We start from the raw sequence: 144,179 nt of genomic DNA, 5'->3' as shown, positions 1-144,179 counted from the left end.
AAGGTTACAACTGTTGGCAAAATTAGGAGCTTGGATGTAACAAACCTTATTTAAAATCAAAGATGCCCAGAAACTCTGATTTTTTAATTATTATTTTTTAATTCCTAGATACCAGATGGTCAGAATAGAAGCTGGTTGTGACTCCCCAGCCCTGGAATGACGAAATTGTAGTGCTACAAGAAGAAAAGAATATGAATCTAGAAAATGGTGATGGACGGATTCAAGAAATGGTAATTAATTTTATTTTTAAATATTTTAAATTCCAAAGTATTCAATTTTAAAATTTAAGTGCAAGTGTTATCTCATTTCCATAAAACTTGTGACATAATTTAAAATCTGAGACTAAATATAAACTAGAACTACCTGCAAAAAAAAGATAATTAATGGTTCAAACCCCTTTTACTCAGAGACAAAAGAATTTATTCAGTCTCATTCATAAGTAAACTGTAAAGTTTAATTTATTCATAGAGCAAACAAGATTTCCTGCAGAAATTCTTAAGAATTATATTTATCATGATAGACTGCTATCTTTGTTCTTTATTTGTTATTTCTGAATGTGCATCATATTAAAACCTTGGTTTCCATGCTACTGCAGTGTGATTCATATCTTGTGGTTAAAAAGACTGTCTTTTGTTTCCAAAATTTCTTCTGTGAGAAAACATCTGCTGGCATGTAGATAGATTGTGGTGTGTGGATGAAATATGTATTCTTTATAACCTCCTCCAGTATGAATAGACTCATCACAAGACATGTGACATTATTCAAACAGTTGCAGTTGAGTTGGCACATCACCCACTAATTGTATGATCAAACATTTTTTATATTTAGAAAGAAAGGTTTCATGTGATATTTTGATGTGTATGATTTGCATAATTTCCAGGTTGTAAATGTATATATTACTCTTGTTGCAGGACAGACTATTTCTATCACTTAAAATGATACAATCAAAATTCTTATTCCATAAAATATAATCAATTTTCTTACACAGAAGAAAGAATCCTTGCAATACCAAGAAACACTTGTTCAACTGGAAATCCAGCTTTAAGTCCTAAGAGCAGAGAGTTTTTCTTATTCAGCTGCAGTTTATTGGTCTGTAATGGGAACCACCGAACATGTTACTACCTATTGCTGGTGGCATCTTCCAAGCTTCCAAATAGAGTTCAATGTCTAGACCAGAAATGCACGCTTTTACATCCCTATGATTCTCTACCCCCTTTCTCAACTGAAGACAACTCCCAGAAGGAGTAGAAGATCCCATGATGTCTAAGTAGCCACCTTATCCTCCTCGATACTTCATGGCTTGAGCAATTCTCTTAGACAAAAAATGTAACCCCTTTCTCACCAAATTGGAACCCCACCTCATATTTCCAATCTCAAAGCAGCCCAGGCCTGCACCACTTGCAGATTGCCTAGAAGTGCACCCATGCCACCTGGAGAGAGACAGAAACAGCTCTTCCTTGCTCTGTACATACAAAAAAAATCAGTCGTTTCCTTTGCAGCCAGTAGAATTAGTACCACAGTTCAGCACTATCTTTCTGGAGAAATGGTATTACTGTTCACACTACAGAGTGGTGGATACAGATGGGATTCCTGGAATCCCTCTGTGGCCAAGGCAACACTGTCATTGTGTATTGTAACATGGAAAGGAACTGGAATTCCAGATTTTTGGTGTGAGAATTTTCATAGAATCATAGAATCATTTAGGCAGGAAAAGACCTTTAAGACTGTGGAGTCCGACCATAAACCTAATACTGCCAAGTCTACCACTAAACCATGTCCCTAGTAAACCCTAATATTTTGCGATGGACAACCAACTTGTGAGGATTTTGAAATTTATGCTGCCTTAATTGGCTCACTGTATATTTGCATATCTTCAGTAACTTCATAATGATTGTATTTAGTGCAAACATAGGTAATGAAATCATTAATACACTGTTATTTATCATTTTTTAGCTGTTGTGTGAGGAAGAATTTAAAAAAGATAAAACTTGTGGCTTTTCTGTGTGTCACATTATTTTATATAATTAGCTGCTCAAACAGCTTCTATTGCTTTCCTAGTTAAGGGCTTTGCCAAACTTCTGGATGAATCAGAAATACCTCCAAAATGCTTTTACTCTCTACTTCAGTACTAATTTTGAGTTGCCAGAAAAATTTTGCTTAACAATGGCTCTCGTGTAAGAAAGAGGTTATGCTTCACTTGTGTTTTCAGTGCATAAATAGTGCAGTACACCACTCACAGACCTACCCTTACAATGTTTTTTTTTTTTTTTAGCTGTCATGTCAGTGAGCAAATGTGGATGAACAGGGAAGAATGGTCTATCTGTTCACACACAAACAGTGCAAGCACCATGTAGGAGCTTGTACCGCTGCTTTCTGTGTAACACCTGTTTTACAGAGAAAGATGAGCCTCCAGCTTTCATCATGGTCAAGCAGTACTGCTGCAGGGCAAGTCATCATCAAGTTTCATCCTGCTAGAAATCCTGACTGCAGTGGTGCTGAGGAGGGTTACTCTGGCAAAGAGAAAACTATAAACTCATTCAGAATGCCCGTGTGACTATAATACTTCTTACCAATATATTCCTTCTTCTACATACTCATGAAGTCTTTGGGGACATACATTCCTTCCTCTGAATTCTTGATACTTTAATAGCACGGATATAGATGGGTTGCTTGGCTATTACATGGGAGGATAGAAAGCATAATGAATTGCTTTAAGTTTATAATTTGTTCCAATGAAACCTGAGCATTGTGGTTTTGATGATATGTTTAACTGCATTAGGAAAGCACCAGGTATGCAGATGGGTAATGAGGGGAGGGAGAGGTTTACTTCTCTGAAGTGGTTATAGTTCACAAAAATTTGTCAGAGTTTTCTCATATTATATACCTTTATTGGCTGTAGCTATTTAAGCTGTTAAATAGCTATTAAGCTAATTAGTTTACTTATTTAATCAGAAGGTATATAATGATGAAGAAATGTGCTCCTTGCATGGTGAAAGTGAAAAGAAAGACAGGGGGAAAGTGAAAATTTGCACTTAAAGACCATTATCTTCTTGCCACAGATTCTTCATTAGAAAACCAGCTGCCAGACACTTAACCATTTCCTAACCATGTCTAAGTATAAAATACCTCTCTGCAGCCTTGAACAAAGACAATAGCAAGATGAGATATTTACAGGAGATGGTGGTAGTCCCAGTCAGTAACAGTCAGTACTGTCTGAATCAACTCTTCTGCTGTGTCTATGCATTTTTTGAGTTTAAACAATATAAAGACAGAACTCTGTGAAATCCATCCTTGTATTTAAGTGGCCCTCTTCAAATTCTTCATGTGATCTACTGTGAGTGAATTCTCAGAAGAAAATAAATACTGTGCTAGCTCCTAGCAGCTACAAATTTCCCTGCGTGTAAGTATTTCTCAGTAGTCACTAAAGTTAGCATTTCATCTGCTTTGTTAGGTATCCCAAGCAACTCCACTGTAATTGTCAAGAACAGAGGGATAGTGACACGATACTGGCAACAGAATTCACTCTAGATAACTAAGTACTCATCCAGTCAACGTACATATGTAATTTTACATGTAGACTTCTCATCTTACTGTTGCTTCAGCCTCACACATTTAATAGAGTCTACAAATCCTCTTCACAACCCCCCACAAAAAAAGCTCAGATGCACATGCTCTCCCTGATCAATATACCATATAAAATACAACTGAAAAGAAATTTTTCCCCAATAACATGTTAATGTTTTGTAAGACAGGAAAAAGTTACACTTCTTTCACAATAAAAGAGAAAAAAATAGAGTGGCTGAAAGTAGCTCTTTGCTCATATTTAAATAAGATTTTAAAATCAATGTTATATGTAGGGTAACACATAGTATGCTCACTCGCCCACAGGAAAGCTCAACTTAATTTCTTAATTATTAAAATTAAACTGAAAACTGCGTTATAGATTTTAGAGAAAATGGGAAATAAAATATGTGCTCATATATCCTGGCTGGTTCTTTAAAACATGTGAAAATGTATTCCCACAGCTAAGTAGTTAATGTAACAGATGTCTTATCTCCTCCTAGACTGACTTTTTTCTTTGGCTGCTTCCTACTACTGAAAAGCAGAAATATGTATTATGTTTGATAAGCAGTGTGGTATTCAAAGACTGATGTATTCAGCTATGATCCTAAGAAAGATTATTTCATCATTGGTTACAGCTTTCCCCAGTGGTGTTGTGTCATGATTTTCCCTACTTTTCTTTGGATTTCTTTTTTTTTTTTTTACAGTTTGAAATGGAGATCACTTTTGCACAGTTTGTAGGAGTATTATATATGTTTTCTTGATATTAGCCAGCACTAAAAGTACGCTTTTGGTTTGAGATGCTTGAAGAAAGCAGTCATGGAGTGAAGTGGGTGTTCCCCTGTTCTCTGACATTTTAATAAGCTGAGCTAAACTTTACAATCATATATGCCTGTTACCTCAATGGGATTGCTCTTGCATGGAAGTGATCAGATGCTCTTAAGAGGGAGCCTCCCTTGGATAGGGAACTGACAGTCTGATCAGCAGAACATACACTGTCTCTGTATGCAACTGTGACCTCATTCAAAGCCCTTTATGGAACTTATAGCATTGGTGTCATTTTGAGAAGTCGTGTTTCCTTGATTGTCTCTCATTTTTATACATATGACTGCTAACAGTCTGGTTATTCAATTTTAAGAGGTTGGTGGTTATTTTTTTTTTTGGTAGACATGGGGGAAGTCATGGAGGAAAATGATTCATTTAGTTGCTCTGTGTGGGTGTGTGAGCCTATGGATTTAAGAAGCCACAGGAGTACAGAAAGATATAGTGGGAGGAGAAATTGCACTGAAGATTTTGTCAGCTTCAGAAGCAACGGGTGTAGTTTCAGATCAGTATTTCTCTATTTGGCTGTATCAGTGAGAACTTGGTATTAGAATGAAAACATTATTTTTTAGCCGTCGTTGGATTTCTGTCATTCTATCTGAATAACAAATAAAAGTAACATCTTGTCTATCGAGTGGTTTAACACCTCTGTGGTATAAATGTCAAGAAATGGCAGAAATTTTCACTTCTGCCCCAATATGCCTGAGTATTTAACACTGCCAAAAATGGTAAGGGTACAACCCCTGTCTAAATTAGATGGATGAATGGATCAGGAGAGTAAGCCTTAAAGCATTACTGGACTGCTTTGGTCTGAAATATATCCAGGCGAATGCACACTGTGCAATGGCAGAGGTTGTGCAAAAAGGAAATGGAAGGGCTGCGGGTGTGTGTGTAAGCCACCCTTTTAGAGACGTTTTAGAGCCTACCAAGAATGCCAAATTGAAATGCCTACACCAAAAACAAAGATATTTTGCTGCAGTATAGCAGATCTCAGTGTCAACATTACAGCACTGAATGCAACATTGCCTTAAAATGTTTCCTGCTCAGTCTACATCCGCTCAAGTATAAATTTTAAATTAACAGTAATCACCACTCTGCCCATCCCTCCCCTAAACACTGGCAGCACATGTTTTTTTAAACATAGCTTTAAAGAAGGAAATTTTAGGGACAAATGCTGCTGCTCTCTCTTGCCAAGTCTTGCTAAACTGTGAGTAATGGGAGCTATTCCTGATCCCTGGCTCTGTCAAGAGAGGAGGGAAGAATTCCCTCAATACTGAGGTAGGCTTCTGGCTTCTGAAGCCAGGTCTGAACTTCTCCCTCAAGAAGCCGAGGAAGTCCCCAGCAGAGGGAGCTTGCCTGGGTGCTAGCGGAGATAAACCAGGTTTCTGGACCATGAAGGATTCCAGCTGCAGGAAACATCTCACAAACATCAGCTAAGGGTAGTTTATTCTGTCTGTGAGGCGTAAACAGCCTCTTAGCTTTCACCAGGGACCACAGTGGCTTTTGGCGCAAGCTAAATCTGACAACTTGAAAGCATAAAAAAGCTCTGTTCTCTGAATCCTTTGACCTGGCTCTTACGCTGCAATGTCCCAAGGCAAAATTAATTATTTCTTTGCCACTAATAAATGTTTTCATTTGAAAGGTAGCTTGGAGGCCCTCCAACCTGTACAGAAGCTGTAGATTTGGAGAACGGCTGAAGAATACTGTCTCCCTACACTTGTATTTTGTTTTGATTTTTACGTTTCTTGTATATGTGAAGCCACCAACTTGTAGTCTGACAAAATAGAAATACCACCTTCTCTTTTTGTCAGATAAGGTGGACTTCTGAGGTGGACATTAACACTTGTTCAGTACAAACGTGCAGGAGAGTGTTAATGTGACGAAGTTCAGTGCCTGCTGATGAATGTAGTAGACCTTTCCATGAGAATATGACCAAAGAAAACACAAGTGATCATTTAGTTAAAAGGCTAATACTAAAATCAGAGGCTAAGCTGAAGAAAGAACTGGAAAGCAAGATGGTAGAGAACTTGCCCTTGCTAAACACCAACGAAGCCCTGCAGACTCATTTGGTAGGCCACAGTTATATGTGCTTCACCCTGTACAGCATGGTGGGGGAAGAAACCCAAGATGAATGTGGCCACAGGATTTACAAAAAGGGAATGGTGAACCTAGCCTTGTACCCCAGGTCAAAGGTTCTCTAACAGAGATTTAGGAGCTCACAATTAAAAGCAGTTCATGCTCTGTAAATTTTCAGAGCCTGCAACTAGGGAAAATATAAGGTCATGTTTTCAATTTAAAATCTGTTCTTTGCAGTCTGGCATTGCTGATGATACTTAGGTAATGGTTCTTAGAATAATTTACTCATCATGCTCAGATTTGGCTCAAGACTTCTTTTGTATTTGTATACATTTAGAGTCACCCATGTCTACAGTTTGTTAATTACAGCTTTGAATCTGTTCTCCTCAGCATTGCAGAGATCCTTTTATTTAAAATAACAGTAGGAACATAATAAACAAAGAGAGGAAAATAATCAAACACAACTGCCTTTAAGCTGATCCACATCATGTTATATTGGATACCCCATCAAAATAAAAAACACTTAGAAAAGAGTGATTCTTTTATGGGAGTGAAAACCAAATGTGTTCAACCTCTTATTGGAAAGATTAATCAAATTGCATCATGTTGCTGCCTTAATCCCATTAGGGCTTGAAGAACTTTAGTTTATTCATAGCCTTCTTTCATCTAACACTAGACAAAGCGCTATATCAAATCATTATTCAGAGCTGCTTTAATATTGCAGAACCCAGTTCCATGTTTCATACTTGCACTGAAAATGGCTCTTTTCAAGAACTGAGAAGTTAACATTCATATTTCTAGCAAATTAAAAATAACTTTTTTTTTCTTCTTGTCTTGTAATTAATAATGTATTAACAATCTCAGTTGTCTTTACTAAGAAAGATATGTTTTATCTTATCTGTACACTAAGGCTTTGGAAAATGATACTTAGTTCTGTTCAGTCATGTTTTTAGCAATGCTTCTTTTGTGGTTCACCCTTTTCCCAGGAGCCTCATATTTTAGCTTTTCCATATTGTTATCAACACAAAAGCTTTCTCAGTCCTCAGAAGGCTTGGTTTTAAGCCACTTGTCTCCAGTTTGTTTCAAATCTTTGCCCACAATATTCCGTGCCATACAGAGCAGCTACTCACCAGATGCCAGATGCATAAAGTGCTCTTCAGCTGACTTCTTTCCTCAAAATTACTGAATTCTATGCCAAACTGATTTCTAATTTTTGGAATAGCTGCTGATTGTGTTGTTTCCTCAAGGCAGTTGTTACTGGAAACAGTCCCAGATGTCAGTGACTACTGTCAAAAACTTTTGAAAAAGTCTCAACATATTCTTTTTCTAGTGTATTTTTCCTGGAACTTCTGAGGGTCATCAACCAAACCTCGGTAGCAGTAGGTAATTGTGGAACCCAGAACATGATGCAGAGCTGAAATGTCATTTTCGTAGCCTATGAAATCTACACTTCAACAGCTGCTTTTACATCCTAAATAAGATTCTTTTAGCATTTTTTTCTCAGATATTATTTAAACTTATATGATGATGCAGGTATATCCCGTGGGAATTAATTTTGCTTGCCTAGCCTATTAGGCTATGTTAGTTTATGTATGTTAGGCCTCTAACATACATAAAACATACATAAAACTACATCACAGCTGCAAAGTTGCTACATAGCTGAGGTGTCTTACAGCTGATAGTTTGAGGTGTATTCCAAGTTTTATGAGTTACAGAACTGAAATGTATGGAGATAGGACTGCTTAGTGTAAAATAATACACACTACTGAGCCTAGAAGACAAGCTTTATAGTGTGGGAAAAGATAACGTTAATGGTATGTTGCATTTGTATATACTTATTACAAGACTGCATTCAATTACATGATCATGTGCTATCTTACCCCATAGCATCATGCCTAGTCTGATGTCTCAAGATTTACATAAGAAGGAAGATTTAAAGTTTCTTAGACTACTGTAAATCCTAGAATTTTTACTTTCTTGCTCTACAATAGACTAAATTTATTATATTTTTATATTTAATAATGGTAGTATGACAGAAGTATCTTTGGTAGTTTACAAAACTACATTCAATCAGCCTGTTAATACTGCTCATCCATTTCCTAGGATTCCTCTTCCCCCTCATTCTCCTTTAGGCCTATCAAAAGCCTCTTTTTCTAACTACCTCATACCCTACAGCAGATATTTTGCTGATCCTTTTCTCAGAGAAAGAAGAGAACATAAAAGCAACTACTCCCCAGGAGCACAATCTGATCCCTTTAAGGGCTTACTTTAAGCCTCCCATCTGAAGGATTTTGTGGGAAAGCACCTGAGTGAAGTGAATACTTCTGATTTTCAGGGAGCAGCTTTCACTGGAGAAGTGATGATTACAGCCAGATGCTGGGGAATTGGTTGTCCCTCCCACTGTTCCAGTCACAGGAATAAGACAGAAGCACAAAATAAAGGTCAGAATGTAATATTTTCCAATATTTACATATTGGAAAGCACACACAGAAGCTCCATAGGTGATTTCCATACACACCTGTGTTGGGTAAACCATTGAATAATCCCTAAAATAAAGATCAAGGTACAGGCTGTCAAAACAACCATTGTTCATTTTCCTTTCTGCATTTCAATTAATTTTACAGGAGATACTCCTCCTGTAACAAATATATTTTAGAGTATCTCAGATATCTTAGTTTTTTTATCTCCTAAAACCTCTCTCTGGTGACTGTACCATACATTAGCATCAGGCTGAAATCTCTAATCTATAATCAGCCCTTCCTGGTTCTAACTATGATGATCAAATAAAGTTCCTTTAGTTTATATGCTGGCTATTCTGCTTTAGAGCCTAGCTTCCTCAGTGCTAATGGGATGGTTATAGCTGCTCAGTCTTCTCACTGCCATCCCTGTGAGATTAATTACATCCAATTATTTTGGACACAGGTGAGGAGAAAGAGAATTCAGCTTCATCTTCATATTGTTTCTTATCAAAAGACAAGATGCTCTTGGGTGGTGGTTAAAAAAATAGTGTTGTTTGTTTTACACATTCTCTGGCATGACAGATAAGTTAAATGGCTCAGTAATTGAGGCACTGCATCTACTGCAGAAACTCCCGAGAGTCTTCAGAAATTCATTCCTGTTTAGGAAAGTATAGGTCCAAATGTGGGTGTTGGGGTTTTTTTACTATTTTTCCTTTTCCCCAAAGTTAAATGCGTATATGATTATTATTCTTGAGAAGAGGTGCTGTCCTCATTCAGATCCCCAGAGTGTTTGAATACCAGGTTTGGATCTTAGACTTCCATCTTTTCCCATCTTTCTAAATAGCTGTTTCATAATGCTGCACCAAATATAAAAAAACAAACAAACAAACAAAAAAAAAAAAAAAACAAAAAAAAAAAAAACAGGCTTTCTTGAAACACCTAAGATATACTGGAAATCTTTTCAAAGTTAGGAAAATACTATAATTTAAAAATGTATTGCTCACTTTTTATTTTGTACACACCAGCTACAGATATTTGTTGAATTTCTTGTGAAACTAGTGGACTGGAACATCTTTGTTATTGCTGTTACCATTTTTATTAGGTTAAAGGGAAAAAAGAACTTAACCTGAACCGAGTGCACTTGTCAGCACTGCCAGTGTGTTTCTAGGTGGATTCTGTGTGAAAAAAGACAAAGAAATTCTGAGAACAAAGTAGTCTGACAAAGTCTGGGAAACATATTACCTCACTATTCTTCCTCTTTTTTTTTTTTTTTTTTTTTTTTTAAAAATCTTTCCTTAGTTTTCCACGTTTTAGTAAAAGTAATAAAATGAGCAAATTTATCAAGCTGAACGAAGAAATGACTGTTTATAGTCACACTCCTGCCTTTTTTTCTTTTCCCACTCTCCCTTGCTAAGTAAAGCAGTTAAGAGACGTGAATATTTACAACAATTAGCAGAATTACAGACTATTTAGACGAAATACAGAAGTATTATGATGGATACTAAAATGAGAGAGGCAAAATTTCCCCTTTGAAGCTGAGGTAATTCCTCATCATGGTGGAAGCCTTTGTTTTTTTTTGCTTTAATCCTCAAGACAGCGGACACCCTTATGTGTGATATTACCCTCACACCCTCATGTTGGCCTTAGGACTGTATTCTGGTTCATGCCTTCATTCAGTATCTTCCCAGCTGTCTAATGCAAAGAGGGATCCACCTCTCTGCTGCTCTATCTGGGACAACCTTTAAGCTCAATATCTCCCCTGTTTGTTCGATTTCATGTCCAGTTGCTATAAAGGCTGTAAAAGGAGAGACAACTGGTGTCTTGGCTGGAGATGGGAAGTGGTTGAACTTGGTCACACTGCCCAGTCAACTCAAAAGGTCTGCATAGGTTTCTTCTCTTGTGAACTGTGAGACTCCAGAAGTTTTCCCCAAAACAGGAGGCAGTATGAGTCAACTGTATTTTTCAAATGTCAGTTCAGCAAGTTGTATAACCATGAAAACCATACAAATGGGTTTCACTTTTCTGCAGAATAATTCACCCACACACAAAACTGTACAATTACATCATGACATTAAATCCTGAAATGTGCAGCTCTGTTCACAACTCTAGTGTTTTCTGTTGTATAAGACAAAGAAAGCAGGTTTAAAAAAAAAAAAAAAAAAGAAAAAAGAAAAAAAAACAATGAAACAAGCAAATACTGCAGAAGGTGCACTGGAATAAAAAATACACCTTAATTTCTAACAATCTAAAGAGCTATGGCTACTTAGCATAAGCAACAAATTTTGTTATTGATATTTTAAATAGTCTTAATGGAACTGATGTTTTGTAGTAGGGGAAGAGATGGGACTCTCAATTTAAGGAAATTTAAGAAAAACATTTAGGAAAAGATATCCAGATTCAAAAGATATTGTGAATGTATCTTAATGATAGTAGTTATACTCCAAAATAAATGGCTATTTTAACCGTCTGATATCAATGCAAATATTGATCCTTATGGTTAAACAAGGTTTAAAAAATATATTTATACATATAAGATCTTTTATCTTTTAAATAAAAGTCCGACTGCTTTTTCACAGATTTGTCAATATAGTCAGAAGTCACCCTGGGTTTAGAAAAAAAAGATAGACAGACCTATGATACATTGTCTTTTCTATACTGCCTACCAGCTACAGACATAGTGTTCAGCATTATAATAAAAAGTATCTATGAGCTGTCTTCCTTCCCCCCTTGTCTCTCCCAGAAAGCATCGTTACCGAAACATTTTCACAGGTGGGAAGAGAGTAAGGAACTGTTTGATGGATTTTATTTTCAAGTAATTGACAATTTATTTTAATTAAAATATTTCTAAAACCGCATGTGAGCATTTTATGTGTGTAGAGAGCAGTACATTCTGTGCTATGCTGTGGAGTCTTGCAAAAGGGAAAAAAAAAAAAAAAAAAAAGGCATCCATGCTTTGTAATTATATTTTTAGTGTAATTATATTTTTAGTGCCTGAAAAGTTCTCTTGCACAAATAGTTTTGTGTTAGGCCATGTGCTGACACCTTGGAAACCTTGATTGAAGTATTTTATGGCTTTGTCTAAATTGGGGTATTGGCATGATTGTTTATATGATGATGAATTACTCTTCACATGTACAGGACTACATACTGTTGTTAGCTTTACCACTGCTAAATAAAGCGTTAAGCTTATTATGTCCAAAAGAATTAAATTATACTGAAGCAATTTGATTAGTTGTGTCCAAAGGAAGACATAATTGTAATGAGCTAAAAGCTTGAAGTGAACATTTTTAAGAGTAATACTTCATAATTAAAGAAAAATATTTACTTAACTATTTTCATTAAATCTATTTTCCCTTTCGTTTGGACCATTTGATGTTCTTACAAAAATACTATTTTACTTCTAGATGATTCAAAGCATGAGAGTTGATTGAGCTTTCTAACCTTATTTCAGTGTTTACACACATTACACACAATCTTGTGTTCATAATCTGTATCAGAAATTCTGGATCTGTTGGATTTCTTTCAAAATGTTAAATTATAGGCAACTTAATTTAAATTTTCTTGAAACAACCAGGTCTGTGTATGAACTGTGATATGAAAATGAAATAGCACCTACTCATTTCAGATTGACAAACTTAGACCAGTCATGAATGTAAGCTGGCTGCTTTTTTATTAGCATTATTTTTAGTTGAAGCAAATGAAAAATCCAGGTGCTTCTCGGTGGTCTGCAAGATGCTGAAGAAGAGAGAAGACTACTGAAGCAGTGAGGCATCACACTGGGCAAATCAACAGATTCCTGCAGAAATGGGTTATTCAAAATCAGCAGCTTGACTTCAGAAGGAGGTAGTGATACAATGATGACATGTCCTACCATCTCACAGCACAGCTATTTTCAGGAAAATATAATTTGATAAGCATTTTCATCTCAGAGCAATTTAGCATACCTATGCCTTCATAAGTTTTAATTCCTCTTAAGAGGAATGATCCTATCAACATAATGGGGTGTTGTGGTTTAACCCCAGCCAGCAATTAAGCACCACACAGCTGCTCACCAAACTTCCTGCCCCCACCACACACACACAGTGGGGTTGGGCAGAAAATTGGGGGAAAAAGATAAACTCATGGTTTGAGATAAAGACAGTTTAATAAGACAAAAAAAGGGAGAGAAAAAAATAATAATAATAGAATATACAAAACAAGTGATGCACAATACAATTACTCACCACCCACCAACCGATGCCCAGCCACTCCCCAAACTGTGGTACCCGCAACAAACTCCACCCAGTTTATATACTGGGCATGACATTACATGCTATGGAATACCTCTTTGGCTCATTTGGGTCCGTTTCCTCCCAGCTTCTTGTGCACCCCCAGCCTCTGCTGGCAGGGCAATATGAAAAGCTCAAAAGCCCTTGACTTAATATAAACACTGTTCACAGCTGCAACAACTAAAACGTCAATGTGCTATTGACATAATTCTCTTACTAAATTCAAACCACAGCGTTACACCAGCTACTATGGAAAAAATTAACTTTATTCCAGCCAAAATCAGGACAAGGGATCATAAGGATTTCTGCATGATCATATTAACCTCTCTTCTACTTCATTGCCTCTAAGGTTTAGATCAGTACTGCCTGATTTTGGAAACAGTTTGTGTGCTGTTTCCTGGCTACTTTTTCCATTTTATTATCCTGATACAATATTTATTTATTACTATCTATTGCTTTATTTAGTTATTTTAATATTTATTGGCCTATTCCTACCATATAGCCTGAGAATTACATATCAGCACTATAGTCTTTTCTATCTCTTCATTTTTGTAACTTTTTTTGTAACTATCTAGTTGTACCATACATATAACATGGATTTACACTGATATTAATAATAATCTCTTTCCTCCTTCACAAACTGAACAAATACCTGTTAATAATAGGGCTGTTTGCAGTATTTCTGCTGAAATCTCAGAGCCATCGGAACTTCACCTTAAGACTAAAGCTATATGGATTTATGAATCTTAGCTCACTGCAGTAGGGATTTTTAAATGCCTGCTGTGGTTGTTGATAGGATAGATGTGGATTTCGTGCCATGGTTGCCATCAGAAGTTGCTTACAATAACCCCCTAAAATCCCATGCTTTCTCACTGCCTCTGTTAAGCTTGAAACACCTGATTCCTGGAGGTTCTATAGGGAGAATTGAAAAAGGAGGTTGACTTTGTTTCCCTCCAAGGTGAAAACATGGAATGAAAGTGAACAGGCATGATTTAGGATTTTGCCTACTCAGGGTTTGTGCAGTATGTTTATGGTTCAGGAACTACTTATTAGTTATTTAAATTAGTGTTACTATTAATCCATATGCTTGCTTGCAGCATAACCACTTAAGAACAATGATTCCTTAAAAACAACATTTCCCTGTGAACTCTTCTGCTTTACATTGTTTTCTACCCAGTAACAATAGCTCTTCAGGAACAATTTGGCAACTGGGCATCAATACACTGCTACCGGGTTTTGACTTTATTACAGGTACTGTGTGTTAATTGTGTTATTTGTATTTGTAATATAGTGAGTTAAAGAATGTAAGGTGTTACATATTTATTAGATTTCAGGCAAGGTGTTCAGTTTAATTATGGCTTTTCAAGACTCAAATTCTCAGGATAATTCAAATCTGTTTATTATTATGCAGACTATGAACAGATGCCTATTTATTTCAGCTTGATAGCTTCAAATGAAATAGGTAACGCATGGAAAATGTGCCTGAGAATCCATTAAAAATCTGAGCCTGAATTCTGTTGGATTCATTGTGCATGGTACTGTATAAACCCACAGCAAAAAGTAAACTTGCATCCATTTTGAGTACAGGTCAAAATCCTGACTTTGTTTCAACTGACATTGAAAAAAAAAGCAAGATTGCTGTGCTTTCTAAAGTGTTTACTCAAAAGGTTGGAAACCTTAACCCATGCCTAAATGAAGGAATTTTATTCTGGAAAAGAAACTTGGAGGTAAGAAAGTGTTCATTTTTCTAACAAGTCTGAATTCTTGCTAACTCAATTCAACCCAAATCAATAATTTTTCTGATTCTCTCTCACTTTTTTTATTCCCTCTGGGAAAAAAATGAGTCTACATTATAAGAATAGGTCTCAACTTACACACTACACCTGTAATTTTCCATTGTGTTTACAAATCAGTATTGTTGATATCTTCTAAATTCAGCTTCTGTATTTGTTTACTAACACAGTAAGAGTCACGGTAGATAAAACTGCATGTAAGTATTGCCATAAGAACTATTGAAAAATAAAAGTAATTATTTCAATTACATCTAATATCACTTTCCATGTAATTAATGTAGACACCTTAAACATTCATTCTTGAAGAATTCAGTTTAATTTCAGAAAGAAAGCAATTAAAGAGGATATTTCTACTCCTGGATTTTTTGCTTGTTTTTCTCTTGTTGCTCATTTTCCCCATGCCTTCAAAATAACTGGAGTTGTCTGTGGTTTCATGAATATGTCTTTGTGCAGCGTACAGCTGCAGAAGAAACAAAACACATTCTGATGAAGGGTGATGGACATACTTTCAGTGAATACTGTATTTAGCTTTGTGTTGTTGTTTGCCTGTTCAAGAGCTAAGAGTTAGATAAAAGAAAGCAATAAAAGAAGAGTTAAAAATGTGAGAAAGAAAGATAAAATAATGATACTGGTATAACCTCCCCATACCTCTTCAAAGCTATAGAGAAAAGTGCTTGCACATTGCGTATATTGGGGTAAGTGTGCTTGAGAGGAATACAACATAGATAAGTCAGTAATCATTGGATCAGTGGAAACCAAAAATCTCAAGAATCCTTCAAATAGGAGGAAGTTTGAAAAGAAAGGGAAAGCTATCAAAAATGTGCCATTGATATCTGTTCAAAATGACAAGGTGATTTTATTTTTTTTTTAAGTGGTGGGATTTGCTCACAAAGAGGATTTATTTATTTATTATTTTTTCTAAAGGCTTTTTACCTTGCAAAAAGTAATATAAATTACTTTGTTTCTAAAGCCCTCTGTCAGCACAAACATGCTGTGACAAGTTCCCCCAAGGAAAGTCCTGTAGGGTCCAAATCCCAGCTGAAATTCCTGAGTGAGCCATGCTGAATGTTTGAGACTGTTACCTGATTGCTGGACGGAGTGTCTGGATTGCAGAATACCGACTTGAAAGGTACAAAAGCCTGAGGATCTGTACATCTGGCAGTACAGGTGGCTGCTCATCAAACCAAAGAGAACCAGGGTTGTTTTTTTTTTCTGAATCCTATCACTCCTTAGAAAAGTATGATGAAATTGCAAAAGTACTCATTGTTGATTAGCTTCTATTAACTTTACATTCAGTAATCTCTATTCCTGGATTGCATTTAGACTACCAAGCTGGAGTAGTTTGTAACTGATCCTGCAGCTCAGCTATCCTGATGCATAGCACACACTGAGTTTCCTTCCTATTGGTTTTTCTCCTTCCAGTGTAAGCTGAAGTATAAGAAATAAGGGAAGAAGAAGAGGAAAAAATTATATTCAACTGCAGCTCACCTCATCCCGCCATAGCATGCCAGCACCTGCACCCAGGCTCAGCGACTAATGACACCTGCAGTTTCGATCAACCATTACTTTCTAGAGAAGCCCTTGCAAAGCAGCATGCTTCTCAGAATTGATAAGGAAAGCCACTTCCCTTAAACTGGAGTGGTTTCTGGGAGTAAGATAGGCTGGATAATATATAACTCACATGGAACCCATAGTTTTCTAGAAATTAATATGCTTTTTCTTCCTATATCACCACTGAAATGGTTTCAGTTACAAGAGAACACAGGAATAGCATCAGCAGCTTTCTCTCCTGATTATTTTCTTGAACAACAGGCTTGGAAAGGACTGGTTTGTTTCCATATGCCTCTATACATTTGTTCAGCTAAATAGATTGAAGGGGTTGGGAAATACTATCAGACTAAACACTGTGAATTCTGTGCTTCTTATAGATGGAAATGACCTAGATACTCAAAAATAATGTTTTGTTTCACAACAAAGACACGGGTGAGTTAGAATATGAAGTACTGTTCAAAGCTTATCCTGTGAATTATGTCATTCTTATCAAGTGTTTCTGAAAATATGTAGCATCTCTGCTGTTTGGATACATGCAACTATACTATCAGTGTGAAAAAGGCTCAATTAAATGAACACAATATATCAAATATTACCAACATCAGCTGTTCTTACACCATGTGAATACCAAGAAATTCTATTAAATGCCCAGTTCTAGTAATAGTAAATCAGCAGCAAAAGGGGTATAATTTTTCCTTTCCCTCACCTGTGACACATTGTGGCTTAAAACAGAATCTTTTTTTCATTTGTAGAAAATTCTGCTCTAAGTCTGCATCTAGCTTGATGTTAATTACTGTTTTTCTGACTGTAGGTTAGGCATATATAAATCTTTGTAGGATATCTTGATGCATATATATGTATGTATGTATGTATACCATGCAGCTTGCACTGCTTATGGACTGCAGTTGTAATAAACTTGGAGAGGATCACAGTAGGTTGTTTTAGCCACCACAAGCCTAAGCTACCTACAACATCATCATCAAGTTTAATGTCATTAATCATGTCTGTGTGAAATTATATTATGCTAGCAACTATTCAGCTACTTGTGGGTATACTGTACATAGATGCTGGAAGGACACACTCAGCAAAGTCAGAGCATCGATAACCATAGCAGGAATAGTATGGCACAAATATACCTGAAATTCTTGGACTTAATATTATTTTCATCTAATAAACAGTTCAGGTGACCCACAACCATAATTTTAAAGTAACCATATTTCTAGCCATCAGGAAATTTTAGGCCCAAAACCCTAAACTGGAAGTTTTCTTTATTCTGCTCTGCCTACAGTAGAAAAAAAATGAGATGAAGGGCAAAAAACCCACTGAGCTGTGTTTCTTCCATCTGTGTAGTTACAAAGGAAAGGAAAACAAGGGGAAAATACACACAAGGTAACTACCAGGTTCTGCCCTGATCAAGATAACTGCCTCATTGTGTCCATTATAATTGTTGTCATGACTTCAGTTCAAACTTTGGCCTTAAACAATGAAGACCAAGAAATACATATTTGCTACATATTGAGAATGTTATGGGAATGACCTAAATATTTTAGACAAGGGTAGCAATACATCTTGAACAAACATTATCCAGCCATAACATTCTGGAACATGGACTGCTGAAACAATTGTGGCTGGGGAGAGGTTCCTACAGGAAGACTAATATCCCAAAGTAAATTTGTTTTCAGATCTCATTTTAGAAAGGCTTTCTTTTTCAGTTTACTGCAGAACTGTGTGGTGGGGGAGGTGGAAGTTTCCCTGTGTATGCCCTTCCCTGAGGGCTTCACTGAGGAAGAATTATTGGAAATTCACAAGATGTTCTGCAGAGCCAAAAGGTCACCAGAAGACTCTATGGGAACAAGCTGAAGATCATTCCCATATCTTTCCCTTTCTTTGTCCATTTTTTGGACTGGCTTATTCTAGAACACGGACATAAAAGGCAACATCCAGTAAGGAAAATAAGTAGAGCCTGGATTTTGGCAATGACCCAGTTACTGCAGCTCAGACACATATACACTGTTAAATTTGTAGAATTCCCTGTACGTCTCTCTATCTCTGTGACTACTGCCATGACAAACTCTAAGAAAGGTCTTTTTAATGTAAAAACATATTAATCATTAGATCCTACAGTCACTTTCCTGAATGAATTATTAGGAAATAATAGCTTCCATGGTTCTATGAGCTACTAGTAGAAGTCTGTGATTCTCTTTTGTCTCTTTTTTTTCAGATTTTTTTAATGTCTTCCTTTTGGTCACAAGTTTCTCCTTAGCCATTGACACTTTTCTCTTCAATAACCACCTCTTTTAACTACTGGCTTGTTGTTATTTCTGGATTTCCTCATCTGCTGTGCTTATTCTCTTTCCTTTTAATCAGTTTTATCTTCCTGTTCAATTCTGGTTGCATTTCTAGGAATGTAATGTAGGAATCCCACTTTTAGAGAGTAAGGAATTAAAAGGTCTGTGACTGATAAAATGTCACAATACTTTTTTTTTTTAATTTTTATTATTATTAAATGTCTCAAGATTGTCTAGAGATGCTTAGTTACTTTTAGCAAATAACAAATGCATAATTGCACCCAGAACAACATGGTATTCTCTTATTCCTTAGCATGCACAAGACTGCCAGATTTTCTGATGTGGTGGATTTAGGGAACTGAATGAAACATAGACTCAATTTACTGCATATTGTTATAAGTATTTATAATTTTTAGTATGGATAGTAGGAATGTTTACTAGAAAAGAGAAAAAAGAAAAGTAACAGAGTTCTTTAATTGCATTCAATAAGGTAACTTCAATAACTGACGTGACCTTCAGCTGTAACTTCTGATTCTTTTAGGGGTGAGGTAGCAACAAGATCAGAAATTATTTCTTCCATCTTTGGAAACATGCTTAAAACAAATCACACCAGTCTTGGGCCATTATGCAGTCCACAGGTCACCTTAAGCCAAGCCTGAAGGTCATATGAAAGTTTCAGATGGACCAACCTGCAGTTGTTTCTTTCTTTCTTAACATAGATGAGACCACCTCACCCAATTTCTGTGCTTATTGATTGGTTTCTTTTCAAATCCTAAGCTACTTCAAAATATTGTCATGTGTTCCTTGACAGGATTATCTTCTACTTTTGAAGGACAACCTATCATGCTGCCCATTACTAGAGAAACCTCATCCTTAATTTTGTAACCTTAAGGAGCCCAGATCCAAACGTAGCAAATGTAGAGTCAGGGAAATCTTATAAGAGAAATCCTGGGTGAAAAATTCATGCTTACTGGAGTCTTGCTGCCTCTAGGATATCTCTTTAGTAAGCCTTCCTTACGAAAGAAGCTGCGAACTGGCTCCAGATATATACCCTCAGAATAAACCAGCAATATTTTATACCTCTGAAATGAGCAGCTTTTAATCTCTGGCAGATAGACTAGATAGCAGCTCCATTGACTATTTAGGGGAATTGGTAAACTTCTAAAGCTTCATGGTATCCTGGTGATGCAATCTATTGTAGCTATAGGGATGAAGCAAGAATACTTGTGTGAAACTGAAGAAACAGTTCTGAAGAGTATTGTGCTGAAATCATTGGAATTGCTAAGAGCACTGATGGTCAGAAAAGCTGGTACTGTGGAGGTTGTGAAGTTGTTTTTATCTACCGTCTTCTAGAAAATTAAAGACATACACTAAAAATAAGCATTTTTTTTTAAAAGGTCTTTTATTACAAAGAATGCTCATGATAGCTTTTTATCCACATCAATATTTTATTTGTCAGGGGAATTACAAAGTTACATATATAGTATAGAATACAAATTATAAATAAGGTAAATTCCTTCAGAAGAAACAGAAGAACAGATTTTTCACCACACAGATAGCTTTCTGAGTCAGTATCTTCAATGTTACTAGTGTAGGTGATAGAAAAATATGTAACGAACATTCTGAACTGCAAAAGAACACTCTAGACATGGGTCCATTTTTTTGTTCACCTATAATATGCAAACATTTAAGAGACATCTTCTGCATAGCTGAGATTGTTAAAACCTTACTATTCAGACAGCACCTGAGGCTCTACATTGAAGTCGATGCTGCATACTTAGCTGTGACAATTAATGGGTAAATCGCTATAATTGAGGAGCTAAACATTTATCTTGCATGCAGGGCACATTGATGCGAAGGTTTTCAGAAGACTCATTACCCGCAAGTGTTAAATACTATAGGTTACTCTGTGGGCCAGGCTGAACTCAGAGGAGCAGAGATAATGGGGCTATAAAGATGATATGTAGCTAGCAACAGCTGTGGCTTGCTTAGGGATACATGTAAACACAGTCTGGTTGGGACACTTAACAGGATAAATGTGGAAAAAAAAAAAAAAAAAAAAAAGAAAGGATAAAGCAAACAATGTATCAAACGGTTTGTGGGCAGTTTTCAGTATATGCATGTTCTCCTGTAATGCTGAGAAGAAATAACATGCCATGACTACTATTTGTAAAACGAAAGTGCTGAAGTATTTCCCATAGCAAACATACCTGCTCCTGTGGTGTCTCAGGTGTCTCAGTCACAGCTGAAATCAAATCAAATTTATTGTTGGAAAGTTATAGTCGCTCTGGATGGGAAAAGATGTTGCAGGTCTCAATTACAAAACCTACAAAAATTACAATTGCTTATTGAGAAACAGTCACTAGGAGTAAGCCTGGGACAGGTTATCTAGGGAGACTGTGGTCTTCTTGTGACAGAAGGTTGTAAATGATGGGTAGGGCAATTAGCTGTCAGGCATGACACAGGTACAGCTCACTATGCTTTTGAGATCTACGTACTCAATGAATGACTGCATTTTGTATCATGTCAGTGAAAATAGTTTGGATGGAACTAACACATACCACATTTTTGTTCTCAGGCAGGCTATTTCCTGAGTAGGTATTAAAATCATTGTGCTTGGGCTTTCTTGTTTGTTCTTGTTTATTAATAATTGCACATTATGTTCATGGAGATCTCTCTGTGTAATTACTCTGATTTCATATTGGTTTTAGCCTTGGCCTTTGTCATTCAGACATGTGTGTATCTGCTATTTTTTTGTATTTTGTTCTATGTATACCTACTCGATTTAATAGGAAGTCCCATTAAAAAGAGAGGGAATATGATGGCCATTAATACAATACTTGTAGCTTGTCTCAGTCACAGAAAGGTTTTATAAGGCTAAATTAAACTTCATGAAAACTAGCTATATTTATTAAAATTAGCTCAGGTTTTTTGGTACAGAAATTAAACTCTGGCATGGCAACTGCATTGTCACTTCTAATTTAGATAATTTTTTTTACTTATTAGTTTTACTTCGTGTATATCCTTTCCTCTTAATGAAAACAGAAGGAGAATTTGCAGCCTACTGAGTTAGCCATCATAATTGTAAGCTTGTTTCAGGCCCTCTCAAACCACAGATTTTGTTAATATTATAAGCCAATTTAGCAACAAAGCCGTGTTAATAAATACAGTTCAGCAGTGTTTTTAAAGCAGAAGTAAAATGATCAGCTCTTTATATATTTGTTCTGCAGATAACAGCACAGAAGGCCTTGGTACAGCAAGATCATATGTTGGTGCAGCTGGATCATATGCTGCCCACATTTGCTGACTGTCATGGTGATTTACTATTGTGACCAAAACTTTCCTGCTTCTGCATACTAATAATTGTAGGATATTTGTAACATTTATGGCCTAAAGCACTGGAAATATATTCTGAGGTTATATCTGTACTAGTAAATTTAGCAAGTGCCATGGAACTTCCTGGACATTAAAACTCAATCATTGGTAGTTTTAAATGGTTAGAATTGTCCTTTCCACAGTTTTAGCATGTTCCCACATCATTCCCAGGGGCAGTTCAGGGTTTAGCACAGGCCAGTTGCAGCTTGCATGCAGTCACCTTACTTTGGAAACTAAGAAAATATAATAGTATGGATTTGATTTGTTGTGTGCCAGTGAGCCTTGGTGGCAGGGAAAGATCCTGGAAACAGAAGGTATTTGTTGATCCCCATAGATTGACTGCCAGAAACATGATACAATGTATGCAGAAGCAGGTTTGTTTTGGTTTGTTTTGTTTTTTTTTTTTTTTTTTTAAATGGGTTTGTAGTTGCAGACATAGCTCTTTGCATGTTCATGTAACAAACATAAACCTACCCCTTCAAGAAGGAAGGAGGGGAGAGGGAAGGAGTGGCAGTCAGCCATACAGGTGTCTCACTGCTAGTATCTTGGTTAAGAGGCTCTACCAGGTCATCCTGACTTGCCCTTGGGAAGGGATGACTTATTGACACTGATTACTTTACGGCTCTCAGTACTTGATTGGGAGTGGATTATGTTGGATTAAAATAATGGGTGGCTCTTTACTTTTCAGGACAAAAACACGAAGCTCATTGGGAATGATTATGCAAGATTATTTTAGCGATGTAATAAAATTTACTTTTAATGCTTGTAGAGGAAGAGGGCTGCTGAATGTTTTAGGCAGACAAGGTTAATGTAATTTTCTTGCTACTTCTGTATAGCTCTTCAGAACGGTTCTGTTCTAGATTGAAAAAAAGAGAGTTCTCTTGAACTGAGAGGCAGTTTCTGCATAAACTTGTTCTCTTCTGCTCATTTCTGTATACAAGAGAAAACCTGCGAATAGTAAGCAATGTACTGATTTTTATACTTATTCTGTAGTTACAGTGTTCTTTTATTCCAGTGCTTACAGGTGAAACGTGCTTTTCATTTTATATGTCATGTGATCTGAGCAGAATCATGATCCTGCCTCACAGATGATGCTTGTTAATTTCTCAGATTTTCTCAAAGTGGAAAAATCTTGAACACTGTCTCTGTTTTACATCTACTCAGGAATTTTTTTCTGGCCCTGGCTGGAACAATTAAGACCACAGATTTCATTGGATTAGTGCAATTCAGTGCATTTAAAACAATTAAAATACCATTATTAACAAAGACCTTTCAGCACTAACCATTATGTAAAAATCATAGTCTACCTGACCAAATATTAATTATATTTCATATCACTCTTCAACTTCTGGAAATGGTCCCTGAGTTAAATACTCAATAGAAAATCAGGTGTAATTTTAAACACTGGCACACCAAAGCAAGGGCAGTGGGAGTTGGGAACCAGATGTGAGGATGGGAAAACAGAAAAAGAATGTGCTGGTTCTGTCCTATATTAACAAAAATATAAATGGCAGCGGAAAAAAAAAAAAAAAGGTTTCTTGTAAATCTAATTGTCATTAAAACTCTATACAGTTCAACTAGTACCTGCAAATGAGGCTTCTGTGAGAAAAGTCACCATATGCATAAAGCAGTGTATTATTAGTCCCGTTACTGAGTTTCTTTTTTCCAGATATAATTATTTCTGTTTAAGTTTTGAAAAGTGGGGCAGAATTTCCCTCGGTATTCCCGGTTCCTCACAGTAAAATGTTTGTGTGACCTTCCTAGTCACTAAAGAATCAATATATGGGTTGTTCACTCACTCTAATTCAACTTCCCTAGATGATTAGTTTCCTGAAATGAGTACAAAGAGAGTCATCTGAGCTACCACAGATATTCTTTCCTAGAAGATCAAAGGTGCATGGAAAATAATGCCTAAATCAGCAGTAGTTTTGTATATCCCCAAAATTTGAGCTGCATAAATCACAATCCTCTTTTCTCATATACAGGGAGGCAGAAATCACAGATAACCAAACCAGATTTCTTCTGTGTTATTTGCACTGGAAACAACCAGAACAAGTCAGCACACAGAATTAAGCTGAGGGAAGTAAAAGTTTGGCCATGGACAGAAAGAATAGGATAAAGGCTAGAAATGAGTCAGAGATGACCCTAAGATAACAAGCAGTGTTTATATTTCTTATAAATTCCTCCCAAATAACAAGATTTTTGTTGGTCTCGTGGTGATCCTGTGAAACCCAAGCCGACTCAGGAATTTCTGTCTGTTTAGTAAAAGTCCCCTCTTCCAACAGCTCCCACCTTGTGAAATGACTGAGGCATCAGGAGACAGAGCTGAGGAGAGGACTGTGTAGGGCAGGAGAAGCAGAAATGGGGAGAACAGACGCATGAAGTGAAAAAATATCTCTCCTTTTGGAGTCAGGGCAGCAGATGTGACTGCTGACAAGAGACAGCTCTGGGAGCTTCAGAGGATGATAACCACAAAGCATACTGGATACACAAGGATGAGTTCATTAATATGGCACCTCACACATGCTGGCAATAGGGAAAAGCATGGCTCACTAGATGTGTAACCACATTTTTCTTAAAAATCTCATAATTGGATGGCATCACCCTTCATGATTATGAAGGCAAATGCTGAATTTGAATAATTGTTCTGGGTTTGAGTGAGTGTTGAGTTTTTTTGGTAGCAGGGGAGTGGGCTATGAGGGTGACCCCTGTGAGAAGCTTCTCGAATCTCCCCCAGCTCCAAGTCAGCTCCACCTCTGCACCAAAACTGAGCCAATCAGCTGTGCCTCTGCAATAACGTATTTAAGAAGGGACGTGGTGACGGGCAGTGGGACTTGTGAGGAGGAGTTGCTGCAGCTGCGTGAACACCAAGGTCAGTGGAGGAACGGAGGAAGAAAGGAGGGGGGAGGTGTGCCGGAGCAGAGACCCCCCTGTATCCTGTGGTGAGACGGCAGGGTGGCGCCCTCTGCCACCCATGGAGATCTACGGTGGAGCAGACATTGATTTACAGCCTGTGTTTTGCCTGGATGATCAAGGTTCTGTGCCTGAAGAAGGCTGGGATCTTGTGGGAAAAGGTAGCCCCGCTGCTGTAATTCAGTGCTGGGAGGATTGCAGCATGCGGGGGAGTCCCACGCCGGAGCAGCTCGGGAAGGGCTGCAGCCGTGGGAGTGAATCCAGTTGGAGAAAGTTGGTGACCCACACCGGAGCAGTGTGGGGAACGCTGCAGCCTGTGGGAGGGACTCATGTCAGGAAAATTTGTGGAGGACTGTCTCCTGTGAGAGGGGGACCACGATGGAGCAGGGGGAACAAGTTCCAGAAGCACTGCCCACTGAAGATGGAAGAAGAAGCAGCACTGACTGGACACCCCCCCCCCCTCCCCCCCCATTCCCTGCCCCTGTGCCACTGGGGGAGGAGGTAGAGATATCGAGAGCAGAGCTGAGCCCGGGAAGAAGGGAGGGGCGGGGGAAGGTGTTCTCAAGATGTGGCAGTGCTTCTCACCGTCCTACTGTTAAGTGCTGTTGTTAGCGTCTGTAATAAATCTATGTTCTCTTTTTCTTCCCCTAATGAGGCTGCCTTTTGCCCGTGACCACAATGGGTGATTTGCCCCTCCTGGTCCTATCTCAAATCCCAAGCCTGGTTTATTTGTCCCTTCTCATCACCGGGACACAAGGGAGAAGTGAGCAGCTGTGTGGTGCTCAGTTGCCCTCTGAGCTCAAACCACAACAACAAGGAGAAAAATGATTGATAATGGTTCAAGGGAATTTATTAAGGGAAGACATGATCATTACTTTAGACCTAGTAAGCCACTTGGGTAGTAGCACAGAGATAAAATGGGAAAAGACTAGTTAGAGCTGTACAATACACATGAAAGTGATCTGCATACAGATTAAATCATTTTAATTGTCCACATGACATCAGTCACAGTCATCTTTTGCAAGACCAAATATGTTGTTAAACCTGACAAAATATTACTCTAAAAAATACTAAGAAAATACCAACAAAAATCTTATGCTGTAAAGAAGGCTCTAAGATTGCTGAATCGTGGTTGTACAGTTTTTGCTTGTTTTACATTGAATATGAGGCAAGATCTCTACGGTACCCAAATTATCAAATAGAAAAGAAAATACTGAGATAGTGGATTAGGCAAAGAGACGGTAAAAACATCAGGAGGGGACAGATTTACAAAAGCTGTGGATAATGTGATACAGAAATTTTTAGGTAACTGTGTTTAAAAGGCCCCAGTGACACATAAGGAAGCTCTCCATGCATTCTGTGATTCTCTGTGTGCTGAACGTCTGAAATCTCATATTTGTTGTTAAATAGGTGGCTGACCCACAGGAGTGGATTTCCAATAGTAGATTGCAAATGTACAGAAGATGCGACTTCTGCCTAGCAGCATGAGTTTTCCTTACTCTCCATTTCCAAATTAGGGAGTTGAAGACAAACCCCAGTACCTCACTGGTGCCGTGAGAGTTCCCATGGACCCAGAGGGAACTGGGACATGAAGTCCATCATAGGAGGCTAAAGCCCACTTCCTTCTTCATGTAGCTCCCAGTAGATCTGGAGCTGGTAGATGAGACAGCATAAGTATGGGTGTCTCTGACAGTATCTAAGTAGCACAAAAGCTCAGGAGACTGTTGAGATCTTGAGGTCCAGTGAAAAATAAGAAGTTGCTAGAGACTTTGTTCAGTCTCAGTGAGGAATAAAAAGACAGACTGGAAACAATTAAATTAAAAATTAGAAGAAGAGGAGCCTTAAAAAATGCCTGTAAGTTTTCAACACAAAGATAATGGAGCTGAAGAGCAGAGCAGCAATTTATGTTGCGTATGGAGTGATCACAGCACACTTGTGTTGACGGAGGAAGAAAACAGTGAGCATGAAAAGGCTAGGGGTGAAAAATGTTCTGAAAGGGACCGGGAAGTTTGGGCTGGAAGAAACTGAGTGCTTGGATATCTGGATGGGTTTGGGGTGAAGATAATACATTCATTTCCAGTTTCAGCCCTAACATCAAAAGAAGAAAGGGTCTGGAGAAGAGAAGAAAGTGAGATGTGGTGTACAGTATCGCCCACCTGTTTTTCCAGTATGCTGGTAAAAGCTTGTAAAGAAAGAAGAATATGAAGAGGAAAGGGGCTGAGGAGAGACAGAAACTAGTGAATAGTTGATGTCCTCCACAAAGGTGTTTGGACAGGAATGTGACTGCAAGGCACTGGCCTCGTTAAGGCGCGCGGTTCTTTTATGATATGTTTTCAAAAATTTTGTTTGCTGAAGAGACATTTTTCAAAAAACGTTGTTCAGCTCCTGGCGTACTAACAAGCACGCTAGCATCGCTAAAGTTTAGTCAGATTCATTTTATCTGCGTATTGTGGCTTCAGCGTCCTTTCCATCTGGGATAGCTTCCCAGGCAATTAAACCCGGGCAATTAAGCCGGTAAACAAGCGCGCGTTCTGCTGCCCGATCCCAGCCGCGGGCGCCCGCGGAGGGGCCCGGGCGGCGGGACGCGGCGGGCCCGGGGGCAGCCGCCGGCTTTCAGCCCCCGGGTTTTACCGTCCGTTTTTTCATCGCCTGAAAAAAACCGGGGGCTTCAGCAAACAGCGACGGCAGGTGGGAGCTGGCAGCCCGGCCAGCCCCTGCGGACGGGCGGGCAGGCAGGCAGACAGGCAGACAGACAGGCAGACAGGCAGCAGCACCACGGACACTGCCCGGGCCGCCCGGCACGGCTGAGCCCCGCGGTCGCTCTCCGGGGGCCGGGCTGGGCTGGGCGCTCCCCGGCGGGGCGTTCGGAGCGGAGCGCGTCCCGGGGCTCGTCTCAGCCGGCTCCCAAGGTCAGCGCTGAGACAAAATTGGTTGCGGTTGTGCCGGAGGAAGAGCTCTGCTGCTGCGAAAGGAAACAGAGGGAGAAAATGGGCGGGAGAAGCGGCGGCGGGTCAGAAAGGCACCGGGGCTCTTCTTGGATGGTTTTATTGGGCAGCAGCTTGGCAGCACCTCTTACTTTTTGCGATGCTGCGCTTATCCTTAAAAATGTTTAGCGTAAACTGTCAGTGCAATAGCTGGGGGATTTATCCCCTAATGAGATATGAGCCACGTCCTCGTCCAAGCGAGCCCAACGGTCCCCTCGGTGCTTGGCGAAGTGGCACCCTTGCCCCTTGAGACCTCCTTTCCCTCCCCAGGTGTCCCGCTGTCCTTGTCCTCGGTGCAGCCTGGTGCCTTTCCTCCCCCCCCCCCCCCCCCCCCCGCGGGTACGCCTACCCAGGGCTTCCTCCCACCGCCCCCCCCCCCCCCCCCCCCCCCCCCCTTTTTGGCGGTCGCTTCTTATTTCTGGTTGCCCCGCCAGGCGATCTGCGGCCGTGACGGTTTCAGGCCGGGGGAGGCGGGAAGCAGAGGAGGCGGCAGGGCTGGGGCCGGGGTGTCAGACACAAACCTCGTCGCGCCACGGACGCGGTGTCATTTTTCTTTTAAAACTGAACGCTCTGATCCACCCCCACGCCCCCACCCCCCCGGGGTTATTTTTTGTTATTAGGGCTACTGCTGGGAGCTGACCTTCCTTCCCGCTTGCCGCGGGAGCCCCCCGCGCACCGCAGGCTTGGGGGTTTTCCCTCTCCCACCCCATCCCGGAGCCCGTGTGTCGTGCCCCCCCCCCCCCCCGTCGCCGTCCCCGGTACCGCGCCGGTCCTCCCTCCCCCGGCGCGACCTTCCCAACATGGCGGCGCGGCCGCCCCCCTCCTCCCTCCGCCGCGCCGCCGCCGCCAGGGGCCTCCTGGGCGAGGGGGCGGTGGCGGCTGTCAGCCGGGCGGGGCGGGACCCGGCCGGGGGAGCGCCGCGGCGGCGGCGGCGGCGGCGGCGGCGGGAGGAGCGGGCCGGGGCTGGGCTGGGCCGGGCGGGGCGGGGCGGCGGGGCCCGGCCCGGCGCCGCGCACACTGACAGGCGCTCGGCCAGCAGACGGCGGCCGCGCCGGGGTGCAGAGGCGGCCGCGCACCTTCCCGCCGCCGCCGCCGCCTCAGAGGGAACCGGCCGGGAGACGGCGTCGCTTCGGCGGGGAGGCTGCGGGGTTGAGCGGCGCTGGAAAGCCCCGGCCGCCCCCCACACCTGTGCCCTGCGGGGGGGCGGCGAGTGGGTGTAGCCGCCGCCGATCACCTGGGATCCCCGCCCCGCGGCGCCTCCGCCTCCCGTCCCGTCCAGGGAAGGCGCCGCCGCTGCGAGAGACCGACCGACCGACCGACCGCGGGCGGCAGGGCCGGGGCCCGCGGGCGAGGCGAGGCGAGGGCTGCGGCGCCGGTGGGGCTCCCCCCGCCCAGCGAACAGCCGGGGTGAGGCGGGCGGCGGCCCCCGGAGCCCCGCGGCGCTGGGCGCTGGAGCCGCGGCAGGATGAACCCCAATGTCACCTACGCCAGTCGCAAGCGGCGGAAACCTGTGCAGAAAATGTAAGCGGCCCCGCGGGGCGGGAGGAAAGGGAGGCGGGCGGGGAGAGACCGGCTTCCCGGCGGCTCGCCGTCCTGCCGCGCACCGCACCGCGCCGCGGAGGCCCGGCGGGGGCGGCCGGTGGCGCGGGGGGGTGCAGGGGCGCTCGGGAGAGGTGGTGCCGAGGGGTGCCGGCAGGGATTTTTATTGTTTTTAGCTTTTATTTTTTTTTTTTTTAAAAAAAAAAAAAAAAAAAAAAAAAAGCGTGGGGGTGGGAGGGTCGCGGCGGTGCAAGGAGGGAGCGGTGCGCTGCCGGCTGACCTACATTGGGAGGCAGCTGAGGTGACGGCTCCAGAGCGGTGGCCGCGCTCGCCCCGCCGAAGCGGGTGCCGCGCCACGGGTGGGTGCCGCGCCGCGCCGCCCCGGGCGGGCCCCCGCGCTCCCGCCTGCGCGCAGGGCGCTCCCGCCGCCCGCGTCCCTGCGCGCCCGTCCGCGCCGCTGCCGGTGCGCTCAGGTGTCCTGCGGGGAGCGCGGGGTCGGAGCTGGGGAAGGTTCGGCCGATTCCCACCTTTTAGGGCTATTTTTAGCCTATCTGGAGGGGCTGAACCGGCTGTAGCCCTCCGGTGTTACATTAGATGTTTTCATTTCTTCGGCTCCAGACAAACTCAAGTGCTGCTGACCGGTCGAAAAAGGAGGGGGGGGGAAAAAAAAAAAAAAAAAAAAAAAAGAGTTAAAATCTGGCTGTATGGTGGCTTTTTCTTTATTAATGTATCTCTTTGACACTCTGGGAACAGCGTGGTACCTGAGTAATCTCGTATTATGCACCTGCTGTAGGTTCGAGTTCCAGGCGCTGCATGCTCCCCAAAAAGGCTGGTCTCAGGAGTGCGATTTTTTTCAGGCTAGAGGAGATGCTTAACTTGCACTTTCAACTGAAAGTCAAGAATGTATAGGTCACAAAAAAGTAGCAAAACTAAACTACTGAAAAGAAAAATAAGCAAAGCTCAAAAAAATCCCCATGTATTCCTGTGGGGTATTTCTGTAGATGTAAAATAACTGCCAAGACTACGAAAGCATTAAAGGAGAGAATGACAAATATTTAATGAAAATCTGTTGTGAAGGATATGTTTTTAGATTTATAGCAGACAACTGTCCTGGGGGGAGGGGAATTAGCTTGAGTTCTTGCTTCTTTATGGTTGGAGTTGTTAAAATGAATGCATGGACATAGCTGGGTTTTCACCCTACAAACTAACACAGAAAGTCTAAAAATGCATATTAAAAAAAAAAAAATCTCTTGCTATAGATGTATTCATTATGAGAATAGCAGTGTTAGCTTTTTTGACCATTCATTACCAAATAAAAATGCAGAGGTACCTAATTAAATTAATGCTGTAGATCTGGATTTTAAGAATGAAGGGATTTTTTTTTTTTTCGTGAAGAAATAAAAATGTATTGGCGGTATTTGTATATTATTAGTAGCTAAAGGCAAATAATTCTTCCATTCTGATTGTGAAAGGGTGAGGTGTTCTGCCTTGCTGGTGAGATCGCTTAATGTCAGTCTTACTATTAAATTCTGGTTAACCTTGGTTAGAGGATGTGAAACCTTCTCTTCTACATTACTAGTAGCTACATAAGTAATCCTTTTCCATCTATCTCCTTTTTACGTAAGTTGGCTGAGCTTCTCTGATTAGTTGAACTCAAAGCCTTTTTTTATTACTAATGGGAAACTTTTATCTATTGAGGGACTTTGCCCTTTAGGACCAAAGGGAAAAGTAAATGTTTTTTCTTAAAATAAAAGTATTCATATTTAAATAGTTTGCTCAACCATAAATTGAAGTGGAGGCTGATTATTAACCCACCTTGCTTGGGTTGCTAGAAATTATTTTTATGCAAGACAAATTGATTTCACATTTAATGCTTATGTTTCTTTTCTCCTCAAAATGGCTATGTTCTTTGGTTGCTTCTTCTGTTAGACCAAGCTTACAGAACATTGCTAGTAGGTCAGAGGGCCTGAATTTCTCACATAATTAATTACAGACCATACCTTTAGGCCAAAAAAAAAAAAAAAAAGTAAGGGGGGTAATAAGGTTTTCTAACTGATTAGGGAAGGGAGGGAAGATGTACTTGATGTTGGTTAATAAAGGTTTGACGCTACTGTGATTTTAATCTACTTGAAGTTGATATTTCCTCCCCTGGTAGAATTCACCGCTCTTCAGAGAGGGGGGAAAAAAAAAGGGGGGGGGGGGAGGTGATACATTGTTGCAACTAGTCTCTTTTATAGAAGAGACTTTTATTCGCCATATATGTAACTCTGAAGCATGATACATGATAATTGGTAACCTGTGGCAATAAGCAGCTGGTTTATAGAAATGGAAGAAGGTATTCATATAATGCCATAGTTGCCATGGAACAAAATAAAGTAGAAGAAATACATCTGGCTTCAGGTACAAGTTAAAAGCCATGGTGGTAACTGAAAACCAGTTTAAGAAACTTTCCCCATGCTACTTCCTGTTTTTATTATGTGCCATGTAAAGAATTGAACTTGAGAGGGAATCTCGGGCTATTGCCTGACAGTGCTGAGTGCTGAAATGTGCTTTTTTTTTTTTTTCCCCCCCCCCCCCCAATTTAGTAGTGAATTACAGTATCACGATGGAAAAATAAAAGCAATCGTGGGGGAACTTAGTAGGCAACTGTTCCTGCAGTTCCATCTTGTTATCTTGTCATGTGGAGAAAAAAAAAAAAAAAGCCCACTAAACCATGTGTATTCCAATTGTATGTAATATGCCACAGCAATCACTTTCTTAAAACCTTGGAGCATTTAAATTTCCTCCCCATTTAATGTTTGAACACAGGGAGTCCCCCTGGTGACAGCACATCTGTGGGGTGTTTCACTCCCCACTGAACCTTGGGGAGCAATGGGTGACTTGTGGTTTTTTTTGTTGTTGTTTTTGTTTGTTTGTTTGTTTGTTTTGTTTGTTTTGGGGGGTTTTTTGTCTTGAATTCTTTTTTTCTAGTGATTATTAGCTGAACTGATGAACTAATATACTAGTATTGTAGTAGAAAGGATAAAATACAAATTTTATGGAAGTGAGTTTTACTGAAGATAGATTCTAACATTAAGCAAAGGATGATATATAAATGTAGCTCCACCTTGTAGATTTTATATTTTTCTGCCTAGTAGCTCTGATTTGCCTTGTTTTTTTCTTTTATTTTTCCAGTGTTTGGATAGGAATTGTTTTGCATAACTGGGTAAATGTAATAGACAAGGAACAGGGTGAGGATGTCTAAATGTTTCATAGCATGCAGGCTTGAAAAGTGTAATGGCGTGTTTCTTTAACAAACTAAATAAAAAAATTATGATATGGTTTTGTTCTGTTAGGTTAAATGCATTTATGATATTAAGTAGTCCAGAGAAGAATGTTTGACTGGTTGATCTTTACTTATGAGTAGACATATAATTTGCAAGCAGTGCAGAGATATTTTAATTTTACAAATAAAAGTGTTTATTTATTCTTTCAAGTTAAACAAACAAGAAGTGCCAGAACAAGCTTCCAAAAGGGAAGTTCATCAGAAAAGAAAAATAATCATTAAAAGATTCCTTTGTGTAAACCAATATCTGCTACAAACAGCAGTTTGCACCTCTTATTTGAAATGGAGACAATAAAGCTGTCATCATATATAGAATAAACTTGCCAGTCTTGGGGTACCTGTATGTTATATATACACTGCTACTTAAAATTTACTGATTTTAAGGTTTATGCAAAAATAATCTGCAGTAAGTGGTGATAGACAAATATAGATAATATGGTTGGTAGATGGGAACCTACTTTTTTTTTTTTTTTGACTCATTCCAAATAGCCTTGGTTTGTCATTAAGCAGTAATGCAATACATTAAAACTGAGTGTGAACCTTTCATTCTTGGTTGGTGTTCTGGCTGTCTCTATCACTCTGGTGGAGTCCTTCATACACTGAAACAACTTGAGCAAACTAGAACTCTGTTTATTACTGGAGGACAAACAGTTGCCCAGCATCAGATGAATAGCACACTGCTGACTGAGTGTTTTTTTAGTAAAAATAACTTTATGCCTTCAGTGGCCTAAATCTTTGCTGGTTTCATTACCTTCTAAAGGAGCCACTGGAAAGGGTCTCTTGCCCCTTCAAGATAGGTTGACAGCTTTTGATCGAAGAGGTCAGTAGTCCATGTCATATCAACAGCTGAATTTTCAGTAATCATAAATTTGGTGTGGGAAATAAAAGAATAAATACTTGGAAGTATTTTTCAGTTGCAAAAGTAAATAGAGAATTTTGTAGGAAGTTGCCTGTTGTGATACCTGCTTAGTGGTAACTGATGCATTTCACATATCTGACCTACATTGAATTAAATAACATATGTTATTCTTATGTATATTATTGCATGTACTATTAAAGATAAGATGAAAATTAAATGTAGCTGAAAAGATCAAATCCATTAGCTATGTGACATGTATGCTCTTCCTTTATGTCTTTTTCCCCTAAGCAATAAAACAGTTTGATGAACTTCTAATTAGATTTTTTTAACATATCACTGTATCTTTAGTGTTCTTCCACATGGTTTCCTGACTTCATATCACACTTCAGTTTTGTTAATAAGGTATCATTCTTTTCAGTGCTTGGTCGTTGGGTTTTTTCCTTCTTTTCAAAGTTTTTATTGTTATGTGAACAAAATAAATTTGTGCTTTCTTTTCACTTTCTCAAAGAAGTGCTTCAATTTCCTTTAAAAAAATACAAATTAGTGTGTAAATAATAAAACTTATTTTGACCTTTTGATATTGAGACTCAGGTACTTGTGCAATTTCTTTTTAATAATTTTGTGCTGTTAATATCTGTGAAGGTACACATGGTAAGCATGTGTAATGAAAACTTCTGATTAAGTAGTCTGTAACAGACCTGTGAAAATAGTAGTTAGCTAATGTAATGATGGCAAATCCTTTAGAATTGTTAAAACAAGAATTAAAACTGCTTGCTTGTCTTGTAGCTGTTGGATGATAAGGTCTGTAGTGCAGTTTGGAGGCACCGAGTGTACAGAGATCTCTGGCCTTTGATTAGGGAATTCAAATTTCCTGTGAAAGGTAAAATATCAAGAACTGAAAGATCAGCTTAAAATCCATTCCCTCCCTTTAGTCTTTTTTTTTTTTTTTTCTTTTAAGTGAAACACATGCATGGATTTAATCTTGACATAGCACGTAATTTTCCTTGAAGATAGTTTTCTGCAACGCAGCTCGGGCTGTCTTTAGCATCAAGGGTTTACATAAGTGGATGGCAAATGGTTTAGCTTGCCATGTATACCCCCGGCATTTCTGCCCTTATTCCCTGCGTTGCTGAAGGATCCATTTTTATATAGTGGTTTTTAGTTGGGTGACAAAGGGGAAAATCAGTGTTTGATTTGAAGGGAGAGGACATGGTAAGACTTATGCTGCAAACACTGGTAACTTAATATTCAGAAATGTTGTATACTACACTTAGAAAATCCTTATGTTTTGAATTAGTTAGAAGTAAGAAGAGAAATCATTAGAAAGTGAAGCAAAACCAATTAGATCTAACAACTTGATAACTGCACAGTTGTATATAGTTTCAACTAACTTATCAAACTGCTTATAGAAGCTTTAAGTGAAGTGGAGTATAGTTGTGAAAATAGCAAAGTCTGGTATTCACTGCTAATTTATTTGGAAAAAATTGCATGTTTTGAATGGTTTCCATGGGGACCTTCATTTCTCGGCAGCAGACCTGTTTGATTTGATTTGATAGTAGTGAGCTGTTCACTGACTGTTATAAAACTGTTATCTGCTTAAAGTTTGGAATTTATTATTCTGTCTCTACACTTATGGAAGTTTAATACATAAAAAGTATTCATGAAGTAACTTCTAGTGTTACTGGTAATGTTTTGTGATTTTTGAACTTTTTTTTTGCTAGGGTTGTATTAAATTGTGTTAATCATATCACCTGTACAAGCGATATTCTGGCAGAATAAGAGAATGTGAAGAAAGCTCCTTTACTAAATTATTTTAATATTCACTTGGGGATATCATGAGCTGCAGGTCTCAAAGTTAGGGCTTGTGACTGAAGCACTCATCTAGCCAAATATTTAGTTTGTCATCCATTGCAGTTGATGATGAACCTATGTTTTTGTCAAGTGAGAGAATTTTCATATTTCTTGATTCATCTGTTTTCCCCACTTTTCCAACGTTTTTAGGATAAAGCTCTACTAGAATCAAATCCTAGACAATCTTTACCCTGCAGCAAGCTTAACTTTATCCGTCTGGGGAGTAAGTAGTTGCTGCCGATATAATATATTTCTGTGTGTTAGCAAATTTTGTGTTATGGCATCTTCAAGTTTTGAGGCCCCATATAAGGAACATGCCTTCTTCAATGTGCAGAAGGGCAGCCCTAGTGCAAGGGAACAGGCAGCCAGACTTAAGTGCAAGTTTTTGACAAGTGACACTTGAATAAGCAATGTCTGTAAAAAGAAGGGCTTGATTTTTAAACTAACAAGAAGTGTAATTGAAACATAAATTAAAAATGAGCTAAAAATAGGAATGTCTGCTCTATCGCTGCTTATTTGACTAAAATACAAGACAAAATTATTTTTCAGTATGGTTTACTTTCAGCGGTGGCAAAAATAACTAGTGGAGCTTTTGCAATTTCTCATGATAAAATTGATATAAGGATGAAGCTTGGAAGCAGAGTAAATGAAATACTGAAGAAATTAACTCCTGAAAGTCTTTACGCTCAGTATTTTTGCAAGTGGTAATGTCTTGCAGACCCAACATTCCTATAAGAGCAGCACAAATGGATAACTGCTGCAGATCTCAGGTAGGACTGCAATACTGGAAAAGTGAGAATGAATCACTCTTTAATTAGAAAACTGTTTAATATATATCACAAAATCTACTATGGCTTGTGCAGATAAATTATTTGGTTTCAGTATTGTCTTGTAATGACTAATTATAGTTCAAATGAGTAGGGGTTTAAAGCTGTTCCTAGATTTCTGCGTACATGGGAAGGTGTGAGTATCCAAGTGTCTGGAATTGGAGCTTAGGGTGGATATGAATGGAAAATAACAAGTTTACAGAAACTTCATTATGTAATTCATAACAGAAAGCCTTCAGCTGGGAGGTGACTTAAAGGATGAGCTCAGTAGTGTTTGCTACAAAAATTTTACCTGCTGACTGAGCTGGACCTCTTGTTTTCTTGAGCAGTTTTGGATGCCTCATTGTCTAGCAAGTTATTAAAACTTTTGTTGCATTCTAGCCTGCTCCAAACATTGACAAAAATTAAGGACACCTGTGAAAGTGGTGTTTGAGTGAAAGTATAGGAAGCTTTTTTATAAAATAACGCTGTGTCTCAGAGGTTTCAAATGTTCATTACATGTTCACATAGCCATTGTAGCTCTAACTGTTGGGGGGGGAGGGGGGGAGACGGAGAATTTAAACTACTTTAGATTTTTTTTTTTTTTCCAATGGGAAACAGAAGTCACTTGGGAAAAACGTTTTGCTTGTTAAAGTTTAAAAGACAGTTTGTAACATTAGGTTTGGCAAATATTTACCTTTGTTTTGAGAAGGAACTTAGGTTTATATTGTGTTTGGTTTTTTTTGCCACAGAGTAAAGCCATCCCCAGCTGAAGGAGTCAAGTCCAACCCATCCAAGAGACACAGGGACCGCCTGAATGCAGAGCTGGACCGCTTGGCTAGCCTTCTGCCTTTCCCTCAAGATGTTATCGCCAAATTGGATAAGCTGTCTGTGCTTAGGCTTAGCGTCAGTTACCTGAGAGCCAAAAGTTTTTTTGATGGTAAGAGTTGGGAATTTATTTGAATTTTGGACTGCTTGTAAAGTGTTGTTCATACTGTATGATGATTTTAGCTGTTTAAGAACTTAAAACTGCTAAGTTTATCTGCATTTTAATGGAACATCCAGTTGTGTGGGTATATACAATGTAACTGTATGAAGTAAGCTTTCCAGTTTCTTGAAAACCAAATGTAATTACTTAAACTTCACTTAAATCACCAGTCTTTCAAAGCTTTGCATTTGGAAGTAATATTGCCCTTAATGAGTCTTACAGTCCTTAGACTTTCAAAGATACTTAAGAGATCTCTTTGTTTTCCCCTCTAAAAATCTCCTTCATAAAACCGTTACTGTTCAAAACGTGTCTGATGAGTTCCCATCAGCTGTATGTTTTGCTTAATGATGCATCAAAAATTACTTTGTTTTGATATAAAGTAATTACTAGTGCCCCTTCCTCTAGTTTATTGCAAAGGTGACTTGCAAAGAAATAGAGGCCAAGTCTTTCCTGTGTTCAAGCCCTGATTAATGCAGGGCATGAGGCATTAAGATGACAGCTGAGGTTCTCCAGTTGTGTGAGTAGGTTTTCGCTGACCCTAGCCCTGGCAAGGGTAATGCAGAAGAGCTGTGTAGTAATCAGGCCAGAAGCACATATTCTGTTAGGCAGTCTCAGAGCTGGCCAAGGAGCCCTACCCGCTCCTTCACTACCTGAGCTGCTCTGTAAGCTGAGATGCGATGCCTGGCTTCGTGCCAGTTTCTTTGAAAGCAGAAATAGTCTGGTGCTTTTCATTGCTGGGATAAAGCAGGGAGCTTGTGTTTAAATTGTCCTCTTTTTTTTATCAGTTAGTGAAGTTTTACAATGTTATGCTGAAAATGGAATTATATTTGTCAGCTGTAGCTAAGGAATCTTGCTTGCAGTGGAGTTAATATTAAATTGCAAGTTGTTGTGTGTTGGGTTTTTTTTTTACTAAGTTTTTTGGACATTAAAGTAACCACTTTCCTCACCAGTTTTCAGTTACAGCGTTTCAGTCTCATGATAGTGACTCCATAACCATGGATGAAAGGACTGAAGAAACCTAACTGCCTAAAATAGTTCCACTGTTTGGTGCAGAAATACAGAACATTTATTTTCATTTATTGTGTCTACTGGCCTCAGTTTAGTAATGCTTATAAATTTATATCCTGTATTTTATTGCTTGAAGAATATATGCAGGTGTCTTGATTTCTGTGCTTGTTCAGGACAATTCTTAGTATGGAATCTACTCAAGGCTAGAGTTGGTCAAATATTTCTATCAGTGTTTTTTTCACATTAAAATATTTCCTTCCATGAAATGGAAGTGTTCTCTTGGCACATCACTTTCATCAACGTCTTTGTGAGACATTATCTCAGGTTGACTGCTGTAAAACAACTGATTTGGTTTATCAGTGCTTTCTTGGTGAATTGACAGGGAAGTTCTAGTCTCAATGAAACTTATTTTTTGAAAAATTAAGTATTCTGAAACAAATACAAGATTGCAAGTTTTTTGCCGTACTTGTGATAGAATGATAATAGCAAATATCAATTTCTGATGCAATGGAGGTGCTTGATTTTTGTTTCACCTTCCCTGCTCCACCTCTGTCCCACCCCCACCCTCCCCTCCCTCCAACAATTCAATTTGCACTTGAAGATCCTGGAATAAAGGGGTTTGAGGCTATGGTTTCTGTACAGGAAAAACATTCATGCCTTTAGCTGTAGAGAGACAGCCAGAATCACCTCACACCAAAATTTACATCAGTTGCTTGTTTCTCGTTTGAACATGAAGGTAGCTTTCAGTCACTTAGAGTGGTGATGAATTACATGTGCAATTTAAGTACTGCGGATCCCGAATTGAAGCAAACAACCCGTTTTCAACTCAGTAGCATACTGTTAGGATGGCACCCACATCAGACAAACATATACAGCTGATGCTACTGTACTGGACCACAGCTGTAGAATATAGGGTATTTAATTGTGTTATAATGAGTTAAGTAGCAGAATTTTTATGTGATTCATAGGAAAGGACTTTTCAAGCAACAAGGAAGTGCATATACTAGGTACATTACAGCGGAATATTCTTCCTATAGTCTCCATAAAATAAAAAGGCCCGGCAAACTTGTAAAGATAAGTAATTTGATGTTGCTTATCTTACACTGTTCAAAATGTCTTACATAAGGTGAAGCAAGTTTAATTTCTACCTTCAGATGGAATAGCTTCAGTAGAACCTGTCTTAACCTTTTTTAGCAGAAAAAAAGGCTTTTTGCTGACGCTTTTCAGGCCTTTTAACTGTAGGACTACAAATGAGGTTAGTAATCAGTATGTATCTGAAGGTGTTTAAAGGTTAACATCAGTGACTGAAGTGAAGATAAACAAGAGTGATCAATCTATGACTATGAGAGATCCAGTATTGAAAATAAGATCCTTTATGCTATTTTAATGCACTTAAATAACATGGAATCTATTTCAGTTGAAACTTACCCTCCAAAAGAGAAATTAGTGCTTTGAAGTACAGAATTAACAGAAATACCCTGAATATCCCTAGGTTAGAGTTTCACCATCTGTCTATGCAGCACTTCTCACAAAACTGCTTTTTTGAAGGAACATTTTGTATAGTTAAATATATGCAGAAGGCCCTATAGAATAAATCTGACAAATGCGAGAGTGAGCACTGATTGTCACCTTGAGTGCCTAGACTGAGCCAACAGGTCCACTTTATTAACCCAGCATGCTGAAGTAAAGGGAAACGCTAAATGAATAACAGGATGCAAATGGGGGGTGTGTAAATTCCTGCGGAAAGTAAAATATAAACCTGTAATCATATGATCTTGCTTGAAAGGAAACCCAAGTTTTTGCTGTAACAATAGATATTTTTTCAAAGAAAACACTTGCATTTTTCCAAGTTTAAATAATCCAGAGTGAATGTCTGTTTTCTGAAGGCGGAAGTCTGGGGGGAAAAAAAAAAACCTGTTTTTTGAAAGACATCTCAATAAGTTACATCAGTTTGAATAAATGTACCTTGCTCTAGATGTGTATGAAGTTTATTGTTGTTACTTCAAAAGCTAAGTGTATATATAAAAAAGAAACAACACCAGACACCTCTCCAAAAAAGTGTTTTCCCCTTCTCCCAGTCATTAAGTTGGTACAGAATTGTCTCCAGAGCTAAAGACAGATGAGTTTTTTTCATAGGGTCAACTGAAATGTGGTAGACTCCTGCATGCTTGCCATATTTCAGGTTATAGGAAATTGGTGTACATTTTTTTTCCTTTTCCACATCCTCAAAACATCTTACTTTCCTTCTGTTTGTGATTATATTCTGTTAAGCAGTTGCTTCTGATTGTTGTAGTTTGTTAGTGAAGCTATAGTGCTGTTAAGTGATCCTTCTGTATCACTGCCCTTTAGATACACTAGTTCCGTGTGGTCAGGTTGGTCTCAAGTCCACATGGTGTCAGAAGGCTTTCTGTGTCCCCACGTCAAGCACTCTGGCATGCTCTTGTATGTACAGATTTGACTTTGTAGTCAAGAAGGAAATTTCAGTAGTGGCTTAAAATAATATGTCTCAATGTTTCTTTATAAAGTCAAGTTCTTGCATGGTGAGTCAAAGCTAAGAAGTGTTTTAAGGCATTGTCGCTTCTCAGCTGTGTGGTGCTACCAGCCTGTACTGAAGTGGATTAAGCAGTCTTCAAAGTCAAGCAGGTTAGCTTAAATCACTGCTGGAGTATTTATTTTGTACGTGTAAGATACTTTCTGAAAGTGGCTTAAGGCAAGCTTTTTATTTTTAAGAGACTAGGATAAATCAGGCAGGTGTCTGCTGACAGTAAAGACTTTATATGTTTCCCTGGTATTATTTCACTCTGTTTTGATGCTAAGTGCCCATATACATGTGCGTTCAGTGGTGAAAAATATAAAGTGCAGTATGGGACAACAGCTCTTTGGGTGGGTGCAGGTTATTGTGAGTTCAGCATCTGCAGCACAACTGGACAATCATTTAGGCATAGCCGGTGTTGCCCATGTATACTAAAGGAAAAAAGCCCTTTTGCATCTAGCTTTGCTCCTTGTATGATGAATTGATAATCACTTAAATACTTTACTTCAATAAGGAAGAACATTTATACTGAGTCTTCTTGGGGTTTTGGTGAAGTGGTTAGGTTAAAGGGATAAAAGTAAAGTTCTGATCACTTTTTTTAATGTTAGTAGCATGATTTTTCTTTTTAAAGGTGTACTGAGAAATAAGGAGATGCTTGCAGAATCTAAAATGAAGTAGCTGTGCTCTGTGTGTTTATCAATACAATAGAAACAAAATTTAATGTGCTTATTAATTACCCTTTCATCCATTTCACTAAGAATTCCTGTGGCTTAGAGTATGTGGCTTTTTCCCTCTTGCTTATTGGACAGTATTCTGCAATTACAGAAGAAAGTTTCTGCTCAAAATTAGTTTAGAATTGATTTCTTATGTTGTATGCAAGTGATTCTGGCAAGCACAGCAATAACAAAATAATTAAGAATTTTTTCCAGTAAGTTCGCATTGCCTAATTTTACTTTGTAATATAATTAACACACATTCTTTGGCATAATATAGCTTAAATTTGCAATGCACCCATTGTCATCAGATAAAACATATTCTTTGATATAATGTATTTTTCCTGTGATGCCTGCTGTTCTATCATACTGTGTATTGGAGAGAACAGACTGCATGTGGGTCCTTCTCTGGAGAGTATTGCTTAAGAAAATGTACAGATGGGAAAGGCAGGCAAAGTCGGAGACAGTGTATTTATTCTGTCACATTGAGAAGGGCTGCAACATATCTACAGTCTAGCAGATATAGGTAGCCTTTCTGCAAAGTGTTGGTGGTGGTCTGAAACAGAAAACTGAAAATGCAAAACAACCGATTAAAACTCAACCCATTAAGGCCAGGATAATACAGCCGATCTGGCCCGACTTGCTTTTATTTCAGACTATTACTATATTTACCTACCTTGTTTGTTTAATGCAGCTTTTCTCATGTATTTTTTTGGACATAGGACTTCCCCTTCATGTTACCCTCTTTCCCTGCTCCTCCTGATGCATACATAGATGCTCTTGACTCCCATGTCAGGAAAAGCTAAAGCCCTCCAGGGTAGGGCAGTAGAGTCAGGCTGCACTTATTGCTTTCAGGTGTTTGTGTTGATGCCATATAGAAAATTACTGTTGCCAGCAGCTTCTGTTGGGCTTAACTTGTTTCATTTGATTCATGACTCATCCTTGAGTCATTTTTGTACTCCCAAGGTATAAAACAACTCGGTTTGAGAGAGATTGTTTGTGGTTTTTGTAGAACATCATTCAGTTTTGATGTGAAGAAGTTAAATGGAGAATCCACCACATTGCTTGGTGATTCATCTAGCAGATATATCATCCTGTTAAAATATTATTCAGATGTACATTTGCTTGGTTTCCAGCCTTGGAAGTTATGTCGTTCTCGGTCTGATTAGCTTTTCTGTACTTGGTATTTCTACCATGCATTTGAATACATTTTCACATTTTTGAATGAGCTGCTTTGAATCTTATCTGAGAGTTGGTGGAAGAAAAACTAATCGGAAAAAAAAAAATCCAAACAAACCAACTGTTTCCTTTTGTACAGTCTTCCCCTCTGGCCCCAATCCAGAATTATTACAAAATGTGAACCTCGGAATTGTATGGTCACTTCAGTATCAGACTGTCGTACCACTGAAGTTATTTCATAACCCATGCTTGTTCTTCCATGCTGCTGTATTTGTGTCTTCCCCCCCTCCTCCCCTAAATATTCCCCCCCCCGCCCCCAATCCCTTGAGATTCGTACTTAGCATTTGTGGCTGTCTGCTACAGGCTATTTTAGCCTGTATTTTACATAACAGAACATAAGTAGGGATTTAGGCTTTGGAGACCTAAATTCTGATCCTCAAAATTGATGATTAGAGCCATGTAGCTGTGACATCACCTTAAATCTCAAAATATGTATGTTTTCATTGTCACATACTCATTTTTATCTTGCTCAGAAGCATTTTTATTTTTAGGAGCACTGTGTCACTAAGCACATCATGCAGCTAGGCAGCCCTATGGATTGATATAATTGACATTTAATGTACCTCAAACCTAACATCTACAATTGAAAATTCTGTTTATATCACAAAGAAGGACTTAATATGTCAATATATTTGTCGAATAAAGAGGAGAAATAGTTTACGACTACTGGTAGTAAATGTATTCTTTGGATTTTCTTTTCCTGTTGCACTGTAGTATTTCAGTTATTAATGTTAATCATTCTTAGAACTCCCTTTGCCAGGAAGAAAAATAAAAGGTTATATCATCTTCTCTGCCCTATATGTATTACTTAATCAAAGGCATGTGGAGAGGCAGTGTAGGAGCCTCTTACACTCCACAAAACTGTTGTAAAATTTCTTGAAAACCCTCTTCCAATATGCAGAGCATTTGTCTTTTTTTCTCTATAGCCCTTGTTAATAGGGAGATTATTTTTAAACATACTGTTCTGGGCTTTCCTCTGGATACCTGTTGCAGTGAATATTCTCTCATTTGCAAGATCGGAGTGTAAAATATAATTTATCCTACACTAACCATGTAAGCGATCTGGAGATTGACACTGTCAGGGTTAGCATCACATTTTAACCCAGAACAGGTATGAAGATAAAAAGCCTGGCCTCAGGAAGTACAGCTGCTTCTCTAACACTGTGCATTCCAAACCTTGCAATCTTTGTTAACATTTTTATTACTAAACTGTAACACCTAAAGATAATGAGGTATGGAGCTTTTTGGTTTTGTTATACAAACCACAGTAACTGTTGATCCCTCCTCCAAAGACAGTTTGAGTGGAGAAGTATAATTAGGGGTAGCACCAGGCTTTGAACATCTGTCTTCCATGGGCTTCGTGATTCATCCATTTGAATTTGTACAAGTATAGTTTGCTTAACTATGACCTTATAAATATCTCCTGGTAATCTAAGACTTCAGTATGAATACACTTTAAAAATGTGCACAAATAATCTATTAATACTGAAATAGCTTTTAATGCTGTGCATGTCTTTGACTCAGCAATTTTCCTCCTGTGTGTGCTTGCTGATAGGAAAAATGCTCTCGCTTTTCCTGTTTGACCTTATCTGTATTCTGATAAGGAAATAAGACTTGCTTGTATGATTGAACCCTGTAGATGTTTACAGTTCTAGCCAGTTATAACACTGTTTATTTTTCCTGAGTAAACAAAAACTTTAGATCTGTTAAAACAGTTTTTGCTCCATACATGCTTTGATAGAGCACTGACTAGTTAAAGAATGATTACTTTGTGAATCCTTTTGAAAATCTAGATAACTAGAAGCTAGTTCTAGTTACTGGAGCTTTGTGGTTGTAATGGATTCATTTTGTTTTATTTTTAAGAGAATCTGGAAAAGGTAAAAGAAAAAACCACTTTCAAAAGTGCTTTTCAGAGTTTCAGATGATGTATTGATAAATGTTTCCTGGAAAAAGCCTCCTGGGAATTCTTGCACTTCAGCACAGTGATGGACGGTCCAAGCTGTATGATTTAACAAAGGACTGTGTTAATGATAAAACTTACCTTAGTTATTCAAGAAACTTAAATGAAATAAACTGTAAGGATAGTTATCTGAAACTGCCTTAAGAAAATGTAGGTTTGCTGTTTGCCAGCTGTGAACATTAAAGGGGACATACAAATAGGAATTAGTTGCCCTCAGTGATGCATGCTAAACTCTGCTTTTAATTGAACAAAGAGATGCTCATTTTTTTCCACTGAATAATTGCCTCTTGAAATTCAACCCATGTGCCTTTTGAATTGCTCAGTACCACACACTTTATGCATGGCATCACATAACATCTAATAAGCTGAAAGACATACATACATGGCCCCTCAAGACAAATTCTAACTGATTGCATAAAGTAGGAATTTACTGGAGCAAGTCCATGGCCTGGTTGGTCAAATGTTATGACTCCCCCATTGGACTCCATTGTCACATCTTCAGTGGTACAATTCCTGTGGGCCAGCAGAAGACACTAGTTTTTTGTATTGAAGTATTTGGGTTCAGTGAATTCATTTTTGCCTCTTGGTGCCTACATCAGAGTTACAAACTGAAGGATGATGTCTTTCCTCTATTGATTTTTTTTTTTTTCTTTTTTTAATTTTATTTCAGTGTGCCACATAAATATTTTACATGTTTGGAAGAAAAGAGTATCTCCCATTCTCCTTCTTGCTTATACCATTTGTTGTTTGGTGCACTCTTATCAGGCAATAAGAGACATGCTTAGAACAATCCCAGTCTTTCCCTCTTGTCTTCACAACTGCATTTAATTTTGCATTGATACCATCATGCTCTGTATGGTCCTATATGTAGTATCTTACCAGAAACCAGGATATTGATTTGATCACATTAAAGGATGTTGTAATGCATCTGGTGTCATACGGTACATTGATACTGAAGGTTTTTGTTAATATGCTTTCGTGACCAATTTAATGGGAATCTTTGTAGGCAGGTGGAGCCTAACATATATAATTTTGTGTTTTGTAGCTGATCCTTCAGAAGGGTAGCAATGCAGATATGAATTCCTGGTCAGTATGCTAATCAGGTAGCATAAATGCTAATGAGTTATGCCTAGTGATGTGGGAGGGAAAAAAAAGTTGCCACTCTTCATGCACACCGTCAGCATTTGAAGGTAGAACACAAGGCCTATGCTCTCCTGCAGGAAGGGTTTGATCCCGGTGCCTGTATGAGTCCTCAGGAACATATCAGCCTGTGTATTTCTGCTGTGTCCCCCTTTCCTCTGCTTGTCTCAAGCTGTAGCAGCTGACTGCAGATCCTCTGCTGGAACACCTGCAATTGCTTACCCTCAGTGGTAGGGGCATCAGCTACCCTGAATCCCTCAGTGTTTCTTCTAACATTGATGTAATACTGTGAAATGGCTACTGCCTTAGTTAAGTGAAGAAGTTCTTCCTCAGCTTTTACCTTATAAGAATGCTAGTCTTATTCATCTGTAGACTCTGGGCAAATTGTGCCTGACAAACCTGACTGCCTTTTACGAAGGATGCCTGGTTTTGTGAACAATGAGAGTGATGGATATTGTTTCTCTTGACTTTAACAAGGTCTTCAGTGTTGACTCTCATTGTTTTTGTATCACCAAGCTGGTGAGTTAGGGTCTCTCCAAAGCATCCCTCTGGTTCTGTCCTAGGTGATCCATTCTTCTTCCCCTCTGTGTAGTACAGTTAATGTCTGTGTCAACCTCAAGGGCAACCTGTGAAGTGCAGGGGATGACTAGAGGTTTCTTCAAGGGACAAGGAAGTACTCCTCTTTCAGACTAAGAACATACGTGTGGCTTTAACAGGATATGTCCATGGGCCTTGACACTGAAATAAACAGGGAATAAGTCCCATATCTCAAGCAGAGAAAAGACAGTCTCAGGCTGGAAAGGAAGCAACCCTCCAAAAGCCCACTTGACTCTCTTGCCATGCTTCAATCATTGTAGAAAATCTTCTGTTAAATTGCTGAAAAGTTTTGAGTTGATGTAAAAAGACAACTTAATCTTTTTTGCTGGAATGTATGCTTTTTTCCTCAATTTAAATAAGAGAGATTTCTGTTAGAAGGTACTTATATAGTTATAGTGAGAGTTGAACTTGAATGGTATTGTAAAGAAACCTTCTAAACCCACCTTCATACCCTTTTAATGTAATAGTGGCAAAACTCAACTTCACTTTTTACTAGCAAGGTAATTAAGATGTCCTGTTTCGTACATGGAATATAATTGACTGATTCATTTTTTCAGTTAAAATCACAGAGAGATTGCCTGGTCAAAAATCCTGTGAAGTTGCCATTGAGCCATCAGTTGGGTGAAGCCAAAGTTAAGGCATTGTTTCAGGAGGGGGGAAAAAATCCCCAAAATACAGATTTGAGTTAATGATTGAGTACTGGGTCTATGTTTGAGTGAGGTGAGTTCCTCACTGAAAGTGATAGATAAGAAAATAACTGTGAACTGTACAAGTAATTTAAAGATCACTTTAGATTCCTAGGCTTTATAATAAAAAATTACTATTAATATACAAAACTGAGAGAATAGTTATTGTAATACTTTTTTTTTTTTAGCAAAGAGTTTAACTATTTGTTTCAAAATTGGTGATTTAAATAATAATAATAAAAAAATCTATGGTATTAGCTATCTCTTTCCACTCAGTATTAACCTGTCTTTTCTACAAATCATAACAAATGGATGATGGTTTCTAAACAATATGTAATGTCTGCTTAGATTTATGCATATAAATTTTCTGCATTTTTCTAACATATGAAAAAATTAAGATACAGGAAAAGAAAACTGTCTCAGGAACCAAAGGTTCAAAAAGCCAAAGATATTATAGGTAGGTACCTCTGTGCATCTAGGCTCAACTTCCCATAGATCTCATTCCACAAGGAAGTAAATCACTTGACTTTCTTTTTTGAATTTTCATCCCTCATCTAAAAAAATTTAGCAAGCTTTTTCTTCTCCTTTTTGTGGCTAAAGCAGTATCATATTAATAGGTCTGATGGTAAGGTACAATTTACAAGCATGCACCTCTGACTTTTTTTCTGTAGAAGCAAGGAAGAGGTACCCAGACAAGCAATTGAATGGGAAATACCTCAGAATAAATGCAGGTGTGCCAGGATATGGTTTTGGTGATTCAGCAGGTGACTGTTGTCTCTGTGATAGTTATGGAACAAGAGTTCATTGCCTCAAGTCTTGAAACCACAAGCAGTATATGGTTTGTTATGTGGTTGTTAAGCTTCAAAGGCCAAGTGAGAGTTGACAAATTTGAACAACTGCGTGTTTCCTGAGATTTACTTTTCTGTTTTAAAGTAAATGATAAAAGCAAAAGTAAAGTTACATTCCCCATGTAACTTTAAAAAAAAAAATAATAAAACACCACCAACTCCCCCCATACCCGAACTAAAATTCTGGCATCAGGTAGCCAGTTACAACTGGCTAGCTGTAAAAAAATTGCACGTTAATTGATGTTCTGCTGCATTACAGCTATGTCATGGACAGTCATTCTTCAGGGTTGTGTTTTCTCAACTCTAGGCTCTACTTTAAATTGAAGAGAGCTACCACTGATATATTAGCTCAGAAATTCCTAGACAGCATATAGATATCACTGACCCTCTCTGACAAAGACAATACTTTGTTTCTGATCCAACAGTTGATGGTCCTGTAACCTTCTGCCTACTCCTTGCTCTCAAAAATGGCTGCTTACTTTTCAACTCCCATATAAACCTCATTCTGTCTCCATTTACATTCTCTCAGTGTGGGAGACTGATGGGGGTACTCTGATCAAGAAACACACGCGTGCTTGTAGGCTGTAAGGGGGTGAGCTTTTATTGCATAGTGGTTGTGACTTCTGACTTTTTTTTTCTTTTTTTTTCCTCTTCTCTTCTCTTGCCCCTCTGCCCCATCTTGGGAGCGGTGGCTCTTAATGCCTACCACACCCTTAAACTAACTTTAGAGTGTCTTGCATAGCACAGTTTGGGAACATCTTTAGGTAGTGCAAGTGTTTGTGTGAACAAAGACCTTGTGTCTTCCAAATGCAATGACTGAGCTCTCATTGTTGGTGGTAGGCACATGTTGACTTAGTGTGGTGTTTCTGGAGTGATTAATTAGCATGCTGTGAACTAAGTTCATCATCACTCAGTCACTTAAGGAAAGAAAATACACAACTTGGTGGTTATTTTTTTCCTTCTACTTAAGAAAACATAGCAGTGTGTTAAGTACCACTTTGTGGCAACTGAAGATATGTCCCCCATTTAAGAGAGACTACTGCATAAACACTTAACATTCCACACTTAATAATGCTGTTACTCTTTCTTTGAAAAGCAACATTTAAAAGGATAAGAACATACAAAAAACCTGAGTTCATCTGTCCTGTGTAGCAGAGCTTGAGTTGGTTTTAGTCAGTGTTGTGAGCAATTCAGTGGTGTATAATGTTTTTTCAGATCTTTAACAGGATTTTTTTATATATATTTATTTTAATCTTTTAATGATCTTAAGAGAAACACCAATCTGCTTCAACAAACAGTTCAGGGCTTGCTGAACTGCATTTTGGGAATGGGTCAAAAGAAAGTATCATATGAAGGTTGAGGAAAATCTCATACACAGTCTGATTAAACTACAAATTCTTGGGTCATGTGAATGTTTTAAAACAGGGTTTTATACCTTTATGGTATGTATGTTAGGCAAATCTAGTAAAATCTAATGTCTTCATTCTGTAAAGTGCTTTTAAAACCAGTGTGCATCTTCAGTGTCATAACTTCAGCCACATTTAAGAATGCCATACCTACTGTTAATGCTTTTAAACGAAACACTGACTCTGTGGGTGTGATATTGTAGGGAAAAGAATTAAATTACTCTGCAACTCACATTTTGCAAAGCATTTTGCTCTAAGCGTGCAGCAGACATTTTTGTATAAGCCAGTAGGGTTGATTAACATCATCTGCCATGTAATTAACTCAATAAACCACCCCTCTTCTGATATCTCACATGGAGGACTTAGAGTATGATGCAAAGTATTGAAAATGGAGTTAATTCTACAGATGTGGAAAAAACCCCATGATTCATTACTTTTGATCATATTTTTTCTGTAGTTGCTAATACAATTTACTGTTTGGTAGCAGTAAATTATATATATGGTAGCAGTTGTGACTTCAGGAGTGGAATTTAGCCAACAGTTTGTAGATTTGTTGGGGTAGGAGAAGAAAAGACACAGTAAGAACTCTGGCATTAAACTGATGATGCTCATGCTAGTTCTCCAGCTGAGTGGGTCTATCACTAGAATGTTGGGGTTTTTTTCAGACTTGTGACATTTCTGGTACCTCAAAAGTCAAGAGATCTCTGTCAAAAAGTTTTTGAGGATAAACTACTGATTTTATGAGATTTGTATATTTGAGCTGAATTAAGAAACATCTAGCAGAACACTGTCAACAGGCTTTCCAATTACATTTAGTCTGATTTGTGTATTTTGAAAATGTTTTAAAACCAGCACTTAAATATTGCTTCAGAATTCAAGAGCAAAATAGACATTTGCTTTTCTCAAATTGTACAAGAAGGATACTAGGCAGTGTCAGTTCATGATAAGTTACAGTGTTTCTGTTGCTGTTTTAACATTTTTGAATTACTGATACAGAAGAACACCAATTGAGAAAATGTTTTTTTGTTTTGTTTTTAAAAAAGTGGCTAATTGCCTGGACTTTTGAGTACTATGTTATGCAAGGTGGTTTCCTTCTCAGACACAACTTCTGCTTGCTTAATTGAAAGTACTTGCAGTAGTAGGAACAGCCTTAAAAAACCCCACACTGATCTTGTTTTGCTGTACAGGCCAAGTGAAGGCTAACTTCTGTAAACAATAAAAGGCCTTGATTGTAAAAACAAACAAAAAAAAAAATGTGAGAGCGGGCCTATGTGTGCAAGCAGCTCATGCTTCATCAAATGGATCTGATCTGCCTGCTCATAAAATGTGTTTAGGGTATGCTGAGAACCAAAAGTTGGGGCAAAATTTCAAGAAGTGATGAATGCATGAAGTGGATCAATTGTATTTTTGACCTCTTCAGCAAATGTTTTTCCAGTAAAATATAGACTGTAAAAAAAAAAAAAAATGGAATTGGAGCCAAGACTGGATAAAAGCAGAAGACACTTCTACAAAATCATTAGGATGCTTGGTCAGAGAAGTAAAACAGACATCTGGTAAAAGAGAAACAAAGCTCTAAAGTCTTTGTATATGAGTGAGAAGTTTAAAAGCATAAATAGACTAAAAAAGAACATTTTACATTAAGGAATAAGAAAGCTTGGAAAAAGATGGAATGATGGAATATAGGAAAAAATAATTCAGGCAAAGAGTTGGATTACTAATAATGTAAAAACCGTAGTAAGCCTCTTCTAAGTTACGAGAAGAAAGTATGAGATACTAATGACAGAAGGGGAATTGCCTGAGCAGGCGAACTTTTAAAAATAGTATGGCATCAGACTCTACCTGTTATATGGGCAAGAACAGTGGACGAATCTTATCAGCTTTTTTCTTGCAGGGTTTGAATCTGTCTGAATTAGACCAAAATGGAAGAATGCAACAAAACTTGTACAAAATGGGGAAACATGGCTGTATTTGAGAGTAACCTTGTCAAGTGTTTCTATTCCATATCTCCCAACTTCAGATTACTTTACAGGTGACATAAAATGACAGCAATGCCTATTCCAGTCTGTTTGTCTCGTGCAAAGGAGGTGTGTTTCTGGTGCCACCATTTGCTTATGTTTTCATTCTTCAGTTCAAATAGCAATGCTGAGGAGCAGGTCGCTTTGTGAAATGCATCTCATCTCTGAAACAGTGTGGCTCAAACGAGTCACTACATCTATATAAAGACATGTTTTGGGGGAGGGCCGTTAGATTTTATAGGCAGTTTTCATTCTGTCTTTTAATGGAGGGAAACACTATGGATTGCAAGAATGGGGACATATTATTTGATGTCTTTTTGTGCCTTACTCTAACTGAGGTCTTATACCTGACTGTTAGTGACTAACCTGGTGATAAATAGCTAGGACTCTTCCTCTTTTTTTTTTTTTTTTTTAGCCCTTCACCTTATTTTCCCAGTTTAAGCTCCTAAGTGTTCTGGGAAGGAATATAGTCATGTTCATTTTTGCCTCTTCTTTCATAGGAAACCCGTATGTGAATTACTTTATAATCTTTTGGAGAGGACTTGTCTGATTAAGGAACATAAATGGAAATGAACAGGGAGGGGAGGCAATGTCATGTGGAAGAGGACAGTTTCAAATGATACGCTATTAGATGGTTATAACTTCAGAAAACATTTCTGCTCTGAATGTGTTTCAGAGAAAATGGTCTCTGCAGAATCTTTCAGTGCTGTTCAAAGTCAAGCACTGCTGCTGCAACTTTATGGGATCTTATTTGTGTGAAATCATATGGGAAAAGATCTGTCTCCCTTCAGATTTGGTAATGGCCCCCAAGCCTACAGTTGCTCTCTTTCATAAAGTGGGTCACATTCCTTTCAGGATGAAAATAAAACATGGGAATTTACACTGTATATAAATATTTTCATACTCGAGGTATCTTTCAAGTATTCTGAAGATTCTTTGGCTGCAATGGCCAATTCCATACCCACAACCATATTAAAGTAAATGGAAGGTACAAGAGACTTTTGGAGGAATTGCCTTAATCTTTTTTTTTTTTTTTTTTAATTTTTATTTATTTATTTAGCAAGCTACAGCAGTGAGAACACAGCTATATTTCAGATATTTTCAGATTTTTTTTTTTTTTTAACTCAGAGTTTCATGATGGCAGTGTCTCCACAGCTACATGATTCTTACAGGCATCCTTCTAGGGGTCCATGATCTTTTCCTGGCCAGAATTCCTGTCTTCATATAGGTGTTTACGAACTTCATGTCATGACCAGATTTCTCCTTTCTGTTAGTGAAAGATACATAGTCAAGATTATCAATTTCAGTATTACCACCATGATATGACCCAGGAGGATTTAATCTCCCTTAATTAGAAATTTAATGCTTAACAGAGGTTGTAGCTCATTTGGCAGCATCTGTGAGATGTCTAGCAAATCAGTTCTGTACTTTAATAGCTTTGTATTTTTGTTTGTGATTTCATCATTACAACCAGTAGGTACCAAAGCACTTCACTAAATGCCACTTTCTGTTAAAAATCAACCTAGGGAAAAAAAATCCTTATTATGGGATATTTACTATATTTAGACATATATTAAGACCACAGACCGAACTCTCTTTCCTTGATAATAGCCTTAACTGATTTACACTTAAATTATACATGTGTAGCTTCTGATAAGTCAAAAGTTAATCTCAACCAGGTAAACTGTTAGCTGGTACCCTAAGTTCAAAAATAACATTGCTACAGCATCAACTTTTTCATTTACTTCTCTGAAAATAAATGTTGCTGTTTCCTTTCTGAATGTGATAATGGAGTGCATGTTTCTCAAACTGAATTTAAAGATGACTTGTCACCCCACTTAAAGGCTCTGCATAAGGAATTTACATGCGCAAGATAAATGGAGCTAAGAGATGGAAATAAATAATTTTATAAAAGCTGGCTATTTTTGTATTTTCATGCCATACAACAATGGAAGTTGTAATCAGCTGTGATACCCAAATTTTATTTTTAATCTTATGAGCAGGAAATTGCTTATAGCAGAAGCTTTTTCTGTTTTGCTTGTGGAGTAAGGTGCTTCCAAGGGAACGGGTTGGATGTCAAGTATTTTGTCACTTGAATTTTTTCTGCAAAGCTGGCAGCTATATATTTGTGTATGCATAGTCCGTGTAATACTGCTAAATGTTTGGAATGAAATAGGTTATTTTGGCACTAGGATCTAACGATGGAAATGCCATTTGGTACATAAAAGGATAAAGTTGTAAATTACTACAGTACTAACTAGACTAAACACCCATAGTTCCTTTCTTTAGAAATACATTACTGAACTCAATCTAGTTTATTTATAAATCACCCTTTAGTTATGCCAGATATGTTTGAGAAGAGAGGCAAGTATTAGTAGTTTTCACAACCTTCCATGTATGCAGAGCAGAAAAACAAATCTGATACTATAGACACTATTCTTTTAATTACTTTTGTTGCTAAAGCTAGAAGTAGTCTAGGAAAGTTCATAGCAATATGATAACTTTGTCTGACCTAGAAAGCGAGGCTGTACTGAAGAAGGAATGACTGGGAATTTCATATCTGTCTTTTATGGGACTGAACAAGAGGAGTTCCATCTCAGAGGTTCTGGATATGCTTTGTGCAAAACAAACTATGTCTATCCCACCTGCAATTTTATCTTTGTACAGGTCTGTACCATCCTCTGTTCACACATTAGTATGGTCATCACCAGGCATATGCATTTTAAATTCCCTTTTGCACTTGAACTTTGTGTTTAAGCATACCTGAGATAGCAGTCAGATATTATGCTTTTAGCAGGGTCAATTTTTTTTTTTAATGACCACATAGTTGAGACGTCACAAAACTGGAGACCATAAAGGCTCATTTCACTTTTTCTAAATTGGTAAAATAACATAAATCACTAATTTTTTCAGAAGCCTTGCACAGCTCAGTTGTTTTAATCAAATCTGTTTTAGTCAGGGAGAGTTAAGAACTGTTTATGGAATATTAACATTTTTAGAGAAAAGATAGTAGTGGTCATCTTATGCTCTCTTTGATAAATGTAATGTTGGATTCAGTACATTTAATATTTGGCCATCACATTTGCAGATATCTTTTAATGTATGCAAAGGGGGCTTACAAAATTGGGAGGTTGCAGCTGATGTTGCTAAGTATGTTCTGTTAAACTTTATTTGGGCTTCTGGCTCACATTAGCAGTTGAGCTCTCCAGCAATGGCTGAAGCTGGGTGGCTGTGAATGTTGAGTTGCAGAGGTTGTCTATTAGGGAAGCACTGTTTGTTGTTGTTTTGTTTTGTTTTTTTTAACATGAGCACCATATGCTGTGAACTATAATAGCTTAAAGGCAAATATGTCCCCTGCTAAAGCTACCCAAGTTGTAGACTTGTCCACTTTCAGGTGGGAAAGCAAGCTCAGGGTAGTGTTTGACGGCTGTCTTACCTTCACAAAGCAAAACTTTCTGTCCTTTGAACCATTGCATTTGTTTCCATCTTATTACTTGTGTCTTGCTTTAAGAATGAGGATCATTCAACTTCGTACTCATGTGGAATGCAGATATCTGAAACTGAACTGCGGAATTAATAAACTATATCCAAAATTTGTTTGTATGTAAGTGCTATCAAACTCTTCAAAGAAATTTTCAACTCTGGAGAAATAGAAACATTCTTCTGTTTCCTTTTATAAACTTATGTGGTGTATTAAAAGTAATTGTAAAATTAATTTCCTAAATTATGATTGGCAGTTTTGTTACAGAAATAGTGACGTGTAAGGCAGTAAGGGAGATGCATATCACTTTTGCCAAAAATTCTCTTGTTGCTGTTCCTTCTTTTGTCCTGTCAGGTCAGGGCAGTAGTCTATAGGTGTGCCCGGAATCAATTGGTATTCATTTCACCAAAACACTTCATAGCAGCAGTATATTTGAAAAAAAAAAAAAAATATTATCAGAATATGATGTAGTTTATAACCACTAATTAGAACAGTCTTGATGAGTTCAGAACCCTCCTGCACAAAAGCCTGGGATCCAGGAAGGAAGTGGGGTGTTCCTATCAGTAACAGTCACCATCTGAATCCTGGGGACATCTCCGTGTCATCTTGTAATCTGTCCTCTGTGCATTTCTCTCACTAGTATACTAAAACTATTAATAGTTTCTCATTCTGTTTTATCAAATCTAATCTTTAGTTAGATGGATTAATTTTAGAAATAAAGTAAATATCTTAGACTGTAAATATGAGAGTAAATATGGGAGTTTCTATTAAAAGATCAAACAGATAGTGAATAGTTGCAACTGCACTGGATTGTTTTATATAAAAATATATCTTTCCATTAATGACAATTGTTGAAGGAGTTTGTTTATAAATGTTAAATATTCAAAAAGCCTAGTAAAGCTGATGGAGTCAGTTGAGTGAAATTGTCAATAGAGTACTTCAAAGTATTATTGCACAATTTTCTCTCATATTTTTAAACTGTTAAGCTAAATGTATGTAATTCTGGAATTGTGTCATTTTTTTTCTGGTGAACATAGTGAACAGAAATAGTTAATATAAATCTTTTTACCTAAGAATCAATTGTGCAAAGATAACTTGACACACATTTTGGGGAGGAACTGCTTAACTACCAGAAGTGCTTTTGCTTTTCTTCCTGGCTAAATCCCAAATATTCGTAGCATATGGAACAATTTAGCAGAAAATACATAATTACCAAATAGATCTGTCTTTGCCACCTTGAACATTATTTCTTGTGGCAGGGTAAGTGAAACCTCATGTTTAGATTTTATTTTATTTGATCTTCCGCTATATTGGCAGAAGATTACAAAAAAAAAAAAAAAAAAAGATGGCACCATTAAAAGAGGAGTTGATTTGTGCTTACTCTAATATGAATCTGAATATACTTGATAAAGGCATGGCACAAACTTCTAACTGAATTTTTGAAACAAAGAAACCAAAGTACATTTATCTTGGTAAGAACCTGAACGATCTATGTAACTGTAAAAACAAGTTTAATATCATGCAGGTGTTCACAAGCAAATGTATGCACATTATTACATTCATTATAAATAAAGCTGCCATCAAATTTTGGCTCTAAGCTTGTTTCTGTTTTTCTTTTCTATGTGGAAGCCAAAATCAGTGAATGCTAATTCTCTATTGCAGTGGGCAATATTCTCTGTTGCAGTGTGAGCAGGTATCTTCGCTGATGTAGCCTTTAAAAAACACTTTTTACATTGCAAGAAATGTGCTGTCAAGATTAATTCAGTATACTCCCTGTTAAATGACTTCTGATTTCTCTTAATTAGCCTACTTGATCCAAAAATCTTTTCAAGACTGAGTTTTCTGGACTAGGTTATGCATTTCCCATGAGCATCAATCCCATAAATGAGCAGAATGGCACTTTCAGTGGGGACTGCATCAGGGATTGATCTTATCCTTTGTGGTTAGTGACCCATCTGGGAACCTGTTTTCAGATTTTAACTTTCAGGCTTGGGAAATTTTTTTTATTCTTTTCCGTATGACAGAAAAATTGTAACAGGAAGAGTAGGTATTACCTGTACCACCAGCTTTAAGACTTCTACTGCAGTGGAAGAAATGAGTGGGAACCACCTGTAGCAGAGGACGGAATGAAACCTGGGTTTAGCATATCCTGATACTGCAGAAAAGGGCTATGTAATTTTTCTCCGGACTTATAAAAGAATCAGTGGCTACCAGCTGTCAGAAGATGGATTTATGCCATATGGAGGAGAGTCAGGAGAACACCTAGGTTCTGGATCATGCTTGGGGTGAGGGTGAAGTGTGGGTACCAAGCCATTATTTCCCACCCAGACAGAGGTATGGCAGCTCTGTGTGGTGGGCCTCACGGTAAAACTTAGGAAACTGAAGTATGTATGGTATTTAGATTGCGAGGTTTCTAAATAGTATATTAGGTATAGAACACCAAATGTCATGTATCAGGTCCATTCTATGGATCTGGAGTTGAGCTGTACAGTACGCTGGCCTGTAGCCATATCGATCTCTATTACAGTTGTCCATGTTCAAACAGTATTTCCTATTATGTAACTGTTTTCAGAAATCTGGGAGCCAGACATTAATTGTTCACCTACTAAAATGTTAAGAATATTTTTCACTTCAGTAGCTACAGTTAATAAATACTGATAAAAAGTATTTTTATAAACTTGTAGTTGTGCTATTTTCGGCTTTTCTAGAGGGGCTTAAATACAGTGATGGGGAGGACTGTTGTTTGGGTTTTTTTCTTCCTTCTGAAGATTTTGGTGGAGTCTCCTGGAGCAGTTTTGGAGATACTATTAGGTGGTCCATTCCCATAACAAGTGGTTACTCCATTTATCAAATTCAGTTTAAAACAACTGAGGTTCTCTAGAAGATCTGAGAGAGAGAGATGTCATTCAGTTTGTAAAATCAAGTTATGGTCTTATGAATATAATTGGAATGGGTGCAGAGAGGCCTATAGAGTATGTGTTACAGGAGATGACTCTGAGTTTGTCATGTTTAGTGTGGCAAAATGAAAGGTAGGTGTTTTGATTGATATCTATCAATATACTAGGTATTGTCCCTTCTCCATGAGAAGAGTTGTTGAAGTTAATGGATGGTGTTATCACAGGAGGACATACAAGTAAGCTGGACATGACAAAATGTGCACTGGAGATTTGAAGTTTTCTAGTAGCAAAATAAGCCTTACCAGAATTTAACAAAAAAAAAAAAAAAAAAAAAAGAGGAGGGACTGAGTAGACTAAGTATTCTTAAGATTTAGCTTGATGTTTATTGTGGTGATGTGGTCCCTCTCAAGTCTTAAATTCTTACAGCAGTTACTGACTGAAAATGTTGCTTTGTCTCCTTTAAGACGTTGCACCTTCCAGCTTAGCTTTCTAAGGGCATTTCAACTGCAGTGAAGGTTGAATATGCTTCAGAAAGTATTCTGAGAGGAAATGGTAATTACTTACATATAGCCTTTCAAATGTCAAATTTCTTTAGAAATAAGAATATATAGAATTCCCAAACAAGAAAGGAATGTGTGTGAAACAGTCAGTGAAATGGGTCATTTTTTCTGTACATCTAGCAAAGTCTCATTTTTTTCTGTAAAACTGTGGAACAAAGGTATGTGGAAAAGAATGGAAATCCCCTTTAAACTGTGGTGTAGAATAGTCAACTCCAGAGATACAAGATACTGCAACAACACGTCATGGATACCTTTTCAACTCCATGGCCAGGTAGTGTCTCAACTCCAGAAGGGTTCCTTGTGCTGTCAGGTACTCACAATAAGTTGTATTTTGAAGTAGTTTGAAAACAACCAACCACACCACTCCCACCCCCACACCCCCCCAATACAAACAGAAAACGAACAAAAAAAAAACAAACCCTCAAAAATCCCAACCCCTCCCCAACCAAAAAACTCTGCAAGTCCACACAAGTCATGTAGTTCTTCTAAAACGTGAAAATACAACAAGAAACTGAAATCTTGTTTTAGAAGTCTGAGATACTATCGCTCATCTTTTGTTTTTGTGTGGTTGCCCTCTGGGGCACTCTTCTCAAGGCAGGAGCATTCTTTTTTTATGTGTATCGGTGGGCAATTAAGTGGTGATGCCTAATGAACGCTGTTCGAGTATCTATCTTGATTTCTGAGGCAGTTCATCAGCAGTAGATTGGAAATATTGAGAATATTGAGACAATTTAATGTAGCTTTTGGTTTACTGAAAAGCTAGTGCTATGAAATGGATGTATAATTTCTGTGGTTAGAACTATTGGGAATAGAGCCTTAACTGGAATGATTATTTCAATCATAAATAAAACTCTAGATTAAATTTTTAATCTTAAAAACATAAAATATGTTAAAATATTTTTAAAGCAAAAAAAAGTCTGTCTATGAGAACTGGTAGATATGCCTGGTAACACACTAATCAAACTAGCCTTTATCTTTACTGCGGCTGTCTTCATACACTTCCTACTCTACTGAAATTTACTGAAAGACTAGTAAATGAGTTGTCCAGTAGCAAGTGTGTGTTAATACTGTGTAATGTATCTAAGATGTATTTTAATATTTAGTATAAAATACTCTAATGTTAGAATTAATGGAATAAGCTTTGTAAAACTTACACCCATGGTTTCTCTGTGGTTTTATCAGGCCAATTCTGTCTGGAAATGGAAGTGTTCACAGGTTCACTGGTGGATTCTGACTAAAACAGGCCCTCTGAAATGTATCCCTGCAGGAGGGAGGAGAGGTTCCTCTTTCCCTTAAGTCCTCTTCTTCCAGAGTTTAGCCTGTTTGCTCCAATTCCTCACCTGTACATCCTTCCTTGCCCTTTCGCCTTCCCTTCTGCTTAGGGCCTAACAGTAACCCTTAAAAACATAAGTTATATAATGCTCGCTGCTGCCAATTCTGCTTTCTGATACTTCATCAAAAACACAGTCTTGTGTGACCTCCTAAGCACAGTCTTCAGTAAAAATTCATGGGATGAAATCCAGTATGACATTTTTCCCCCCCTTTGTTCTGCTCTCTATGTAGAAAGCCATTGAAATTTTCACTTTGTTATACTTAGTCTATAACCATTCATAGGTCTTTAATTCATCAACTTTACAGTTCAGTATAACTAACCAAAGTTGTCAGGAAAGATGATACTGAAATACTGTGCAATCATAAGCTTTAAACTATGCATTATCTAATATGACTTTCATATGAGGTACTAAAATCTCTCCCAATTAAAGAATCTGAACTTCTAAATCTTTACTGCATTTATGCTTGCAGTGCTGCTGGAGTTAGAAGTACTCTTTTTCCAGTTTCACGGTTAAGAAAATGAAGTGCTTGTATGATTTCCACCACATCACACAGGAAGACTCTGTCAGAACCACAAAACCATCCATCCTCTCAACACTGAGACATATTTTTGATAACTTCCTCCTTGTCTTCAGCCTGTCTTTCTCTTTCTGGCCTGTCCATCATATACCCTGCCCTGTCTATATGCTGTAGTGAAGTTTATAATCCTATATTTACTTAGAAAGTGTAACAGTGTCTGTTACCATGTGAAAAACATACCCATGCCACAGATGCTCTACTGTTTATTTCCTTTCTCATTTTTGGATACATAGTTCTGCTGTCTTACAACACTGCCATGATGAAGCCATGGGGAGAGACAGCAGTCACTTTTGGAGACTGTTGCAGTTAAAACGTCTTTCTTTTAGGATATTTAACCATAAAATTTGTGATGTTTCTCCAAAATAGCAGTGGAAACCCACTGTCTTGTTCAAATTGTAGCTCAGGAAGTTGTTGTACATTTAGCCCACGATAAACAAACTCACTAGGTAAGATCTAATTCCTGTCCTGGTTACCTGCCATTACCTGTTCAGCTTTCTGTAGCAGAGCAAGGTTAAGGTTCATTTCTTCTAAGAGGCTTTCTGCTGATATAAAAATAATACCAGGGAGAGCTGGAGCTTTTTCATATAGGCTTTCCCATATTTTATGTGCTAGAAAAAAGGGGTTTATGATTTTCTTCTTCTTCCTGTTCAGTATTTACCCATGTAGTTACGTACTTAGCAGAACAATGGCTTGTCAGTACAACAAACTATTAAAATGTATCTCCTTGTTTTATTATAAATGAGTTTTATGACTGAAATTGTGGTTCAGTAAACACATAACTTTACATGCTGTAAAATGGCACGTAAGTTACCAACTTGTTGGTTCACCTTGTGTAACATTAAGAAATTTTAAAAAGTTGCTGATATGCATTTGTATTGGGTTTTTTCTATAGATATGACATTTAATAATTATTTAAATGACAAAAATGACAAATTAAAATCTTCTTCATAGAAGTCACATTCAAATACCTGTTGTGTTCAAGTATAACATATCAAAACCACACTAAAGAAAGGGTGATTAAAATATTATGTTACAGTATCCCAGGATAAGTGGTTTATCAACAAAAGGTGTACACAAGTGTTTTGAAATTTTTTGAAAGTTTTCTTTCTGTTTTCATTTGTTGCTGATGTTGGCAAATTTTACCAAGCGGCAAAATTAGATTTAAAAAAAAATATTTTTTTTTTTCAGTAGAACAATAAACTCATTTACTGTCTCATAAATAATCTTGTGATCCAGAAATGTAATTTCTGGGAAATTCACAACTCCCTTTGAGTCTTGGCCAGTGAAATTTGCTTGAAGTTTAGGTAGAAAAAAAGGTGATACTCCTGCCAAGTTTTTGTCCGTGTTATGATTTATAACTCTGAACATTGGAAATGTATCCTTGCCATAGACCTGGAAACCAAGTAGCACTGTTCTGAGCTCACAGACATGTCAATTCTGAAAGGGCAAGCAACAGACTTCCTTATGCCAAAAATAGCTTTTGTGATAAATTATTTAAGCATAGTATTTGATCACAGATAAATGGAAAATAATGTTTTGCACTTTGGACCTTTTTTGTATAGTGGGGGAAACCCAAGGTCATTTTAAAATTAGATGGGTTTTGTTGGGTGAAGCTGAAATATCACACATTCAAAAATCATGGTACTTGGCATTGAGAAAAATGTTGTGTACTGGTTTTATTCCTCATGTATATTTGTTATATATTAATTGCAATGAAGAGAATATTTTAGACTCCTGCAGCAGTTCAAGTAATGCATACAACTTCTGTGCTTTTCTGTTATTGAGTGTAAAATATGTATGAAGATATGTCTGAAGTGTAAGTACAGTGGACCCTTGGGAAGTTCTGTAGCTGTACCTTGAGTTCTGTAGCAGTCCAATGCTGACAAAATATTTGCTGGTTTATTTTTGTTTTGTAAGTCTTTTTTCATCCATGGCCTGTGAAATGTTCAGGGATGATTCTTAATAGAACCTTAATATTGGAAGTTCTTTATCTTCATTATGCCAAAAATATAAATAGTTCTCTTTAGTCTAGCAAACAAATACGGCTTTATTGTAGTAGTTGCTTTGGTGGCAACCCCTAAGGGTTCCTAATAGTTTCTATTGAAACCTTTTGTATTAAGGCACTTTTAACCTTCAGAATCATCCACTTTATAGATGAAAATTTTATTCTTCTGTTTTCGCTCTAGCCTAACCATTTGGGGGAAAATCCTACATTTTTTCCTCCCTTCAAGATTTTTTTTTTGTATACTTGAGCATCCTCACAGCTGGGTAGACTAGTGCTCTCTCTGCCGTGTCTGATTGTATAGCTGATGAGTTTGCATTTTACTTGGTTTGAAACTGGGTTAAACTAGAAAGTACTGGATGACTGAAGATTGAGGAGTGCACATGCACAGAACTTGCGTCATGTTCAGTGCAGATCTGTGGAACTGAGGGGCTCTGGTTTGAGTCGCTGGCACAAAATCTGCATTGCAAACGAGTCACAACTGGAAATTCTTGATTTCTAGGGATTTGTACACATCAGTAGGTGATCTGTATCTGTACAGCAGTTAAGTTACTGACTCCCAAATGCCCACAAAATTCCCAGAACCTGAGCACTTACTTTTTACCCTTGTTCTCTTCTTTTTTAGTTAGTAGAAAAATCTTTTTTTCAGGCTTTTTTTTTTTTTCTCCAATCTCTCTTGTTAAAACCTGTTCTGGTGAAAGTGTTATCCCTCCTCAGTCTCTTTTTTTCTTCCTTCACCAGCCATAACCTACTAATAGTTCTTTGAAAGTATTCATGGAGGCATGATTTATCCTCTTACGATAGCTGCTTTATGGCATTTTCTCTCTTGAACCATGAATTTCTTTGAGACCAAATCAGGAAATGCCTGCCTCCCATGGCTTATAGGTTCTTTTAACTGCTTTTCCTAAATACGTAGACATGTTTATATGTCTCAGCATTAGCTGAAAATACGCTCATGAATCAAAGCACCATGTCCTCTGGGGTTGAAGGTTGGTTGTTACTAATTTTTTAACCCTTGTTTGGCTTTTGTTATGGAAATATCAAAGTATAGGCAGCATATGTTTGTATATTCTGCATATTCTCCATATGTTTTATAGGTATTTTTTGGCTATAAAAATAAACTCTATTCTTCAAAAGCAATTCCAGTATTGTCGTAATTTGGCACGTTCAGTAATTCACATGCTTAAGAGGAAAAAGGTATACTTTGTTACTGGTTACTTCCAAATACACAATTTCACCCTTATTTTGTTTATGTTTACAAAATCCAGTTATTCAACCTCCATGACTATTTTTGTAAATTGTTTTCTGTATATATTGCTTTGCACTGTGTCAGAATAGTGATGTATTTTTTTGCGTTTTTATTAATGTATTTATGTTTTGGTGTTTTGATAGTAATGGAAAATACATTATATTTATCCATCCATCCATAGTTTACTGTAATTTACAAGCTGTATTGTAAATTCTAATGCAATTTACAAGGAAGACTGCCCTTAAATTGTTTCTTCTTCAGATATGTAAGAAATAGTCTGATGCATATCACAGCTTTCAGATGTAATTGTTAGTAGATGGCAGAATAATTGAAGGTCAACATATTGGAATTAGAAAATGAAAATATGCAACTCTTCAATATTAAAAACTTGTCAATATTAAAACCAAGGATGTGTCTACCATACATTGCTGCTTTTTTTTTGTGTGTGTAGTACTTTAGTATAAATACTTGTTTGGCTTTTAGCTTTCTACTGTTTATTTATATCTACCGTCTTGAAAATTATTCAAACTTCATTTATGAAGGGATAGGAAATGCAAAACTTAAGTATGCAAAATATGGTGAAAATTTTTTCCCCGTATGTAACATGTTTTACTTGTACCTGCAGCCTCTTACCTCTTTGTGTAACATAACTAAAATTTTAGAGATACAGGTATGATCATTCTGAATTGTATTTATTTTCTCTTATATCTCTAATTACAGAGCAATCCTTAGCAAGTATTGTTAATGAAACGTACCGTTTATGGTATCTAAGAGTGTAGCTGTTTACAAACTATGCAGTCAATGCATGGTTTATCTTTCTAAAAATAATCATTAATTGTATCTTTTTCTTTGTGTTACTGAACTTTCATAAACATTTTTCCTTTTACAGTCTTAGAGGTAGCAGGTGCAAAATATTTCATACAATCTTCAGTAATGCAGATAGCTACAGTTGCATACAGATACACGGATATATATAATACTTTCTCCCACTTAAAATGGATCTTTTGCCAGTATAAACAGTTTAGCGTATGTTAATGATTTAGGCAAGCGTTTAATATTAAACTCTGTTTTCTCTGTGCTGCCTTTTTTGTCTTGTTTTGGCTGGTGAACTTTGTGTTGGAGGTTAGCATTTGTTGCTGAAGCAAGTAAGACCACCCCCCTCATGAGAACTGTTGTTTTTTAAAGTAATCTAGAACAGGCTAGTTGAATTTATAATTCTACTGAAAAGGTTATGAAACAGTCTAAATTGGCTCTGACTGCAAACTTTGACCTGTTTGGCTGAATTGTGGGAACTGTGCCAAAATTTGATATAAAGCAGTTCTGGGAAGCTCTTTAAGATTAAATTCCAGGACTGCATGACTGATGTGCTAATGATATACTTGTGATATTAGGCAAGTGTTACTTCAACACGGTTTTAGTCTTGAGCAGATCATTCAAGTAAAAGTAAAAATTATCTCCGGCTTGATTTATTAAATTTGTTGCATCTCAATATGATTTTAAAAGGCCCAGTTAAAATTTGGTATCCTTTGTATATTCCTTTCTCTGCACCTCTCTGTGGTGAGCTACCATGACTTCACAAAAACTTTGTTACGCTTTTTCTTTGGGGAAGAAAGGTAGAAAAGAGAAAAGGTTCTAACCACAGAGTATCTTAGTATGGATTTCATGAAGCTTTTCAGACGGCGATCACTGAATCAGTTTGTATTCAGCACTCTTATAATATGTGGATGTTTTAGTCGAATTTTGAGAAGGGAAGTCTGTTTAATCGTACATTTCTTCACTTCTTTAATAATAATGAGACATTTGCTGTGGGAATGCTGAGGTTTCAATGGAGAATAATCTCTCCAGAATCCATGGCTGACCACCAGCAAACGTGGTCTGTTTTCTTCATTTATGTCAGAAAAACTTCTATATTCACTCAACAAAGAAAAAATTAGCTTTATTTTTTTTTCTTGTTTATTTTGTTCTTTCTTATGCTTTGCAAAAATGCACTTTTTTTTTTTTTTTCAAATTAAGTCATTTCTAGATTTGAGAAAAACAGTATAATAGAACTTGATTTGGCTGAGTTGAGTGTTGCCAGTGTCCTGATATACAATGCTAGGGATTCTCATCTCCTGTTCTGTGGTCAGACAAGTGAATATTCCCTAAGACAGTAGTCACATGCAGGTTAAAGGCATTTTTATTAGATTTCATTTTTACTTATATTCCTTTTGAACATTGGTACAAGTGTTGTAGGAGTGTCACTTCTTTTATGGAAAGGGGAACTGGAATGGTTTTTGAAACCCTCTCTGTATTACTTTAAGAAGATTAACTGGAATATTATTTTCTTAAAGTAATAGTAAAGTAGCTCAAGTATTTGTGTGTTAAATGAGGCTTCTATATGAATGCCCATCAGAAATTTGACTAAATCATTGCTGACATATACCTTATGCTGAATTCTCCGCATCTGCAGTTACTTTATTAACTTTGCAACAATTAGTACAGGTAGTGCCCTCTCGAGTATGTCAGTGGAGTGTGTTTGCACTTGCTCTGTGACAATTTTGTAATTCTCTACTGTTCTAACTTGTTGGTAAAGTGAGGAATCTCCATTTACAGGATTCTTGCTGAAGGTGCTGTGGTAGCTACAGATGGCTGCATGTTCATTGATTTTGCAAGCTGAACTAGATGAAATAGTGGAGATGCGACTTCAAAGCAGCTGGCTGTCAAGTGAGGAAATGATGGCTGAAGTTCTTGCTGAGAATAGGAGTGACAGCCCAGAAGGAAAAGGACACCAGTTGCTGTGGGTTGCAGCTGGGGGGAGCATATTTATTAAGTAGAAGCCCTAGAAATCAAGTGTTTGAAGGTGAAAAAGGCGCTTTTCATCCTGGTCTAGGGCCTCTCTTGGGGGATAGCGTGGAGATTAAGCAAGATGGTGGATAGACTTTTTTTTTTTAAATCATTTTCCTCATATTTGATTAACTTCTGAATATCTCAAAGGATAATTCATGAAGTTAATCTATCATGTATCATCAGTTGATTCAGCACTCTGCTTATAACTCATGCAGTTTAGGATATGTCCCAAAGTAGTTTCTCATATTGAATGTTATTCCCTGGAAAGAAGGAAGACTGCTCAATGCCTGTTGTCCCGAGGTATTGAAAATAATTTTTCAATGAATACTTACATTGTTTTAAAATGAAAGTTGGCTTTTGGCAGTAGTTAGAACTCAACTGCTTGAATTCTGTTCCAGACCTGAAGTAGTTGTATGTTAGATTTACCCACTCCCCACCCCCCGTCATACTGTTACTCTAATAAATTATACTATGTCTCTCTACAAATCTCATCACCTGAATGTACCAATTAGAACCAGAGATAAGAAGCTGGTAAACACTGATGATACCGTTGTTATTTAATTTGTCTTTGTTAGACGTAATGTAAAATTGACTATCTTTTATGTTTGCTGATTTGGGTGCTAAAGCATTTCACAACCGTAAAACAAATGTACCAGAAACTATAACGTTGTTCAGTGTCTAGGAAAACCTATTAAAGGTCACTATCTAGTTTTGTTGTCTTTGGGATTTAGCTTTTACTTCAAATCAGGAAAGTCTGGGCAGTGGAAATGATGCTTGTTTCTGGACACAGGATTAAATGACAATCATTAACCTACTTGGAAAGCATGTGCTTACAATCTAGCCCTCTTGCTAAAATTGTGTAGCAGAATTTTTCTTTTTTCGTACCTGGAAAAAAAAAAAAAAAACAAAAACAAAAAACAAACAAACCAATAACCTTGCTTTATTTTTGTTGCTTTAAATTTATTAATAGGAAATTTTGAGAATTAATTTGATTGTGTCTTTCATGTATTTTAGAGTATATGTACAGATTTTTTTCTATTTACTCTGTGGGACTATTCATATTTTAATTTCCTGTGGTTGAAAAGTAAGAGGGGATAGGCAGAAATGTGTTGTGCTTAATTCAGAGATTCAAAGATGATAAAGAAATGAACTATTTGGATTATTTTTTGTGACTACATGAGTGACATAGATATTGAGAAGTAGCAGAATACATGGCTGATTTTAAACTAAGTGATGTTGACTGTAATACTACCTTTGGATGAGTTACAGTTTTTAGTTTTAGTTCTCCTTATCATCATCTGTTACTATATCTTTAGCTGGTCTGTCTGGGGCTACAGCACTGTGTGCTGTGACTAAGTCTTTTCAGAATTCCTGCTTCATGAGATGGCCCTCCCATACTGTAAGGCCACTTGTTGTTGGGATCTGGTAGCCTTTGATTTGACTGTATTGGACTACACATTGCAAGTTTGTGCCCAGGTAGCCAAGGTTGGTCGGTGTCAGGGACCTGGGTTGTCTCTGGTTATTACTCTCATAGTGTTTGTGTCAACCTAAAATCTTACCAGCAATTTTTTTTTAATGTTTTCTTGAAGACTGTTTATAAAGAAGAATAATCACACAGCTCTGGTAATTACTATACCTTAATTATATTAGCATTGTAAACTTTACAAGTTACATTTATAATTTCTTCAATAAAAGTTTATGCTTGGTTTGAATACTGATTTTTAGTTTTTTAATACTACTTCCTTTTAAATATTTATTATTCAAAGTTCTGTATCACTCATTCCATTGTCTTATCTCCCCAGCTGGAAATTTAACAAGCTGTTTCTAAAACCTTGACTAAAATTTATCAAGTCTTGTTGATCCAAAATATCCATATTCAGTCACTGCTATTTAGCTCTGTTGGACTAAAAGGACTTTCTTCATGAAATGTGAATGTCTCACTCGTTATTCTCAGAAGTATTAAATAGAAATATTTGGTCATATTTCCTGATTTTTTTTTTCTACATTATTATTTAGATTTTTATCACTTCTACCTAAAAAGAAAACAGTTTTGCTGTTGGTTTTCTGTGCTTCTAGCTGATTTGGCTTTTGATTTTTGTGAAATTGGCTTTTTCTAGTACCAGCTAAACAAAATTTAATTTTTATTTAATAAAGGGAATTTAGTTTTCATGAAATCAACAGAAGACCACACCTACCTAAGCAACATCTGCACTTTAGTTTTGATGCCCCTTTATTAATCGAGAACTGGGATGATAACAATTTTCCTTTCCATAGATTGAACAGTGACTGATTTTCCAAAGTGATTTTTAAAAGCATCTGGGTGTGTTAGAGCTGTCACTTAGTGATGCATCTCCAAAGTCTTAGAATGTGAATTCCCCTGTAGTGTGATCTCTTTACCCTAGCTATGGATGTTGAGGGAGAAACTCCAGTGACTTGAATGGCTTATAGTAGGCAATGGCAGGCCTGTGATTTATCTATCAGAACAAGGTATATTTTCTATTTTTTTTTTTTTTCAGGAGCTGTATACATCCAATGATGTATACAGCTGTAATTTCCACTGTATCTTCAATTTTTTTAAACCCAGGCTGTCAGCATTTTTCCATCCATCTCAGTTTACAACAGCGTGATTTCATCCACATTCTGATTTCTGCAAAAGATGTAGGTTCTAATTCAGCTGATTTTGGGCTTTCTTAATAATCATACAATGTAAATTAAAAGGATAAGAAGTTTTCTTCTACTGTCAGTGGACTTCAGGGTTTTTTAGTAAATATTCTAGATATTATTTAAAAATAATGCTTAGGAAAAAAATATTGCTACATCTTCCACTTGAATTTAAAATTACTTTCCAGTTGCAACTCTGTGTGGGCTATTACAGGACTTTTTGACTATCTGGTAGGAAGAAGAGCATTAAGGTTTTAATTTCAAAGCAAACCCTCAGATAAATTCCTGGCTGATTAATCAGTTAATGTCTTTTTAGAGCATGTTTTTCCTCTGCGGTGCCTTTGAGGGATATTTTAATGAAAACTGTCTGGCTTGAAAGTTGTTAGCTGCAGCAGGAACTTAAAAAAAACCTGAAAGGCATAATTTATCTTTCAGTTAATATACTTAGTGTAAAGTATCGTTTAACCTAGTTGAAAAGTGAGTGAACAGGAGTTCTTCAGGATTCTTGACTAAAGTTCTGAGCAGCTGAAAAATGAAGGTTTTCAGCAGGTTGAATCTGGAATTTAGGGTGAATATCTTGTCATTATGAGATAAACTGTTGGTATTTTGCAGAAGTGCAGTTGCTTTTAAAAATTTCCTTTTGCAGCTTAGAAATTTTGGGGTTGGCGGGTGGTGTTTAGCTTTATGGTAAAGGTTTAAGGTACAATTACTCAAGTAGTGTTAAACTGGTTAGACACTACAGACCCACTCAGACTTTTTTCAGATTATAGTATTTTATCTGAAATTGGAAAGTTTACTTAATTGTTTACATGGTTAAAATTTAACTGTGGCAGGAAAAAAAAAAGCCTTTTTGTTTGAAATAAATTTCTTTGTTTTCTTTAATGTGTAATATGCATTTAGGATTCCTGTTTCTTTCCTTCCTTTCTCTGAAGGGAACTTTAGGTCTAGAGCAGGCTTATATCTGAAGTACCAGTTTGATGTCTGAAATTAGATGGAATAAAGTGTAAATGTTGTGATGACTTAATGCAGAGTTGTTATCAAGTTGTTGTATACGGGAGGTGGTTGTATGGAAAAAAAAAAAAATGTCCTTAATTGACAAGTGACAAACTAAAAGTGAGCCTTGTAGTAAAGAGAAGAAAAAAAAAAAGGAATAATGAGATTTACATTGATTTCAATAATACTGATTCTGTTGTGAAAGTATTATAGTTTAGAAAGGAGATGGACAACAGATCTGAAGGTTATCTCTAAAAGTAAAGAAAAAGTCTGACACTGAAACGGAAGTCTTTTGTTAGATTGACTTTATAAAAATTTTTTAAATTTTTTTTTTTCTTACACAAAATGGTACATCATCACATAAATTTCCAGCGAATCTTTCAAAGATCACTCAACTTTTTTCTTTCTTTTTTCCAGTTGCATTAAAATCTTCTAACTCTTCAAGACCAGAAAGAAATGGCATTCAGGAAAACTGTAGAACGGCAAAACGTGGAGAAGGGATGCAGATCCTGGAAGGAGAACTCTTACTGCAGGTATGTTTTGCCCTGGATGTATTAAATGAAGATTTACTTTTTTTAATTAAAAAAAAAAAATCGAAAAAAATATTATATTGTATTTAATGTACCAGTCATTCGTGGATGAGATTGAAAAAGGAAGTTTTCCTATTGTGAAATTCTTTCCTCATTTTCTTTTGCTTAATACTATACAGCTCTTGCACTTAACTCTGGTGGTAGTAGAGGCTTTGGTTAGACTACAGTGTCCTCTTAACATTTCCTAAATAATTTCTTAGAGTTGTTTTTTTCACATTTCTCTGCATCTATTGTTAATAAAGATATTAATAGAAAGAAACAATCTTCATAATGGTCAGATAAGTTAGTCATCTACTGTAAATTTAGTGACTAATTGCCTAAAAAAAGCAATTTATCTTTTAAAGACTTCAGGCTTGCTGGAGCTTCTTGCTTTCTCAGTGGTTTGAAAGAACTCAGAGTTCATAGTATAGGTTCAGGATAAATTTTAAAATACTTTCAAATACTTTTAGCAATGTGTACTAATGGAAAGTATTAATAAAAAATAAGGCTTTTAAAAATTATATAGGCTGGTTTATAGTCTGTTTTAATGACCTAGAGTGTCAAAGTACATGAAATATAATAATATAATACTAGGTCCAGATTAAACTCAATAAATTACTAATATAAGTTTTCCAATGTTCTAATTAGTTTCGCAAAATAGATTATACTGTGACCTGCAGCTCCATTTGAGATATGTTGATAACGTGTCTTGTACACAGGTTTCACACTGATGGATCTATCAGAAGTGGCAAATCATTAGGTCAGTCAGAGCCAATGGTTTACTTAGAACAAAATTAATTTAACTGTTCAAAGGGTAGAAATGATAACAGGTTCTAAGAATCCCACAAACAATTACTGTATACTAATGCTAGTTGAAAATTGCTTCTTAACCAACTAAAAAACTAGGATATGTATGTAATTTCTAACCTTAAGTACGACAAAGAACTGTTTCAGAGTTACTGCAGGTGAACAGCTTTCTTTTAAACAGAAATTATCTAAAAAGATACAGTATATGGTTTATATTGGAGATAACTAGATTTCACATCAAACAGATATTTTTTATGTTTCTGAATGGAGGTTATATGAGGTAACTGCGTTAGCAAACTTATTTCCAGTATGAAAACTAAATGGGTGATACACTTGTTACTGTAAATTCTGCCCCTTTTGTGAAGTAAGTAGATTAACTGAATTTCTTAAATTAATTTGTTTTGTAAATATTTTAAATATCTAAAAAAAAATCATGAGAATTAATATGTAAATAGTTTTCTTAGGGAATGTAAGAAATGATGCATGATGAAAGTGGGAATTTTCTACGAGATACTGAGCATTGGTAAGCTGTAAATATTGGTAAAAGCCTTCCCTTCTGCTAAAGCTCAGAATCCTTTTAAGTCACACAGGTTTCCATAAATTATAACTGATGACGAACATTTCCTTTTTATTCTCTCTCTGTTTTTCGCAAAGGTGGTATGAATAGATACTACATTGTTTACTGTTGTGTTTATTTGTTCATTAGATGTTTTTTCTTGTTTCCTAACAAACAGAAAATTGTGCCTTTAATTACCAGTATAGATACTGTCTTACCAAGACAATATATTATAGAAGTAGAGATCAAACACATAGATATGTCTTCCTTAAAATTAAGCTGTATCTCCTTTAAAATTATTTAAATTATTTCAAATTCTTATTTTAGATGCATAATCTATTACAGTCTAAGCAAGTTTATGGTAGGAAGTACAAGTCAAATGTTGATCTCTAAGAAATTTTTTAAATATCTTAATTCTCCCCAGTAGTGAACAGCTTTGTAATTGCCTTTGTATTAAGAATATTGAGAGTACTTTTGTAGAAGCACAAATATTATCTCCAATGCTCCAAAATAATAAACTGAGAAATATCATTAAGCCTTTAAAGATAATTATTTTAGGATTGCATTTTGCCAAAATCTTGGTCAGAACCTGTCTCCCCTTTATTTGGTATATTCTGGATACCTGCATGTTTTAAGGAATTTCCAGTAATTTCTTGGATTTGATTTTTGGTCAAACAACTTGCGTTTTACATAATTTTTGGTTTACAGGAGGCATCTGATTTCTGTAGTAACAATCCTGCTTCAAGATGAACTGCATACCAGAGCCACTGTAACATGTGATTGAATTCCAGGTACAGGAGCTGTACATAGCTTTGTACGAAGCAGAGCAGAATAACCAATTTTAACATGGGGGCCAGAATCAGATACCGTGCAGCTTGCAGGCTTTTTATATCAACCACTTGAGATGAAATGCCCTGCGGTCAGCAGAGGACACAAGCACCTGCCATTGCGACATTCTGCTCCCTTGGAATTACTGTGAACTTTATCAAAACCAAGGACTAGCTATGCTATTTAATTTCAGAATTATTTTTTTAGATCATGCTGTGTTCAGATAAAGGTCACCGAACTTATATGAGGAGTTTTTACAGAGTTCACAACTGTTCATGAGAATAGATTGAGAAATGTCTATACATTAAATAGGAGTGCTTCACAGCATTTGAAGACCAGGCATTTAATCAGATATTTAATTTAATTAGACTGTATTAGTAAAAGAACAGGAAATAGTAAAACCATATCTATGCAAAATATGGAAAAGCAACTAGTGATAACCATAGTGTGAGACTGAGAGTTACAGTTTTTGGAAGAATTATGCTGGTTTATAATAAAAATATATTATGTTGTTACAGTAAGATATAGGATATACTTCACTTAACATTTTCTATGTAACAATAATTTTGCATAATAAAGACTTTTAAAAAATGTGTTTTGAGTAAGCTGGCCAAATTTGACTTTGAATGCAGCTGAGGAAATTAAGTGGCACAATATACTTAATCCAGTCCCTTGAGACAGCCTTTTGTTAAACCATGACTGAAATCCATAGAAGTAAATCAGCACCTTTCAGATGAGCTGCCAAGTCACAAATGTACTGTTTGCTATCACAACAATTGCCATGAACCATATTGATTGGGAGTTCAGATAAATGCCCTTTGCGTGACTTTGTGTAAGGAGCCGCTTTGTCTGCTGCTTCATGGAGGGGGAAATCTCTTCAAAAACATTGTTTACTTGCAGCAGTCTGGTTGTGCAGAGGTTTTCTATTTTAAGGAAGCTATAAAATGTTTTCTTGGACTATATAGGGTATCTTGATTTCTTGATTTCCTGTCCACTTAGGCCCATCTGCACTATGAATAGAACAGATTTGGGGACTGGGTTGGTGACATGGCTCCCGTTCGTGCTGCAGGCAGCTCGGTGTACCGAAGGCTTGAGCCACACAAGCAATGTGAACGATGGTTGATAAACTTATAGTTGCTCATACTGCTGTCCTTCACCTCCTACCGTCAAGAGTAATTAAAAGTCAACAACAGGGTTTGGCTTCTTCCCTGAATTTTCCAAAATAACTTCTTTTTTTTTTCATTAGATGCGATTTTCGTCATTGTGCCACATACACTGTAGAGAGATTCAGTGAAGAATCCTTCAGTTTATGCTGTTAAATAATGATATGTTTTTGCATGCTTCACATTTTATTGGGAGACTAGGCTATAGGTAGACTTACAGCCACAATAATTATCTGGAATTTTGTCTCTGAAGCTGACAGATTGGTGTGTTTCCTCCCCAGGCATTAAATGGTTTTGTATTAGTTGTTACGGCCGATGCTCTGGTTTTTTACGTCTCTTCTACTATCCAAGACTACTTGGGGTTCCAACAAGTAAGTTTATTTTTTCCTCTATTTTTTTTGCAGAGGTTTTGCTTAATTTCAGAGGGCATCAGTGTTCATATTTACAGTCTGATAGTCTGTGTAATAAAAATCTCAGTTACGTACTTCAGGTTGTATTACTTTGAAACCATATTACTTTTCTATCAGGTTACATAGCAGAAATGGGACCTCAGGCCAAGCACAACAGGAATATAATTTCCAAAGTTGAGTTAGGCAAGATAGGAAATTTTCACACTTAATTAGTCTTTACTGGAACAACTGTTTGAAATTTATACTGTGGTGTTACCCAGTTTATGATGCTGAGTGAGACATAATTCAATGAGAAGGTAATTATTTTAATAGAAACCTTTAATACAAAATTAACTCCATATGCCTTGAGGTTTTACGTATCAACTGAGTGATTTTAGTATTTTTAGAATTTTAGTGTTCTCTCGCTTGTATTTACTTAATTTGTTTACTTACTTATTTCAAAACAAGCATTTGTTATTTGCAATTTACGGTGCAGATCACATGGCTAATTTTCTTGGGCTTGCAAACCAGGTACCAAAGTAGTAAAGACCAAGACCCAGTGGCACATGTTGCCTTCCTTCGAAAACTCCTGGGATTGGTTTATATTAAGATGATAGAATCTTAGTCGTAGTCACCAATTTATATCTTTGAGTACTGGATGGTGATAGATTCAGTTGCTGTCTAAAAATAGGGAGAAACACTGCTTGGTCTGCAATTTTAGCTTACTGATAAGAGATTGGGGAATGTTTGTGTAAAAGAAAATATTCTAAACAAAACATTATTATTCCTGGGACTAAGGATTCTTTTGGTGCAGGGGAATTAAGGAAAAAAGCTTGGAAAACAAATTGGGCATAAAATTTGTATAGTAATGTTAATAAATCAAGTGCATGATATAGAACTGAAGTCTTAAAGTAACAAAAACCACCATTTCTGGCAATTTATTCTGAAAAATACTGATTCTTTTATGAAATTCATCAAAGCAAAATTTGAGCTGGCCTTCTGCTTTTGCCAGCTCATCTTAATTTCTTTAGATCTACGTTTTATTTTAAATATTTTCTGTTTATATAATGGTTGGGTTTTCGATCAATGCAGAAAACAGGTAATTTAATTCCTCTCAGTTGACTGAGGCTTTTTTTTAATATTTTTGGTGGGTTTTTTCCCCTTAATTTCTTTTAACCACTGGTCCTGGCTGTTGAAGTTTTGCCATTTAGATCACATTCCTAATCATGCAATTGGTGGTGATATGAGTGCTTAATAATTACAGATTTCAGTGCATCCTTAAGAAGTGACAAAGCTTTCGGGAAAACAAAACCAATGTTCATAATCTACTTGTCTTAGTTTTGGAAGTTGTTTGGTTCAGGGTCTTTGGCTTCTTTTGTATTTCTGTAGCACCTAGAATGAGTCAGGTCCAAGTACCAGCTGGCAAGTACTTTAATTACAAGTATGTAAAATTAAATGATTTAAACAAAACTTAAGCATAACAGTTCCAGGCTTGGTTAGATAAAAGCAGGTAAAGAAATACTTGATATAATGTTATATTTTTTCTAAGGTAGTATTATTTTTTATTACTGTTTCTCATGTTTGGAGTCATGGGTGTGACTAAATTCTTCTCTGTGATGCTAAAAATTGTTTGGTGAAGCTTTGACAAATGCATGCAAATCTATGTTTTTATCCTTGACCAAAATGGATTTTGCTATATCCATAGAAGTGTTGTCAACCAGACAACTTCTATCATATTGTCATATAAATGTCTTACTCTTTTTCTTTCCCACCTTTTTCCTTTTTGTACATAGTCTGATATTATACACCAGAGTGTATTTGAATTGATTCACACAGAAGATAGACCTGAGTTTCAACGACAGTTACACTGGGCATTAAATCCTGCTCAGTCTGCAGATTCTGGACCAAGCATACAAGGTGAGAATCAAGCCAGTTTGTGTATTTGCCTGTTTAGTTTCGGATTAGTTGGGCTTTCTTTACTTTCTGCTTAGTTGGGCTTTCTTTACTTTGTGTAAATAAAAAGTATAGATTCTTTTATGTGAACAAAGAAATACATAATATCTTTTAGACTTATTTGAATTTTATGTATGTGTTTAGCCAACGGTGGGAATTGCTATTTTTTTTGCACTTGAAATAAGCACTGCTATTCGTAGCACAGCACCATTAAAATACTAATTATGGTTTAAATTGGGAGACTTCAGTTTGGAGCATAAATGACTGAATGTCTTGCATGTCTGATCAGTAGTCCTGTGGTAAAAAGCAAAGCAAGTAATCCTGCATGTTTATGTTGCACAGAGGACAGTCATAAGCAGACAGTTTCTTTTGGTGACATTTTCTATGTTTGCCCTCTTTTATATGGTTTGTCTTTAATCACTGTTTGAATGAGAAAGTGATTTCTCTGATGTAATGATTGCCTTTTTACATCTGCTACTACTGGTTACAAATCATATCATCAAATTTATTACCTTAGGAAGGCCAGCAGACAACAGCTTCTTTAGGCTCTTCAGGCTGGTAGATCCATTTAATGACTAAGAATGTGTTGGTTACAGTGTTAATATACAGAATAATGCGTTCCTGGTCATGGAAGAGTTTCTCTTCCACATCTGTCACTGTTGTATGCGGGCTACAACATAGACCAGTACTTCTCTTAGGAAGAAAAGGGAAAGAGGAATAAAAGATGAAACAGATGAGCCTTTAAAACCAAATAGTGTGCTTGTTAGAGCATCAGATTGTCACGTGTTATTGACTGATGCTTAAGTGACCTGCTATACTGCGAAACAACTAAGGAGAAACACATTGCTTATATAGTGGAACAACGATGTGTCAGTACAGATAGTTATATGTAATATGGGAAGCATATGTCTGCCTCATAATGACAACAAAGCCGTTGAGACAACTGTCATGCCCCTTTTTGAACAACAGTTGTTTAAATAGGTAGGTAAAGTGCTCTGTTACTGTCAGTTACTTGATTATAGATTAATTTTTTTAATCTGGAAAAATTACATGTTATTTTTTAATAAATCTACCATTCATGAAGCAACTTGATTTAAAACTCTAACAATTTCATATTTAATATTTTGGAGTATGGAAATGCCATGATTTGATAGAGAAATAAAAATCAGCAAATGTTTTTTACTTGTTTGGTGCTCAGCTCAGTATATTTCAATTTTCCATTTAGTGGTCAACTTTGTTATATCACCTATGGATCAATCTACACGGTCCAATTGAAAACATGCTACACAACTAGTTAATATTACAGTTTGGTATAGCAAACAGCTGCTGGCACTCAGAAACCAGGTTTTTATGTGATGGCTGACTGTTTGCTTTAAAGTGGTATTCTATAGTGCTTAAGTGAGTATGAATTTACAAAAGGTTGTATATGAAAAGTATGATGTCAGGCTGACTTGGCATCAGTTGTGACTGAATGACAGGAAGTACTGAGCAGGATTACAAACAACTGTTTGTTTTGTACCTTGTGTTTCCAACTTACTAAAAGCTGCTAATTATTTTTGGACCTCAAGTAGCATAAAATGTTTGGATGTTGAGGATTTTTTAAACTGAATTCAGATGTATAATAAAGGATAATGATATGATCATAAGAACCCCCTCCATTTTTGCTAATTTAATTAATTTATTTTTAAATACATTCAGCTAGCATTATATAGATATTTATAGATATAATTGTGCTCAGGCTTAAGCAGATTCCAGCCTGAGTCTGGAAACTAATTCTGCTTCAGTTAGCCTGGGCTGGTTGTTTCTCTCTCAATACTATGGTATGCCCCTAGACCCCTGGTTTCCTCTGATGTTCATGTGTTTCCCAGACACTCCTCCCAGTCTTGTCATGTTCCCAGAGAAGTTTGCGAAATTCTGATTTTTTCAGTCCCAAGTATCTGCTTTGGGGCCCTAAGTCTGAATTATCTTTTAAAATTCGCTTGCTATGCAACCGTGTATGGTCTTGAGGTTAAAAAGAAAGAGAAGAACTTAATGCACAGCATGTTCTGCACATCGCTCCTTGGTGTTGATGAGATCCAGTGTGAGCTTCATGAGGGAAGTGGGTTCTAACCCCTGTAGTATTAACTGGTAGTTTTGCTCCAGGGATTGCAGATGCTCTGTAAGACTCTTTAGTGAGTCACTTCTCCAAGATCCTGGCACTAAAACCTCTCTGCCTCCTGTCTGGCTGGGAAAGTGCAGCAGTATTCCTTTCACGAAGATAGGAGGCTTTGGCTTGAAACCCATTCCCTCCTGTTTTGTGTTCTGTTCCCCCTCATCTTTCAAGATGCAGACTGTGGTGCTTATTCTACCAAAGCCTTAGTCGCTCTTGGGACCTGCCCATTTTACCAGGGAACTTGACAGACACTTGGGAGAAGTCAGATAAAATACCTGCATTCAAATTCCAACTCTGCATTTACCAAAAGAATAACACTGAGTTGCTCCTGTGACAGAAATGTTGATGGGCATGCCTACCAATGCCAAGGACGCCAGCAGAAAGCCTTGAACTGCATATTGGATACTAGAGCTACACTCGTTAGGCACTCCTCGGCCAGATTTATCTGAGTTGGAGGACTTAATCAGAGCTCTTTGAGGACCCTGATACTGATGATTAAATCACAGAATCATAGAATACCAGATTGGAACGGACCTCAAGGATCATCTGGTTCAACCTTTCTTTGCAAAAGCACAGTCTAGACAAGATGACCTAGCACCCTGTCTAGCTGAATCTTGAAAGTGTCCAGTGTTGGAGAATCCACCACTTTTCTGGAGAGATTATTCCAGTGGATGATTGTTCACATTGTGAACAATTTTCTTCTTATGTCCAGTTGGAATCTCCCCAGGAGTAATTTGTAACCATTACCTCTTATCTTCTCCATGTCACTCTTTGTAAAAATGGAGTCTCAATTTTCTTTGTAGTCACCCTTTAAATCCTGGAGCATGGTGCTAAGGTCTCCTCTAAGCCTTCCCTTCTCAAGGCTGAACAAACCCAATTCTCTCAGCCTTTCTTCATATGACAGGCTTCCCAGTCCCTTGATCATCTTTGTGGCCCTCCTGGATTCCGTCCACATCTTTTTTTGTATAGTGAGGACCAAAACTACATGCCCTCCATGAAGTTGCCCATAGTCTCATTAATCTCAGTGAAAGAATCGACTGAACAAACAGACACAGGACCTTTAAAGTACCCTAAACTATTTAGTGCTCTCAATATGCTCCTGCCTGGCCAGCAGCATTTCTAGTCAGCTCTTCTGAGAGTAGCCAACTGTTGATACCAATTTCTTTTGGTCTCATTAGCTGGCACCTTTCTCAGTAGTAGCTGGTCTTTCAGGAATAAAATTGTGGCAACAGAAAAGGAACACAAAAATTGGGATTGCTTGGAGAAATTAAAAAAAAGTACTAGTGGCTTCCTTGGACTTCCTTGGCACTGGTATTTGTGAAACACAAATTCTGATATATACAGTGTGTTAACGGTTTTGAGTTATGTATATGTGTGCATTCTCAAGGATGTAAGAGTTGGCATTTTTTGAAAGATGAGTTGGGATCAGCAAACTGTTTCTTTGACTTTCCTTCGTAATCACTGCTTCTTCAGAGAGCATCTAACCCATTTCATCACCCCTTGGAGAGGCACTGCCTGAGAAGTGTTGAAAATTCTTACCAGCAATTAGGCAATTAAAAAAAAAATAAAATCGGCAGCAATAGGAAGGAAGTAAGTTTGCTTTTGGCTGTTGAGAACCATCCATATGACAAGTGTGAGAATTTGTTATTTTCTAATATCAAAGTTAGGTGGTAACTATCTTGGACTACAAGTGTCTGAATTTCTGTACAAGTGTGATCAGCTCACAATGGTGGCTTTGGCCAATATGCTGTTCTGTAGATGGCTGTACTTTCAGATTATCCCTTTTCATACACACTATCAGCTAGGGCCCTTTTTCTTTACTGCCTACCTTGAAGTTTGTTCAGCCAAAACTGACCTTGCATAGCAGCTCTTTTAAGGAAGAAAAAAAAAAAAAAGGTATCCCCTGATTTTATCTAAAAAGATGGATAACTCAGCATTTTTGTTGGATTTACATGGCCTTAGATTGCAAGGCCTCCTGGTGAGCCATCAGCAATCTCATTTGACTCAAGTTCAGTCCCTTCAATTAACAGGAGATTAAATTCAACCGGCTTTTTGTCATGATCTGTTTGCCTTTGAGTTTGATTCGCCATTGTACAAACCACCTCGCCTATGCTATAAGTTTTTCCAGCTGTCCAGGAGACAAAATTATGTTTGAGAGCACAATGTGATGTGTGATTAAGTGACATGCTCTCCCTGACTTCATCTCCAAGTCTGGAAGGTGAATATGTCTTCTTTCTTAAAATTTGTATTCTTCTTTCTCCGTACATGGCAACCAATTCTCTTGGGGAATGGGGACTATTTTTAAAATTACAGAGTATTTAGCACTCTAAAATAGCATTTTACACTGCTTTTTCTTAATTTTATGCATGTATGAATTCCTAGGCAACAGCCAGTTTGTGGGGTTTTAGATGCATTACAAACAAGATCACTTTGTTAAGTTTGCTGTGAGTAGACATGCTCTGGTACCTCTGTATATGTACTCTCATTCAGAACATATGTATTCTATCAGAAGTTTATTGATTTACCTTCTGTTTTTACTTTATATTCCAAATGTTTAAATCTGTTCTCTAAATGCCGTTTAGCAGCAAGTGCTTGTCCTGAAGTGGCAGAAGAATATCATGTTGTTATCCTAGTTATCAATCATGTTTCTGAGTCTTTTTGGTTTGTTTTTTAGTTTGTTTTTTAAACAAACAAGCAAAACCCACACAGCACAAGTATTCTAGGTTCCTCTGAGAAGTAACTATGGTGTTTTCCTGTTCATCACAGCCCAGAAATATTTTCACTATTTGGTAGGGAGTTTTTACATCTATTAAAGAAAGTACATTGATTTATTGTGGTAGTTTGCTAAAGAAGCTTCTTCTTATTTATTGCTACAGCTTTCACCTGACTGTCTGGAAAGTGACAGTTTCACAGTTTGATACCACCTGCTGAGCTTTTGAATACTCAGTTCCTATAATTACTATGCTTTTTGCAGATCCTGCCATTGCAGAAACATAGGTGTGCTCTCTGCTGAGAACTCTACTCTCTGCAACTGATTCAGAATCTAGATTGCTGACAAACATAATGAATAAATCTAAAAAAAAAAAAAAAAAAAACCAAAACAACCAAACAAGAACCCAAAACAAAACACCAAAAAACACCTCTTAAAAAAAAAAAAAAATTCCATACAGTTTTCAAATACCGTAGCCTGTAAAGCATAATCCCATTAGAAGAACTGATATTTAACCTAGTGTTGTAATTAGTATAGGTTCTGAGGATGTTTCCAGTTTACATTGTTCTTGCTTAGGTCATGACCTACCACTTTGTTTATGAGACGGAAGAGGATTTGTTATAGATAGCCTTCACTAGGTGTTCTAAAAATAATCCTTATAAATAATCCTTTCCTGTAGGAGATAATGGCTTTTCACAGCCAGCAACCTATTATAACCCAGACCAACTTCCTCCAGAGAATTCTTCCTTTATGGAAAGGAATTTCATCTGCAGGTTACGATGCCTCCTGGATAATTCATCTGGGTTCCTGGTGAGTATGAAGTTATGTAAAAACTTCCGCATATGCTTGCAAGTTGGAAATCTGCATTATCCTTACAAAATGTACAGAAACTTATTTTATTTGTTAAGTCTCCATAGATATCTGAGCTGCTTGAACCAGTATGTTTCAAATAGTGGCACTAAATGTGTCATCTTCACCATGTTGCTACAACCAGGTGCAAGTTCTCTCATTTCTCATGGCTCAGATTCCTTGGTGAAACATGAATAAGCATCTGCTTTTGTAAAGTACTATGTGATTTGTGGATAAAAAAGCATTACAGAGATTATTTTCTGTTGGGTATCTTTAGATGCACTAAGTCATAATAAATAGCAGAACCATAGTTTTCCCTTACTTGGGAAAATCTGTGCTTGCTCTTTTAATACATTTGTTTGTTCGTTTGTTAATGCTGTAGATTTTAAAAGAAATAGGAGTTTATCACCCTCAAGGTGATACTTCTTACCAACAGAATTGTTTACATAGGGTTTTGCAGTTGTATACATTTGCATCCTTTATACTACTGACTGACAGAAATGCAAGAGAAATAATGTTATGTTAATTGTATGTATGTGTAATGCCATGTTCATTAGAATATTAGAAGATCCATTTGGCATTTGCTATAACATACTTGTTTGGGTTTTGTTTTTTTTTAACAAAACAATCTTTCCATTCGTTCTTTTTGCAGTGAGTTTATTAGTAGATCTCAAAGTGACACACTGAGGGGTATGACAACAGTGTTTTGTACTTGTTAGCTAACTTTTGTGTGTGCCATGCTACAAAGCTTGATTATGATGGATCTTAATAAAAACCTGGTTTACATCATAACAGAAATAACTTATTCTTACATATGTCTAACATATAACAATTACTCTTTTTCTCATCCTAAGGCTATGAATTTTCAAGGACGATTGAAGTTTCTCCATGGACAAAATAAGAAAGGGAAGGATGGTGCTACTTTGTCTCCTCAGCTTGCTCTGTTTGCAGTAGCTACTCCCCTTCAGCCACCATCTATCCTTGAAATCCGAACCAAAAACTTCATCTTCAGAACTAAACACAAACTGGATTTCACACCTACTGGCTGTGATGCAAAGTAGGTGTAAATCATTCCATATAATACTCTTAACAATTTGCTGATGAGATAGGTTTCAAATGTGTATTTGAAATATAAAGCTGGCTACTGTTTCAGTTGATACAGATGATTGTTTAGGAACTGTTAAGATTTATCACTTCAGCACTGCTAGGAAGAGAAATGGAATTGTCATAGTGTACTTCCTTGAAAGGGCATATTGTTTTCTGACTCTCAATCATTAAAAGGCAAAACAGAAAAACCCTCCCAAAACCCCCCAAAACAAAACAACCTGAAAGACAGAATACTAATGAATAAGGGAAGAAGAAAAGCTTAATGATTAACTCTGGTTGAAATGTGGTTTTAGAAGTGATAGAACAACTGTTTCATTATCTTCTATATGCGTATTTTCTCCTTCAGTTAAAATAGATGTAAAATACAATAGAAATGCTATTTACTTCAAGATAAACAAATTAAGGGGTTTTTTATACTATGACTTTTATCCATTTTCAAACCATACTTTTCTCTAAAGAAGAACTGGAAACACTATTGCATTACTAGATCAACATAACATAACTCTGCATCAACATGGCAAGAAGCCATTAAGATGCTTCTTTATCAAAAGAAAAGTCTCTGGCCTCCTTCCTTCTTTCTCCCTTCCTTCCTATTCTTCACTGATAATGCTTTCAGCTTTCAGACTCATTTTCAGTGGAATCTCATATGGATTTCCATGTCTACTGATATGATAATGTAGAGTCAAATTACTCTGTATTCTGTCTACTGATAAACCAAAATGTTTTTCTTGGGTTCTATAAACTGATATGAGCAAAAGTTAACAAAATGTTAACACAGGCTTTTCTTTCCTCTGCTTGATTTTTTTTTTTTTTCATTATGCTTCACTTGAAACCTTCAGTTTTTGTCACATTTTACACTTTTGCATGTATTGTTCCCCATCCCTACTTTTACCTTTTTTTTTCCCCCTATCTTTGCATCTCCATTTCATTGTTACAGTCTCTTTTTGCACTATTTCATTCTAGCATGCATCTCACAGTGCTCACACAAATGCTGTTAAGTTCTTAATCTCCCTGACCTCTAGTAAAGTACTGTAATTTGGCTACCATGGTCAAACATGATTTTATTGCCAGTATTCTTCTGAGGCGTATCTTAGAAAGCTTAAATGCAAACACAGGGTTCCCAAACCAGTCGACAGCAAAAGGGATGTAGTTTGAGATATGCCCTGTTTTGAATTTCAAGCTATTAAAAATACTAATTTAGGCAAGAAACTTCAGTTAACTGAAGATAAGCCCCTACTTAATTCTACATGCAAGCACCTGTAGGTAAATGCTATGAAATAGGGTTAAGCAATGTCTTTTATTGCAACAAATAGGAGCTGCCTGATATAAGTGAATATGTTCAAAAGTATGGAATTCAGAGTCCAGCTGAACTGTAGTCTTTTTTTAATGATCTAATAATTTTGTGAACCCATTCCTAGTCACTGAAGGCAACTTGGAGGACTAGTAAAATTTTTATGATTTGTTAATTTTATTTTTTTAGAACTGTCATGCTTCTGCATATAATTGATATTGCAACAAAATGTAGTTAGCATTTGCGTCTGAAATGTTCTAGCCATAATTACCTTGCTTGGCATTCATTCTATGAATTGGTTCATGAGCAGTGTCGCAATTTTTTGTTTTTGCCTTCCAGAGGAAAGATTGTCCTGGGATACACCGAAGCTGAACTGTGTATGAGAGGAACTGGATACCAGTTTGTGCATGCAGCTGATATGCTTTATTGTGCTGAAAATCATGTCCGAAGTAAGCTTCATTCCCTAAGAAAGGGTGAAAAATCAAAGCATGTATTATATTCATACTGAAAAAAATACTATGAAGTATTTTTTACTTATTAGTCATTAACAAAAACAACACCATTTCATGTGATATTTTTTTCCCTTCCTATAAAAACGTACACCAGATGAAGAAATATTTAATATTCCTATCCAGACCCTTTTGTGTTATATATGTTATAACATGTTATATATTCCAGTTTTCGCTTGTCTCACTTCCTTCTCTGCTCAACCCAACTTCTGTTATTTCAACAACTTCCTTTGGGCAAAGGGACTATTTCAAAGATAGCTTCTTAGGAAGTCAAATAAAGCATTGTCTTTTGATATCAGTGTAAGATTTTTAATAGAAATTAATCTCTGCTTTAGCATGCTACTGTCCTACATGTTTCTGGTGTTGATTATTAGCAGTTTGATTTGGTTTAGGTAACAGCTTAAGGAGAGAAGTATAATGTTTTAAACTAAGGAAAAAACTATCGGTTTTCTGATAGGTAACTATTTAGTAGACAACTTCTTTCTTTACTTTTTTGTTAGCTGTAACAGATTTGTCTTTGGAAGTTGCAGAAACATCTTCAAGATATTATGGTGCTTCTCCTTTTCTACTGACTTCTTGTGAAAAACTTTTTCCTTTTTTCCCCCCTTATATATAATTAAATAACCCCTCTCATTAGATTGGTTCTCAACCTATCTTAAGCAGGTTTTCTGTGTCGGGTATAGCTCAGTCACTGTTGCCTCTCAGTGGGTTGGTTTGTTTGTTTGTTAAAGAATAAGAAAGAAAATATTTCCAGAATAGAATTGGTTGAAACCTTGGTTTGAAATTTTGGTTTTAAGCCTTGTCTTAAAACTCATTTTGCTCCATTTCTGATGCTAAAACAAAAAGGAAGTCCTGTAGCAAGGATTATTTTGGTTAGGATTCTTAAACTTTCCTAAAATTTTTTTATTTTATTTTTCTATCTAGAAATGCAGTGTTTTCTGCAATGTACAATGAAAATGTAGTATGTTTATCAAGCAGTGATAACAAAGTGATATAGGAAATGAAAAGTAATGGATTTTGAAGCACCTCTACGTTAAACAGTCAAAATGTGGAAAAAAATGGATTGAGAGTTAATGTGTCTTCTAGTTTCTTAAGTAATAGTCACTTTTTGGATGTAAAAGATTTAGGCTTTTGTCGTTTAGATGTTCTAGTACTTATTAGTTTCTTTTATTGCAGAAGTCATGGATGAAGCTCCATATAGGATGTTGTCAATCTGTGGTGGATCTCTTACTGTTGCTTGCAGTTTTGTCTTTTATTTTACCAGTAAATTAGACATCTTAAAGTGATCGATGGTTCCATTTCACTAGGAATACATTAGTGCCACACAGAAATGGGTGATTTGAGGACGTGAGATTTGTAACATTGCTCTACAAATGGGATTATTTTCATGATATGCCAGATTTTCCTATTTTTGCTCACTGGACAGTAAAAAGTATGCTTACTTTTTCATTCTAGTGATGAAGACAGGTGAGAGTGGAATGACTGTATTTAGGCTTCTAACCAAAGAAAATCGATGGGCCTGGGTACAGGCAAATGCACGTCTTGTCTACAAAAATGGAAGACCGGATTACATCATTGCCACACAAAGACCTCTTACGTAAGTCATCATTGTGTAAAGCAGGATACTTCAAAAACTGAAAACTTTTCAGCTTCTTCATAATCAGAAAGGAATTCTTTACTTTTAAATAAACACCCTTTAAATCCCGAACTCCAAAAAGAAAACCTCTTTAAATTCACTAATAAACATTGAAAAGAATTCTGATATTTCAGTACTTATTTGGCGTAGTCCTTTATGTGTAAAACTTTAGACATTTTTATTTCATATAATGAGTAAGAGCAGCAGTACAAGCACCAAGTTACTCCATCCGACCTACCTTTAATTCAATATCCCTGTTAGCAAAAATTAAGAAATCCAGCTGCAGTTATGTAGAAGAAACAACAGATAACATAAGGAAACTAATTCCTTTATGGTGCTGAACTAAATTCTACATAATACGGAATTCAGCATTATACAGGTTAAATAAGTTTTGCTAGGGAGTATGCAAAATGAAGAGAAAGAGATATTTCGGTATTGAAGTATTCATTTACTTGCTATGCCAAGAAAAATATAATTCATGGAACAAAGCCCACTTATTTTAATTTCAGCTCCTAATGCACAGAAAATGGTGTATGCTATCTAGATTTAATTACAAATGTAATGTGTAAAGGTGGTATTACAGTCATAAGCTCCTTATTTCATAATCTGCTTCTTGGTTTAACTCAGCCAAATTGAGCTGGAGTAGCTAGGAATTTGAAAAATGCCTACAAATAGACTAGTTTGGGTTTTTTAAATATTCATTCCAGGGGGCAAAAAGATTACAGTAACTGTTCAGTACTGCAATATAATGTTATATATATGATTTACTTTCAGAGATGAAGAAGGGGCAGAACATCTACGGAAGCGTAACATGAAGTTGCCCTTCATGTTTGCCACTGGTGAGGCTGTGTTATATGAGGTATCTTTCCCTATGTCGAGCCTTATGGATCCATCTCAGCTAAAGAATAAAAGCATGACAGGAAAAGGAACCAAAGCAACTCTACACAATGATACTGTAGATCCAAACTCCCTCCTAGGTGCCATGTTAAGGCAAGATGAGTCTGTGTATCTCTGCCCACCAGCATCACATAAACTTTCCTTTGAGCGGAACTTCTTTGCAGACAGCAGGGATGAACTGGGCAGTGTTGTTAGCAGTGGCTGGACAGATAATCTTCTACCTGCTGGAAATGACAACATTCTCAAACGGGAGCTAATGGAGTGTTCCCAGGGCAGTACTGTTCCACTTCCTGAAGACAGTGCAGCGCTCTTTCAAGATAACAAAACCAGTGATTTGTACAGCATCATGAAAAATCTGGGTATTGACTTTGAAGATCTAAAGTGTATTCAGCAGGATGAGGAGTTTTTTAAAACGGAATTATCTGGTGTGGATGATATTGGGGACATCGACATAACTGATGAAATCCTAACGTATGTTCAGGATTCCTTAAATAAGTCTGACTTCTTATATTCAGGCTGTAACCAGCAGCAGCCCCTGGTCCAGAATGAAGGTTGCTTGGTACAGCAAGAGTTAGATCCACATCAACTTCATCAGCACCAGAAACAGCTCGTGGAGCAGCAACAGCAGCAGCAGCTCTGTCAAAAGATGAAACATATGCAAGTCAATGGGATGTTCACAAATTGGAGCCCTGGCACCAGCATGCCTGTTAGCTGCTCACAGCAGCAGCCCCAGCAATATGTATTCCCTGGCATGCATGCCACTACATCTGAGTTATCTTACAAATCAGAAGTTAACACTTCCCCTTATGCGTGTAGGCAAGAGTTTATTCCTTACAAGCAACCCCCAGAGACAATGCCACAGCTTTCTAATTTTGCTCAAATGGATTTTCCTGTAGCAGGTTTTGACAGATCGACCTATTCTGATTCTTCCAACTTGGAGGATTTTCTCAGTTGTTTTCAGCAAGTCCCTGAAAATCATGATTGTGGGATAAACTCTGAGTCCATTGTGCTAACTCCACAAACATGCTATGCAGGCGCTGTTTCTATGTACCAGTGCACTCAAGAAGCACAGCCCAGCTGCGTGGATCAAATGCAGTATGATCCTATGATGGCAAGTCAACAAACGTTGCTGAACAAGGTAAGGAAAACAGCATTGCTACATTAGTTGCATTTTGAATCGTGTTTTTATTGTTTTGTACTGGGATGCGGAGATTGTCATAATTAAATCGCTAAATTTGAAACTGATGGGTTAGTAGTGTGTGGATCCCCTTGCTTTATTTGTTCATTAGATCGAAGAGAGTTGCATTTGGTCAAGTTTTTATGTACACATACCCACATGCTGGTAGCTCTCTTTGGCAGTATTAAAGCAAGAGCGAGTGAACTAGTCTGTTGTACCTACCAGTAATTTTCCCAGTAGGAGCAAAGGAAAAGCAGCTTGGTCAAAAGCTTGGAATTTGCTTGCATACCATTTTTAGAGGAGTGGAATGATGTTAGTAATATTGTCTCGCACATTCATTTTTATGAAATATGTTGTAAGGATACAGAAAAATATCTTGGTTTTAAAATATTAGTGTTCTCTAGCTACTCAGATTCTTCAATGATCTTAGGATTGCTTAAAGTATCAGATTATAATATCATATAAATACTATGAAATATTATGAACTATTGCATTTCTACACACAAAGATACTGCAAAAATATTTTTTTATATTGCCATAAGTGAACATCAGCTTGTTCCTCAAGCTGCTGTCTAAATTGTCTGTTGAAGACAAAAGAGCAGGAAGAAATTATTTTCACAGTAGATGAACTGGATTTTTTTCACAATAAAGGAGAATGCACAATAAAAGTGGTAGAAGAAAGGAGCCTGGCTGTAGCACAGACTACAGTTTTGAGCACAGTTTTTCACAGGTAAAATTAACTTAGAAATAAAATTCAAATACTAAGACATTTCTGGATGCTGAATAACCTTTGTTGAAGTACTTTAAGTTGTAGTATTTTATAACTGTTAATGCTGCTCAAGTACAGAGCCACAATTTATTTTTATTACCTCAGTTAATGTTCTAAAGTACTGATCCTACAAATGCTTATGCACAAGCATAAGCATTTACAGAATTAAAGTATTAATTGGCATTTAACCTACACAAGACAGAGGTGAGGAGTGCAACCAGAACATACGTAGGTTTTTGTTATGCTTAATGCAAGTACCACATATATATTTTTTAAAACTGCTTCACTAGTGGAAAAAATATAATTGCAGAATTGCAGAAATTTAGCTGAAATGTAGGACAGTTCAGCAAGACAAATAGTTTCTGCCTGAGTGCCCAAGGGCTGAAATAGCACGAAGTGACTTTGGCAAACTGCAGTGCTCAAGCTTGCACAGTGCTTGGCTGTGAGTTGCCCAGCTGTGGTCAGTGTTGTTAGTCCTTCATAGTGCTTGATAATAGGGTTACGAAGCAGTTCGAGGGTCATCCAAGTTCATCCCTATAACAGTATAGAATTGTTCTTTTCACAAAAGCTGTACTGGTGTGGTGCGTTGGTTTTGAACAGCCAGTGTAGAAGCAATTCCATTTCTTTCTTTTTAATGGTTGGTTTCAAATACATTTATTTTGTAGGTTATTTTGTTGCTATGCTGCCTTAATAATTGTTGTTACACCGCTTTTTGTTAATTTATTGCTTACTTTTTTTTATCTGTAAAAAGTTTAATGACTAAGACAGCATGTCTGAATGTAATAAATGAATGCATCTATTACTTCATATTTACTAGAATGCTGTGCTGCAGTAATAATATTGCGTTTATAACTTGTTTGTCATAAAAAAAAAAAAAATGAACAAAGGCCACTTTGTGAGAAGTTGTCCTGACTTAAGTTGTTAAGAGGGAAGTTCAGCCCCTCTTGCTATGGTACATCTAGGCTGTGTGAGTCTGGATAGCGTTGCATAAGCAGAAGCCTGGTGCAGAACTGATGTTACCCTTGTGCATGTTACCTCTGAAGAGAACTGCTGAACGTTTGTCCAAATGAGCTCAAAAGAGGAGCGCACTTCTTGATAAGATAAGGAAGGATTATTCCCCCAGCCCCTTTTGTAAAAGAGTGATTGTAGATAGCTGATCTCCAAGTCCTTGTGGGTCCAAAACTTGTGTGTGTCAACTGGGTGCAGTGCGGGGTGAGGAGGACTGCTTGTTCCTAAACCAAATAGCACTGACTTCTGCGATCCATACTGCTACATACTGTTCACATGAAAAAAACCCAACAGCTCTTGTCAGTCTGTACTCAGTTTTGACCTCTAGTCACATCTTCCAATTAACATTTTTATAGATTGAGGGCAAAGTAAGGCTCTATATAAACCAAAGTTGTTGGGAAATGTTTTAATATAGAATTATTTTTTTTTTTTTACCTAGAAATGTCATTGCTCCAGAGAAAGATAACCCTATATTTATATATACATATATTACAGAGAATTCTATTTAGTCTTCTATCAGAGGAGTTAAGAACTTTAAAATATGTGAACCCATGGGAACTAGTAAGTCAGGATAGCTGCCACACTTGAAGTAATCTTGTAAAATATCACCTATGCCAAAGCCATGATGGCAAATAATATCCATTATTATAAATAGGGAGGATGTGTCACTGATTATGATAAAAAACTTAAGGTTTGATTTTATTGACAGTTGGTAACTTTAGTAAGGATGTGGCTAAGTAGATAGGATACTTCTGTCTGAGCCTATGTTCACACAGCCAAACCAAAGTAGGGCAGTCTTTGTGGCTGGATTTAGCATGCTGATGTCTCTGTCAGCAGCTGGAGTCCAGAGAGGGGATAGACATTGCTACCCAAGACATGGTTGCTATCCTTTCCTCAGCCTTCTAACTCCCATCGATTTCTATGTGAAAAGACGAGGGGATTAGAAGGCCAGAAGGGTCTGTTGTGATCATCGGCCTTGACCTTCTGCCTAACTTGTAATTGCAGTAGGATCATAGCTAATGTAGTCTAAAAACACTTTCAGTGATGGAGAAGGACAGAAAGGCCCTAGATAATTTGGTTGCTTAAGATCAGTATTCCTTTATGAAGCAGGAAAAACCTTGCTGAATACTAGGTTCTGTGTTGAGCAACTGTCTTAGAAATTTTAATGAGCATGCTCATCTTGTTAATGAGGAATACTCTGCTTCTGTCAGAAGTAATTCTAGCTTATGTTATTGTATCTGTCTTTAGAAGTATGGCAACTTTGATTAAAAAGATAATTCAGATGGGTGTAGTCTTGTTAAATATTTAGAAAAACTGTGCACAGTTAGTCAAATTTCTGTGTTTGCGTACAAGGAAAAAAATATTCCAAAACCCAGCATATTTTGATAGATGAGTGAATGATTGTATAATATATGTTTTCAAGGACAAACCTTGAATGAATGAGTACTTACAATATAAGTTACTCCCAGAGAGATGATGGAAATGTTTAAAACACTTTGTTGTATTTTCTTTGCATGACTGAATGAAGTATTTTGTAGATAAAGTGACTTTAACATAGCATGACAGGAAGCATTACATCAGATGATTAAAATAATCCTATGAACAATTATGTCAAGACTGATGAAAGCCATTCATTGCTCTTACTTGGCATTGTCAATATGAGGACCGTTTGTCGAAAAAGCCCACCCTACAACAGCTCAGCCTGTGGATGGAATGCAGTATGCTTCAGCTTCCTAACAGGACTGCATGTGCATTCCTGGAAGAGCTGTGAAGTCTGGATCCCATTGCAGACGTGAAAGTATGTAAATAGGTTGCTTTCAAAATGGAACAGCAGGAAGAGGAAATTAGGAGTGCTCAGTCAGATTGTACTTTCTACAAATGGAAACTATATTACATTTTAGATGAGCGATTCTTTAGGTAGCCAGAAGTAGGACTTCCACTGACTTCAACATAGGTAAGTTTCACTGATGATTCAGAGCCTACTTTAATGCAAATTAACTTCTCATCATTCACCATAAAAAAAAAAAGGGGGGGGATTTTTAATGTTATTCATTGTATTTAAGGATAATTTCATCCAATCTGTCTTTAGGAGGACTTTGAAAAACTTATCAATAAATTCGTTTCCCATATTAACCGTTTATATTGTCTTTATTCCTGCCAGTTCCAAAACAGTTTCAATGGAGGAGATGTAAATGAAGCATACCCCTCTCAGTTAGATGTGATCAGTAATGCACAAACTGCCACACATCTTCAGCCTCTTCATCATCCAACAGAACCCAGACCCTTCTCCGATTTGGCATCTAGTGGATTTATGTGATTCAGATCTAAAACTCCATCTGTGATTTTGTCTGGGCGTCAGGCTGCTCTGAGGAAAAGCTTGATAAGTCTATCTTTGAGCATTGGACTTTAACAGCTAAATTACACTTTGAGAATATGAGGTTGGTTGCACTATATACTGGTGGATATGTAATCCAAGACCTGGCTTTTTAGAGTGACGGGTGGAATTAAAACTTCTGACTAAAGGTATACATGTGCTGTTTTCCATCAGATTGACTGTGTCATTGCAGTATGGATTACGTATGTACTACAGACTATGTCATGCTATACAACATAAGATAAGGCAAATGGTTTTGTTGTTTAGAAAATAATTGGGCACTTTACAGATAGCATCGATGGCACAAGGAAGATGATTTCACACATGGATTATTTCCAGACTTTATTTTTAAAAAACTATTAAAAGCTCTGAATTCATGAGAATCAAAAGCACTTAATTTTAATGCATAGTAAGCTCTTTAATCACTTATTTTATATTTAAATCCTTTTGTTTTAAGTCTCCATTTCTAGCACTTTAATAGAAGGCTTAATACAAGGATATGATATGCAACTTCAGGTTTTCTATGAAACAGACCCCTTGCATTCCTCCTTTTCTTGTCAACCTTAAGTGCCTCACAGTTTAGCTACCTTGTTTCTGATGGGAACTTATTTTAGCAAAACTCACTATATATGTCATCCGTATTATGTGAACTTTTATCTAACATCTACAGTGCTACTGGATGTATCTTATTTTTTACCCCCAAAGATAATTTGTTTAGAGAATGACATAATTCTTTAACTGTGGATTTGTTACGCTATTATCAGGAGTTATTAATTTTCTGAATTTAGTTCAGCTAAAGAGTTTGGGTTTATTCTATACTGCTTTTCTGCTTTCTTCAGGTGATACAGGGTATTTTAAAAGAGCAGATTTTGCTGAGGGGGAAGAGCAGATCCTCAGGATTAGTTTTAGATTATTAATGCTGAAAAACATGTGCCTTATCTTGTGTTAAAATGCTCATAATGTTCTTTAGAAATAATACAAGGCTGCTCTATGCAAATATTTTCATTAAAATGGATATTGAAAAGGATTGCATTTTAAATATGGGGGAAAGGAGTCTCAATAGTGATTGGTATTGATGTTTACTTTGACTGCAGTTTTCAATGTTCATAGTGGGGAAAGGGTCACTGGTTTAAACTTTATCCCTAGCAAATTGCACTGCAAAGTACAGAGACGTTGTTCTTTTTATGTATGTTGATCCATTTGAAAAGCTTCGTGAAAAAATATGAAATTGGGAAAAGAAGAAAGTCCTTAGAGAAATTCTCCTTGTAATAGGTTTTATTTTCAGGAAAAAAAATCCACATCCACAAAAACATCTTGGGTTTTTGTTTTGTTTTTATCTGAGAGGATTGTTAGAATTGCAGACACCAATGTTTGGTGCAAAATAATAATCTACGTGAAAAATACATAAATGTGTATATGTTCAAAATATTTCATACTCTTGTGTTGTACAGTTCATATATAATAAAACAACTTTGTAAAATATTTTAAACCAGTTAATTTTAAAGTGTTACATCATTATATGTTAAGAACAATTTTATTACATTTGTTATATATAATATAAAATGGCAATTTAGCCAGTTTGTTTAAAACAGGCAAAAGTAAACCAGCTCCCTCCAGACAGTTGTTAATATTGTTTAATGCAAGGACAATCGCTTAAAATTGAAATCCTTTCATAGCTGAAACATGCTTTCTTTGAAGAAGAGCGTATTTTCTTCCATTCTGTATCATGTGATATGCTAGGCCAAACTTCTAATTCAGTTACAGCTTTTCAGATTAATAACTTCAGCAGTTCTCTTAAGTGAATTACTGTATATGAAAGGGACATTAAGGAAACAATTACTATTCAGGAAAAGTCCGTAAAGAAATTGCTGGTTGTATTACAAGGTTGCTTTTTGTTTTGTTTTGTGTTTTTTTTGTTTTTTTTTTTTTTCCAAACGTTTCAGATTTTGTTTTCAGCACAAGACATCAGTTACAGATTTAATTAATATCATTTGAATTAATTTGTGATTCTGTATTTTTTTTATTGAAGGTCTTGTTTTAAGCCAATATCTGAAACGTCTTCCATATCTAGCTAGTGTATCATGTTTGCATTTGAACTTGAAAATTAGAAAAATGCTGTAAAACCAGAAGGTTCAAAGGGATAATGTATGTTTTACATCTTACAAACTAGTATATATCCTGTTTATTAATTTAGTTAAACCAAATACATGTTGTCCTATCACTAAGTGCCAAGGATGCAGTACTACAACTGTGCTGCCCTACTTACTGTAAGCAAATTTGTTGTTTATATGCATATCAGCGTATTTTGTGCATTATCTTATGCGTACAACATTGACTGTATTAGTGCACTCTTGATCTGCACCAAACTGTACCTGCAGTGCACAGATGTTTCTGAATTGGATCTCTATTAGCCCTTCAGGTCTGTTATAAGTAAGATTTATAACGCAGTGTTAGTCAGTATTACTATCCATTTTTGTACAAGTTTTCTTAGCTTGTTTTTCTTTCCATTTCTTACCTCTCCTTTGCTATGCCTACACATACCATGCAATACACCTCTTGCGTTAAGGTATGGTTTTGTAGTGCTCTTGCTCATCTCCAGTAAAGTTTGTAAGACATAATGTATGGTAATAAAATAATCACTTGAATGTAGCAAAAATGTATGTTCTTTTACTGCAAAAATGTTTGATTTCAGCAGTACATGAAAAAAACCATTATCATACAGTTACTAATATCTTTTGAGAGTTCGTCATCTAATAGTTTACAAAACTGTTGTTATTTACACCACTGTAGACTTTGCACTTCTCTGAATATTAGATGCAAATACAATGTATATAATTTAGTGGTGAACAAATGTGTATTTGTCCATTGAATTAGTATTTTATACTTGCATGAAAATGAGTTTATAAATAAACTTTGTAAATAGTAAGCTACAATTAGCAGTTGGAAGGCTTCTATATTCATTGCTTAGTGACAGTAAATTCACAGTTGAACAGTACTGACACAGGAATAGACTTCTGCATAGATGCTGCTAAATATAAGAAGCATTTTCTCTTTTGAGATCTGTAGCTGGCCATTGGTGACCTATCTGCTGTTTATTGCTATTTCATAAATAGTGGTTTTAAGAAAATAATTCTGTCAGTTTATTTCTAATTACAGATACTACTGTTTCCTGTATGCTATATTGGCTTTGCATGATAATATTTTAAAATCAGTTGTAATGCTAAATCAAATGTTTCACTGTAATCCTTTATGCAGTTTACCAAACTTACAATAGTTCTTTGGTTTAGTGGCAAGATGGACAAGAATTTATTTGGTTTCAACTACTCTATTATCTCTTAATGTATTAAGACACAGGTCTTATCCAGAATCAGTACTAGTCTATGAACTCTGGATGTAGGTCCTCTTGTTTACCCTTCTTGCATAGCACAAAAAGACAAGCTAAGATACAAGAGTAATTCATCAAGGCTGCAGGTCTGTTAAGTAACATCTGGAAATAATCAGGCAGTAATATAAGCAACACAGACTGTCCTTGTTTGTAGTCTGTTGCATTTGTTAAAAGGATACCTTCAAGCCACATCAACCTGCTCCAGAAGTGTAAGACCCTCCCTGACCAGTTTTGTTTGAAGGAGGTAGATACTTTCTTCTGGATTAAGCCATTTTCTTTATGATTTATGGAGTTCTACTTTTATTTCTAATTCAACATGAAAGTTAGCAACCATGGTGGTACCTAACCTGCAGTAGGCCATTGTGTCATAAGCTCAAGCAGTCTGTTGGTAGAAGTCATCCTCTTCATCAAGGCTCTGTCAGAGGGCAGCTTTCCCAAATAGCTCTTTTGGAGATGCATTTTCCTAGTGAGGACCCATATGTCCCACTCACACACTTAAACTGCGAGCTGTTTTATTCTCAGGTGATTTTGTTCGCCTGAGAACTGGCTTAAATTACTATCTAGAATAAGGACCTGATTCCACTCTTAATATTTTTATTCTGTCTACTGATTAAGTTGACAAATTCTCTTCCTTCCTGCTTCCCTCTTTGCCTAGGCATCCTTCCCTGAAAGCTGACACTTCTAGTGCTAAATAAGTAATACTAGACCAAAGCAGCTTTAGACAGCCAGAATGCACCTTGACATCTAACACTAATAATTAAATTCCATTCATCATATACTCTGCAAAATTTGAACATTAAATAATTTCCAGCATGGGCTACCATTCACTTTTCCCCCTTTCATTTCTGTTGCTTCCCATGAGCAATATTCACTTCGATTACTTACCAGGGAATCTGAGCCAGCTGTCCAGAACAACATCCATCCTTCTCAAGCAAGTTCTGGCGCACTGATTTTTGTGGTGAACCTATGTTTTATAAATCCTCTTATCTCTTGAAGCTGATCTTCCTGACAAGTGAAGAAGGACCGTAACAGTAAGGCATCAGCATCTAAGTTCAAAATTTTTGAAAATTGAACTAAAAATGTGAAATCAAATATGTGATCGGTCCATGGGATAATGAAGTTTCTTTATAACATAACCTTTCTAGTCAGGGTCCATCAGGCAATGTTATTAGCATTAAACAAAGATATATACAATTTAGTTTCCAATGCAGCCAGTCTTTGAGAAAGGGAAAAGTTTCCTCAACTTCAAAGTTACTGTGGTTTTTATAAGTTATACTGAAGCCAACAGGCTCTGTCTTCTCTTGAATCCAGCCTGGCTGCAAATAAAATTCGTAAGCAATATTCAGAAATTAGTAACTTCAACAGATTCTTTTTTACACTATTTTGAAGGTTGTATGTAATCATAACTGTCTGGATGTCTACAATCCAAGTTTTAGAAGTTTCATTATAAAAAAAATATAATAAAGAGGAAGCCTGAGGGATGTTGGGACTAATTTAAATCCTTCATACTGCATAATAATAATAGTAATCAATGTAACAATTCCTCCTGTATTTACAAAATTACAAGTAAAACATGAAAAATTTTTGATCAAATTTTCCCTTTTTTACTGACTATAGACGAAAGGACTTCCTTCACCATGGAAGACTTGTCATCTATGGATAGGTGGTATGAGCCAGAGGAACTTGGCTTCTTGCTAATTAAAGAGCTAAACTAGAAGCAACTATTGAATTTACTTTGTGACACTGCGTCAGTGAAGTTTTTAGAGGGAAGTGCAGGCAGAGAAAGGATTATCTCACCCTTAATGTACTTGAAAGATGTCTGAGGGTATTTTGTATTCTCTTCTAGATTATGAATCATCATCCATAATTTTTAAAGAGCAAAGTTTAAATCTTCTGAGTCTCTACTGAGCTGCCAACTACCTTGATTCTTTCATAACCAGTCAGGTCCTGGCAACACTGAGCTACTTGGCTACCAAGACTTCGTAGTTGCATACCACGTGTTTCCTGCATCCCTGTGGGGCCCAAACATTCTAAACAAATTTCTCTAACAGAAAGTAGCTATAAAATCTTCTGTCAAAATGAACTAATGGGGTAGCAAAACACACAAGTTGGCTCCATCCTCTACCTTGTTTGGAGCTAGAATGTGAATGAAATCAAGGACAAGTGGATCAAGTGGTTCATAGGATATCCTGAAATGAAACAAACTCTCCTCTTAAATTGTTCTACTCGGAACAAATAGTTCATTAATTACTGAGAGTGAGAGAGCAAGGGCTGTATCCTTAGAGCTAGGGCATGCACTTGGGACAACTAGACTCTTCAGTAGGTGATGCTGGGTGCCTGGGGCAGTCTGTGGCCCAGCAATTAGGGCACTCATTCTGTTCTTCACCAGCATCTTTTTAATTCTCTTGAGGGGAGAAGTGTCATCAGTTTTGGATGGAGGTTTAAATGTAAAAGCCCCAAAGCAAAAAAAACCCAGCCTGTCCTCCATACTCTGTTTTACATCCACAGTAGATGACGGATTTCTGTAGTTGAAACATGCTACAGATGGTCTTACCAGAGAGGTTATTTCTTTTGATTTTAGCTGTCCATGCTGCCATATATGTTTTTTAAAGCACATATTTTCCAAGTTTTCATCAACATAATCATCAGTGTCTCTGAGACCTGTTTCTACAGGAGCTGCAAATTGCTCTTCCACTTTATAAATGGAACTGTAGAGAAGAGAATGACTTTCTACCAGTAGAGCTTCAAATACAGTCCTAAGAGATGGTCAGGGCTTCACAGTAATGCCAACCATTATAAAAAATAGAATAGTACTTTGTTTGCAGAAGTCCTTAAAATTACTGGACAAAATGGTATAGCATTTTTGAGTCCGTGGTGGGTGGTGGTAGCATTGCTGTGTGACATGCACATGCACGCACACAGAGCAGCCTGTGATCATGAAGGCACATGAACATGTGCCAAAGAATGTTTTAATTACACTGGCATCTAATCAAACCTTGAAAGGCTAATAAGAGCCTGTGACACCTCATTCAATATAAAGAAGGATCTGCATTAAACTTCAGACCTAGACTTATAATCAGCACATAAACTTTTATGTACTTAGTTTTATGACTCAAGTCTACTTTCAGTCCCTCAATAGTTCTTAATAAAATAAATAAAAGCAAATTCTCAGGCAAAGAAAAGTTTTGCTAGCTTAATGCTTCAATCTAACATTGCTAGGTAAAACAACAATGGCAGGAACTTCAGACCAAGAATATTATTGTTAAGCAGCAGAAATATGGAAATGATCAGTTAAAAGAATGTAGATAAACATCATTAACATGCTTCTAAACTCTTGCTTTGCCCCTCAAATATAGCTGTGTGAAGTCACATTCACCAAGTTCATTCTATTCCCTTCTTGTTTTGCAGACATCTAAAAGCATCATTTAAAATGTTTCTTGCTACAGATGAGGAAGACAGATTTTCTGATTCAGCTGTGACTTCAAAACGTGTGGAAGTTCAAAGTGCTTTGAAGTCAGCATGCCAGTTGCTCTCTAATGATAAAATTTGGACAAAAGTGAAACATGGCAAAAGATCCAGATTTGAGTAGAGGCCCCCCTGGAACATTTTTCATTTATTTATATTTGTAAGCAGGGTATTTGTGTCATGCTTGCCTACTTACTCTGAGGAGTCATACGAACCTGGAATAGGACTTGCTTCAGTAGACGCTAGCAGAATCAGACCAATTTAAGCTTATCATTTAGATGCTATCAATGTTGTTTGTAGCCTCTGCTTCTTCCTAATGAAGACCACTATGTATCTTCTGCAGAAAGGGCCAAAGTATAGTATGAAAGTCCATTCAAATCACTTTGGCAGGTAGCTCCCAGATGGCAAAGGCAGACCAGGAGTTTAGATAGTCTGTGAAAGTCTGCATAGCAAGAATGGTTGCTCTGGGGCTAGAGCAATTGCGCATTTCCTCAGGGAACAAGGTGGCCAGACTCCTGCCTCAATACTGCACAGTAGCTGAAGTCACTAACAGGACATGCGAAGGACAAATCTGGCTCAGAACTGCTGCCAAGGCTCTCAACTCCTTTATAGGCACTGCAGGGAGATCCATATTGCTAACCAAAGCTCACAGCACAGGGCCCAGAGACGGCTGTAAATTCCTAGACCAGACTTGTCTGAGACAATTGTGGAGAAGAAACTGGTGACTCCCTTTTATGCAATAGCCTCGTGGTTCTAGTACAACCCTTCTGCCAGGGCTTGACTGGCAGCGGGGAGGACCTGCATTCAATTGTAGCATTCCCACCCAGGAACCTGGAATAACTGATCTAAATTCCATAATGCTCAGAATGAGCTGAATTCCCTGCTTGCAAACACAGCTCACTTAACAATTGTTATTTAAGTGGGGGAGAGGGAGGGGGAGGGAAGAAAATGCCAACAAGTTGGGTAAACAGGATGATTTATAACACCTAATGCCTAAAGCAAATACCAAACTATTTTGGAGTCTGTTTTCTTCTGATGTGGCAACTGTTGGGTCAACTCTTGTCCACTTTGCAATATCACTTAAGTAGCAGCCCTGAATTGATAAAACCTGTTGGGTAACATGACCCATTTTGAACAGCTGCTAAGTTGCTTGTGCTATCTTCTTTTTGTAGCTTTGCCACCCTTCTTTGCTACTGTTCTTTGCAACTTCTCACTGCTCTCCGTTCCTTGCTCTTCCAGCCACTCTTTATCATGACATGTTGCTGAGTGGTTCCTGCTACAGCAACTCAGAGCAGGCAACAGAGAAAATAACACAGACATCTAACATACATGTTTATGTCTGTTGGCTTAAGCAGCTTTTCCTACTTTGCAGCATACAGGGAAATTTTGCATAATACACCTTAATTCAACTTTAGTGGAGAGATTGATATTTTCTTTTTTAAAAAAACTTTTGCCATCAGTCTTACAGCAGAGTTGGCAAGTAGAATACCTGTCTTGGGTCTGTCCCTTGTCACCACCATTCCTCCTCTACCCCCTGAGTGCTGGGAATAGGGACCTTGCCCCAGTGCCAGACTGAAGGCGATAGTTCAGCGCTCCCATTGCCAGTTGCTTCTGAGTCATGTCTTCCCTTAAAGCAGTCTTTCTCAACTTTTTAGCCTGTCAGTCTTCATGCAGCCCTGAGTCAATTCTTCTGCCTGGGAGGAACCAAGCTGCTGCCAGCAATGAGAGGTAGGTAGCAATTCCCTGGCTAAGATAAACATACCCAGCCAGGTATTACAGCCCACTCATGTTCCCTCATCCCTCCCCACGTTAGAGGAATAGAACTTCTACATACTTCTTCCACCCATTACCTCTTTGAAGCCTTTTATAACATTTTAGTTGTAACCCAAAATTTGAGAGACTACTTTAAAAATAGCATGCAGCAAATGATGAAGGACCTCCTTCCAGCCCTCAAGAGCCAGTATTTGACCTTTCATTTACCATACTATATTTTTAGTAGTATAATTTCAGATACAATTATCTATACTCAGCTTCTTAAATCATGCATGAAATGCTTTTTCAGAGCCACATTAACAACTAGCTGTTCAGCTTGCTGGAACTAGAAACCAGATATGTTGTTTTATTTACCATATGAAATCAGACTGTGGTTTTGGTGTAGATTGCTATAATAAAGAGGAAAGGTCCCTTTGGTGTTCTTTAATTCATGACACACTGTAAAATGTCCAAGCACATTTTGCCTAGTAGCAGAAGGAGGAAAAATAGTAACTCTTGGCTGGAGATTAAAAAAGTCTCACCCACCATGAATGTATTCTGAGATCCTGCACATTTAGGAGCAAATCAGCTACTTATCTGCTTCTGGGATCATGCTCATTTGTAACCACAGTGCAGGCTCTGTGGCTTTTAAGATTTTTTTTGTTAGTCTGCCTAAATAAAATCATTCATATCAGATGAATGTCAGTACAGTTCCACTAAGATCACATTAAAGAGATCTTTAGGCTAACATTTTTCGCCTTGCTGGATAAATTGCATCCTGTTCTCTTTTTCTGATTCTTAATGTCTCAAAGCCTGCTTTTTAGGCACACTAGAAACTAAAAATAGTTGAGTGCTGTGAATTGCAGCTATATTGTGCTCTTTACCCTGCTCATGTAAAGTCTTGTCATGATTCTGCTGGAGTGTTTCCTAGGGAACTACATAAACAAACTGTGATCTATGGCTTTCTATAGCTTGTGATCAAACTGTTTAGTCTCTGCTTATCAGTCAGGAACATTCAAAATTGCTATTTCACAGAAAAGCCTTTAGTAGAAGTACATCACCTGATTAACTTTAATCAGCTGCATCAGTAAACAGAAATATTACTGGTGAATCACAGAGTGATGCAAGGACTTCTTACATCATCTCTCCTCACCGACAGAACAGGATTCCTCATTGTATAAAAGCTTCATCTGTCTGACTAGGGCAACTGTGGTAAATCCTATTCATTCAAGAGCGCAGTCAGCCTGTACAAGCTCACCCTGGTAGAAAGATTTCCCTTTGTTTGTCCTATCCTTTCCTGCTCTTCATTTCTTCCTACTAGTCTCTTTATGTAGGTATCTCAAGCTACTGCCTCCCAGCCAGCCAGAGAACAAAATATTTCTCGACTATTAGTCATTTTGTAGTTGAACAGTATGTATTCAGGAACAAGTATTTCCATACAACATGTAATAAAATAGTTGGTATGAAGAGACAAATTAAAAGAAATAGACCAACTCAGCAGAAGTGGCAGTTGACCAGCTACTGTTTTTTTCTTGAAAAGAAAGCAAGTTCTTCAACGAATATCCTCAATCCTTTCCCTTGTAACACAAGCCCATTTTTATCATTGTGCTTCCAAAATCCTTTCATTGTAGCAAGCTGGAGTTTTTTGGAGGACTTATTTTTTGTTTTTCTTCAGAAACTGAATACAGCCTATTATGTCAGTTCTGGACAGAGACCTTAGTTGAATCAATTGTTCATCATATTAGAGACATACATACATGGGAAAAATCTCTTTCCTCCTTTATATCAGGAAATTCCTTATGCATACCAGATTTGTATTGGTTTGGTTTTGCTCAACATTATGTTGCAAACTCGTGTCAAATATCCTATCCAGTGTCTCTTTCTCCATCACCAAGAATTCTTTGTTTCTTCATACTTTGAAAGAGGTGGCAGTCTGCATTTCCCAAACAAAAAAGATAAAAAGTAAAGGGAGAACTGTTCTGATAGAAGAAGATGCAGCAGGGACCTGTTAGAAAAAATTGTGAAAGACAGACAGACCAAAATGTTAAGGAAGGTTGGGGGAGTAATAGAAGATCCAGTGATGGTCCCTTGGGGGTTAGTTAGAGGTGACATTGTGTAGGGCACTCAGACCTAGACTGAGCTAGCTTGTACTCTGGGAACAATCTCTATGACTTAATGGATTTCTCCCATCTTTTATTCATGACTCTGCTTAGTCCATGACTGGGACCTTTCATCCTATAGGAAAAATACGTGTGTGCAGCCCAAGGGTGGATGCTTGCCTCTGTGTTTTTAAAGGGCTCATAGTTGCTTGCAAAATTGCTTTTTCTTTTTGGTTTCATGTATTTCTGAAAATCATAGAAAACCTTTGGAAGAGACTCACCCAAATAGTTCAAAATCCATCCAGGAAAATTGGAAAGGAAAGGTGTTTACTCCCTAGCTGACAGCCTTTTTGTGTCATATCTCAGCCTGTAGCAGGTGCTCTCAACTATGATCAAGATGCTCCACAGCAGCTGGACATACAACTTCCTTTGCCCATGATATTCCTTTATCTCATGGAACCTGACAAACTGCAGCATAAGTAATCTGAGATTCTTTACAAAAATTGCATGTTAATCTTATATTTGACACTTCTAAATATTTCTGACAATGTTTTGTGGAATCCTTTTGGCCTATGGGAAAACAAGTAAAACGATAGGTATAGATTTACCCACTGAATTTCTGTCTTTCCCTCCATTCCTGCCTGTGTCTGTACCCTGACTATTCTTCCTCACTTGGAGGCCCAGTCACAGTAAATTTAATTCAGTCTGCAAAGTAAGAAAATTAGCTTATTTAATGCTGTCAGGTGAGTTTAGAAGTGGGCTACCTAACTTAGAAACTATATGCCTCGGGAAAGAGATCACTTCTGCTTATCCATGTAGAAAAATACAGACCGTATTTGTGAAAATAACTGCCCTCTCTGCATGCACCTAAAACAGTTCTGGCAGTCTCTGGCTCTGAATATTACCTCTGGGTCTTCTAATTTTGCTTCCATCCCAGCAGTAATGGTTACTGCCTCTGAAGCTGGAGAGGATTGTCATTCATATAAAACACAGAAAAGCTCTTATGCCGATTTTAAAATTCAATATGGATCAAACTTGGAAAACACTGACTGGGGGTTTTTTAACCTTAATTTTCTGATCTTGGCTACAGCCCTTTTGGCACCAAAGCAAAGAAGGTAGAAAACATGACATTAGAACAAAGCCAGGGCTTTTTCCACGTTTCAGTCCTGTCATTACTTGGCCTGTTAGACAGATATTTTCCATAAATGATGAAATACTATTTGAAGAGGTTGAGGCAATATAAAGAATTTTGTATTTTATTTTCTAAATAACTTTGTAAGATTATCTTTTCTATAGGTGGAGAAATCAGTTTTTGTTGTTTTCTTTTTTTCTATTTTTTTTTTTCTTCAGCCACTCAGACTCTCCTCAGCATCTGCATAGTTTCAAAGAATGTAATCCCAGCCCTTCACTGAGAAATTGAAACCTTTGCTGTATTAGCAATCTACTGACACAGCCTTATTGGTATGCATCTTTTCCTTCTCGCTCAGCGATAATGTCATCATCCATTTTCGTCTTAACTCTTAGGAATGAAGAGTGACTATCTGAAATACTTCCCTGTTGCAAAGGGAAAGGATCTGTTACCAGATGTAATGCTAGATGTAGCTTTCTTCTGTATTTTACAGAATATCAAGAGCATGACTAAGGTATATCAACATCAGCCATTTAATTACTGAGGGTATACATAGCTAGTGGTTGCACAAATAAATTTTGAAATTCTGAACTTGTAAATTCAATCTCCTTCCCACATCAGTGAATGACACACTGGAAGATATTCAGGGACCTAAACACAGGCATCTAGTGCCATTTTAGCTATAGGCTATGTAAAGCGACTACATAAGCAATCTCACAACCTTTTACAGGCATATGAATCACTGTCACGTTGGGGGTATCCTCACATTGTTGAGAAACACTTAGGAGGAAAAAAATTAATAAAGAATTGCAGCCCTTTTACATTCTGACATGATCAACATGTGGATTTGTTTAGCACATTAATAGGCAAATAGTTTGAATTACCTACCATCTCACAGACCTGGAAATTAGGAGGGCAAAACTGAATTTAGTGACATCTAATCATGTAATCCATCACCAGGTCATAGTCCTTTTGTGCTCTTAACTGGTTAACATTGTGCTGATAAATTTTTTTTAAATTTAAAAAAGTTAATTGTATCACCAAAGCATCTGGAATGCAGAAGCAATTTACATTTTTGTGTGCAAAAAACTGCCAATCTCATTAACGAAAATGCAGTGTTTTTGTCCAAATGTGACCGCACGATAGCACATCAGTTCTGGCCTCTGGTGCTCGGCCTTCAATATAAAACCATTCTAATCAATTATCTAACACATTCAGCTAGGTTGCATCCTGCTTGTAAGTGTCCTGTGAGCAAAGGCCTTGGAAATCATCAATTTTGCTGCTGCCAGTGGCATCTAGCCTGTTTCCCTCTCTGTGGCAGGGGATAAGAAAGTCAAACAGAAAATTTTTACAGTGACATGGTAGAAGCTGTTTGCCAGTACCATGGGGTGTTAGCGCAATCAGTCCAGGCTGCCTTAGACACAAAAGCCAGATAGAGTGAGCACAGAATTACAGCTCTGCTGGAACTGCTGGCACCCAGCTTAGTTTTCTATGCTAATCCTTCTTCCTCCAGGTCTCTGGCCCGGTGAGGGAGGAAGAATATTTCTGAAGAGATATTTTTGAAGAAAAGACTTTTAAAACTGATTATGATCCCTTAAGCATATGCTTTGCATGTATCTGGGTAGCATCAGCTAGCTGGAACAGTGCTGGATATTTTTCATAGATGATACATCCACTTCTCCAATAGAAGCTCTGCCATAACTGCTCCCCTCTTATCTCCTGATTCTCATTCTGAAGAGTCTTTATTTTTGCAGATGAGGTAATGGGCCAAAGACAAGCTTGCTGGCCAGGCCAAAAATCCTGTGGACAGTTCTGCACAGTTTTTCAAACTAGCTGATCTGTGGCTCAAAAAACTCAGGGAACTGTGTGGAAATGCTCGACTGAGACATATGCACAATGTAAGTCCTCATATTAGCTGTTGTAAGTGATTAAAACATTCAGCCTACATATCCAAGAGAAGATTTTACTCTAAATAAAATTAAAATATGAGCAGAGAGGTTCCAGGTAGTGTACTGAGAATGTGCATCTCCCCCATGAAGTGAATGAGGCTCAGAACTCCTACCACTTACCAGCATCTGGGCTCATAGAGAAATCAGGCAGTTTTATCTGCATATATATAAATACATGCACACATGTACACAAAGGAACCAAATTCCCACTGAAATTGGCTTTCTGGAATAGATGCAGTAAGAGTCACAAAAAAAAAAAAATATGTATTTTATAGAGTCTTAATCTTTAGAAAACCTTCCTGTAATTTCTTCCAATAAACCTGCTCCTTGTATAGATTTCCTCCTGGCCAAATGTGTGTCTTGTCAATAAAAGAGGTATTTTATTTTTAAAAGACATGCAATTTACCTGATTCTTTAAATTGCCTTTGAAAAAGTTTTTCTTCAAAGAAGTGCATAATAATTATCCCACACCCATGAAGTGAATAATAACTTCACTTTCTCTGAAAAACAGTGGTACATCATTTTTCTTTGGCTTTATGCCAAATGCAGAGGCATTCATTAAGGTTTTACTGCATTTTTTTTAAACACAGTCTCATCTACCTGAAACACCAGCATGATCTTTGCCAGAAAAGTCATTTACTTAGATTTTTTTTGTATGACACATTTTCCTTTGAGTCCTACACACAGAATGACTGTCCTCTGAAGTCATGCAGCAACTGGCCACATGTGCCAGACTCTCAGCATCGCAGATATATTCTGACATCTGGGTCCCAACAGGTGCTAGGTACGGTCAGGTCTTCAGACTCCTTCTTTGTGTTTAGTGTAATGATGGCATAACATTTTGGTTTCACCTCCTTGACTAACTTAGCAGTCTTCCTCCATTGCTTTGATTAGTTTTGTGAAATCCCCCTCTACTATTTGAATCTATGTTTGTCATGATTTATTACATTTATTTGGATTTTCCTGTATGCTGAGAGCCACTGACTTATGTCAAGGAAGAAAAGAGTATATATGTCACATCTGGCAAAGTGCTAGCATAATTTAATTTAGTTTCATAGTCTTCTTTTAGATACCGAAAAGGGAACTAGAAATGTATGGTCACTTCCTCTGCCTGCTACAGTGGAAGAAGTGTGCATTGTCCACAAAATGGAAGAATGAAGGTTTAGATTATAACATCATCCTTATGTGTCCCTTCCAACTTGAGATATTCTATGAATCTGTGATCTCCTGCATCAACCTTGTTTCAGTCTCAGGCTAAAAATAAAATGTAAAGTAATAAATGCAAATGTAGAGTAGTTTGGGGTCCTATTACCTATATTTCATTTTTTATTAGACATTTCCTGCTTTCTCTGTCCTCACAAATACTTCAAAATAGATTAAAAGAAATGTGACTCATTTGATTTACTGACAGAAGTACTCTGATCCTTTTTCTTCTGACCATCAGGCTCAGCCAGAGAAGCTGCTGGGCAGCAACAGACAGTCATGGGCCAGCATATGTAATGTCAGGGCCCGCGGGGCAGCAGCAGGACTTCCAAAAATAGGTAGAAATTGAGTTGCCAAGCAGCTGAGATGGTGGTTTTGAGGACATGCACAGCAGGACTGAGGCAGGGGTGCTGTGGTGCTTGAGCAAGAGGAGGTTTTGAGCAGAGGTGAGTGGTGAGAGTGGACTGGAAAAAAAATGAAAAAAATCCCTATATGTGTTCAGGTGTGCTGGTGTCATCCCACATTACTGCCTATCTCTACCCCCTTTTTTCTCTTGCAAAGAAGCCAGCATTGACCATCTGTGGCACATCATTGCTGAAGCCTGAACTGCTTTCTAAACTTTCTGGTTTACAAGACTGCATAGGCAGACATTGTGAGTGCCACCTCATGAAATCAGGGAGGAGAAGGGGCAGGTATTACTGAACTGAAATGGTACAGGCACTGAACAACCCCACATAACTGCTAGAGATGGACCTTTCTGGTCTCAGCAGGGAGAGTGGTGGGTGGACTCCCATGGAAAAGGTTGCTTGTTTTTCTTTTACTGCCTTTGCAGGAGCAGATTTCATTCCAAAGTGAGCCCATAATTATTACTACATATTGATGGAAATGAGGAACCTGCAGTCCTGGTTGCTCTCTTGTGAAGCACTGAGTCATGTAATGGGGCTGACCCAAAGCACTGGAGATTACCCCAGTGATAAAATGTAACTACTCTCTACTTCATCACTTAAAATGAGGCCCTTTATTTTAATTAAGGTGGAGTCAAAAAAAGTGTTTTCATATTCCCCATGTGCAGACCTCAGCATCTGAGACCATTTTGCTGAGCATTTGAAACCTCTTTTGATTCACAGATTCATGGATGAATCAGAATGATCTGTGCCGGCTAGTCTGCATGGTCATAACTTAATGCTGTCAATTCACATGACTGAAAAAGTGCAACAGAAACAACAGCAGAGTGAGAGGGTGGGGAGTCAGCACCAGGTGAAGACACCTCATTTTGGAGTCTACATGTGACCTTCATGTCCTCACTTCAATTATTTTTGTCAATGAAGATCTTGACCTACAGCCAGTGAAGTCTGGAGAATGATTCAGGTATTGGAATCTGGTCTAGTGTAAACAGAATGGCTCTCCATTACCAGTTGTGGAGGACTTCTGGGTGACCAGAGCTAGCTATTCAGTGTTAAAGGGGTCTCGTCATATCATCCCACACACAGTTATCAAGCACCACTGAATTTTTCTGATGGCTAGGACAAATCTTCTAATTACTGGCCTAATCATGGTCAGTCAATGATTATTTATACTATGAAGCAGGGGAATCCAGGTCATGCAGTGATAGAACAACAGGAGTTAGCGGCTTGCCCCTCACATTACACATTCACTTAGGTCCAGCTTGGTACTGTTTTGACTACTACAGAAGTTTCAGGCTCTGATCTGACAATATTTTCTTGATGAGTTCCTCTTGTAGTACTGTTGCCTTGCACTGCATAGAGCAACCACACATTCTTCGTCAAAGCAGTGGAAAACTGTGCTCTTAACTGTATCTATCTTCACCACTTTACCTCATCCTTTGAACTTTTTTTGTGCTGGCCAATGACTGACCATAATAACCATGTATGTCACTCAATGCTGTAGATAATGTTTGCACAATGATATAGCTTGTTTAACGTTATGCCCATCATCACATCTATTCTGTTTTTCTGAAAGTTCCAGATAGATAGATTTGCTTCTTTGTCAAAACATGTTACCGACTTCTTTTGCAAAACACTTGCAAGTACTGTGCTTTTGGGCTTTTTGTTTTGCTCTAGAAGTCCTGTTCCAGAAAGCAACCTGACATCCACTTTTTCTAAACCCAGCTATTTGCAAAGCCTAGCAAATGTTCTCTGCCCCAATCTATTATTGAAAATCTGAGGTTCTGCTAATTTTTTCCTTAATGTTGTAAGTAATAACTTTCTTGTAAAAAAAAAAAAAAATGCCACACGATGTTCTGCAGCTTTCGTGTTGCAGTAGATCAATATCTCGTCCCAATATAATACAGTATCTCTAAAACAGGAATGAAGTGAAAGTTTTGAATCAATTTCTTCAATGACAGATGAAGATAGCCAACTGTCAAAATGAAGAATAAAATAAATGGAAGATGACTGAGACAGTTCTGAAACATGCTCTCAAAGTGCATTTTTACAGTTATTCCATTTCATTCTCTTTGTGTTTTCATACCTTGAAATATTATACCAGTTGTTATATTCTTAAAGAAGTTATTTGAAGAATGGTTCACAGTCCATTTATTGTTACTCTGTACAGAAATGTGATGAAATCAATGTACTCTGCACCACAGGCGTAATATAAAGCAGATGGTTTTTCCTCAAGCAATGAGTACATTAATATCCAAACTATAATACAATGTATATAGTGCTTCTAGATTAAAGCTCTTGCATGCCAGATTTGTAGCTTTGATTCTCTCTGATTTTAGCGCTTAGTAGGATTTATTCCAGTGATTCTGCCCTTGGGCCAAAATGAATCAGCTTTTATCTAGGATGATCATATATTGGCTAAGCCCTGTAGCTTTTCTTTTAATAAACATGTAACTTTAACCTACCATTACATGTACTTAAAACATTACAAATCAAGCTTGCAAACAACACTATAGCCAAAACAGAATCCATTAGAGTTCAGAATGGGGTTCATTTGCAGAACTAACACTTCTAATGTGTGTCCTTTTAATTTCTCTGATTGCCTTCTAGTTTACTTTCTTATAATCAAATTCGTTCTTGCTTAACTTAAGATCATTTGTGGGCACATAGAAAAGCACCTTCAGGTTTCTGCCTTCAGAGTAAAAAGTCTTCATAGAGTTGCAGTTTCTGACTAGAAAGTGACATTGTCACGTGTGCAAAGTGACTGTGATTTCCTCATTTTCCTCGGTAGCATGAGCAGCGACTTTCAAAAACTGTTTATGTTTCTGTTTGGCTTATTTTCTTAAAACTTGTTTTTCAAGACTTTCAGGATTTTGCTCATACTCTAAAAGATTAATTTTCCTTAATCTGAAATTACTATTATTTTTTCCCCAAGTCTCCAAAAATACATTTTGTATGTTGACAATAGTCAAGCTTTTGTCCAACATATACTTTTACCATTGTTCAAGAGCAAAAGCAAAAATCTGCCTCTAAGGCTCCTGCCTGTAATGCTTGCAACAGACATACCAGTTACAAAGTTAACTTCATATGATCCCCTCTTCTTGGTCTTCAGTGCACATGATGTGATGGGGACATAAAAGCAAGAAGGCAACTTGCCAGTCTGCTCTAGAACATTTTGGTTTTCTCAGCACATGGGAAATTCCTGCAGGGCCATATTCAGGCTGTAATTGGAGGGTGGAGGGTCATAAGCAATCCTTGCCACCAGTGATGTTTTCAGTGATTCTTTGAAAGTATCCCGAGATCTCTGGGAATATGGGATGGTTTTGATTGGGAAGATACTTACAAAATTCGAAGCTAGAAGAGAATAAATGAGTATCAGGCATGCAGTCCAATCTACTGTCCAAAAAATTTAACTGGTTAGTTCCAGGGCAGTTAGAAAATATTTCCTTCTCACCCCAAATTGATTTTACATATCTACCTAGACTACTCAAAGAGGCAGGAAAAGTCTGACCTGAGATATGTCTATGGCATTAACGATATACTCCAGTTTCACCAGTTTAGCTCATTAACTCAACTATTGCCTTAGCAGTCCCACAGAGAATTTCTCTAGTGAGAGGAATAACATCTAGATAGGGCTGAGCGAGTCAAGACAAGGTGTAAAATTTGTTTCAGCCATTCTACCATGTTGAAGGCTGTGTTTCACGCAGGCAAGAGTCCTGTCCCTATTTGCATTGGGATGTGCACTGCTCCTGCCCTCCCACCAGCCGTTTCTCTCTTTGCCACTGCTTTTGTAGATCTACTTAGATTTACTACAGGGTGTCGCTTCCACAACTGGAACACCAGCTCCTTGACAAGACTACCTCAGGCACCGTGCAACATGGTAAGAGAGAAATACTATCATTCATACAAATTAATCAGAGGGGTTTTCCCTCCTGCCTTTTTCTCCTACGTGCAAAGCAGAGGCCTACGTATCATTTCCCATAAGTCTTGCAGCTCTGAGGTTTGTATTGACTCAGAGCAAAATCATTTGCACTAATAAAGAAAGAAGGCAAAGTTTTCTCTCTACATTTAATGCAAACTTTTTCCTGACTGGTTCAAATTCAGAAACAAGCAGTATAAGGTTCTCACTGAGTGATAATATAACTCAATTATAAAAGACCACGAAACAGAAATAGTGTAGAAGGTGAAGATAAAGCAGTGTCTTCCTACCGTCTCAGGTTTCATGTTAAGGTCATTCAGCATGTGACTTACAGTACATTTCCTGCAGCCTTTAAAGATGCTCAGCAGGTCTGTAGCAGGTCTGTAGCAGGTCTCCACAAGTCAAATAAAAAAGAATCACTATTTGAAACAATTTGTATATTTTACGTGTTAATTTAGCATGGATGACATTAATGCTATCTGTCCTTCAGGCATCCCCACAACAAGCTTTCCCAAACCTGTGCTCCGGGGGAATATTTCTAGGGGTGAAAAGTAAGTGCACAGTCCAGAACACTAAACCCCTGCCAGTGTGCTGGGACAGCCTGCAAAGCCCCTGACAACACTGAGTGATTTACTGGTCTGTGAAACTGAAGCTGCTGCTTCTTTCCCTTAAAAAACAGACTTCAGAAGATCTTTATGGAGGACAATAAAAACTTTTGGTTACTACTGACCTGGGCTCCTTCAAGTCAGCTATAGAAAGATGAAAGACACTGTCTTGCAGTACTTATCTACTGAAAACTTCCAGTCTTTTTTAGCTCTGGATTGAAATGTGATCATTTTTAATCACCATATTGTTAGAACTTGTTCACCCTGCCACAATTAATGCAATGAGAATGCATCTGCACAGCAAATTGTTTGATCATTATTTCATTTTAAATGGGGGATATAAAATTACTGCAGTGCAGAAACTCCCATTTTTTTTATTGAGGAGCTCATTGTTCTCCATAAGATTAACTATGACTCTCCCATATTTTTGCCAACATTTTCTTCTCTAGCTGGAACAGTACTTTTTTGTGATGGTAGTAATTCTATTAACCTACATTGAGAATTTGGCTTCAAAGGAGGATGAATGACTGACATCTGCCTGCACTAATAAATACCATGTCTAATGCTATTTTAGCTAGAAAAGTATTATCTTCCTGATGTATGGAATTCACTCCTTCACACAAAAAGAAGATTGGCTTTATATTTTTTTTTAAGACTCTGAGGTGGAGTAAAATGTAGGATTATGTTCTCTGATCTTGCTTGGGGTTTTTTGTGCCATGGACAGTTTGTTTCTATGCAGTTCAGAAATATGACTTTTAGACAAAAAATTCTGTTTAGTATAAACCTGTACTAGAAATGATAAAAAATAAATTACTTTTTTCTACTTTTGAAAATTTCAACAGCTTTTTAAATCAGTTAAATTCTCCTTCCCACAAAGGAGTAATTTTTTAAGAAGAGAAAAAGAATCACTACAGAGATAAATACAAAGTACAGCTCTCAATATGAGAAGAAAAAGAAGTAATGGAAAACATGCTTGTTACAGAGGTTATTTTTGAGAACATGATGGTATGATTGCCTGTAAGTGGTAGGGCATGGTCCTTCTCTCACTTGTATTGACATAAATCAGAGGTAACGGCTGTGTAATCAAGAATAATGTAGAGAAGAATAAAGTTCAAGTGATACTAGCCAATGTTATGTTATACATATATATGTATATATACATATATAAATATATTTATATAGTCTCCATTGTCATTTTGCTGAAAAATGTTCACAGAGGTAATTTTCATTTTATACTACCATGCAGGCAATGTAATGATTCTGCAGGGCAGTAATGGTTTCATTTGGAAATATGCTGTGGTTTAGTGCCGAGTTCATTTACTTTTTGTTTAAATTTGCTTTTCATTGTTTTACTATGTAGTTAAACATGTATTTGAGTTACAGTACAGTTTAGTTATGGTGGCTTCTATATTCGGGGAAAACAAGGGTAAACAAAACTCAAAATAAAATAAAACCATATGCCAAGTATGAATGCTTTGAACCTTTGCAACAACAGAGGAAGTGAAATGTGAATTCTTTCCTGTGAAAACATTTGGGTAAAGTATGAAATCTGGGAACTGGCTGGGTTCTGTGCCCTGTTTGTTTACCAGAGCAAACACATAATTGCACTAGGTTACGCAATACACTATCGCACGTTACCTGCGGTCCCTTCGCAGACAAAACTTTCAGGAAGGAAACACTTAATAAAGAAAAAAGAAAATCAGAAAACTGTGCTTCCCACATAAAATCAGCCCTTTCTTCTGGAAACTAGTGTTTGATCCACAGCTCTGGGGAAGAGCAGCGGTTGTTGCTGGGAGTGGGAGATCATGGAGGGATCCTGACTGCAGCCTTGGAGAAAACAGTGAGATATTTGGGGAATAATCTGCAGCAGATAAACCACAGGTGTGGTGCGTAGCAGCCGGGAAAGGCCCTGGGGAGGGAGACTGGGGGGAAACGCTGGGTTTGGACAAGCTCCTCGCAGGGAGGACTGGGACCTGCCAGGGTGGGATCAGGCCTGCTAGTCAGAAGAGAAGGTTAATTTTAGGAGCCAGATGAAGGGGTGGAGTCGACAAGAGCTGAAATAAAGGAATATAAGCAGACAGAGAGGTGAAGACCCATTGTAGAAAGGGAAGGGATGATTCCCTGCACCAGTTAATGCACTCTAAGTGGGTCAGATACAACCAGGCCCTGGATTCAAGATAGGGGTCTGGGGCAGAATTTGGATGGTGAATGCAAAATTAAGGCACCGAATACCACCGCACAGCTGCCACACACGCCTGCAGGCACCTAAACATCAGACGCTTTCCTCTTTCGCTGCAGTTCCCTGGTGCCAGGGTTCACATCTCAGCACATTCCAAGAACGGGCCCATTTCTGACAGGGCTGAGCAGCTGGGAGCTGGGGAACCGGGCATTCCTCTGCCTAAATCCCCGACGGGGCATGATCAGAGAGGCATTTGCAAAGCATGCTGAATGCACTCGTGACTGCCACTTTCCTTTAAACACTGTCATGAGCAGAGGGGCCCCTTTGCAGCACGTGGGGTTAAAATGCTTGCCTGGGCTGCAGAAGAGCACCTTTGTTTCCCCAGCAGCTATCTCCAGGATCTGGGAACCTAGCCTAGACCTACACTTATCTTTCCTAGTCAGGCCAGCAGGCAGGCTATGGTCCCTGGAAGAGGTGTTGGAAATAAGTTCGCATCCAGGTCGTAGGAGTATGTGGGCCCCACCTGGACTAGTATCTGGTACAGATCTGGGGGAATCACATGGCTGCACCGCAGCGGAGACAGGGAGGAGGATGCTCTTGCGAAAGAGGGGGTGAACCAGCCCGGCAGCATGGCCTGCAAGTGCTGCTGCAAGGTCAACATCTCTCCAGGCTGCCGGTCGTGCTGGCTCCCATCGCGCAGTGTCTGCTGGCTGCCATGAGCTGCCAGTGATCCCCAGTGCAGAAGCCAGGGTGCTGGTAGATAGATTAAGATAAAAAAGGAGACCCTTAGTAAGTCAGAGCATAGCTGTGTTGGCAGGTACAAACCTTGGCAGCAAAGATAAAGGTGCGGTTGTGAGCCCTATCTGCTGTTATCCCCCACACAAGCCAATTCCTATTACTATGTATTTTTGCAATAAAAGCACCAAATAAACCTGACTGGCACTTCACACGATGTTGATTTATAGCTTCACCCTCTAAGACTTGTTTCCTTTTTTATCTCTTCTTTACTGATTTTTATTCCATTCAGTGGCATACCATAGATGAGAGCACCCAAATATTTATTACGCCCACTTATCGTTGTCATACATCAATGCATGGCTAGAGTAACAGAAAACAATAACAAAGGAATAGTGTTATAATAACCACTGTGTGTACAGTCACTGCAATAGCTGCTTGATTATGTAATTAAGTACATGCTTTACTTAACCACATATAAAATGCAGCCTGTATTCTCCATGTGTTGTTGTCTTTAAAACCTGTATCCTCACTTAAGACGGTGATACCTCAAGGTCTGAATTTCTGGCCATGTCTCCACCGCACTTGGACCAGGTTTTTTCTTCATGGCCAGACTCCTCCCGTGTACTGTGTGACTGTAGACATGACCCCAGGCGTACCTGGAGCCCATAATCCGGGGTGCCTGCCCCCGCGTGCCTGGGGGTGAGCACGCTGCCAGGCACAGCCAGGCAAGCTGCCTGCGAGACACGGCTGTGGCGGGAGGAGGCTGGCACTTGGGCACTGCTCAGCCTCTGCTCACTCTCATGTCTGCCTTGAAGATAGTATTTTTCCACTATAAAAATATTTCTCCACTTCCTCTCGACTCACATATTAGACTGTGTGGAATGGTAGCCCATTCTTTTTGACAAGTGATTTAATAAGTTAGTCATTTATTTCCTTGTACTTTCACCAGTCTTTCTGTCCTGAGATAAAAGTGAACAAACAAAGAACTTTTTTAAATACCTTTTAAAAGCTGTCAGTTATTTCTCGATCAAGCTACTGTTCCACTGATAGTGATAAAAATGTGGAAGGAAAAGAGGATGAAAAAGATACTGAGGTGGGATTAACTAGTAGCTCACTATTATGTTTGTAAAGGAGAGGAAATACAGAAATCTGTGAAACATTCCTCAGACTAAATTTATGTACCCCAAATTAGGGATTACCACTGCAACCCTGCTGGGAAATAAAGAGCTCTGCCCCATGGAGACCTGACAGAGTTTGCACCTCTGCTATAACCTTTGGAGTGAAACATCTTATTTTTCCTCTAGTAATCCTTTCAATCTCACCACACTTGGAATAATTTTGAGCAAAATAGACAAGGAGTCTCCCCATCTCCACCCAGCACACCGAGTGCAAGATCACTCCTGATTTAAAGACCTGAGAGGTAATTAGAACATACCAGTGAGAGCTGAAAGTACGGGTGAAAACAAAGCATACTATCCATCAACACCTCGGTGGTAACCCCAGGCCACCTTCCAGGACTCCAGGCAAAGCAGGACTCTGGTACAACTCTGATGGCCCCAGTGTCCATATGTATAAAGCTACACAACAGCCTTCCCAAACCCAAGTGTGAAGCTCCAGCTCCATTCTGACTCATCTCTTATTATATCTCTCTGTATATTCAGCATCCTGAAAAAATAACCTATGTGCCACAGATACTGTGATCCTTCCTCAACATAAAATATGGTTTTGTCGTTGCTGTTGCAATCCCACCAGAATCAGCCCACACCGCATACCCCTCACATCTTTTCCCCTTGAATTCCTTTGCTCTCTTCACCTCTATCTCCATTTACTGCTTCTGTATGTGTTTTGGCATTGGACACTACACACAATAAAAAAAAGATTGTGGAATTTCTTTCTGTTTTATTTATTCAATAAATCTTAAAAAGTTATATATTTATAGATAGGAAAACTTCTTTAAGGAAAGGTAAGGGGAATACAGATTTAGTTATTAAGTAAGGAATCAAAAACTGTAATAATAATGCATAAAAAACAACAGCTTCTGGGGTGGTATAATACATTATTAATTTTGTTATGGTATAATCTGTAACTCTCCTGATAACATAGGAGTGACTCAAATTAAACCAGCTGAGAGTCTACCTACACTTTTTAAGGGGCTTTAAAAAGGTACAATGAGATGTCTGTAATCCATTGACAAAACAAAAATAAAGTGAAAGTGTACGCCAGTGAGAAACACTGTACACATTCTTGCAGACAGCTTCCAAACCACAATATCTTAGCAGCTTTCATTTTCCAAAACAAAAAGCAATAAACTATATAATGCACTGTTATACTGCCAAAATAGTTTTAACCATTATGGTTAGATAAGCACAAACACGTCCAAAATGAATAAGGTTTGGGGCTTTTTTTGTATGTATACACTTTAGAACAACCATAATAATTTTTGTCTTATCCACAGGGTAGAAGAATTACTAACAGTATAGTACACCACAAGTAGGGTTTACAGCCAAAAACTTACTCTATGGTATTGCAACTAAACTAGTTCTGTTTTGGTTATTAGGTTTTGTATTGTGGGGCTTTTTTCATCTCAAGAAAAATAATGGGGCTAGCCAGCTGCTCATTTGAGGCATGTCAATGATTTATTACTTGTTTTTAAAGTAAATGGAAAGAGAGAGGTGTCAGTACAATTTGAAACATAATCTGAAGTGAGAGAGTGTATGTTAACCATTTCAGGTTTTGCCAAGTGTGATCTAAAAATGTGTCTAAAACGTTGGTGGTGCCTATTTGTTCTTTCAATCAGTAACCCAGACCAGATCAGATCATAAGATGCTACTGCTAGCAATCCAAGTTGTGACTAAGTGGAGATAGGCTCTCACCTTGCCCTCATCTGGTGAGTGCCGTATTAATAATTTCTCTGTGATCTGGACCAGAATTCCAAGTTAATGGTCTGTAACTATTAGTTAGAGATAAAGTTCCTTTTTTTATGGGAAAGTGTGAGATGAATAATCCCATAAATTTACATGACATCCTATTAAATCTCACCAATAAAATTAATGTAATAAACAATGTATTGCACAGCTTGTCCACTTCAAAAATTATTGTACTATATGGCAGTGGGAAGACTCATCTCACACTCCTGTCTCCCATCACCAAACTTACTCTCCCACCAAAGACATTTTTCCCCTTTACTTTAGATCATTGTGTTTGACTGAAGTGTTGCCTGACCTTGAACTTCACCAAACAGTTGCTCTTCTTGGCTACCCAGGATTTGGGGGAGCAATTGAAAGAGCCACTTAGTACTTTTAGTCTTGTCCATCCATGGGCACTGCTAGCAACCACTAAGTTCAAATACTGATGCCTAACTGAGCTTACAACTTCCACTACCCGCGGCTTGCACAGCTGAGGAGAATGGTGGTTTAGAGCTGTGAATGGCATCACAAACTGGTGTGCAGAACTCTGTTGCAGACAGGAACGTGCAATATAGAAACACCACAACTTGATTTTCAAAAACTGGCTAAAATTAGCATTAAGAAACACCTTTTTTGTTTGTTTGTTTGTTTTTTCCCTATACCCAAAATACAGAATTGCACAGTGCCAAGTTTCCAGCTGAAAGCAGGGCTTTAAGGAGAAGGTTGAGGACTCAGCAAGGACATGCCAAATGAGATAGGAAAATTGAAGGCCTTTCTGTGATATTCTTGTTCACATGTAAACTACTATTTTTCTTATTCCCATCTCTTCCTGAGGTTTTTTATTGAGGCAGTTCTTGGTGGATGGGAAGAACATCAGTAAGATGTTCTAATAGCTGAGACCATTACACCATTACCAGACTGGCAGAAGCTGACATGTCCACCCACTGACCATTACTTTGAGTTTGCATCTTCTCAGCTGTCCCTGTTCTGCTCATATCCATGGTCTATTAAGACAGGATGCTGTGAAAGAAGGAGATTTTTCCTGGCACAGGTTAATGCTTCATGTTGCCATGCCTGCCATTTTTGTTAATGGGTTGTGGCTGGATAGCCCAGAAAGACAGTGCTACATACAGGTCATGCACTTCTCGTGTTCCTGCCTACAATAGAGGTCTCTGGTCAAAACTTTATTAATAGTTAGCATGATATTTCTGGAAGGGGGTAACTCTGTAACAAAACATCTTTTAGTCATAATATAAATAAGCTTTAGGAGCTTTAGGTGTCTACATTCCACTGCAAGCTGGGTCTTTAATTCTTCAAAAATCCTAGTCTTTGTTCATGCAATAATCAACATCATCTCTGTCCTTCAAAAATTTTCAACTAACTAAGCTCCTTAATTCTGGAATTAGCTCTCACTAATAAAGATGAAGACACTAGGGAACCTGAAAAAATTTAAATCTGGGTCATGTGATAAATTCACAAGTGATCTTTAACTGTTTATCAGAATATTGCTTCTGGAGTAAATTCTTAGAAATTGAAACCAGCTATTAGCAGTAGGCATTAATTTCCCATGAAAATGATCTGAGTTTATAAGCCAAAATACTGTTTTTTAAGAACAAGCTAAACATGTTTCTAATAAATTTTATGTTCTTTTAAACTGCTTGATCTCAGACTTGGTATTTCAAGTCCTAGAAATAACTAGACATTTAAAGATCTTTCTTCCACTACTAAAACATGGGGCAATTCAAATTACACTTATTCATTTTTATTTACTTAATCCTTCTTCTGATTTCTTAAAAATGATAAATTGTCTTTATGGACTCTAAGAAATCAGTACACATTGGGAACCTGCAGTAACATGCTCTAAATTAATATGTTATGAATTTCCAATGTAGACAAGGAAGTGTAAATACTGACACTTCCCAGATGGACAATCTGAGACCTGGTCTTCCATTATTTTACAGCAGAACCTTCCAGCACACACTCACAGTGTGGAGTCCAACACAGGATTTCAGAAAATACCAATTCATAGAATCATAGAATGGTTTGGATTGGAAGGGACCTTAAATATCACCTAGTTCCAACCCCCCTGCCATGGGCAGGGACACCTTCCACTAGACCAACCTGACCTTGAACCCTTCCAGGGAGGGGGCAGCCACAGCTTCTCTGGGCAACTTGTTCCAGCATCTCACCACTCTCACAGGAAATAATTTATTCATTATATCTAATGAATCTAAATCTACTCACTTTCAGCTTAAAACTAATACCCTTCATGATATCACTACTCTTCCAGATAAAGAGTCTCTTGACATAGTCTCGCAATCCATATCAATTCTTCCAAGCAAATCTGCAAGTTCCTTGGGAAAACACCTGGCAAAATGTCCAAAACTGGTTACTTATTGCATTTAGAATGGAGTTCCGAATGCTGTAGAATAGAAATATTCATAGCCCTGTGCTGAGTCACACAGTTTTGGTGTGTGACACCTTTCACACAGTATACCTACTATGTGTCAATTGCTGTATTGATGTGAAAGAGCAGCCCTTCTATGGATATGGTGGAGTTTCACGTATCTTTGGCAGTCTAGGCAGATTTACTCACTTTGGAACTGCTGATATGAGACAAATGATATGAACAAAAAGGATGGAAAATTGCTGACATAAAAAGATGGGGAAATTAGGAAAAAAAATCTATTGTTTGTACAATCTTTCAGATGATGACACTTAAAAGACAAATTAAAAAACTGTTAGTGATTGGGGAAGGTTTAATACTGCCTTTTCTGCTCAGGAAGATGGTGAAGCTGATCTGCTTAAGGAGTTTGAGTCCCTGAACATGGAAGAGAATCCCAAATTTCCAAAGCACAGAAAAATTAATGATTTACCACAGATATCTATGACTCCACAGAGACTCCACCTTCTCTTTTTGGTAATGGACATTAAACTGTATACAAATAAAACTGAATAGAGATAAAGATCTTGAAAACAATGCAAACAGCTGTAGACAGCATATTCTTGTGCCTAAGTTTATCCTAAGGCTTCATATGACAAAAAAAGGGAAACATTTGTTTCAAGAGGATTAGAATTATCGTGAATTCTGCTCAAGCATCAACCTGCACCATGTTTCTATTGAAAGCAGAACAAAGTCAGAGAGAGGTCACAGTCACTACTTATTTATTTACTTGTATCTTTTTGGAGGTAGGGGGATGATGGGAAAGGGATTGTAGAAAAAAAGTAAAGAATGATACACACAAAAGAGGCAAAGGGATAGCTAATTTGGCATTAAAAGGACTAGAGTCTGGATTTAGAGAAAGACTGTAAAGACACCATGGGCTAGAGGAATTCTTTCTGTTCCTGAAGTGTGTGGGATTTCCTGTCTGAGTTCTGCATCTTCCCATGGATTGCTGGCAGTTTTCTGCAATTAGATGTGATGTGTTCCTCTTCACATCTGGTACAGTTTCTAACTCCTGACTCAAAAGTGTCAATGTTTTTAGCCTTTCTGATGGGTCAGGACTGCATTTCTGCTGCATCTTACCTAAATGAGTAGGACTTCAGAGAGCCCACAGGCTTTTGTGGAGTGCAACTGGTGTGAGACGATAAACAGATGTGCAGCAAACAACAGGGAGGAGTTTGCTATATAGATCAAAGTATTCAGAAGTGGCATCACTAACTCCAAATTATTATGACCCTTTGGTATGAAAGAGGTACACTTTAACAAGTATTTGAGGCACATTTTGAAAACAGTTTAAATGTGTGTTTAACTTACAATGCTGAAGTCTCACTTTAAATGCATGTATTGGCACATGCATTGTATGGTGTGCTGTGAATATTTTGCAAGCATTGGTGGTTCTGTGTCTATAGAAAGGCTAGCATAAAAAGAAGTATACTCCAACTATACAGAGAATGGGTATCTGTGAAAGATTCTCATTTGAGTTTTGCTTTCATAGACAGAGACTTCAAATACAATATAATCAAGCACAGATATAACAACATATGATAAAGCTCCATGCAAATGGAAATTAAACATGATTTCTAATAAATAGTGTGCTTTTGATAAAGGTCTTTATACTGTGTGAGAAGTGCCACATGTCAGTTTTATATATTCCTACAAAATATAATTTCCTAGAAACAAGCATTGACTGAAGATATATACAGAAGAGTTTTTTCCATGCTTTCAGAGAGATGCAATATTTTTCTTGTGGAAACTTCTGGGCCATCATGTCTTCAGAAAAGTCTCTTTAAAATTATTTTAAACTTGTTGGCAAATATATCATGAAGGCTCTGTGACCAGCTAACAGTAATCCTGCAGTTGCTGAAGAGGAACGACTGGGTGACACACAGATGATCTGACACCAGTTTAAGGAAGCACATTGCAGACAGGCATTCCTGTGCAAAGGAACATAGGCCATCCCTACTAGATAGGCTCGAGGTGATTGGGGCATGACTTACGCAAAATTCAAGAAGTCCCTACTTCACATTTAGAAAGTATTTTTCTATGTTGTCTCACAACTGATGCATCTCCAACCTCTCCGACTTCTGTTCACTGCCTATCCCCGCAAGTCCCTCTTCCTCAAACCCTTTCAGCCATACACCAGCTCTAACCTTATCGCTGCTTATACCCCTGTGGCACAGTCTTACTTATCTGTGTCCTACCACAACCTTCAAATACCTCTTGCTATGCCACAGGGCAAGAACAGGCTCAGAAGCTGTTTCCGTGAGCTATTGCAGAGAAACTTGTTAGGAGGAGGACTAGATGGAACAGACCTGGAGCACTCCAACACATGGGGCCTATGCAGCCATTTAAACTGCTTGAGCTTTAGGCCAGCTTTGTGTCAGCATTTCATTTTTCTCATAGAACAGATGCTTGTTTTATGTTGTATCTTCCATATTCTCTCAGTATTGAGCATTTCGCAATTAACTTCATCCAGGACAAATAAAACCTGACAGAATTCAGTGCATGGGAGACAGATGTAAATGAGCAGCATTGCTTTGACCAGCTGTATCTGGCTGAACCTCAGCAACAAGCTGCCTGTCAAACTCTGCCTTTAAAAAAACCCAAACCCTCACATATTGGGAGCTGGTGTGTGTGTGTGCTGCAGAGGCTTGTGCTAGAATAGCAATCATGCTAAATGGGGAAGAAAAGAGCCTGTGACAGAGCAGCTGCTGCAAGTCAGCACAGCTTCATTTAGCTTTTCCCCCTCCCGGAGCAAATGTTAAATCTACCTCGTAAAGAGAAGTTCAAACCGTGAAGATATTCCCCACAGAAGAGGATTATAAAGCCCTGTGATGAGCCTGGAATGAAATTTAAAATAGCCTGTGAAATGAATGTGCTTTTCTTAGTCTGCTTTGGGAAGTTTCATGAAGTTTGTTTGTCAAGGCAGTACATGTAATCTCACATGGATAGATCCCAAGTTGTCTGCTGTGTAACAAATGTAGATGGCTGTTCAAAAGGAATGTGGTCGCCTTGTCTGGGGTCTTTTTTTGTGGTGCTGGGTCAAGGGGATCGTGTGTGTGCATGTGAGTATGTGTGTAGGAAAAGGAGGGCTCAGCCAGTCGATCAGATTTCATTAGGTTTCTAACTGCCAGCTTTAGGCTAGTGGTTTTGGAATATTACTTGGTATCATTTCAAGTATTTTCAGCTTTGAAAAGCAAGTTGTTGTAGTTTCTAATTAAAATAGAGGAAAAAAAGGCCCCTTTGTCAGTTAATAAATAATGGTCATTGACACTTCAGTTCAAAAAAACAGGAAACTCTGGAGCTTTCCTTTCTCCCATCTCGGCTAAGGGCTCCTGGCAAGAGGCGGTGTCCCCAGCAGAGGACCACCTGCAGCTCGGGAGCAGCCAAGTTCTCAAGCTGAGATAGAAGAATTTTATACATGACCATGATGTCCACTTCCACTCCAGGCCATCTTGAGACCAGATGCATCTCGACTTTCAAGATACAGAAGTGGAGGGTGCCAGATTTACAGTATAAAACACCTTCTTTTAGCATTACTCAGTCTGTGGGATCCCTGGCTGCTTATTTTATCCCTCATAATATTAGAAAAGAATATGAATCCTGCCAAGTTTAGTAGTTTCATGTAAAGCACTGACAAATAACCTTAGATGGTAAATTCCCTGGGAGCTCTATTATGCCTGCAAAGTACCATGCACTCTCCTGCTGAAGTATATATAACATAGTCTCAAGGACAGGGAGAAGATACGCTTATCGTTTCTCTCAGTCACTTATTCCATCATGTTGTGAATCACACTATCCATCCATCAATGCCAATAAGAAAGGTAGATTTTCAAGTATATCTAAGCACAGACTCCCTTACTTTGAGGCAACATAGTTGATATGGGGACATTTTTAAGGGTGCCTACCACAATTTTATTCTCCAAAGTGTGGAAGCTATGTAGATCCGAGGGCTGCTGATGAGATAAATTGCCCCATAGATGTTCTTATCTCTTTCTAGTGCCTGCAGAAAAAGCCTAGGGAACCAGCTTATACACAGCCACCATTATTTACATGGCTAAAGTCATATGAGATGAATCTAGCCCCTCTGCCTAAGTTACTATGGAAAATTCTTACGCTTGCCTAATAGCATCAAAATTATTTCATGTAGGTATTTTAGTAAATTCAGAAAGTTTGGGAAACAGTAACACCTTCACATCTTCTCCAGAAACATGGAGTTTGAGATCCTATATACTTGACACTGCTAAACTGAAACTACACATACAATTAATCTTCATTTTAATCAAGGGAATAGGAAGTTGATAGGACTTGTATCTGTTATGCTAGTGCTATACACTGTCCTAGAACTCACCGTAATGTGTCTAGAAGTTTTATGTGTAGAGATCTGCAAAGACTAGCTGAAATTGAAACCTAGCACTAAAATTAACCATTGCTAGAGAGAGCACCACACTCACTGGTTTTTCTGTGGCTCATGTGAGTGTAAGCATGGCCAGGAACAGGTAAACTAAGCCTCGTATCTCAATATGAGAAAAGTGTGCTAGTAAAGATTTCTCTGGTCTTTCAGACACTTTTCTTCCCTATTCTATTTCTGTCATAATGATCCAAAAAATTTTGGAGGGGTCCCTTCACAGAATTTTTACATGACATCAGCTTTTCCTGTGACCAGCTCAAAAAACAACTGTAAGAGGTATATATGGAAACAATAAAGACCTACTGGTTTTTATGGAAGTATAATGCCATCCAAATAAAATCCACCATCTATGGAAACTTTCATTAAAAACATAACTCTGAAAGACTCAGTGCTAGTAATTCAACAAAAAGAACCCTTGTTTTCTAATGTAAGTGAGAGTCCTGTAACGTCAAGCTTATCACAGAGAAAAAGAGCTATTCACAAACACATCAGAGAGAAGCCTGCACATGAAGATAATGAAGGACAGATGTTATATCAGAGAAGATGCTGAGCTTAAGATTTTTTGTGATGGAGGCTCAAGAATAGGTATTTTATGCATCATATGCCATTGCAAAGATACTTTAAAAAAAAAAAAATCATTATATTCAGTACTATGCCTGTACTTTACAGGGAACACAGAACTTCTTGGGCAAGAATAAGCTCTCCATCAGCTGCTGACAATGCGATAAACTGTCCCTGCTCTTTTTCCTCTGAACATCTTTCAGCTCCCTGTACCCAACCCTCTGCCAGTCCCAGAGCACATCTGTAGGAGTTAGGAGAGGAGAAAACAACTCTTCTTGCCTGGTTGGCAGAGGGAAGAAAAGATCTTTCAGGGTGTTCTGTAGGCAAAGGATGACCTGGGGGGAGCTTGTCGCACACCACTGCCAGGTGAATCACAGGCTCACCTAGGTGCAGAAATTGAGTAGTACCCCCAGCTCTAAAGGATTACAAATGTGAGTGGAAGAGGGTCTGACAGCTCCTAGGAAAGCTGAAAATTAGTTCTACAAGAGCCCAAGCCCTCATGCACACTCAGTGTCTGTGGTTAAACAACTCTTTTCTATCTTCCACGCATGGAAAATTAAGTTCAATTTATCAGAATTATCTCAGCATATGTTTAAAAATATGATTGCTGAATAAGTGGTCAATAGAAATCCTGGAATAGCCTATAAAGAATTAAATGCCCTTTGAGAAATATACTTATTATTAAGGTGATGAGTTAATATTAATTCAACAAAGGGGCAACAGCATAAATGATAAAGTTCTACCATGGGTAAGGATTTAGTTGTAAAGCAATAAGAAATAGCCAGCTTTCAGCATGGGAAGCGTTTATTAGTGTCTATTTTTACTGAGATGAAAAAAACACCACAGTGTAAAAAATGAAATGTCCAAGTGTAATTTAGATCGGAAAGAAACACTCCTGGAAGCATCAAACTGAGGATCAAAGACGGCTTGTATTCATGCTAGATGACTAACTTGTTTATTTTTTCTGATGTTTTCAATTACATTATTGAAGCAAAAGTTTTCATTCTAGTTGCATTGAGTAATAAAATACCCACTGTGCTTTTTAAGTGAAGAATTATTTTGGGGCTCATAAACCACTATCTTTGGTGCTTTTCAGTGCCCTGACCTGCTAAAAACACAGCTGCTACATATCATCTGCTGACATTATTTTTTATTTTTTATGTTTCGATACTGATGAGGAACACTGTGAAACAGTCTTTAAAACATTTAGCAGGATTTTAGATAACAAATTTACAGAGTGTGGTCATCATGTAAGCACTCACTGCTTACATGGTAAGTACACTGGGTTTGATAGGTAACACCTTGTACCTACTGTAATTGCTTGTTCTTGCAGATTGCAGAGTAATCCAGAAAGAATCCTATAGTCACTCTACATTAACAGAAAACAGGAGAGGTTGCAATGTGTACATTCCTTCTCTGATAACGCAGGCATAACAAAAAAATTAAGTAGGTGTGCCAGAGACCTGTTTATTTCCCACAATACAGGCTGGCTGTTTCAAAGCATAGACATTAGATGTACTTGTGTGGAGAGCAGCCCTTGAGTAGTACAGCAAGTTCAGACAGGTATACATAATAACAAAACATATTTACCGCATTTAAGGTGCACTAGCTGAAAGCTTAATGTTGACACTACCCAGTCCTTTTCAAGGCTGTTACAGAATAGGGCCAAAATATATTTTGGTCTGAACAAGGCCTGAAAAATTTTAATAGTTTTGGGGGTTTTATCTGTGTTTTTTAATGCATGTTCTTTTATCAAATCGTTTAATTTGTGTATGTTACTTTATCAAACAATAATCTTTTTTGCATAAATAATTTATCTTAGTTTTTCTGGTTATATAAGCAAAATTCTTAAATTTGTCTATGGAAGAGAAACACGATTTATTTAAGGAGAATGAATCGTTGTTAGCTTTATTCACTGATGAGGTACAGTTATCAACTTCCAATGTTCCAAGCTGGATTCTCAAAAAGGTTAGCTGTAACCCACTATTGATTCTTAATTTATTAATTATAAAATGTTAGTTTCATGTACCCCTTGACAATAGCCTTTCTGTGATATATTTACACATCATAAAACAAACATAGAACAGGAAGCAAAATAAAAAAGCCTGTGCAATATAAGCACAGATGAAATCTAGTAGACAGCTCAGCTGCAAAAAATAATTCAATTAATCTCATGCTTACAATTTGCTCCATCCCAAAATATTTTCCTGCTTTGAAGGATGACTGATAATTGTATTCAAAGAAAGAAACTTCTTCACTCATACTTGTGGTATGCAGGCGAAACAAAACATCCGTGGACATTTGTGGAGGCTGTGCTTGCAGCTGTGCCATGAACAGCACACTACTTTTGCCAGCTCTTATTTTGCTCATGATCACCATAAAAGATGCAAAGCATGCTGCCATAACTGATGGGTCAGCAAAGTATTCTGAGAATAGCTTAGCTGCACTGGTTCAAGGGTACTGCTGGCTTTCTGGTGTACTATGGTGAGGAGATTCACTGGGGCGAGACACGTTCCTCTCTCTCTGCAAATAAAGGGAATGAGGAATAGCAAATGGAGCAGGGAGGTAATAACCTGACAGAGTTTACCCGGAGCGAGCTGAAGCTTCTGCTTGGTATACAGCCTGGGAGACCATACTTTCTTATGCGAATGTGAACAGATGGGAACAGAAGAGAAAAATGTGAAAATGATTTTGAGGAACCCAAATAATTTTCATTAGTATTTGTCAAGTGCAAGAAGTTCTGGAAGCCTAACTTCATTCCATTTCTTAAAATCAGGCCTTCTAAAATGAAAATATTGCAGGTGTACTAATCTGATATTGGTTAACCATAGTAAGGCTAACAATTATCTCACACCTGAAATCTTGGCCAAGGGTTTCTATTTGCACAGAAAAAGGCTGGCAGTACCTATAGCTTTTGCTTCAGGCTAGGCCTCTCAGGTTGTTCTCCATATTTTTCAGCTTTCTAAATGCAGTCTTTTTACAAGGTTCCCTGATTTCATTCTTTACCTATGTTTTCTATTTGGCTTTTGCACACTCATCTGATGTTGCAGGTCTGGGTTCTGCCCCACGTGCTATCAGAGGGGATGGACTGTGCCCTACCTGGTCCCACTCCCTGGCCCTGGGGCTCCCAGCACTTTCCCCCTCCCAGTGCTCTACCACACCAAGGAGGCAGTGTCACCCTTGCTGTCCCTGCAACCTCCAAAGAGTCACCAGAGTCATCGCCCTTCTTCCTGTCTGGCCTGAGCACATATGGGGGAATTGAGTCCCAGTTGCACAAATGGGAAATCCTCAACAGCCAGATTAGTGCCAGGTAACTGATAGAGTGCATTTAAATATCTGAAGCCCGGGAGGCTCAGAAAAGACAGCCAGTTGCATGTGAGGCAACTTAAGCTGGCCAACAGGGAATTCCCAGGCAAGAGCAGGATGTGGGTCTTTTCTAAAAGGTGGTTCATCTGCAAGTTTTTAAGTAGAGGGACATAGAATTCCTTTAACATATAGTTCACTGTCACAAATCATTTTCGGAAGCAGGGTAGATGCAAAAGTGTTATTAAAAAAAGCCAAGAGAGGAAGGCTGTTATTGCAGCTGAAATAAAAACATTGAATCTTTACATTCAAGTCCTCCTTACATCTGATTTAGAGCAAGGCTTTGAAATAAAATTGCATTCATCCCAAGAGATGTCCCTTACATTTAGACCATAGAATAAGCTGAGCAAAGTCTTTGTTTGTTGAAGGTGATCCACTTTATCCACATTAGTAGTGGTATGAGCAGAGGCTAGGATCTAAATATAGTGATTTTCACACTGTCTAAGCTCAATAAATATTTAACTATTTTTTTACACAGTAGGACAAGAGAGAATAAGAGGATATCAGAACTGGGCATCTCTAGCTTTGGAGTGGTTAGAGGATCTAGGTTTAGATCACACACACAGGCAGAGGAAAGATCTACATTTGGATATCCCCATCCTGCCTAAGCCCTCTCAACATTGTCTTCTCAGTGATGAAGGACAGGAGAAGACACAGGCTTTAATCAGTGAGTTTTGCTTGAAAAGCATCACATAAGCTCCTAAAAGGAGTTGAGAGAGAAGGCTTGCTATCATATTTCTACAACGTGCTAGAGCCTAGTCATAAGTTAGATGATTACATGTTTTATGATGTCAGGATTTAGACAAAAGCATGCAAGAATTTAGGCCCTGAAGATTTTAAGCATCAAAGGTAAGTCAGCAAGGAGTATGAGCTGAATGAACAGAAAGGTAAGTTTAATCAATCTCTCCAAACTTCCTTAGCTTGAATTTGTAACAAAAGAAAGGTGTCTTGATTTGCAGTCATTTGTTCTAGTGAGAAAACTACACTGAAACAAAAATCCACTTAACCTCTGGCAAGAACTCTTGTGGTTTTCAAGGAAGGGAAAAATTCTCAGCAGGTTTATAGAAAGGCTGGATCTCCTCATTTGAATTCTTTGGCTGCCATATGTTAAAACTATACACACAGCAGCCTATCTCAGAAAAACACAATGCTAAAAGTCACATAATTCAGAAGTTAGGGGATAGGAGATTTAAGGGCTGTTTTTGTGACAATAACCCAGCTGTTTTGTGCATATGCATTAAGGTAGGATCCTAGATCACCTTTGTTTTGTCCAATGTTCTGCATGGATGGTGTGCCCCTAATAAGCAAGTATTTTAGAATTTGTTTTCTCTGTGTGCTTAGTGTGTGGTCCCCAGCCATATTTACTGAGAAGTGTTTAAACACTGGTCAAGACAGAATAGATTTTATTTCCTTGCTTATTCCTGCGATCCTTAGGACCATAGCACCTATGTGGGATAGGGTCTGTGTATTGTCCATCTCAATAGAAGAGGGGAGCACACAGCAGGCTCTGGCATTGTGCCTCCAAGTCTCAACTGATCGAATATTAGAGGACCCGGATTTGTTCAGCAGAGCTGTTTCAGCACCATCCTGTACACTTCAGAAGTCAAGAGGTCATGGAAACAATTAACTTAGTTAAAATCCCTATTTCCATATATAAATGGGGGGGGGAGTGTTTGTTAAGTTTGCTCTTTTGCACCCTTCAGTTGACAGCCTTAATAACTTCATCACAGCTCAGTAATTTTCTAGCTTGCTTGGATTTTAGGACAAAACTTTGAGACATAGATGGTCCAGCATGATGCCTTCTTTTAGCTATTTGAGGATCCCTGTAGGACAATTTTCAACTCCAAGGTCCTTCAAAGGGAGAGGTCTCCACATCTCCACATGGATAATAATGCTTTCACAGTTGGATCTTCTGTGATGCTGCCAACAGCAATGGAGACAGACTCTTTACATGATCGTCTCATAGCTGCCACTTGTAACACCTTCCCTTGTCTTCAACAAAGAAATTGTCATCATGCAAATTACCCATCAAGCAACAGTTTAAGATCCCAGCACAGATCAATTTTATTGTCTTTTCATGCTGTTTCAGATCAGCCACACCCATTCCAGCTATTTGATTCTTGTGAAGTATTTTTTGTGATCCTTGAGCATATGACAAAATTAAACTCTATGGTTTCTTCTATTTCCGATAAATCTTTTCATGTTTGCCCAAAGTACTGGATACATCCTATAAATTTTCCTCAGTATTTTCCTTGACAAATGGTGAGTGGACTTCAAAGGCAGAGATTTTGCATCTTTAAGCACCAATCCAAAGTAGAGGTGCTCTAGAGACCCCCCAGTTTCTTTCTGAAAAATCTTTCTGAAGGCATTTGTGTTTACAAAGCCTAAAAAAAAAAGAGTAGTTAAACTGTATGTTGCATGGAATTTAAAAACAGAAGTCTCTTGCTTCTTCTTTAGTGTTCTCTCAAAAAAGCATGAAAAGCGCTGCTTCCTCAGTATATCTGAGCTCAGAGTACAGCTGTAGTTCTCTTCTCTGCCTGTGGTTTTTGTTATCTCCTCTGTTCCTGTTTTTAATACATGGGCAAACTTAAGACAAGGGCACAGTGAATATCGACTCACAAGTTACCCTGGTCTGTGGAGTCACGGTGTGGTCTGAAGAAGGGACAGCAGCGTGGCCTAACCAGAGATGGTTTCTCATGGTATTTCTGGTCGTCTTCTGGCCTGAACTCAGGAACCACAGAGTCATGTAGGAGTTAATAACATGGGGTTGGAAGGTTTCAGTGTTATTTTCTTCAGGTCAAGGGTTTCGCCTATTAACTTCAACTTTTCCTGTGGAAAATCTCATGCTGGTGATTCACAGAACAGGGTAAGCGAAGGGACAGATTAAAAGAAATACCATGTGAACTGTTTGTTATGTACCTGTGCTCTCCTCTGCCACTGTAATTAGTGTTCTTGTAATGAAAATGATAGGACAACTTCAGTCCCTTGCTTTTATGTGAGGAGAAAGTCAGGTACCTTTAGAGTTTATAAAATCTACCTGTTGCCTGACCCAGATTTCTGCTCTGCACTGATAAATTTGTTAGTGCACATTTTGGTTTCCATTTCTTATTCATTCCCTCTTCTGTGTCCTACAACGTATCAGACAGATAAGCCTAAAGTGCTGATGACTGCAACCAGTTGGTTCCTGCATCTGACTGAAGTGTCTCTGAGGGCTGAGTCCTTTCTTCCATTCCCTCGCCAAGGCCCTGAGCACTTGGGGGAAGTTTACCACCCTCATGGAGACTCTTTCGTGAGAGCTGCCATGAAGGAAAGAACATATAGTGAGGGGATGGGCCTACAAACCTTGTTAGTTAAGGGGGGTAATTCCCTGTGTTCACCATAAATCATTCATAAGTACTGCAAATTACTGGCAATTAAAGCTGAAGTCCTGTGTATTCTTACTTCTTGCTATTAAGATCTAATGAAAAATGAAGACATGTTTCCTTGTAAATGGATAGGGAATGTAAAACTAAGACAGAGTTTGGGACTGAAACAACTGTGTGTCTGACAACAATTTTGGGAAGCTGGGCTTAATCATGAATTTTCCCCATAGTAATTCAAATTATTTCTCTAAGTCACTTGAGTGACCTTTTTGTAACAACACTCATGTTGCTATGGCAAGGTTTGCATTAATATTAAAAGGTGCTGTCAGACCACATGCCTCCACTGAGACATACAAACACTTGAAGGTGGGAAATCTGCCAAGATATTCTACACAGCTAGGAAAAGGAATGTATAGTTAATCATTGTTTTGCTCAGAAGGAAGCCACAAGAGATGCATTTGTACCTTATGTATGCACCACTCTTCAAATATCAGAACAGAGGAAGGTCCAAAACTACACAGTTATTTATAAATATTACAAAAACATTTAAAAATACAAATGGCTTGACAGGATTTTTTCATAATTACAGATGTCTACACTTACTCTCAAAAAAGAAAGTGAGACAAAGCTCAGAAAGATACATTTTCAGTCTCAGCTATACATAAGAAAGTTCATTGATTTCACTGGGATTGCAGAATGTTTGGAAATGTGTCAGAAACCTATGAAAGAAGACAATAGAAAAAAAAAAGAATTTTTATAAGTATTCTAGGAAGTTCTTTGCAATGTTTGAGGATCAAATACTGCTTTCTTAACTCTCTATGAACCCACATTTAAAAATAAATATTTTTCAGCATTACCACTCTTTAATCTGAACACTTTCTATACCCTACTTTCTTTAGGTTTACATGAACGCCAGCCAGTATATGTGGTTAATCTATGGATACATTTCATCTAAGTTCCATAAGAAATAAAGGGTTAAACAAATACCAGATTCAGTTAATTGTTTTTGAGAGCCACAAAACCTGATTTTGAGTTTGGCCTGGAGGCATAACTCTGGGTATTGCCCAGACCAGTGATGTGATGGATGGCAAACACTTCGGTATTTGCAGTGGCACAGTGCCCAGCCTTTATACTGTCTGCTTCCTCCTCTTCACAGCCCATGAGGTCTTCAGTTATTTTTCAAAATTACAGTCCTCAAATGATACCAGGATGCCAGACTATAGTTGAGACATACATGTCTCCAGCATACCCTCTTATTTTATGGGAAATGTCAGTCTCTGGATAATGAGCCCCAATAAGCTCTAATTAGCAGAAAGCCTCGTTATATCCCTAATAACAGAATGCTCAATTGTAAATCAGTAGATGAGGTCATTATTTTCAACCAGACTATTCAGTCAAACACCAAAACTTCATAGCTAAGAAAGCAGAGACTTCTTACAAACTACTAATTCTCATTCACTTCATAAGTAGCTTAGCAGAGTTCACAAGAACATATGAATCAGTCTATTTATCTTCTTTCATCAATTTATTTTATAACTGTTCCAAAGAAAACTCTTTTATAAGAGTGTTTTATAATGAAGTAAACTTTCCAGCATATATTCTTGCTATTATTGTTACAAAATTAAGATATCTTTTTTTTTTTTCTTACTGTTTTCGAGGAAGTGAATATTTGGATTGTGAATAACTATTTCAGTCCTATTAGCAATATGGTTCAGAATATCTTTGGCTAACCCAATGAACAATTCAGCAACTTTAAGAACTAGTAGTTTCTGCAGACATACTTTTGGGTGATGACAGAGATTCAGGTAAAGAGAACAAACCTATTTTATGTTTAGGTAACAGAGTTTAGCCACTTTTAACACTTACTGAGCAGTGCAGCTTTTTTCTTTACTTTTACATTATTGGGTGAGAATGGATTTCCTGAAGAATTCACATGCACTTAAAATGTGCACTATCTAGAGCACACTGAGAATTGAAACTCTTTCTAAATGTACAGAACAGCTGTAACAGTGCCACTGACTAGTGTGATTCAGCTGTGGTTTGCAGAGAGCCAAACAGGTCTGTGATAATACTGCTGTTCCCATGCTTACCTTATCCTTGAGATTTCAAATATAAAGGCCTACTGACATAATCCGCTGCATTGATTCTGTTATACCCCTCTAGAAATTGAAGAGAAATCATGAAAACAGGCATTTAAAAGTTAGTGGGAGACAATATCAATGAAAGAGAATGGAGGGTGAAGTCTACTGGAAGTTCTATGCCTAGAGTATTTTTGTGTTGTCTGCCTACAAAATAACCATTGCTGTAACAGCATTACTATTGGAGTCTAAGCCACTTACGAAATTTGTTGATAAACAATAATTTTTGTCTACCTACAGCCTGTGAGTTTAGAAGGAGCTTCAGTAAGAGATAATTGCTTCTAGTATAAGGCTGGGGAGAGGAGGGCAGTTCTGCACTGGGATTTTGCATCAATGGTTAATAACAATGCTATTCCATAAAACTTAATTAAAATGACTCTGCCAGGCAGAAACCTCTGTTATACTTAACTGGAGTTCATTGTGCATTTCTACTGCTGTAATGGTGGGGGAAGCAAACTTACAAATTATTTGTTTTCAGTAAGAGCAACAATAAAAATAATATGCAGCAACATTTTAAACTTTCACTTTAAAATTATTTTTAAACTATATACAAATTTCAATTATATCCATATATATAAACTATGTCATAGAATCACAAAATACCAGGTTGGAAGGGACCTCGAGGATCATGTGGTCCAACCTTCCCTGGCAAAAACATGGTCTAGACAAGATGGCACAGCACTCTGCCCGGAATCTTAAAAGTGTCCAGTGCTGGGAAATCTACCACTTGACTGGGGAGATTAATTCAGTGGCTGATTGTTCTCATCATGAACAATTTTCCTCTTGTATCCAGTCAGAATCTCCCCAAGAGTAACTTGTACCCCTCATGCCTCACCTTTTCCATGTGACTTCTGGTAAAAAGAGAGTCTCCATGTTCTTTGTAGTCACCCTTTAAATACTGGAACATGGGAATAAGGTGTCCCCTAAGCCTTCTTTTCTCAAGGCTGTATATATGTACATATATATATTAAATTATATACATATATATATAATATATACATTATTTAAATTATATACAAAACATCTGTTACAGATATTCAAATATGTGTGACTGTGTTCCAGATGTAAAATAATGTTTATCAAAGGATGGAACAAAAAGCAATTATCACTGAAGTAGGTCAAGAGGGAGGTCTCACATCTACCAGTGCTTCACAATAGGCAAAGGGTTGTGAAACAAACATATGATCGTGGTCAATGTAACCTTATTTACCTTATGAATAGGGTACTTAACAGGACACATCACTAACTGAGACAAGCTGGGATTCAGTGAAGTACACTGTAAATAACAAGCAGCCTTATCCATATAATTTGCGTTGCGAGTACATTTAACTTGAAAAGTATCTGTCATGTTAACATGGAGATTAATTGTGGTGTTTAGGCACAGTTCCATCTTGAGTCACACCTTCCCTGAAGGAGTTTGGAGAGATGAAAATACTTCTCAGGACTCCTGAGCTTGTGGTATGAACTTGGCGTATGCACCAGCCACAAACCTGTGCTTTGTCCCTCTTGGTGGGCTGGTCCCTTCCCAGTGAAACTATCAACATCTTCTGTGATCAGAAACCAGTAGATCCCAAGGCTGAACACAATCACTACTTAATAGCCGTGCTAACTGATGTCACCTGTTCTACAAAGGCTTTCTCTTAAAATTTGGTCTTCCACCCATGTCTTTAAATTGCTTATGTATCCTCTCCTCTGGAATTAACCGTTGCCCTTTGTTTTCTGATTCACTGACACATCTGTTTCTTCAGTGCTGCTTTTATGGACTTTAAAGTCATACAGTATATGCAGTTTTCTCATACTGTGTGTGCAGTGATTTATTTTACTGCCATTATTACAGAGTTTATTTCTCCCAATAAATGGATGTCAGAATTTTAAGAGGGCCACAGCATCAGAGGCATTTTAAGATTCTGAGATCATCCTGATTCAATCTTTTCCTGTTCAGAAGATAGTGAAGACCAGGTCTGTCAGCTGACCCACTAAAACTCACAGATCTTTCATAATGTATTGGTGGTCCCAAAAGTCATGTGAAGCTAGAAATATTGCATGGTTTCAATGTAATCTTTTCTGATTTTGAAATTAAATGTGGAAACTAAATGAAAATGTCAGGAGTGTTGAGGTGAAGGCCCCTTTTTCCAAAGCTAAAGAAAGTGCTTATGTGGGACCACGAAAGGAAAACTTCTGACCTTGCACTGTTAAGCAGTGCACTGTAATAACGAACAATGCTAGAACGTTGCATTCCAATCAAAGCCATTTTGATCTTTACTTGCAAGCAGAGATATTTTGTGTCCAGATACACGACAGTGAGGTTGTGCTAGAATTCTTATCGTGCTCCTCCAGAACTTTTCAGTCTACATTACGAGCATCTAAATGAAAGGGTCAGACTTCTGGAATTGCTCACCATTTCACAGCTTCGCTTCAGTTCAATATTTAAATGCCACTTCTTTTCAGTATGGTATAACACTTTATGATGGAGAACCTAAATGAAATCAGTCAAATGGATGTGAGAAAAATGGACACTGTCCTATCGATAGATTAATAGAAAATATGTGCATTTTTCCAGTTTGAGGTTTCAGGCTTTACTGCTTCCACCTGTGTTGCTACACAGTGCTTGATTTTATGGTTCCATATTTCTTTATATTCAACCCACTTCTAAAGCAACACATTATCTTTAGTCCTATTTCCCATGATACTTCAGTAAATCCACTCCATGATTTGTCAGAACAGGATGATTAGGTATTGTTGATATATTGAAGCATCAAGTAGAGCTGCTTTTAATGTCTGAACAAATCTGCTTTGGCAGAAGGCCAAAAAAAAGGGAAGGAAACTAGCTCATGACCTCCAGGCAATTGGTGGCAGGTCTTTGGGGAGGCTGCTGGGTCCTGATAGTGAAGAAGTCATCACTACAGATTGAGGTATTTTGTCTCTGAGAAAAAAAATTGCACTTTTCATTTATTCAATTGTCTTACATGTAACAAGAATTCTGTTACATTTCTAAATAGAATTATAAAACAAATTAAAGTCTTGATATATAGAGTGGATATCTATATGTCAATGTTTTCCATGCAGTGATCGTGGTATCTGAATACAAGAAACACAGGGTATTGCTTCAGATCAAAATGTATGCTACTTTATCTTATACAACTGTTGAACTTTTAAAGATGACTGCTGGACTGTGAAAATACATTCTTGCAAAACAGAATCTGTACACTTTGCATATAATTAGACAAGCCAAACTCTTATTTACCCAAGGAGAAAGAAAAACAGCTCCCAGAAATGCCCTCCCTCCCCATTTCAAATGAGTCATATGAATTCTAGCAACATCCTGGTTTTATTCAATGTTCCATCTGTGTTGACTAAGGCACCAAGAGGTCAAGTGACTTCAAGGGTGGCTTTCCCATAAAGGCAGAGCCAGCAGCTGTCTAATGGAGAAAAACATAAAAGCAGAATACTATTAGTTAATGATAGAGCATTTAAATAACTGTGGGCTGGCAGGAGATAACATTTTCCCATTTCCCCAGAGCAGCTAAGTCTTTAGAGAAGTTGCTAGTGAGGTGGCTACAAGCAGTGGGCTTTTCACTGATATGGCAGTGGTTTTTTTTGCATTTGCTCCACAGATCTCTGATCTCTAGGCAATGCAGTTATGTCCATAAACATTTACCTGGTCTGCACCTATCCTTTTGATGCTAAAAGAACTTTAAAATCAGTTTAAAGAGAAGAGGATAGGCTCATGATTCATCACAAAATGTTAAAATCACACATAAAATTTAAAAAATATCAAGGTGGAACTAAAGTCTTTTATTTGGACTTACGTTCTCTTTGATTAAGTGCAGTGCTAGACACAAAAAAGCCAATATTTGCCAACATCTACTCCGTGGCAGAGGCTGAGGTAAACAGCAATCCTTTCAGCTTGAACAGTGCCATAATCTCTGTGTGAGTGGTAATGTGCAGAAAGTGTTGGGTCAGTGTGGTGCTTAACTCCTGGCTGGAGGGCAAGGGCTCCTGTCAAGTACAGATACAGACACTGCCAGTGCCATTCACACAGACACTGCTCTGCTGCCTTCCTCCACGGCCTGCTACCAAAACAGGATCCGATGCTACACAGGGCTTCTATCAACACAAATGAGGTAGCCACTGCCTGAGTGAGAGCTAGGAGCAACACTCTTGCTTCTACATCTTGATCTGAATATGCTTTTTTCCTGCGTCCATCAGTTGTGGGTTGCATCCTGCTGTGTGGCCAAGATGTGGCCGGGAAGCCTGTCAGATCCTGAGCGGGGACATGCTCTGGGTGCAAAGATAGCCCAAGAGGCCCTTGCAATAAACCTGGCCTTGTCAGCCAAAAAGGCTGATTCTATCCTGAGTTGTACAACCATTCTGAACAAAGTAGGGGAGGAGGAAATCGACTGTTAATATCTCTTGCAAAGCAGACTGGTACTGTCACGTGAGCTGTCCTGCTCCTCTTGCTGCAGACTGGGCATCACAGAGGAGTTCAGCAGAGCTCTCTGTCCCCTGGCCAAACCAGCTGCACTTCTGTCTACTCTGTGGAAACAAAACTTCACACACACAATTTCACATTCAATAGATTTATAAAGGGATTTTTTTTTTTATTTGGCCTTCAGTGCACTCCATGCTCAGGCCTCTGTCCAGCAACAATACCTGAGGCTGCAGCATGAGGCAAGCAATTATTCAGATACCAGTGAAAGAAATTTCCCCTTGTAAATCAGAGATAGTCATGGCAATTTATTCAATGGCAATAATACTTAGAAAGTTTCCATTAATTGGGACAATTACCAACAATATTCATAGGCATCAGTCCAAGAATAATACTTTTGATCTGGACAGTTTTACTTTAAAGGGCCAAGAAGGGAAAAAATATTAGTCAGGACAAAGTGGATCTTTGAAGCGGTGCATGAGAAAAGAACTACATGATGTTCCCTGGCATTTCTAACGCTTGCTCCCTGGCTTTTTGTTCTGAGCCCATTTATATAATTAAGACAAAGAACAACTTTCTGACAAAACAAATTAATACAGCTGACTTGTCTGCTGGAAGTGTGTCTTTATACAACTATTGCTTTGGTACCAAAGGTTTCTTGGGTCAATGGATTCCTCTACCAATATGGAGTGAAAAAAACAGGGAAAGGGGACCCCAAAACCATCTTAGGAATCTTGTACAGTTACAGAGGAATGTGTCTAAGAAGAAAAGGACTTAAATTTTTAAAGAAGGCATGGATAGAATTTCAGGACTTATACCCAAGATGGCAATCTAGACACTTCCTGATAAGCTTGCTTCTAAATCCATAAATCCCTTTCTTGTTAATTTTAACATTCTTCAGACACTGAAAATCTAACCTTGTTAAGTTTTTAAGAGTGTTTTGCCTAATTTCTCCCAAATCCACAGAGATATTTTTCCATATAAGACTCATGAGAATAAATTCACAGACCTCCCTCTCTAGCAGGACCAGACTTCACAAAAAATAGTGGTGACGATGCCTACTATTGGTTTAAAATGTTTCCCTAAGAAGTGGGAAGAAAGGTTAAAATTTTTCCTCAACTTGAGAAATGCCAAATCTGTATCTTCTACCTCTTATAAAAAAGCTGTTCAACATCTTCAGAAGTTTTTAGGCCAGTACATTAAGGTAAAGTGAAGTCACAGTTAGTTTACACTCATGCTAGACTGAAAAGTAACATTCTTAGTGTTATGATCAAATATTCAAGTGATTTGATCTAGTTATGATCAAATATTCTAATGAAGGGCATTGGGAGGAAATATTCAGCTTTGAGTCCAGTGTTTAGAGTATTTGGTTCAAAGACTCCCATTCCTGAAACATAACCGTGGAAACAAAGACTGCTCATGCAATTTGAATGTCTCACCTTGGAAAATGTATATCAGCTATACATAATGGATCCAAACATAAGATTCAGCCCTTCACTGCTTTTGCTGTTCTCTCCCTATAAAACAGTAATCCTTTCTTGATATTATCAGAGCATAAAACAAGAGGGCTGGAAAGTTCCCTCACCCAGAATATCCCATATCTGATTGCAAAGTTGCTCTCCTGATATGTGGATTTGAAATCTTTCATTCAGACGGAAGATCTGATTTACTTCAGCTCTTAGTTCCTGTTTGTAAGCTTTAGCTACAGGGTCATTTAACAGGTCAAAGGTACACATTCATCCTTTCAAAGAATACTTTCACTGCCATTGTTTTTAGTGTTTTCATCCTTTATTAGACTGAGCACAGAATTTTTAACATGAAAGTCTAATGAACAGTTGTTAACTACTGCTGATGAAACTTTCTTTCTGCCATTTCCTTTGCCCTCTCTAACAGAGCTTTCTTGCTCTATTAATTAGGAGTTCTGCTTAAAATAGATCCACTAGCCTGAACCAGACAGATGTTTACAATGTGAGGCATTCTGAGCAAGAACTATCTGAAAGCTGTGATTTTCATTAAATTGTTCCTGTTTCATTCATTTTATATCTGCTAAATTAATAAAAAAATCTGGTAAGCAGTACTGGATTATTTAAAATAGCATATACAATAGTCTAAGTTTTATACTTGAGTTAAACACTTAAAATTATTATGAACACATTTTATGATATTGCCAGTATACAAACAGACAATTTGGGCACTGAGAATAAGAAGATTTACTAATTTCCTCCCAAATTCTGTTTTTTTATATATCTGTTTTTGGGCACTGCAGAGGCAGCTTCCCCTCCTTTACAGTTTAATGTATATGAGACCAACATGTAGTAATCAAGTATTATGTGAATTGACGACTTTGGTAAGCTGTGGTGAGATTTTCTATTCAGACTTCACTGGAAGATTTTTTTTCTTTTTCTATTTTCCTTCCTTTTTTTTTTGTTTTGTTTTTTATTTTAACCAAAATCACTGATTAAAAGACATTCAGTGAGCAAAAAGCATAATTCCACTACCGTTCTTTCTTATTCTGCATGTGTCTTTTTCTCAAAAGGGTTGAAATGAAAAATTCTTTAATTTTTAAAGATTTGGGAAATCTTTTTTTTTTTTTTCAAAGTACTGGCAAGCTCGGACACTGGTGAGCAGATGTGCTAACAGTTGTGGTAGTTACAAGACATGCGGTGTGGTCAGTCATCAGGGAAAGGGTTAAATGACATTCAAAATAAAAATTTTATTGCTTTCTGGTCTGATTAAATCACCATAAATGCCTACATTTAACAGCACCATGAGACAATGAGATGTGAGTATCAGCTGGTGTCTGCTCTTCACCTTCCATATGATGCAAATACACCCCAGAAAACAATTCAGAGCGTACTGCATATGGAGAGCCAGAAATGGCATGGGGTTCCAATTACAGTAAAATGAACCATATGTCTAATTAAATATATATGTTTTCTATTGATCTCCACACTAATTGCTGAAAACAGATGCACATGTTTCATCTAAACAGCAATTAGCTATGGGTAGCTATAATCTGTGATTCTCCCCCATCAACTTTTTCTCACCTGCTGCTCATCTTACCCATTGTGTAAATGTTTTTTTTTTTTTTTTTTTCAGGCTATAGGTTTCTTTTAACTTGGAATATGAATGAGTTCTCATGCTTCTTGTTCATATGTTGCATATAATTAGCTTTCCCTGGTAGAAAGAAATAAGCAAGTATTTTAAAAAGTAATGATATGACATTTCTCCAGCTTTAGGGGAGACATCTTAAAGATTTCCTGAGGGTGGTGCTAAGCACATTATGAAAATCACTCCTGCAATATCTGCCAAATTAGGAACACACAGAAATGCTGCAGATGTTTGAATGGAATTAATTTTCGTGGGTATATCTTGATGAGGAAGATTTCTATAAAATTATTTCTCTAAAACTCTACAGAAATAGGAGCAACAAAAATTTTCAATGCATTTCCAGTTTTAGCAAAACATATATAAAATGATTATATAAATAAACTGCCCTTTTTTCAACCAAAAATAAAAATATAGTAGCAATTATTTTCATTATACTAATATAAGAAAAGTTATATCTCATTGGTAGACACAAAGTCAATGAAAAAAGACTTCAGAAATAAACTCCTGAAGTAAGAATATGACTTACAAATTTTTACAGAATTGAATAAATGAACTCTGAAATCATCTTGCCCAGATGAATTCTTAAATGCACTTGATGTTGCAAACAGAATTTTAACAGCAATGCAAATTACAATCTGAATAACATAATATCTTTAGCTGGAGTACTCCAGCTTAAAGCAAAGACAACTTGTCAGTAGTTTTTTTCTGCTTTTAAACATGACTGTACATTACTGATTTGTCATACAGAGTTTTTCTCCATAATTTTTTAAATTATCTTTGTAGGCATTACACTGTTGAACACCCTTATTCACTGAAACCATTTGGAAAGATAAACAGCATAAGTTAAGTAAATTCTTTAAAAAACTTTCCATTAAATTTTCAGTGAGGACTTTTTATAAGAAAAAAATTATGCTTGGAAACACTCCCCCAGTAAAAGATTTTTCTTTCAGTGAACCATGAGACACATGTAAATTCTGAGTAGTGTATTTTTTCCAAAGGGATCGGTCTGCATTGCTTCTACACTAAGTGTAGTTACACACAAATGGGTATTTTCACCATCTGCATTGTCTCATTTTAGGCATGGACCTTAGGTGTGCTTCAACAAACTGAGAGGCTCATCTTTTCCTCATAGTCAAAGGGAGAAGAGTGGAAACCTTTGGAGGGTGGGGAGAGGGTGTTTTATCCAGCGTAGGCAGAGGTGAGACATACTGATAAAATCCTGATTTGAATGCAATCTTTCACGCAGTTCAGATGTCATTCTGCTTTTGGTCTTTGTTTTGTTCTGCTTTTGGGGAATTAACATATTCATAAAACCTCTATCAGTATTGCTGAAAAGAACAAAAGCTCCCAAAAGATTATCTCTCCCACCTCACATGGTCATTCCCCATTGATAATCAGAACTATTTTTGAAGAAATAACGAATTCTACCCATATCATTATCAGTAGTCACATTTTATTGGGTGTACTCATAGAGCAAGACATTCATAATATTAATGAGGACAGCGAAACTAGTCATTAATCTGGTAAACTGGATTCTTTAATATTGCCTTTTTAATGGAACAGACTCTTTTATTTGGTAATGCATATTCATTTCAACAGCAGAATCTTTTATTATGGTCCTGAGAGGTGGAATTTGGAAAGGTTTTACATTTGCATTTCAAGGAAAGATCTGAGTTAAATACTGTATTGCGATTCATATTT

At 37.7% G+C, this 144,179-nt stretch overlaps 1 protein-coding gene across 2 annotated transcripts; it reads left to right on the top strand.

Moving 5' to 3' along the window:
- The first annotated feature begins 29,065 nt into the window (after positions 1 to 29,065).
- AHR (aryl hydrocarbon receptor) lies at positions 29,066 to 95,576 on the top strand. Of its 2 annotated transcripts, XM_042801798.1 has the most exons (11): positions 29,066 to 29,611; positions 37,223 to 37,410; positions 70,601 to 70,716; positions 74,388 to 74,477; positions 76,289 to 76,412; positions 81,990 to 82,120; positions 83,014 to 83,216; positions 84,897 to 85,006; positions 86,522 to 86,663; positions 87,477 to 88,737; positions 92,715 to 95,576. In XM_042801798.1, exons 1-11 carry the CDS (start codon positions 29,556 to 29,558, stop codon positions 92,868 to 92,870), a joined length of 2,577 nt encoding a protein of 858 aa, XP_042657732.1. In that variant the 5' UTR covers positions 29,066 to 29,555; the 3' UTR covers positions 92,871 to 95,576. The 2 variants fall into 2 exon arrangements, with proteins under 2 accessions (XP_042657732.1, XP_042657733.1); XM_042801799.1 differs by lacking the exon at positions 37,223 to 37,410.
- The last annotated feature ends 48,603 nt before the right edge of the window (positions 95,577 to 144,179 follow it).

Source organism: Tyto alba, unplaced genomic scaffold, assembly GCF_018691265.1.
Source record: "Tyto alba isolate M040663 unplaced genomic scaffold, T.alba_DEE_v4.0 Super-Scaffold_38, whole genome shotgun sequence".
Taxonomy (NCBI): Eukaryota; Metazoa; Chordata; class Aves; order Strigiformes; family Tytonidae; genus Tyto; species Tyto alba.
The sequence above is the reverse complement of the archived record's forward strand: the minus strand, read 5'-3'. Positions and strand labels throughout refer to the sequence as shown.

What these genes read in the sequence shown, in the direction of transcription:
- AHR (XM_042801798.1), top strand. Translation starts at nt 29,556, where the DNA reads ATGAACCCCAATGTCACCTACGCCAGTCGCAAGCGGCGGAAACCTGTG. An exon ending in CGGAAACCTGTGCAGAAAAT is followed by an intron (nt 29,612 to 37,222) that starts GTAAGCGGCCCC and finishes TTTTTGCCACAG; the next exon opens with AGTAAAGCCATCCCCAGCTG. An exon ending in CCTACTGGCTGTGATGCAAA is followed by an intron (nt 83,217 to 84,896) that starts GTAGGTGTAAAT and finishes TTTGCCTTCCAG; the next exon opens with AGGAAAGATTGTCCTGGGAT.